Below are 144,179 nucleotides of genomic sequence, written 5' to 3'. Positions count from 1 at the left end.
TAACCTAGCCCTAGATGCCAAAGATATAATTGGTTCATTTCTGAAGATTGCTTTCTCTTAAAGTTAGAAGATGTGTTACTAATTTCCATTTGTTGCATCGTGGGAGTTATTGGATTTATAAATTGTCAACCAACGTACCAGAACAGATAACTTCCCTCTTTTTCTTAATAACAACTTTGTTATTAAAAGAGGCAGAATATCAAGTTCTTTGAATAGTTTAGAAACTGAAAACTAGTTCTTTCTAAACTTGGTACGTAAAGACAATTACTTAAAATCCATATTTTATCAAAGGATAAACATCTCCCACTACAACAACTGCCAGTTTTATAGCAGTGCCCATGTGGACGGTGTTTTTATTTTCATTTAGTTGTCAGGTTTCCTGGAACCCTGCAATGAATTGCGGACATGATTAATGACATCTGTATCTACACTCCAGGTTCTGGTAGATAGCACCACTAAACATGTTTCAACTAATGAATTAAATACACCTATATTGTTCTTTAGTTCTAAAAAGACAGACTACCTTAATGTCCAAGTCCTACTTCCAATCATTACAATCAGGACTACTAAGTCTTTTCTATAGTATAACAACTAGGGAATTGACAAACATTTTAAATCCTAAGAATCACAAAAATATTTGGTCAAGATCAATTCCTTAAAATCCCCATGAATTTTGTATGCCACGATAGTGTGGACGTATACAAAATCAAAGAAGAGATTTTATCCATTAATTTTATTATCTCGTCAACTTTACTTTATGACGAATAAAATTAATAGTTGATCTTTCTTTGATCAAATATTTGGTCAAAATTTTTGAATTTAAAATAACATTGATTCGTCAAACAATATTATTTAAATTCACCAACACCTCAAACACTGTGAAGTTTGCATGCCACGATAGTGTGGACGTATACAAAATTAAACATTTGTAAGAGGAGGGGTTTACCCATTAATTATCTTGTCAATAAATCTTTATGACAAATAAAATTACCTCAAACACCGTGAATTTTGTATACCATGATAGTGTGGACGTATACAAAATCAAACATTTGTAAGAGGGGTTTTTAATTTTATTATCTTGTCAACTTATTTATTTGACAAATTAATAGTTGGTTTTCTTCAGTCGCACAAATAATAGCAGTGACTCCGATGGGGAGGATACTATTAGACGTGCTTAAGTGTATATCATTACTTGACACTAAGTTCATTAATAAGATTGTGCCCCTTCCGATGGGGAAGATCACACGCTCTTAATTAACTTCCTATAGTCATCCAAAATGGAAGTTTAATCTAGTGATCCGCAAACAAGCTCATCCGATATGGAGGAATGCACTCAGAGCCAATGCGCAAGCTTGTTGCATCACTTATAAACCAGTAATGGAGACCGTGGAATTTATTTAAAAATAAATCCCTCTCCCACTTAGTTATTTAAAATGAGGAATTTTGACTATGCTAGCCTACTTAACATGCATACTAACAAGCACACACAGCACAACATAAAAAGCAATAAATAGAAAAACTAATTTTCAACTATTATGACTTTTATCTATTGTTGTCCTCCGTGTGTCGCCAACCCTAGCTGCTGCCATCTTTGGCCACCCCACCGGGTCTAGTTGTCGCATCCATCTTGCTCCTTGTTCCGCTGCGCCTCTGATCCTCAAAAGGTTCCACGCCTTGCAAGATTCGATCCGTGACATAAATAGAATTTTACATTTTTCGATCCTATATTCCTCGAAGGAATATACATGTATCTAGATCAAAAAATAAAATCCTAATAAAACTAAATACAGCTCCTGCTGTATTTTATAATACAATCATGCACACACAATAAAATGCCCTTGACATGACCAAGGGTCCAATCACACACACAATATCTATAAGCCATAATAGTTGGATCCTGCATCCACAAAGTTAGCACATCCTACTATTATCCTGCCTAAATTATGTATGACATGTGCATAATTAAACTAATACCAAATACACAGAGGCAAAACCCTTACTCTGATACCAATTGTTGGTTGCTACTCGGAAAGCCTAATGGTTCCACTGTACAAAAATTTTATACAAATGTCTGAACCTTTTCCTAGCTACCATGTGTTCTTTTAAATTAAACTTGGATCGCCTGCGGAACTTAACATGTTTGATCCAAAGTTTAATTGATTTGTTCTTTTAGGTTTAGACTTGGATCTCCTGCGGAACTTAACACTTTCGATCTAAATCACCTAAGTTATTAATTTCATTAAATATTAATTTCCAAAATTGGCTTCTAGGACTGCATGGCGAGGCACATGGCCTTCTTGGATATGGGAACAACCACCACCGCCTAGACAAAGCCTTTTAAGGAAAGCTAATATTTAATTTCCTTAAATAACTTTAGGTCAACCGAAAAGAACAATCAAATCACAAGGAAAAGAAAAAACAAAAGAACACAACATCGAAAACAAATTCGAAATACTAGAATCGCTTGCCTCTTGTATTTGGTATTTTTACAAAGAAATAAAACTAGTATGATGCGGAAATTAAATACTAGTATACCTTTTCTTTTGCAAACAAAAACCTCTAGGTCTTCTACCGTATTCCTCTTCTAACCTCGGACGTTGTGTGGGCAACGACCTTCTGAGATGAGAACCACCAAGCACCTTCTTCTTCCTTGCAAGTTTCGGCCATCAAAACTTCTCCTAGGATGAAGAGGTTCGGCCACCACCACCATGCTCCAAGGGATGCTAGAAACAAAGCTTTCTTTCTCTCCTTCTTCTTCTTCTTCTCTAAACTTGATCCGGCCACCATATGAATCTCCACAAGAAGGATGAGGTTCGGCCATCAAAGAGAAGAGAGGAGGAGAGGATGGCCGGCCACACCAAGGAAGAAAAAGAGGGAGAAAAATAGAATAGAGTTCTTGTCATGAAGGCACTTCTACCTCCTCTTTTATAATCCTTGGTCTTGGCAAATAAGGAAATTTTAATAAAAACTTCCTTAATTCCTTTGCCATGAAAAATAAATGTAATTGATATAAAATCAATTTCTCTTTTATTAATCAACATGGCCGACCACAATAATCTAAGCAAAGGAAATTTAATTCAATCAAGAATTAAAACCTTCCTAATTTGTTTCTGGAAATTTTAAAATAAAATTTCTCTAATAATTTTTATCCCTTCATGATTGGTTTATAAAAAGGAAATTTAATAAATTAAAATCTTTCTTTTAAACATGTGGATAAAAATAAAGTTATCTCTAAAAATTAAAATCTCTTTTAATCTACAAATAAGGAAAGATATCAAATCTTTTCTTAATCTTTTGTAGAAACTTATAAAAGAGAATATTTAATTTTTAAACTCTCTTTTAAATCATGAACATGGTTAAAAAGGAAAGTTTTCTTAAAATTTAAAATCCACCTTTTAATCAACAAATAAGGAAAGATTTCAAATTTTAAACTCTCTTTTAAACATATAGATGATTTACAAATAAGGAAAGTTTTTACAAAAATTAAAACCATCCTTTTAATCTACAAATAAGGAAAGAGATTAATCTCTTCTCTTAATCTTTTGTAGAAAGCAATAAAAGGAAATTTTTAATTTTTAAACTCTCTTTTAAAAACCTTGATATCCACATAAGAAATAATTTTAATAAAAATCCTTTTAATATTCTAGCGGCCGGCCACCTAAGCTTGGGACCCAAGCTTTGGCAGGCCACCAACTTGGCTCATCCACTTGGTCTTGGCCGGCCCTAGCTTGGGTTCCAAGCTAGCTTGGCTGGCCCCATTGGATGGGTAAGAAGGTGGGTATGGGGTGGGTATAAATCTCTATATACAAGAGGCTACGATAGGGACCGAGAGGAGGAATTGGTTTTGGTCTTCCGATGAAATTAAGCATCCCGTGTTCGCCCCGAACACATAACTTAATTTCATCAATAATAATTCATTCCACTAAAGAACTAGTATTGAACTACCGCACCAAACCCAAATTACATTTTGAGCTCCTTCTTATTATGAGTGTGTTAGTCTCCCTGTGTTTAAGATAACAAATGTCCACTAATTAAGTAAGTTACTGACAACTCACTTAATTAATATCTAGCTCCAAGAGTAGTACCACTCAACTTCATCGTCATGTCGGACTAAGTCCACCAGCAGGGTTTAACATGACAATCCTTATGAGCTCCTCTTGGGGGCATTCTCAACCTAGATTACTAGGACACAGTTTCCTTCTATAATCAACAACACACACTATAAGTGATATCATTTCCCAACTTATCGGGCTTATTGATTTATCGAACTAAATCTCACCCATTGATAAATTAAAGAAATAAATATCAAATATGTATGCTTGTTATTATATTATGATTAAGAGCACACACTTCCATAATAACTGAGGTCATTGTTCCTTTATAAAGTCAGTATAAAAAGAAACGACCTCTAATGGTCCTACTCAATACACTCTAAGTGTACTAGTGTAATTATATAGTTAAGATAAACTAATACCTAATTACACTACGACCTTCCAATGGTTTGTTCCTTTCCATCTTGGTCGTGAGCTACTATTTATAATTTATAAGGTACTGATAACATGATCCTCTGTGTGTGACACCACACACCATGTTATCTACAATATAAATTAATTGAACAACTACATTTATCATAAATGTAGACATTTGACCAATGTGATTCTTATTTCTAGATAAATATTTATACCAAAAGCTAGACTTTTAGTATACATCCTAACAAGATTCTTATATCAGTGCATTAATACAAGTCTGGGCGTTAAAAACCAAACTAACAGTAATTAGGTTAAATTTTTCAACTTAGTCAAACACTAACTGGACAAATTAACTTAACCTGACTAACCTTATCTTCTGATAGTTAGTAAGTAACAAATGGTCAGACAATTAAGGACATTTTTTAGTTGTTTATTTTGAATTAATGGTAGGTTCAGGGGGAGGATTAATAACATTAAATATTTAAAATATTTTTGAAAACTGCTTCATTTTTTATTAGCATTTTCAAAGTTGTAAACTTTTAACCTTACAAACTTCAAAAGTGTTTTAAAAGATAACTTTTAAAGAATCAGTTTGACAACTATTTTAAGCTTTAAAATATTGCTTTAAAAGATATTTTTTTTAAACAACTTGACAATTGTCCAAGTTTTGAATTAAAAAATATTTTTTAAAACAACTTAGCCCAGTTTTCAAAGAGTTTCACAATCTTACCTCAGTTTTACCATTTTATTTATCTCTTATATCTTCTTCAAAATTCCATCTCTTGAGAAAGTTTTCAAAAGTTATCTTAAAAACCTAGCTATTTTCAAAACAATTTTTCTTGAAAATTAATTTTGAATTTTCTAACCTTAAAGTTCTTTTTGCAAAAACTTTTCTTTTGCAACCCTTATGAAAAATCAGTATCTTTTGAAAATAATTTCAAATATTTTAAGTTACTTTTGCAAAAACTTAGACTTATCAAATTCTTGTATCTTTTGAAAATCTTATATTTTGAAAACTAAGTAGATTTTGAAAATAATTTCAAAATCACATTATTGGAAATCTTGACATAAAGTTTTTTGCTCTTGAAAATCATGTTATAGGATGTCTTTAAATATTTTCTTAAAGTTAATTGACTTATTTCTAAGTTAAACTCCCCAAGTAATCCTGAAAATTTTTCTATTGTCAACATTTGTTTCCTTCCTTTACTTAGCAAATTTTTCATGACTTGTCTATTTCTAATTTTTTTATGAATGCTAAAGGGAGAGGGTTAGGTGGTTTAAGTTAGTAAAATACCAATGATATAACATTAAAACAAGACTAACTTAAAAATCATATCATTTTTTCATATTATTTTTTCTCTAACTTAACTCAGGTTATCATTGCATCAAAAATGGAGAGATTATTGGTGCAGGTTGCACTAACGGTCGAACTAAGATTTTGATGAATGACAAAGTAACTTAAGTTAGGTTTGTTATGATCTAACGGTGTAACTAAGTGTGCTGGAGAAGTCCAGATAGGTCAATGGGCTGACCGGATATCTGGCAAGAAATTCAACTAGGTCAACGGGCTGACCAGATAGCTGGTACGAAGTCCAGATAGATTTACGGGCTGATCGGATATCTGGTACTGTAACACCCCACCCTCCTCACTACTGGACTGCGAGGGCGGAGCGCTACTGGACTACTAACTTTACTTAACTATCCTTGTTCACATGTTGATAGTAAGTCCTAAAACTCTCGAAGAACTCAAAACTTACAATTAACTAGCAGCGGAAGACTAAATGACTCATCTAATACATTCTACTAAACTCTTTGTTAATAAATTCTTATGCTAAATCCCAAGGCTTCTAAAGTCCAGGCATCACACATCCATCCGCACCTCCTTGTCGCCTTCCTTTGCTATAACTTTTCCTTTCCTTTATCTGCAGTAAGAGAAAATGCAACTATAAGCAAAATTTGCTTAGTAAGCGCTATCTAACTCACAAAATCATGAATGTGCATGTATACGAAAAGAACTAGAAACCATATGCTCTAAAAAGAAATAAAGCATAAACATACCTGCTCATGTCAAACTAATAGCAAAGAAAAGCTAAGGAATCTACTCATGTAATTCTAATAGCTAATCATGCTACTCATCTAATAGGTAAACATGAAAACTACTCATCCACTAGATAAACATGGTAGAATAAAGAACTAAACTTACTGATTTTCAGAACTATATGAAACTTATTTCATTTGTTCTAACTTAATCTTTAATACTTTATGTTTATGTAAAACTCGTTTTACTCGTTCAAAAACTTATACTTATAATACTTCAAAATAATAATCAACTTCTCTTGGGCCCGGCCTATGCGTGCGCCCCTAACTAGACCCGAGATAGCTGGTCCCGAATCTAGTAGGGTTTACTAGGTTATCTAAACCTAGGGACCGACTATGGGAGCCCAGCCCAAGGACTACTGAGAGTCCTGCATACTAGGTTATCTAAACCTAGGGACCGACTATGGGAGCCCAGCCCAAGGACTACTGAGAGTCTAGCACAGTGTCACTGATAAAAGTAAAATACTTGTTACCTTTTAATACTTCTAATATATAATGCCTCGGCACTTTCTTTAGCACCTTGTGTGCTAAAATCCCTAAAGTCTTGACTTCGGGATCTACGTAAAGCCTTGGCCTTTTCTTTCTTTTCTTTATCTTTCTTATACTTTTCTTTATCTTTCTTATACTTTTCTTAAACCCAAAATATTGTTAGGGTATCTTTCGTATGCATCTATGAATGAAACTAACTATGTAACACATAATCATGCATAGAATACAAAAGAAATCTGCACATACAATAGTTATCAAAAATCTGCACTAATACTTAACAGAAATCTGCATACTAGCTCAATAAAAATCTGCATAATAGCTTAACAGATATCTGCATACTAGCTTAACAAAATCTGCACTTGCTTAACAGAAATCTGCATACTAGCTTAATAAAAATCTGCATACTAACTTAACAGAAGTCTTCATACTAGCTTAATAAAAATCTGCACTTGCTTAACAGAAATCTGCATACTAGCTTAATAAAAAATCTGCATACTAACTTAACAGAAGTCTGCATACTAGCTTAATAAAAATCTGTACTTGCTTAACAGAAATCTGCATCCATGCTAATCCTAACTATTCTTAAACTAACTGATCATGTCAAATGCATAGCACAAACAAAAACTAAAATCTGCTGAAACTTAAAACCTATGAAAAACTTAATCTTACTTTACTTGCAATTACCCATAAGCCTCTAAAAGAAACTAATAGGGCACCAAACTACTTAAATAATATCACTTTCCTAGTTAAGATAACTATCCAGGAAAGAGGATATATTTCTTTTTTTCCATTATAGTTCTTCTGAATAAGTACATAAATTCCTGGCCGAAATCTTTGTTTTGATCTACACCTGGTATTTCAGACTACTAGTAACCTACTTATGTATCTTCTATATCTGTACTAAAAGGAATCAAGGTCCACATATTCCAGGTCATGAATAGTTTAGCACAATTAGCATCCCTAAAATTCACCTCATATCTTCTATTCTTCATGTTCAATGTCATGGTAAGGAAAACAAAATATAACTATTCTTCCTTTGAAAACTCACGGCAACAGACAAATCCCTAACATGCTTCATAGCAAAACTCGAACAAATAAGGGAACACCAAAACGAATCGAAATTCGGAACTATCCTACTGCAGGTGAGTAGCGACTTACCTTGATTCTTAGACTCACAACCGAACAAAAAGGGCTTCTAGGACCTTGGCCGGCCGCCGGAGATGATGCCCTAACTCCCTTTCATTTTCTGCCCGAGCTCCGCCATCGTACGCAGAAGAGAAGGAGAGAATGGTTTAAGTCACGGGAAAACAGAGCATCAACTTATCCTTTTTTATAACTTAATATTTCTGTTAACTCCTTAAATAAATTCGCTATCTTTTCTAAACAGACAAATCCAACATCAACTTATCCCTTTTATAATCCAATATTCTGCTAATTATCTTAAATAAATTCGCTACCTTTTCTAAACAGACAAATCCAACATCAACTTATCCCTTTTATAATATTCTGTTAACTATCTTAAATAAATTCGCTACCTTTTCTAAACAGACAAATCCAAGATCAACTTATCTCTTTTATAATCCAATATTCTGTTAACTATCTTAAATAAATTCGCTACCTTTTCTAAACAGAAAAATCCATTTGCCCACCTGGCCAGTTGGGTTTTGACCGAGTCAAAGGTCGTGGGTTCAATTCTCGGCTTAGACATTTTTTTGTCGAAACTTCCTTCGTTTAGTAAAAATACCAAATGACCTCTAAAAATTTCTAAAAATCTGTAGAATATTTTAAAAGCATTTCCAAATATTTTTAAGGATATTTAGAACTCGAAATAGGGAAATTTGGGTTGTTACAGGTACAAAGTCCATCTAAGTCGACAGGCTAATCGAATAGCTGGCATGAAGTCCAGCTAGGTCAACGGGTTGATCGGATAACTGGCACGAAGCCCAAATAGGTCAACAAGCTAACCGGATGTTTGAAAAAATGGTAAGTTAAGGTAAATCACTGGAGGGAAGTGACTTTGTGAGGATACGTTCCCCGTTTAAGGGAATAGAAAGCGTCGATCTAACTTAGATCCATTCCGAAAATCTAAGTTGAGATCTTGACTAGATTCTGGTCACGAGGAGATAGAATCTAATTACTACTCTATTTTTATAAATTGTGCTAACTTTTATTTTGTAGGGTAGTATAATGTTTATTACCTTGGACTAATCTTTTTCTTGTAGGAAAAAGATTTGTTGGAAAAGGCGTCCGAGCGCCCAGAGCTGGTCCGAGCGCTCGGAATGCAAAACTCTATCTCGTCGTAAACGTGGAGTGCGCTGATTGGCTGGGCCGACGTCACAGTCCAGGAACCTAGAAGGGAACCGGATGCCCGAAACTGCTTATATAAGCAGTTTTCCACCAAGAACCAAACACAACTTCTTCTATGATTGCTCTCTTGCGCGCTGCTCGAAAGACGCTCCTGCGACGCTGTGAAGCTCCTCTGACAACCTGTGACTCAGTTTCATTTTCCTTGTTGTCGGTATTCTTTATAATTCTTGTACTAAAATTGTGTAATACTTTTATGAATTATTAGTGATTTCCAAATGAAAGCACTCTCACGTGCGGGCCTTGGAATAGGAGTTGACGAAGGCTCCGAACTAAGAAAAATTAGTTTGTTAGAGTTGCTTCAATTTTTCTGTTTCCGCTACTTACTTGATTAAGTTTCAATGATCACTATTCACCCCCCCCCTCTAGGAAACTTTACGATTCAACAAGTTTGAGCCACTTGACTAACCAAGTTCAAGTCAAAACTTCAACTCAAGTTGTAAAACTTGAGAAAGAAAATTTTAACTTGAAAGGTCATGTGAAGCGACTCAAGAAAACATTGGAAAAGTTTGAATTGGGATCCAAGTGTCTAAATATGATACTTCGATCACAACAAGCCATGTACAACAAATCCGGACTTGGCTATAACCCAAACAAAACCAACAAACCATATCTATCATTAATTAGTCAGAATGTTAGAAATCAAGTCCAAGCATGGGTTCCTAAATCATGCTTAACTAAAGCAATTAAACAAAACCAATATTTGATCCCTAAAAGTCAAATTAATTTCTTAGATACACCATATCTAAGTCATGACTCAGGGGGAGCAAATAGAAAGATTATTCAACCTACTTGATTGACTAAATATGCATGCTTAGGTTTAGGTTTACTTTTTTACTTGGTTTAGAACGGTTAGTTAAAAAGGTTTACCAAATCCTAATAACATAGCATCAGAATGAATTGGGATGATAATACGCCAATGAAAGTTTGTCGATGACATGTCTAGGTTGAATCATGTGTATTCTACTTGGTGCACTAGACCTAATGGATCTGGCCAAAGCTACCCCAATCAAACATGAGCTAGTTAGACCAAAACCTAGTATTAAGTTCTTTGGGCAAGACTATTTTACAAAGTATTCAAAAAGTGATCCACTATTGATACACAAGAAGGTTATATGCCTCGCCACTGACTGAAAACTTATCCTTAAGGGTGTGTTTGGTTCAAGTTATCATGTATAACTTTGGTTATGTGATTATCAAGTAATCACATAACCAAGATTATGGGGAATAAAACATAACCAAATGTTGTTTGGTTCAACCTAGGTAATGCAACAAAAACTTATTTGTTTGAAGGTTTTAATGAATAACCTAATTTAATATTTTACTATATTACCCTTAGTTACAAAATCAACCATATGTATCTTTTAAACTCTACGTTGTTTTTATTTTTTATTTTTCATGTGTTTTCTTTATTTTTATGTGTTTTTTTATTTTTATATTTCTTTTCATTTTTTAATTTTTTAAAGATTTTTTTCCCATTTTTTTATATTTTTATTTTTTAAAAAAAATTAAAGTTTTTTTAAATTTTTTACATTTTCTTTTATTTTTTTATGTTTTTTATTTTTTCTATTTTTATGTTTTTTATTTTTTTCCCCATTTTTATTATTTTTTATCTTTTTACGTTTTTTAAATTTTTTAATGTTTTTTCACATTTTTTTATCATTTTAAAGTTTTTTATATTTTTTATTTTTTTCTTTACATTTTTCTTTTTATCATATTTTTTTCTTATTCGAGGGTACTTTGGGTAAAAAAATTTTGTTAACCTCGGAATCTAGAAAAACCCTAGTTTTTCAATTTCGAGTTGCATGCCCCTTTTGCTGACGTGTCGGGCATGGAATATTATTCAGTAATCATCAATTACCTAAACCAAATAGGATTTTCGTTGATAACCTTGGATGGATAACCAAGCTTATCAAGAATAATCCCCAACCAAACACACCCTAAGAAGCTTGCTTGATTAACCCAAAGATAAGTTTGAATCTAACATGGGTTGAACAACCTTTTTCAAAATTCTTAATAATTTAAACTAAATTCAAAATAATTCAAAATTAATTAAAAACTTAATTCAAAATTAATTAAAAACTAATTCAAAATTTTATTTAAAATTAATTAAGACTTAAATTAAAATTAAAAATCAAAAGTTATACTTAATTAAAATCAATTAAAAACTTAAAACTTAAAACTTAATTTAATACTTAATCTTAACTTAAACTGAAGTAAAATTTTAGACTAAAACTAAAAAAATATATAATAATAGTAATAATAAATCAAATAAATAAGTTAACTAAATTAACTTAACTCAATTTTTTATTTAACTAATCTTTGATCAATTATTTACTTAATTGAAAGATCAACCTAACATAACCATAAAAAAAAATCAGTGCAGTCAATCGAATACTCGGTTCGATTGACCAAACCTGCGTAAACATTCAAAATATTAAGCTTATCATCAATATTTCGATTGACCGAAAACATAAATTGTTCCATACCGAACTAACCTATCATCAAGTATTCGGTTGACCGAACACCTGATTTAGTTGACCGATAACTTAAATTCAGCCTCTACGATTATGTAAAAATAGACCCATCATCAAGTTATCAATCGACCGATCCACTTTTTCAGTTGATCGAAAATCAACCATATTCTTTTGATTGGTTGATAATTTGGCATTTTTAAGGGATTAGTCGATTGATCCCGTTATCGGTCGACCTATCGAGCTCTATATAACCGATACACAGGCAGAATACTTGTCTCATCCAATCCTTTCTTCACCTTCATCTCTCTCGTCTCTTATAGCCTTCCTCGGATTTGGATCATGTCTCGGTATGATTTAAAAGTCTCTATTTTCTTTTACGCTTAGTTTATTTATACTTTTTATTTTTTATTGTAGCAAAAATCTTCTTAAAATTACACAAAAAGAGGCTAGCTCTAATCCCAGCCAGGATCCCTAGGTTTTCTACAAAGGACCTACATCAATCTTTTAGCAATAAAACTTTTTTAGTTGTAGGAATTAGGTGCCTTGATCTTCCCTTCTATCAAACCTACTGTCCTGATATAATAGATATCATACAACATTATTCCTTAGATAGCCTAGTTCTATGTAAATATACATATAATCTCACACTTTATACTGAATTCTATCATAATTTGTGTGAGATTGATGCCCATCATTTTAAAACTAGAGTTGCATTGAGGGATATGTTGTTTGACCTTAACATATTTTCTCATTTCTTACGCATGCGCCCGCCACCTAATCGAATTTTTCTATATCCCTCTTACCCATATTCTTTACCTACTCTATTTTCTCATTTAACTCTTGATATCATTTATGCCGACTTCTTCCAAGGTGTCATCAGTTTCACTTAGTCCAAACGACAACACACTCTACAAAATGGTTGTTTCATGCATTCATCCTTTTTCATCCAGAGATCAAGCAATCCTATGTCCAGTCCATCTTTTTCTGATGTATGCACTTAAGCATAAACTAGATTTGCATTTTGGCGATTGGGTCTTTAAGTCCATCATCTACTACTCTGGATATAGTACTTCGTTTAAGGTACATATGGTTCATTGTCACATCCTCCATCTTTAGTCATTTCGACAAGACTATGTTTCAGGGGCAGCTAGCTGAGTTTCGTTAGGATATAACTAAACGAGTAGATACATTACATCAGACTAAGATGTTTCATTATTTTCACGCTGCACACGATCCTCCACCTCCTCCATCTGATGCTTGACCTTCTATATTAACTATTGGACTAGTTAGACATTATGACTTGTTTTCTACACGTGTTTTATAGAATATATTTTACAATTCCTTTCAAAATTTATTATTATGTTTTCCAAAATTTAGTCTTCAAAATTCCTCTTTCAAAAGTTATTTTCAAAATTACTTTCAAAATATTTTATCTTTATGGAGTAGGTTACGACGTATTGTAGAATTACATACTCTTATAGTTTTAGCATTCAACATCTCACAAGCACAGTAGGATGTCTTGCTTGTGTATTATAAAGCATACAAATATGTGAAATGCTTAGGACTTAGCATATGATTTAAGATGCTTATGTCAGTGCATCGCTATATATCTAGACTTTAAACAAAATACATTGATCAATTTGAGTAGTTTGACTAGTAACGAACTAGTTGGAATCAAAAATCTCAAATTGACCAAATTAAGTTAGTGGCTACTATCTTGTGATAGTCAGTTAAGTATAAAGGTTAAACATTTCAAAATAAGGATATTTTTTAAATTTTTAAATCATGCTTGAACTTTTAGGAAAATATCAACTTAAGGGGAGCATTTCATCAAAGACTTTAAATTTATTCTTTAAAAATACTTGAAAATTTTCAAAACATTTCTTTGAAAAAATTATTTAACATGCAAATTTTCAAAACTTTATAACTTATAAATTTATCAACTTGTTTTCCAAATTTTTCTATTTTGCCTTTACAATTTTTTAAGACTTTGAAATGTTTAATACTTAGATTTTTTTATATAAATTTCAAAAATTTTTTACTAATTTTTTTTCACTATATAGCTAAACTTTATTTTAAATACTTTAGAAACTTTCAAACTTATATTCTTACTTCTAATATTTCTCTTAGAAAATTTTCCAAAATATTTTTTTCTTAAAATTTTTCAAACACTTTTTGTCTTTCAAATTTATTTTTACTTTACCTTAAATTTTTTAATTAAATCTTTTAGAATAATTTTTTATTTTAAGTAGTTTAAAAATTCTTTTAAAACTTATTATTTCCAAAACTTATTCATTAGATTTTTTTTTTGGAAAATTTTTCAAACTAAATCTTTTGGCATAATTTTCTTTGAAATTTTCAAATCTTATGCTTAGAAATCTTTGGTTTCAAAATTAAACTTATGTCTTGGATTGCTTCAGACTTATTATTTGTATTTCCCCTAATTTTTTATGTGTCTCAACGAGGGAGAAATAGTGAATTCAAGGGGAGTTAATAAACTCAGGAGGAGAGTTAAGTTAAAATACTTGTTTACTTATCTTTGTATATGATATAAATTTAACTGTGAACCTTGGTTGTCAAACATCAAAAAGGAGGAGATTGTTGGTGCAGGGTGCACCAGAATCAAACCTGAGTTTTGATGTTGTTAAAGGTTCAAGTTAAGTCTTGTTGTTATCTAATAAGTTAACTAAGTGTGCAGGATGTTTACTCAAGCAGAAAAAATTTAGCAGACTATGGAAGCTAAGCAGGAAGTCTAAGTGGGTCGAGAGGACCCGCCACTTGGCAGGGAAGCTCGATAGGTCAGGAGGACCTGGTATCGAGAGGAAGCCCTGGTGCGTCAATCTAATGCTAAGTGGTAAAGTCCAAATAGGTTTGGAAGACCAATGTTTGGCAAGTAAGATGAGATAAGCAACTGGAGTGGAGCGACGATGAGGTCATGTTCAGGAAAGGAACAACCTTATGTCGCTGATCAAACTGAAGAAACTAAGAAGGTTTTCAAGTTATAATCAAGATAGTTTTACTATTAATTACAACTCATGCATATTACTACTTATACATAATATATTATCACTGTGCTAATTTTATTTTGTAGGAGTATTTGTTTTAACTTTATTTTGTAGGAATCGAAGTTATCGGTCGGTCGAACCAGGTTGTACAGACCAGAGATCAGTTCGAAGCAAAGTCTGGTAAAGTGACTGGTCTATCGACCGAACTAGTAGATCGATGGACTGAACAAAGTGACATGACAGAGATCAGATCGAGCTGAAATAAACATGGAAACCAAGCCAATCGGTCAACCGAATAATTAATGCATCAATGGAGATGACCAATCTCGGCAAATAGGGAAACTACTCTGTTCAGTCAACCGAACAAGGTGATCGGTCTACAGATCAATAAATGCTCATAAATGTGCGAAGATCAAATCTCATCAAAGAAGGAAAGCAAGGGATTTATTCGATCGATAGGAGGATCGATCGACTGAAAGGATTAGTCAACCGAATGAATTTTCGATCGATCGACCGAACAAGCCTTATATAAGGGGAGCTTGAGGTTCGAGGCAAGGCAATCAATTTTCAATTCATCTCAGTGCAAAGCAGTTGTTCGTGCCTTACTCTATGCTTCATCTTCACAAGCAAGCTGCTCCATCAAGAAGTGCTGACAGAGCTTCATCTTCTACCTATTGTTGGTATAATTTTAGTTAAGCTTGCATTATTTTATTTTCTAAAAGATGTTAGTATGTTACTATCTTTTCATTTGTATGAATTGCTTCTTTCTAAAGATTTCAGAAAGAAGAGTAATAGTGGATTATCCATCGGTGCGATCAAGGATCGTGGGTCTTGGAGTAGGAGTTGACATAGTCTCCGAACCAAGTAACTGAACGAGTTTTATTAATCCATTGCACCCTTATTGATTTTATAATATAAAAGGAAAAGTTTTAACGAGCAATGTTCACCCCCTCTATCGCTTCTTTTCTATCCATTGAGCTCAAGCTTGAGTCTTGATACATGAGTTTTGATGTTTGACAATATATGGAGATTGCTGGTGCAATTGCCCATCTGGGAGATTGATGGTCAATGGTTGACCAAAAGTTATGTAGGTGAAGGTTGACCGGATACTTGACTGGAAAAGTTCTAACTGGAGGTTAAGCAAGGGCAAGACCAATGGGATGGTTGGCAGAAGAAGAAAAATCAAGTGGGTCATAGAGGATCGGACACTTGGTATGGAAAGTCCTGATGAGTGAAGTCAGACAGTTAGAAAGTCTTGGGAAGTGAAGTCAAATAGATGGAAAGTCCTGGTGAATGAAGCCAAACAGTTGGAAAGTCCTGGTAAGTAAAGCTAGGTAATTAGAAAGTCCTAGTGAGTGAAGTCAGGCAGTTGGAAAGTCTTGGTGAGTGAAGCCAGACAGTTAGAAAGTCCTGGTGAGTGAAGTTGGGCGGTAAGTAAGTCCTGGTAAGTGAAGCTAGGTAGTGGAAAATCCAGGTGGGTCAAAGGTTTGACCGAACATCCGGTGAGTGGAAGTCCAAGTGGGTCATGGAGGACCAGACACTTGTCACGAGATGGTAAGTCCAAGTGACTCAAGATTGATCGAACACTTGGCATGAGGAAAAAAGTCCAAGTGGGTCAAAAGATTGATCAGACACTTGGTGGAAAAATCATAGCAGGTCACAGTTAACCAGATGCTAGGCAATGAGGAGTCTCAATAGGTTACGGTTGAGTTATAGTGGATTACCCATCGGTGCGATCAAGGATCCTGGGTCTTAAAGTAGGAGTCGATATAGGATCTGAACTAAGTAATTGAACGATTGTTACTATTCCGCTGCACTCTTATTGATTTTACGATACAAAAAAAAAGTTTTAATGAGTGATAGTCACCCTCCTCTATTGCTTCTCTTCAATCCATCAGGCCCAAGCTTGAGTTTTGATGTTTGGTAATATATGGAGATTGTTGCTGCAATTGTCCATATGGGAGATTGACAATTAAAGGTTGACCAAAAGTCAAGTAGATCAAGGTTGATTGGATACTTGACTGGAAAAGTCCTAACTAGAGGTTAGGCAAGGGCAAGACCAATGGGATGGTTGGCAAAAGAAGAAAAATCAAGTGAGTCATGGAGGACCAAACGCTTGGTGTGGAAAGTCCTGATGAGTGAAGTCAGACAATTAGAAAGTCTCGATGAGTGAAGTCAGACCTGAGTAAATCCTAGTGAGTGAAGTCAGGTAGTGAAAAATCCAGATGGGTCAAAGGTTTGACTGGACATTTGGTGAGTGGAAGTCCAAGTGGGTCATGGAGGACTGGACACTTGACACAAGACGGTAAGTCCAAGTGACTCAAGGTTGATCGGACACTTGGCATAAGGAGAAAAGTCCAAGTGGGTCAAAAGATTGACGGGACACTTGGTGGATAAGCCCTAGCATGTCACTGTTAACCAGATGCTAGGCAATGAGGAGTCCTAATAGGTTATAGTTGACCTAATGTTGGGCAAGGAACCATAGGACTCGAGTTAAGTGTAAGTACCCCGTGGTAGTTTTGATATGGTCAACTAAGTTAAGTTGGGTCCTGTGTATTTGATTCTTGTGTTTAAGTGTGCAGGAGCTTAGGAACACAAGAAGTCAAGTAGAAGACGCAACTAGCGAGAAGGATAGCACGAGAAAGGAGTTGATGGGCTCGGTGCATCAGAGGGACTAGATGTTGTAGAAGAGTACACCGGTGGACGAGAATTGTAACGACCACCCTTCTTACTACTACTACACTCTAAGGATGATCATTACTTAACTACTAACTCTACTTAACCGGTATGATTAAAGATCACATGGAAACCCTACCGAAAAATTTTGACAAAGTCTCCCCTGTGCCGGTGACCATATTCAACAATACATGCAATATATACTCAGCCACAAGCGGCTGGAACACATATCAATCAACCACACAGTTAAATAAGTATCAAACACACAAATATCTACTTACTAAACTGAACTCGTCCTACATGCAATCTAAACAGAATAATCTCAAATGACATGAACTTAAAATACAACTCAAATGTTTACCATAACTAAAATGCGGAAACTAAAATTAAAACTTCTTTCCTAGTCCCAAGGCTTCCATAGTCCTGGAATCACACATCCTTCGAACACCTCCTTGTCGCCTTCCTTTCTATATCTTTTCCTTTCCTGTATCTGCAGTAAGAGGAAGTGCAATCTATAAGCAAAATTTGATTAATAAGCGCTATCTAACTCACAAAATCACGAATGTGCATGTATACAAAAAGAACTAAAAACTATATACTCTAAAAAGAAATAAAGCATAAACATAACTGCTCATGTCAAACTAATAGCAAAGAAAAGCTAAGGAATCTACTCATGTAATTCTAATAGCTAATCATGCTACTCATCTAATAGGTAAACATGAAAACTACTCATCCACTAGATAAACATGGTAGAATAAAGAACTAAACTTACTGATTTTCAGAACTATATGAAACTTATTTCATTTGTTCTAAACTTAATTTTTTAATACTTTATGTTTATGTAAAACTCGTTTTACTTGTTCAAAAACTTATATTTATAATACTTCAAAATAATAATCAACTTCTCTTGGGCCCGGCAACTGTGCTTTTACTTTTGTAACGACCCGACCCATTTGGCGGCCCATTTGGCGACCCTCGGGTCGTCGACCGTCGACCGTCGACCGTGCCGTTACTACTAGGTTATTTAAACCTAAGGACGACTATGGGAGCCCAACCCAAGGACAACTGAGAGTCCAGCACAGTGCCACTGATAAAAGTAAAATATTTGTTATCTTTTAATATTTTTATATAATGCCTCGGCATTTTCTTTAAGCACCTTGTGTGCCAAAATCCCTAAAGTCTTGACTTTGGGATCTACTTAAGGTCTTGGCCTTTTTCTTTCCTTTCTTTATCTTTCTTATACTTTTCTTTATCTTTCTTATACTTTTCTTAAACCCAAAATACTGTTAGGGTATCTTTCGTATGCATCTATGAATGAAACTAACTATGTAACACATAATCATGCATAGAATACAAAAGAAATCTGCACATACAATACTTATCAAAAATCTGCACTAATGCTTAACAGAAATCTGCATACTAGCTTGATAAAAATCTGCATAATAGCTTAACAGAAATCTGCATACTAGCTTAACAAAATCAGCACTTGCTTAATAGAAATTCTGCAAAGAAACTTAACAAAAGAAACATATTCTGGCTAGTACAGATTTTCATCGTCTCTCAAACTTCCTTTCCATAATATGACTAATACACAGCTTATCTGGAATTCACTCAATAAAGATATTATAACTCGTAATCCATTTAAAATTCCAGAATCAGCCAAGCACAGATGTTATCCATATACTTGAATGGAAGTAGCATAACTAAACCTCAAGCTCAGATTCAACATAAGCAATTTATCTAAACCTCATGCTCAGATTTAATGTAAGCAAATTATCTAAACCTCATGCTCAGATTTAACATAAGCAAATTATCTAAACTTCATGTTCAAATTAAAGAACCTCAAATCTGTATACTCGAATGAAAGTAGCATATCTAAATTACTCACATACTTCTCACCTGTTAAATTCATTACATCAATTCAAATCATCTTTAGTCTTAACAGATGATACTCACCAAATCTATACTTGAATCTGTAGGTTTTGCTACCACATCCATGATCAACTCAAGAGAATCCAAACATCAACAATTAGCTTCACGGAACTTAAACTAGCTTCAAAGGAACTAACAAATAAAAATCTAACTCGTGCATAGGGAAGTAAAAGATGGATCATATACATTGGAGAAATACTCTTTTCAGTTAGTAACAGTACATCAATTCAGATTATGGTAGCAGTGGATAACCTAAACCACAGCAACCACTAACTTTTCATATCCAAACTTCCTTTACGCTGAAGTACGGCAGGTTGAGGAGAATATAAATGAACAATTAAAACCCACACCTACTCTAAAATTTTCTAGAATTTCCAGAAGTCATAGGATCCATAAAAGTTCCAAATGCAGTTCCTCCTAATCAGTCCATCATCCCAAATCTTCAAAGCATTAGGAAGGAAATAAATTCTTAACTAGGCGACTTCGTCTTACTAACTCTACTTCATCACCAAATGGAGATCACTACTCATTCCAACCAGGAAAAAGAATTAAAACTGAAATGCTACACAATGAAACGAAATCCCTAGCAGATATGAATTCGGCACAACACAATCCAAAACAAAAGAAGGAAACTAAAACTCGGAACTACTCTTACCACAGGTGAGTAGCAACTTACCTATCCTTGGACTCAAAACCGGGAAGAGGAGCTGCTAGGGTTCAGAGAAAACTCAAGTTCTCCGGCTCTTCTTCGTGCTCACGGGTCCTCATCGATGAAGAATCACGACGGTGAAGGAACCTTCGGAGAACGCCTTCGCCGGCCGCCGGAAACGAAGGATTCGCCGCCGCGCCGTCGCAGAAGGGAAGAGGAGAAAAGGAGAGAAAGGTTCGGGGAAAAAGAAAAGTTAAGTTCTCTCTTCTTATAACTAGGGTTTCAATCATAACATATATATATATCTCGCACCCTACCTTTTCACGAAATACTCGCGGAAGAGTTGGTTGGCTGCAGTTTTGACCAAGTCAAGTCAAGGGTCGTGGTTTTGAATCCTCAACCGAACGTTTTATTCCCCTTTTATTTAAAATGCTCCTAGCTACTACTTATATATAATTCGCTCCATATTTGATTAAAAAAACACTCGCAGACCAGTTGGTTGGTTGAGTTTGGTTAAGATCTAGTTCGGTCCGAGGTCTTGGGTTCAAAACCCGGCTTCAACACTTTTTTTTTTAAAACTTCTTCCTCTTGGTAAAAATACCAAACGAACTCCAAAAATTGTATAAAAATACTCTAAAAATTTCTAAAAATCTCTAGAATATTTCTAAAATATTTCTAAATATTTTTAAGAACTTTTAGAACTTTTAGAACTCCTAATGAGGAAAATTGGGGTGTTACAAGAATGACGTGCACGGTGTTCGAGGGATGAGAAGTTGGGAAGGAAGCCTGCTCGAGGAGAAGGTTGGAGTTAGGTTTGGGTGAGCTCAACTCCGGTTAACCGGAGAATCACCTACGTGAAGAACTATGTGAAGAGATCATCTTTGAACTCAGTTGCCCTATGGAAGGCGCCTTCGATGAATAGTACGAAGGTGCCTTCCATCCTTTGAAGGCGCCTTCTGATAGTTGCTAGCCGCGGATAGAATTTTTTCCTCAAGGGATAAAACTTATCCGATGGAAGGCACCTTGGACCATCTTGGAGATGCCTTCAAGCTACGGATAGAGTTTTCCAGGGCCTATAAAAAGACCCCTGGACCTAGGAAATAGATATCAACTCTTGTATTCATTTCCTAGCAAATTTCTAAGCATTCAACGAGTGTAAGACGTTTCTCCACCTTCAAAGAAGGAGATTTCTAGTACTTTCTTTTGCCTTGCATTAACAACCACCTAGGTTGTAACTAAGTAATTTATTTGACTCTTCTTTTAGTTGTTGATTTAATTTAGTATAATTGTGCTACTAATTAGAGTTGAAAGATCGAGAAAGGTCAATTTTATTTTACAGGCAACTCACCCCCTCTTGCCGGCCCCACTGCACCAACAAGTGGTATCAGAGCCAGGACGCCTCACAAGGACTAAATGTCGACTGAAGCACTAAGACAATGGCCAAACTGAGCATCTACCCACCAAAATTCGAGAGAGAATTCACAGGATGGAAGAAACGTATAGAGGTATTCTTTAAAACAGATTTTGAATTGCTTTTAATTATTAAATATGATTTTGTAGCTCCCAAAGACCCACAAGGAAATGAAAAAGAAGAATACCAATGGACTAAGAAGGAGCAAGTAGACTTCGTAGCAAATGGACGAGCCGAGTTCCACATGTTGAGCGTACTTCCACCCCAGGAAGTCAATCGGATTGAAGATTATGAATCAGCAAAGAAACTTTGGGAGAAGTTCTTGGACATACACGAAGGAACCTCTAAAGCAAAGCTCACGAGGCGGGACCTGCTCTGGAACCAGCTAACGAACCTCTGGATGGAAGAAGGTGAAACAGTCGCACATCTACACTCAAGGATCAAAGAACTAATCACCGGACTCACGAATCTCAGAAAAAGGTAACGAACCGAGATTCATTGAGATATGCTTTAAATGTATTTCCTAGGATACCCAAGTGGACATCTATAGTCGACTCATTTTATATATCTAAAGACCTCGAAGTTAATTCATTAGAAAATCTATTTTTCACTTTTTAACTTCACGAACCAAGATGTGTAGGCTTAGGAAATAAAGATGAAAAGACATCCCATAACATAGCTCTAAAGGCCAACCAGAAAGGCAAATTAGATCTAGACTTTGAAGAATCAATCAATGAAGATGAAGCAACATTATTGGTAAGAAAATTTAATAGGTTTATTAAATCTAATAAATTTAATAAGTCGTAGGTGAAAAAGTACTTTTGGATCAAAAGAAAGGTGTGATGCTACAATTGCCAAGGAGAAGGGCACATCAAGGATGACTACCCCAAACTGAAGAAGAAGGAGAAGGACAAGGGGAAAAGACCAACAAGATCAAAGCACAAGATTCTGAAGGCCATATGGGATGAATCGTCGTCTTCCAAATATGAGATCCAAGCTTACGCCGGACTAGCCCTAATGTTAGGCCACCAGAGGGACACTGAAAGTTCCTCAAAGATGAGCATTGACGAAGGGGGAGGATCTTCAGAAGAAAGCTGCGATGAAGGGGGAGCATCAGAATACAAGGTAAGTAAGGTACGTGTGCTATCTCCCAAGCAATCTTTTGAATTTATCAAAAATTTTTCTAAAAATATGTACAAATTAGAAAAAAAATATTGATTTGAAAAAAACAATTAGCTAATGCATGTCCACTAGAATTGTTTGATAATTTAAAATTAGAAAATGAAAAATTGAAGACACAAATAGAAAAATCAAAAGATAACCATGCATGTTCTAACTACTTTCAAAAATCAAAGTTTAGAAAGTATGGTAGAATAAATTGGTACATTAGAAATCACTATGGACAAATTAGGAAAATTTCTAAAAATTATGTAGCTCTTAAATTTTTAGTAAATCCAGTCGACAGGAACCTATATTGGGTTTCAAAATCCTTTTTAGATTAAAATCTATTTTTTTTAAATTATTCTCAATTAGAAAAATATTTTTTTAATTTTTTTCTATTCGTATTTCGAATTGAAAATTTTTTTATGCTATCTGATGATTTAATCTATAAACAAATTTTTTTCCAAATTATGTTTTCTATTGAGTTATTTTTTATAAAATTATTTCTAAAAATATTAACTTACTGGTAATCGTTGTTATGTACCCCTAGAAAAGTTTTTAAAATTTTTCCAACAATTTACTTTATTTTTCCTATTTTTTTAACTATTAGTGTATTTTTCCCAAATTGTTTTTGTTATGATCAAAGGGGGAGAAATAGATAAAAGTTACGTGGGATTAAGGGGGAGTTAGGATAATTTTTAATTATCCTTGTACTTATTTATCATGTTTAACTTCTACTTTCTGTTTAAACCTAACTTTAACTTGGGTTGATGCACATCAAAAAAAGAGAGATTGTAAATACCCCGTGGTAGTTTTGATATGGTCAACCAAGTTAAGTTAGGTCATGTGTATTTGATCCTTGTGACTAAGTGTGCAGGAGCTTAGAAAAACAAGAAGTTGAGTGGAAGACGCAGCTAGTGAGAAGGATAGCACGGGAAAGGAGCCGATGGGCTCGGTGCATCCGAGGGACAAGATGTTGCGGAAGAGTACACCAATGGACGAGAAGGATGTGCACGGCATTCGAGGGATGAGAAGCTAGGAAGGAAGCCTACTAGGCTCGAGGAGAAGGTGGGAGTTGGGTTTAGGTGAACTCAACTCCAGTTAACTGAAGAATCACCTACACGAAGAACTACGTGAAGAGATCAGCTTTGAGCTGAGTTGTCCTGTGGAAGGTGTAACGCCCCGCCTTCTACTGGCTAAGCTGTAAGGCCGGGGTTACATTATGCTGTGCTAAGCTATATCCATAACCATCACTAAGCCTAGGTGCGGAAAGTTGTACCAATTAAAATCTTTGCTAACTGCTACTAAATTCGGACTTTAGTTATCAGACATATGCTAAGGGGTGTAATCTGAGATATACATGTCATCTATTACATCCCCTATGGTCAAGGAATCTAAATAGGGGTTTGCAGCCGATATCAAGCCTCCCAATCAATCAGTTGATCGATTGGAATGGCCGGATCGATCCACTGATCGATTCAGATGGTTACTGTATACGAAAACTTTGTTTGGATCGATCAGTTGATCGATCCAGGCTTATTGATCAATCCAGTGATCGATTCAGCACGCTACTGTGCATGAAGGAATTTCTGGATCGATCGGCTGATCGATCCAGACTTACCAATCGATCGGAGGATCGATTCGGCAAGGTTCTGTTCATTGGAATCAGGCCCAGTCGATCGGCTGATCGATTGAACTGAATTAATCGATCGGCTAGTCGATCCTGAGACCTTCTGTTTACGAATAACAGCTACCCAATCGATCAACCGATCGATTGGGAAGCCTCCAATCGATCGGCTGATCGATTGGGAAGCCTCCAATCGATCGACTGATCGATTGGGGGTTTCTGATTTCGTAGCTGAGCTCTGATTTCAGCACTGATTCGTGCCTAAATCACATACATCAACTCTATAAGCATGAGATAAAACTACTAGGCATGACATTACTCATGGAGTGCTATCTAATATCAAACTGAATGCATACTACACAATTCATACTACTCAAACAATCTAAAAGGTAGAGAAGTAACTAAAATTAGAAATGCTAAGTTTCAAGTTCACTAGTTTCCAAGCATCTTTATTCCAAGTTCCTTATTCCACACACATCTTCATTGCATTGCCCTCCAGCCTCCGCTAGTCCATCTTTCCTTTACCCTTATCTGCAGTACAAGGAAAAGAAGTATCTGTAAGCTTTCGCTTAGTAAGAAACCATCTACCTCACAAAACATGCATACGATGGAATCATGCTTTTAAAACATGCTATTTAAAATACATGCTGACATGTTGAAATATAAATACTGAAGTTATTAACATGTACACAAAAACATGGTATCCAAACTAGTCATGGAATATCAAGAGCCAAGCATGAAACTATCACATGTATCAATGGAAAGAAACTAAACTGATATAACACTGAGCTGAACTGAACTAAGCTAATACTGAATTTAAATCATGTTCACATAACTGATTGTGAGATTTTGAAAAACTATTTATAATAATAGATCAAAATACTAATCATGCTGCTGATGGGCCCGACAACCGTACTTGCTATGTGCGCATCCCTAACTAAACCCGGGGTTGCAAATTCTGAATCTAGTAGGGTTTACTAGGTTATCTAAACCTAGGGACAACTATGGGAGCCCAATCCAATGGACATCTAGTCCAGTACAGTGCCACTGCTGAAAATAAAATACTGGTTATAGCTGAATTTTTCTTATCTTGCTATTTCTAGGTTATCTGAACCTAGAGCTAGGTTGTCTGAACCTAGAGGCGACTGTGGGAGCCCACCCATTGGACCGTAGCCCCATATAAGCTGTAATAAAACTGAACATGCTGTAAAAATGCTTCTATTGCATTTACTGAGCTATTATAATGCCTATGGTGGCATTTAACTGAGCTATACATTTTTTCAAACATATGGTGTGCACTAGTTCACACCCTACATGCTAACATTTTGCATACAACTAAACTAATGCGTAAAACTTCGAAAAGAGCTACTTATACTGCAGGAGAGGGGTTTCTTACCTCCTGCTCGAAGTTTCTTACAAATCTAAACGCTAGGTTTCCGATGGAGAAGACCCCTTCGGCAATCTCCTTGCGTCTACGTGTTCCTCTCGCGGAGAGAAGCGTCCTCGTGCCGAAGTCATCGTTGGAAAGAGCCCTTATGACCCTAGGGATGGAACCCTAGGCTTGCTTGTGGTTGGCGCCGAGAGATGAGGGAGAAGAGAGGGGCGGTGTGTCTAGGGTGAGGGTGAAGAAAAGTCACGACCAAAATAACTCTTCGCTAAATTATTTTCCCTATTTATATTAAGTGGTTAATTCGCCCAACTTAAGTATAAATATAATTGATTCCCTCTTCTTTCAGCACGGCCCTGCTGGGTTCACTTGGTTACTAGAGTCCTCTATAAGGCATAGGGCTCATAGGTCTCGGGTTCAATTCCCGCCTAGACCATTTTATGTTTCTATTTGTTTTTGCTACTTCCGCTACTCTAAAAATTCCATAAAAAAATCCTAAAATTCCAGAAAAATCATAGAATATTTCTAAAATTAATTTGAGAATTTTCGAGCGTTACAACCACCCATACCTTATAAAATGTTCATCCTCGAACTTAGAATAACTCTGGGTACTTCTGTCTCATACTGACTTCTGTCTCCCAAGTTGCCTCTTCTGCTGTGCGACTTTGCCAAATAACTTTTACTAAGGGTACTTCCTTGTTCCGCAACTTCTTAACTTCTCGGTCTATTATCTGAATAGGCCGACTGTCATAGCTGAGGTCCTCGTGGACTTGTACCGACTGGGGCTCAATCACCTGGGTGGCATCTGGGATATGCTTCTTCAGCATAGAGACATGAAATACATTGTGGATAGTTGACATCTCCTGAGGTAGCTCTAGCTCATATGCTACCTTGCCAACTCTTCTAGTGATAAGGTACGGTCCCACATATCTGGGACTTAACTTGCCCCTTTTCCCAAAATGCATTACTCCCTTCATGGGAGCTACTCTGAGGAACACTGTATCCCCAACTAAAAACTCTAGGGGTCTGCGCCGTGTATCAGCATAGCTTTTCTGGCAGCTCTGAGCTGTCTCTATCCTCTGGCGGATCTGCTGTATAGCTGTTGTGGTATCTGCTACTAGATCTGTCTGAAGTTCTAGTTCTTTCTGTTCACCACTCTCATACCAGCAAATTAGAGATCTACACCTCCGCCCGTAGAGAGTCTCATAAGGTGTCATACCCATAGTGGCCTGATAGCTGTTGTTATATGCAAATTCTTCTAAACTCAGATATTTGCGCCAACTTCCCTTGAAGTCTAGGGCACATGCTCGAAGCATATCTTTGAGTACCTGATTTACTCACTCCGTCTGACCATCTGTCTGAGGATGGAAAGCTATGCTAAATTTTAACTTAGTGCCCAATGTTGACTGTACACACTCCCAAAAATGTGATGTGAATCTACTGTCTCTGTCTGAAATAATGGTTCGTGGGACTCCATGTAGTCTAACGATCTCCTTGAGATACAACTGAGCTAGTTGTTCCATGGAGTAGGATATCCTGATAGCTAAGAAGTGGGCTGATTTAGTCAATCTGTCGACTATTACCCAGATGGCATCGAAACCATTCGTGGTTCTGTGTAAGCCCACTATGAAATCCATAGAGATGTCTTCCCACTTCCATTCTGGAATCTGAATAGGCTGCAGAACTCCTCCTGGTCTTTGGTGTTCTGCCTTGACTCTCTGGCAAGTCAGACAGGTACTAACATATCTAGCGATGTCTCTTTTCATCCCAGGCCACCAAAAATGTTTCTTTAGGTCCTGGCACATCTTGGTGGAACCCGGATGCATCACATAAGGAGTCCTGTGAGCCTCGTCTAAGATCTTCCTCCGTAATTCCTCCTGATCTGGAACACAGAGTCTATCACCAAAATACAACACCCCGCTAGCGGACACTCTAAACTCTCCACTTTCTGATTCTGCTAGTCCTTGCTTGATTTTCTGAATTTAAGGATCCTGTCCCTGAGCTGTCTGAATGTCACCAAGCAAGGTGGATTATAATGTCATAGTAGAGAGTCGTCCTACTATAAGTTCGAGGCTGAAATCTGTGATCTCCTTCTGTAGGGGTGGTGACATGGCTGCTAGTGATAGTAAGGTGGCGTTGGACTTCCTGCTAAGTGCGTCTGCCACCTTATTGGCTTTTCCTGGATGATAGAGGATGTCTACATCATAATCTTTGACCAATTCGAGCCATCTACGCTGTCGCATATTCAGATCCTTCTGAGTAAAGAAGTACTTCAGACTTTGGTGATCTATATACACTCTACACTGAGCTCCATACAGGTAATGTCTCCAAATTTTAAGGACGAACACGACTATTGCAAGCTCGAGGTCATGAGTAGGGTAGTTCCTCTCATAATCCTTGAGTTGTCTGGAGGCATAGGTGATCACCTTACCTTCTTGCATCAGTACTGCTCCTAGTCCCAATTTAGAGGCATCACTATAAATGTCAAAATTTCCTGTATTTTCTGGTAGAGTCAGAATAGGTGCACTGATCAATCTCCTTTTTAATTCACTGAAGCTGTTATCACAGTACTCTGTCCACTGAAATTTTCTGTTCTTTCTGGTAAGAGCTGTCAGTGGGGAGGCTATTCTGGAGAAATCCTCTACGAACTTTCTGTAATAACCTGCTAGTCCCAAAAAGCTTCTGATTTCACTGGCATTCTTAGGTCTTTTCCAGTTGCTCACAGCTTCTATCTTACTGGGGTCTACCATAATACCATCCTTCGAGATGATGTGACCCAGGAAGGACACCTGATCTAACCAAAATTCATATTTCGTGAACTTGGCGTACAGCTGGTTCAGCTGAAGGGTCTGCAATACTATTTTTAGGTGCTCTGCATGTTCCTCCTGAGTTCTTGAGTAGATAAGGATGTCATCGATGAAGACAATAACAAACTTATCTAGGTATTGTCTGAATACTCTAATCATGAGGTCCATGAAAGTAGTTGGAGCATTTGTCACGCCGAAGGGCATGACTACGAACTCATATTGTCCGTATCTGGTCCTGAAGGTTGTCTTAGGTATATCACCTTCTTTAACTCTAACCTGGTGATATCCTGATCTGAGATCTATTTTAGAGAACACTGCCGCTCCCTTTAGCTGATCGAACAGGTCATCTATTCTGGGAAGAGGATACCTGTTCTTGATCGTGACTTGGTTTAGTGCCCTGTAATCTATACACAGGCGCATGCTCCCGTCCTTCTTCTTCACAAACAATACAGGCGCTCCCCATGGTGAATGACTAGGACGTATGAAGCCCTTGTCAAGCAGCTCCTGTAGTTGCTCCTGAAGTTCCTTCAGTTCTGCTGGAGACATGCGGTAGGGTGCTTTGGAGATGGGATTTGTACCGGGAATCAGTTCTATTTCAAACTCAATCTCCCTGTCTGGTGCTAGGCCTGGTAACTCTTCAGGGAAGACTGCTGGGTAGTCACATACAACTCGGGCCTCTTCTAGCTTTTGGTCCTTGTCCTGACTGGTATTGACTACATGCGCTAAAAATCCCGTACATCCTGAATCTAGTAGTTTCTGTGCCTTCAGAGTTGAGAGAAACTTCTTGGTCTTTCTCTTTGGTTCTCCGATGAACCCAAACTGCACTCCTGCTTCGGGTTGGAATACAATTCTCTATTTACGGCACTCTATAGAGGCGCCGTACTTCATCAGGAAGTCCATTCCAAAAATGACATCGTAATAAGTCATATCTAGCACTATCAGATCACAAAAGAGTTCTCTGTCTGCTATCATGACTGGCACTGCTCTGAGTCAGTGCTTGGATGCCATAATTTCTCCCGAAGGTAGTGTCGTCAGAAACTGACCACTGAATACCTCTGGGGGTACTGCTAACTTTTCGACGAATGCCCTAGATATATAAGAATGGGTTGCCCCAGTATCAAATAAGACAGTTGCACTTTGCTGTAAAATACTAATCTGACCTGTAACAACTGTCGAGACATTCGCTACATCCTCTCTGGTGAGTGAATAGATCCTTGCGTTCGTCGTGGCTGAGAGGGCTTCTAGTCTGCCCTGGCTGATGGATGGACCGTCTAAAGCAGCCTGCATCTGGTGTAACTGGGCTGGCTGACCTCCATGCTGAATCGGCTGTGGTTGAGGAAAACCGGTCTTGTTCGGGCACTGCTTAGCCATATGCCCCTCTTGTCCACATTCGAAGCATCCCCGTGTGCCCTTGCGACAAACTCCTGGGTGGAATCTCCCACAAGTAGAACACTTGGGATAGCTGGGTTGTTTACTAGCTGGTCCTCCTTTTGGGTAACTCCCTGGTTTGCGTTTGTTGCTGGAGTTCCCTTTCTAATTTGAGCCGTGGGAGCTGTGGCCCTAGTGTTTCTGAGTACCCGAGCCTCCCTGACCTTTGGACTCTGAGAGGACTTGCTTCTGCTGTCTGATATTGTTCTGGTAGTGCTCGGTGATCAAAGCACTTCTTACTAGTTCTTCAGTGGTTTGCGGCCTATGGACGCCGCTGGTCACGTTCATTGCTATTTCCGGCCTTCGAGTCCGATTGATGCTGACTAATTCAGGACATAGACGAGCCAATCTGTTGAATTTCCTCACGGCTTCCTCCACTGAAAGGTTGCCCTGGCGAAATTCAGTGAACTCGTCATAGTGGCGGTTTGTGACCCGCATGTGAAAGAACTCCTCGAAGAATTCCTTCTCGAAGTCAGCCCATGTCATCTGGTTCACTAGGCGCTTCGCTTTAATTCTCTCCCACCACATACGTGCATCCCCTGTCAAGCAGAAGGAGGCACACTTCACCTTCTCATGTTCTGGCCAGTCCAGAAGCTCCATCGTACTCTCCAGTGTTTTGAACTAGGCCTGAGCATCCCATGGTTCACTGGTGCCTGAGAAGTTCTCTGGCTTAACTCTCTGCCACTGGATCAGATAGGCTTCTCCCCTTGCCCCTACTGCTGGGGCTACTAGTGCTGTAGGTTGGACTGGTGGAACCTCTATCACCACTGGGGTTGCTAAATTGGGTTCTGGGGTGACAGTGGGAGTGTTCTGCTGATTAGCCCTAAGGGTGGCTATCTCCTGTTGTTGTTCAGCTAGTTGCTTCTGTAACTGAGTCACTACTGCTGTAAGGTCTGGAGGAGACACTGAACTGCCTGCCTCATGCTGGGGCTCAGTAGCTGGTGCCCTTCTAGCTGGCCGTCCTCGTGCCATTTTCTAAAGAATAGAGGACATACATAACTAACAGAATCATATTGCATAACTATTGTCATCATGTTTAATTAGCTACCATAATCACACTAGAGGCTATCCACTCTGTAACGCCCCAACAGAAGTACCCAGAATTATTCTAAGTTTGAGGACGAACTTTTTATAAGGTATGGGGGATTGTAACGCCCGAAAATTCTCAAAATTATTTTATAAATATTCTATGAATTTCTTGGAATTTTAGAATATTTTTATGAAATTATATGAGTAGCGGAAGTAGCAAAAATAAATAGAAATGTAAAATAGCTTAAGCGGGAATTGAACCCGAGACCTATTGGGACCTACGACTTAAGGTGAACTCTAGTAACCAGGAGAACCCAGCAAGGCCATGCTGAAAAGAAAGGGAATCAGTTATATTTATATTTGAGTTGGGCCAAATTACCCACTTAATATAAATAGAGATTTTAAGTGAGAAGTTATTTTTCATCGGGAACTTTCTCTCCTCAAACCCTTACACGCCGCCCCTTCTCCTTTCTCTTCTTCTTCACGGCGCACCAAGTCCCAAAGGCTAGGGTTCCGTCCCAAAGGCTCTAAGAACACCTTCCGGCGATAATTCCGGCACGAGGGCGTTCCTCTCCATGAGAAGAGCACGTAGACGCAAGAGGATCGTCGAGGGAATCGTCTCCACCGGAAAACTAGTGACTAGAATCGTAAGAAATCTAGCGCAGGAGGTAAGAAACCCCTCACCTGCAGTATAAGTAGTTCTCGTGTGATTGCATGCTTTAGTTTAGTAGTATATAGATTTTTGGCACATAGGGTGTGCAACCGCGCACGCCTAGTGCTCGATAGTATGTTCAGCACAATTAAAATACGACTTAGGCATTTTAATAGTTTAACTAAATGCAATAGAAGCATTTATCTAGTATATGCAGTTTTACTACAGCTCTTAGGGGACTACGGTCCAATGGGTGGGCTCCCACAGTCACCTCTAGGTTCAGATAACCTAGAAATAGCAAGATAAGAAAATTTAGCTATAACCAGTATTTTATTTTAGCAGTGGCACTGTACTCGACTAGATGTCCATTGGGTTGGGCTCTCATAGTCGTCCCTAGGTTTAGATAACCTAGTAAACCCTACTACATTCGGAATTTGTAACCCCGGGTTTAGTTAGGGATGCGCGCATAGCAAGTACGGTTGCCGGGTCCATCAGCAGCATGATTAGTATTTTGATCTATTATTATAAATAGTTTTTCAAAATCTCACAATCAGTTATGTGAACATGATTTAAATTCAGTATTAGCTTAGTTCAGTTCAGCTCAGTGTTATATCAGTTTAGTTTCTTTCCATTGATACATGTGATAGTTTCATGCTTGGCTCTTGATATTCCATGACTAGTTTGGATACCATGTTTTTGTGTACATGATTAATAACTTCAGTATTTATATTTCAGCATGTCAGCATGTATTTCAAATAGCATGTTTTAAAAGTATGATTCCATCGTATGCATGTTTTGTGAGGTAGATGGTTTCTTACTAAGCGAAAGCTTACAGATACTTCTTTTCCTTGTACTGCAGATAAAGGTAAAGGAAAGATGGATTAGCGGAGGCTGGAGGTTAATGTGATGAAGATGTGTGTGGAAGGAACCTGGAACGAATATCTTGGAGAAATTAGCAAACTAAGACTTTAGTCTTTATATAGTGTTATTTTCCGCATTTCTAGTTATTTTAATGCCTTGAATCGTGAAAGACTTGCTTAGATTGTTAGTACTTATGCTCAGAATCCTAGTTATGTGTTATTAGTATGTTTCCAGCTATTATAGAACTCTTGTAGGTGAGTTTGGCACGAAACAGTGCTAAAATCAGAGCTTTGCTGCGAAATCAGAAACCCCAATCGATCAGCGGATTGATTGGGGGCCCTCAATCGATCAGCGGATCGATTGGGGAGCCTGGTTCCGTGAACAGTAAGCTTCTGGATCGATCTGCCGATCGATCCAGTCGCATTCTGTCGTGAACAGAGAGTTCAGGGATCGATCGTTCGATCGATCGGGAAATCGCTTCCGCGATCAGAAAGCTCTGGAATCGATCACTGGATCGATTGGCCAGTCTGGATCGATCAGCCGATCGATCCAGAATATTACCCCGAGCACAGTAGCGATCTGAATCCATCCATGGATCGATCCAACAGCTTGCAATCGACCGAGTTCAATCTGGATCGATTGGGAAGTTGGGTTTCGACCAAGAGACCTTGTAGCTCAGCTCTCTGCTTATAGGGGATGTAGGATATGCAATGTATTCCTTAGATTGCATTCCCTAGCCCACGTAGAACCAAGAATTTATATTAGTTAACAAAGTTTTAAATTAGTTCAGCTTTTCCGCACCTTAAAAATAGTTAGCACAGCATAATGTGACGGTCCGGCCTTACAGCCTAGCCAGTAGAAGGCGGGTCGTCACGGAGTGGTATCACTCTGTAACCACTCTGTAACGCCCCACCTTCTACTGGCTAAGCTGTAAGGCCGAGGTTACATTATGTTGTGCTAAGCTATATCCATGACCATCACTAAGCCTAGGTGCGGAAAGCTGTACCAATTAAAATCTTTGCTAACTGCTACTAAATTCGGACTTTAGTTATCAGACATATGCTAAGGGGTGTAATCTGAGATATACATGTCATCTATTACATCCCCTATGGTCAAGGAATCTAAATAGGGGTTTGCGGCTGATATCGGGCCTCCCAATCGATCAGTTGATCGATTGGAATGGTCGGATCGATCCACTGATCGATTCAGATGGTTACTGTATATGAAAACTTTGTTTGGATCGATCAGTTGATCGATCCAAACTTATTGATCAATCCAGTGATAGATTCAGCACGCTACTGTGCACGAAGGAATTTCTGGATCGATCGGCTGATCGATCCAGACTTACCAATCGATCGGAGGATCGATTCGGCAAGGTTCTATTCACTGAAATCAGGCCCAGTCGATCGGCTGATCGATTGAACTGAATCAATCGATTGGCTAATCGATCCTGAGACCTTCTGTTTGCGAATAACAGCTACCCAATCGATCAACCAATCGATTGGGAAGCCTCCAATCGATCGGCTGATCGATTGGGGGTTTCTGATTTCGCAGCTGAGCTCTGATTTCAGCACTGATTCGTGCCTAAATCACATACATCAACTCTATAAGCATGAGATAAAACTACTAGGCATGACATTACTCATGGAGTGCTATCTAATATCAAACTGAATGCATACTACACAATTCATACTACTCAAACAGTCTAAAAGGTAGAGAAGTAACTAAAATTAGAAATGCTAAGTTTCAAGTTCGCTAGTTTCCAAGCATCTTTATTCCAAGTTCCTTATTCCACACACATCTTCATTGCATTACCCTCCAGCCTCCGCTAGTCCATCTTTCCTTTACCCTTATCTGCAGTACAAGGAAAAGAAGTATCTGTAAGCTTTCGCTTAGTAAGAAACCATCTACCTCACAAAACATGCATACGATGGAATCATGCTTTTAAAACATGCTATTTGAAATACATGCTGACATGCTGAAATATAAATACTGAAGTTATTAATCATGTACACAAAAACATGGTATCCAAACTAGTCATGGAATATCAAGAGCCAAGCATGAAACTATCACATGTATCAATGGAAAGAAACTAAACTGATATAACACTGAGCTGAACTGAACTAAGCTAATACTAAATTTAAATCATGTTCACATAACTGATTGTGAGATTTTGAAAAACTATTTATAATAATAGATCAAAATACTAATCATGCTTCTGATGGGCCCGGCAACCGTACTTGCTATGCGCGCATCCCTAACTAAACCCGGGGTTGCAAATTCTGAATCTAGTAGGGTTTACTAGGTTATCTAAACCTAGGGACGACTATGGGAGCCCAACCCAATGGACATCTAGTCCAGTACAGTGCCACTGATGAAAATAAAATACTGGTTATAGCTGAATTTTTCTTATCTTGCTATTTCTAGGTTATCTGAACCTAGAGCTAGGTTGTCTGAACCTAGAGGTGACTGTGGGAGCCCACCCATTGGACCGTAGTCCCATATAAGCTGTAATAAAACTGAACATGCTGTAAAAATGCTTCTATTGCATTTACTGAGCTATTATAATGCCTATGGTGGCATTTAACTGAGTTATACATTTTTTCAAACATATGGTGTGCACTAGTTCACACCATACATGCTAACATTCTGTATACAACTAAACTAATGCGTAAAACTTCGAAAAGAGCTACTTATACTGCAAGTGAGGGGTTTCTTACCTCCTGCTCGAAGTTTCTTACAAATCTAAACGCTAGATTTCCGATGGAGAAGACCCCTTCGGCAATCTCCTTGCGTCTACGTGTTCCTCTCGCGGAGAGAAGCGTCCTCATGCCGGAGTCATCGTCGGAAAGAGCCCTTATGACCCTAGGGATGGAACCCTAGGCTTGCTTGTGGTTGGCGCCGTGACTAGGGTGAGGGTGAAGAAAAGTCACGACCAAAATAACTCTTCGCTAAATTATTTTCCCTATTTATATTAAGTGGTTAATTCGCCCAACTTAAGTATAAATATAATTGATTCCCTCTTCTTTCAGCACGGCCTTGCTGGGTTCACTTGGTTACTAGAGTCCTCTATAAGGCATAGGGCCTATAGGTCTCGGGTTCAATTCCCGCCTAGACCATTTTACGTTTCTATTTGTTTTTGCTACTTCCGCTACTCTAAAAATTCCATAAAAAAATCCTAAAATTCCAGAAAAATCATAGAATATTTCTAAAATTAATTTGAGAATTTTCGGGCATTACAGAAGGTGCCTTCCATGGCTGGAAGGCGCCTTTGGTAAATAGTACAAAGGCGCCTTCCAGCCTTTGAAGGTGCCTTCCGATAGCCATTAGCAATGGTAGAGTTTTATCCTCAGTGGATAAAACGTATCTGATGGAAGGAACCTTGGACCATCTTGGAGGCAGCTTCAAGTTGCAGATAGAGTTTTCCAGGGGCTATAAAAAAACCCCGGACATAGGAAATAGATATCAACTCTTGTATCATTTCCTAGCAACTTTCTGAGCATTCAACGAGTGTAAGAGGCTTCTCCGCTTTCAAAGAAGGAGATTTTTAGTGCTTTCTTTTGCCTTGGATTAACAACCACCTAGGTTGTAACCAAGTAACTTTTTTGCCTCTTCTTTTTAGTTGTTGATTTAATTTAGTAAATTGTGCTACTAATTAGAGTTGAAAATTGAGAAAGGTCAATTTTATTTTACAAGAAATTCACCCTCCTCTTTTCGGCCCCGCTGCACCAACATTAAGGAGCTAGGGTTGACAAATTGATTAGGACAATCAATTTAACAGAGCTTAAGAGTTCAGGGTGATTGCTTGAGAACCTTTTTGTGAGGAAATAGAAAGCTTGATAAGCGATTAAGCAAGGTTGCTTAATCGCTTATGGGCCTTTAGCGGTCGAACATAGAGGACCGTAATTGATTAGGGCAATTGATTACGGAATGCCTAAGCGATTAAGGTAATCGCTTAAGCTCAGTAAGTGATTAGGTTGATCACTTAATAGCTATTCTTCGCAAAGCACAGTGAGTTGCTAAATCGATCTAGCTAATCGATTTAGCATGACTTAAGTGATTTGGATAATCGCTTAAGGTTTAAAATCTAGTCGTTTCTACAGGTTGCTGACGTGATAATCGCTTAAGCATCTCTTTAAGCAATTAACACACCCGAAGAAGCCCTTGGAAAGGGTTTGTCATGACCATTACGCGCAAAACTCTCATGCACATCTTCTCCGCCATTGATGCCAGTTCTTGAAGCTTCTTGGAGACAAGTGTTGCTTCACTTTAAAAGTTTAAGAGGTGTTTTACCAACTACAAGAGATCAAGCAAGAAGAGGCTTTTAATTTATATTCTTGTATTTACTTCTTATTTGTATTGTATTCTTGTTGAGAGCTTGTATGAGGTTTCTCCACATTCAGAGTGTTTCCGAGAAGGAGTTATTTCATAGTGGATGTGTGAGAGAGGATTGGATCCTTGAATTAGTCACCTCATTAAGGTGGATACCAAGTAAATCAAGGCGTTAGCATTTGCTTTGAGTTTTTCGCTGCAAATCATCATTGATGAAACGAACAGAGCTAATTGTTGGTGCAGGGAGCACCACATGATCGAACCTATATTTTGATAATAGAAAAGGGGTTCAAAGTTAAACTGTCTTGTGATCTAAAAAGTGTGACTAAGTATGAAGAAAAGTCCTAAGTAATCTTAGGCAAAGGAAAGTCCTAGCTGTGGTTGGGCAGGTAAAAAGTCCTAGCTGCGGTTAGGCAATGAAATCCTGGTCCGAGGGATTGGGAAAAGTCTTGGTGAGTCAAGGACTTTGGGTGAAATCCTAGAGTCGAGAACTCTAGGTAAAAATCCTGGGGGTCGTGGACACAAAGTGGAAGACTGGGCAGGTCATGGATCGAACGTTCAACATGAAGTTTTGAAGTCTCAGACGTGGAGAAAAAATTCAAATGGTCTGGAGGACCTGTCTAACAAAAAGGTAATTTCTCCTGAGAGGAGTAAGTGAGGATGCGTTCCCAAAAGAGGGAACAGTAGGCATCGGTCCGACCTTGAGTTTCCGAAGGCTATCAAATCTTATCATTCTTTACATGTTATTTGCCTGGACTAACCCGATTTTGTTGGAAAATAAAATCGTGAAAATGGTGGTCCGGGACCCGGACTCCAAGCGCCCATACTGGCTTCGCCCGGAGTAGGGTGCCTGGCCAAATGATCAAAAATCAATCTTCACAACGAGTTGGAGCAAGATGATTAGTGGACCTATGTTACAGTCAGCGTGCCCGGGGGCGGTCTGGGCGCCTGTAGATGGATAATTTTTGTAGATCGAGTTTCGATGAGAGCACACCACGATAGCCCTATAGGGGTGCTCGGGGGAGGGTCCAAGCGTCCGGAATGGGCTATAAAAGGAGGATTTGGCCAGAACCTCAAGAACAACATTCCGAACAACTTCTGCTTCTACGTGCTACTCAGAAAACACCTCCTCAATGCCCGAAAGCTACTCCGATGACAACTGCGCTCAAGATTTGATTCTCCAAGTCATTGGTATTGTTGTTATTCAAATTACTTGTACTAAAGTTGTAATTATTCTTGTAATCATCGAATTGATTAGTATTTGCCCATCGAAAGCACTCTCATGTGCGAGCCTTGGAGTAGGAGTCGCCACAGGCTTTGAACCAAGTAACTCTTAGTGTGTTAGCATTGTCTCTTTCTTTCTTTTTGTCTTATTTCGTTGTCATTTTACTCGATCGATTTTAAACGAACGTGAAGAAGACATGAGCGCTATTCACCCCCCCTCTCCTAGCGCATCTTGATCTTACAATTGGTATCAGAGCAAGGCCACTCTAAATTGGTGAAACCACCAATCGAGCAGGGGGTTCCCTTTTGAAAAATTCATCATAATATTCATTTTTTCCCTCCAAATTTTTTCATTGAAAAATTCTCATTTTTTCTATTTTTATTTTTTCACCATTAGTCAGAATTGGTGAAATATCTCATTTGACAAAATTTATCATAATATATTTTTTATATTTTATTATTATTTTCTCAAAATTCATGCAATACTACTCGAGTAATTTCTTTATCTGTCGCACTACTTACCCCAAGACATAGTCTTGGAACAAGTTACTTTCTTGTATTTTTGTGTGATACTTCACATAGCCCACCAAGAAGGCTACAGTACCGCTCGCCCACCTCTTTTCTCCTACAAGGACTTCGGATACTGGAAAAGTCAGATGGAGTACCATCTTAAGACTCAAGTAGAAATATGGATCATAATCTAAACCAGATTCACATTTCCCATTGAAGATGGAGTACTCATCCCCTATGACAAGTGGGATACACAAATAAAGAGGAAGATCAAGGTGGATGCAAAAGAATCATGTACCCTCCAATGCGGCCTAACAAAAGAAGAGTTGAATTGGGTTGGCCCCTTCAACAGGGCCAAGGAGTTATGAGAGAAATTGATCGTATTACACGAGGGCACCTCTGATTCAAAAGTAAGTAAATGTGACTTAATATTAAATAAGTTATATAACATTAAATTACAGGAAGGTGAGTAGGTGAGCCAGTTACACACTCGCATCCAAGATCTTCTGAACAACCTCCATACGATCGGACAAAAGTGGAAAATCACGACGTTATCAGGTACCCGCTAAATAGAGCTGTCAGATGGGTCAACCCATGGCGGGGTGGCTCGGCCCGTGGCGGGCCAACCATTTGGCGGGGCGGGGCGGGGCAGGGCGGGCCGTCAACTTTGCGGGTTGGGAAATTTCTAACTCAACCCAATCCAAGGCGGGTCGTGGGTTTGGCGGGCCAACCCACGGGCCTATCAAATTTTTTAAAAAAATTTAAAAAAAATAGTTCATATCTTTAATGTTATACTTTGAAATATTTTATCAATCAAATGTATTCATAAACAAGTATTTTAAATATAAATGGGCATAAACAAGTACTTATGTTGGGTCAAAAGTACTATTTTTATTTTAAAATTATAACAAAGAAAGATAATAAACTGGCATAAGATTGTGCAACGAAGGGGAATAGTAATTAGGATTCCTGGCTGTGCGTCGAGCAGTTTAGATCAGTGGTACCTTGGCTGTGCGTGCGTAAACGAATCAAATAAGAAGGTCATCTACTTTTAAGAAGGTCATCTAGTTTGGGTACACACACCAAGCTCTTCATTGTGCATAATGTATGTTTTAGATTTATCCCATAAACGAATCAAATAAGGTCATCTACTTTTAAGATTAATCGACTTTGTGTGCGTATATATTTCTTTAACTTTTGTCTATCACACTCAATTTCACAAGTATGAGCTTTTCCTAATTAGTATTCCTCTCAACGAAGAAGATAAAGAAATGCTACAATTTAACCCTTGGTACTCTCGCAGTTGCAGCATTGACTACTGATATAAACTACTTACATATGTTTCTCAACCCGCGGGCCAACCCAAGCCCATTGCGGGCCGACCCGCGCGGGTCGCGGGCCTTGGCGGGTCAGCCCGCGGTGGACTTGGGTTGATAAAATTCCAACCCAACCTACTTAAATTGTTTAGCGGGGCGGGCCAACCCGACGGGCCTAATCCAAATTGACGGCTCTACCGCTAAATGCTATTCTGAGGAATACCTTGTGGACATCAATGGTAGATGCTTACAAAGTATCCAAGGACCTTTCTTTAATTAGACTAGACAAGCTATTTTTATAATTTAAATTGCATGAACAGACTAATGCACTACCAACTGAAAAAGGTATTGCATTGGTTGCAGGTACAAGTGATAACCATGATTTTACTGTATTATTTTGATTCATTTATGCATGGTTTTGATGTTGGTTTCATAGTTTAAATCATGGTTACATTACATTTTTGTGCATTGCATAGATTTTGGATTTAATTGCAAATCATATTATTTTTGGTGTTATTTGATGCTAATCTTTAACTCTTATTTTGTAGGCATCAAAGGATCTTGGATTTGGATCTAGTTGGACTGAAATTGGGCTCGGATCAGAATTTAAACGAGAAGATCAAGCTTTGGGTTGATTTGGGCCGTTCATCAAGAATAGGAGAGATCTGGACCATCCGTTGAAGATATGGCCGATCCAACTTAATGGGGAGCAGATCTGAGCCATTTATGAAGATCCAGAAGTTTTGATCCAGATCTGAGTTCATCTAGCCATTGATCCAGCTTAATTAATTTGGGCCGTTCATTGAAGACTGTGTAGATCTGGGTCATCCAGTCATGATCTGATCGATCCGACCTACGGGAGGGTAGATCCAGACCCTAGATCAACATCAGTACCTTCGGATCAGATTTTGGATGACATTTCACCGTTGATTTAGCCCGGAATCAATCTCAACCGTCCGATCAGATCCAGATCTGATTTAAATGAGAAGCTACAGTTACTTTCTTCGTCGTCGACTCCTCCGCGCACAGCGCCGCGTCCCACGAGTTTTCCAGTGGATTCCGACCACCATCCTCTTCCAGATCCACTTCTCAGTGAGTCTTGTTTGCGTTGGAGCTTCCATCCGTTGGCTTCCAAGTCTTAATCAACTGCACGCACCGGCGAACATCTCTCCGGAGCTCAGACCTGTCCGTGAGTTTCCTCTGCTTCAGCCATCATCGGGGAAATTCTTCGGTGACAGTGGCTCGCCCTCCATCAGAGAGCATCGATTCAGAGGCTGCATACTTCAGATCTGCAGAATTTCGAGCTTGGCAGATTCATTCTTCACCAGCTTTTCCGAGAAGATTTTCTTCGGTGCTGGGGAATTCTGAACTGAGTTAAGTGTTTGAGAGCTTCTTCATTCATGTTCCTTGTGTGACGGCAAGGAAAGACTCATTAGAAGAGTAGATTTGAGTAGAGATGGTTTAGATTTAAATTCTGCAATTTATTGTTTCTGCATTTTGTTTCTTTCATGTTCTAATTTTGTTGATTTACTATTTAGCAAACCCCAGTTCTATTCTAACTTGTTTAACATTCCTATCGTGATTTCTAATTTGATTTGAATTTTACTTGGAATTCTTTGTTAGGTTTCAATAAGTTAGAGGTAGTTTCAATTAATGAATTTCGGAAACTCTTATTTGATTCATTGGATTTTGTTGTGGTTGTTAACATGTTGAAATTGTGGATACTTAACTTGAGATGTTGATTATGCTTCTCTGTTCAAGGTAATGCAAGAAAGCATTTGAATTAAATGGTTGTATCTAGTGAGAATGAGGTTTGGATGATACTTTGGCTTTACAAGGCTGTTTGAAATCAAGAAGGTAACTCATTGAACACGAAGGTAACTCAATCGAAGGTTTGGATGATACTTTGGATGATACTTTGGCTGTTTGATTCATTGAATTCTTTGAGATCAAGAAGGTAACTCAATCGAACACGAAGGCTAAGTCCAAAGTTACCTACTATGGCTACAACAAGAAGAGAAACTACAAGCCTGAATGTCCAAACCAGAAGTAAGGAAGAAGGAAGGCGTTGAAGGCAACATGGTCCGAGTCATTGAAAGAGTCGGATGAAGAAGAACAAACTCAAGCAAGCTTCCTTGCTCTACCCGTACAGGCCCATGTTGCCGAGATTGAATTCGAGTCTGAGACAGAATCAGAAGTTGAGTTCCAGTGAAGCCACAGATCGGTATTTGGTTCAGAAGGTTCTAAATTCATTATAAGTAATTCTTTAATTAGATCTTATAATTTAATTTCTTACTTATCAAGAAAATTAGGCAAGTCCAATATCTAGGTCAAGACACTCCTAAAAGAGATTGAATCTCTTAAGGGGGAGACTAACCCAAGTCCTTTGACTGAGCCAGTTCAAAGTGGAAATTCAACCCAAGTCCAACAACTTGAGGAAGAAAAATCGAATCAGAAAACTCAAGTCAAAGGACTTAAGGACAAGTTGGAATGGTTCACCTTGAGTTCCTAGAACCTTGATCTGATTCTTGGAAAACAAAGGGTTGTATACAACCGAACCAGACTTGGGTACAAGGCTAGACATTGATTCAAACCTTACTTGTCTTTAGTGAATCGATCATCTAAGAACCTAGTCTAAGCATGGGTCCCCAAGTCTAACTTGACTAATAAAGTTGGACTTGATCAATATTGGATCCCCAAGGATCAAATCCACTATCTTGATAGAATTTATCGAGACTATGATCCAGGGGGAGCCAATAGAAAGATCATCTTTATTATTAGATAAACTTGATTGATGCTTGATTTATTGCCTTTTTCTTATACATGCTTAAATTAGGATAGATAAGGTCTTAGGCTTGATCGACACTCGTTTAGTTAGACCTAGGATTTCAAAAATAAAATTAAATATTTTTTTTTAAATGGCTTTGTCTAAAGTGGTTGTTATTTCAATATCCAAGAAGGTCTAATGCATCGCCATAACCTAGAAGTCAATTATTGAAATGAATGTTTAATTGACTAACTATTAAACCTTAGTCTAACTCATGTGTAAATCAATCTATAGATTTGAATCTAAATTGAAGATAAAATTAATCATCTCATAAAATAGATAAGGTTCCCTGATTGACAATCTAGAAAAAGGGTGAGATGAATTTAAGTTTAAAATTAGTTAATTAAAGCTTAAATGAAACATCTCAATTTTTTTTTACAGTCGTCCCGAATCATAAATCCACTTACAACCATAACATACTCTCGATTTTGTTAGGGTTGATTTGTAGCTAGAGGGGGGGTTGAATAGCTCATCACGCTTTGTTGTCTTGCTTTGATGATGATGATGATGATGATATGCAGTGGAAATACACACAAAGCACACTCACAACGCTAACGCTAGGATTTACTTAGTATTCACCTCAAGAAGAGGTGACTAATCCAAGGATCCGGCCCTCACTCACTCATCCACTAATAAAACACTTCTTCTCGATAACTACCAAAGGTGGAGAAGCCTTGTACAAACTCTCAATACAAGAAGAAAGAAAAGGGAAGCAAATACAAATAAAATCTTACAAGATTTACAACATAAAACCCAAACCCTAGCTTCTTCTTCTTTTGTGGAACACCTTTTGATCTTGGAAGTGTAGCAACACTTTGCTCCAAGAAAGCTTCAAGAATTGGCATGAACAGCTGAGAGTGATCGTAAGAAGTGGAGAGGAAGATTTACAGAGGAAGACGCTGGCCAAAGCTTTATCCTGCGCAACGGTCGTCTCCCAATCGATCGGTTGATCGATTCAACCCTCTTCTGTTGTCTCTGGAAAGTGCCTAAATCGATCGACCGATCGATTCAGGCTTTCTCGTGATCGCGCGAGAAAACCAGCCTCCAATCAATTGACCAATCGATTGGGGAGCTCAATCGATCGGTTGATCAATTGGGGAAGCTTCTGTGACCGTGACAATTGCTTCCAATCGATCGGTTGATCGATTGGGCTTCCATTTGTCATAGCACTGCACCCAATTGAACAGCTGATCGATTGGGCTCAGTCCAATTTGATCACTTGATCAAATTGACCAACCCTAGCTTGCCTGAGTCAAATCTAACGTGCCCCAAGCCCAACATCCGGTCAACCGTGACCTGTTGAGACTCCTCGTGCCTAGCATCCAATCAACCTTGACCTACTGGGACTTCTTCACTAAGTGTCCAATCAACCATGATCCACTTGGACTTACCATCTCGTGCCAAGTGTCTGGTCCTCCATGACCCACTTGGACTTCCACCAGATGTCTGGTCACCCTTAATCCATTTGGATTTCCTTGTGCCAAGTATCCGGTCAATCCTTTGACCTACTTGGGCTTCCCAACAGCAGGTGTCCGGTCAACCTTAACTCACCTGGATCTCTACATGCCTGGCTTCACTCACCAGGTCTTTCCATCTGCCTAGCTTCACTCACTAGGACTTTCCATCTGCTTGCTAGGGCTGTAAATGAGTCGAGTCAAGCCGAGCTTTAGGGTGTTCAAGCTTGTTTGATATGGTAACCAAGCCGAGCCGAGTCGAGGTTAAAATGAATCAAGCTTTTAAAATGAGTGTTCAAGCTTGTCTTGATTTATTTTTTATGAGCTTGAGCTTGTTTGAAGCTTGGCTTAAGCTTGGTTTATTTAGATATTATCAAGCTCTCAATTCAAGCTTAGCTTGAGCTTGGTTAGAGCTTAGCTTGAGCTTGGTTAGAGCTTAGCTCGTTTAGATGTTATCAAGCTCTCAATTCAAGCTTGTTTTATTATTTGAAACTTTTAGTGTTTGATTGGTTATTGAGCTTGATAATTTAAATTTATTTATTTATTTATTTTATTGTATTATTTATTTAGCATATTGAAAAGAGTTTTATTAATAAATATAGTTCGTGAACATTGTTCATGAACGTTGTTCATGAACATTGTTCACGAACGTTGATCACGAACGTTAACGAGCTGAACACATATGTGTTCAATCTTGTTTATTTAGCTTAACGAGATGTTCAAGCTTGTTTGTTTAATTAATCTTATGTATATTAAACAAATATAAACAAGCTCTTACCAAGTCGAACACCAAGCTTGTTCACGAACGCTTGGTTCATTTACAGCCCTATGCCTGGCTTCACTCACCAGGACTTTCTATCTATCTGGCTTCACTCACCAGGGGTTTCACCTGGCTTCACTCACCAGGATTTTTCCACTACCCGACTTCACTCACCGGGACTTTCACATGCCTAGCTTCACTCACTAAGTCTTTCACCTGGCTTCACTCACCAAGATTTTCCAACTGCCTAGCTTCACTCACTGGGTCTTTCACCTAACTTCACTCACTAGGATTTTCCCTTGCCTAACATCCAGTTAGGACTTTCCCAATCAAGTATCCGGTCAACCTTAACCTACTCGCTCTTCTTCACATCAAATTGGTTTGTCCTTAACCAAAGGAGAATTGTATCAACAATCTCCCCAATCGGATGATTGCATCTGCAATCTCCATGTATTGTCAAACATCAAGACTCAAGCTTGAGCCAACTTAAGCTTAGTCAAACCAGGTCAACCTTGACGTAGGGATATTGCACCAACAATCTCCTCCTTTTGAATGTTTGATAATACCTTTAAGTTATGTTAATCTCATAGCCTCAACTTCTTCTTCATACCAATGCATGAATGAGGGTTGCCTTCAATCTCCCCCAAACTTTCCTAGAGGAGCAATGAATGCCTAACTTAAACCCTACATTATTTCCCTATTGGTACACATCAAAAACTCTCCCCCTCAAGAGTTACTCAACGTTGTTCACAACCTTACATGTTGTTCACAACACCACAATGAAGGTCTCATACACTTCATTGTGTCCAATGCTCACCCTTGAGCATTTACCACTTCACACTCATAATGAAGGTCTCATACCCTTCATTATATTCAATGCTCATCCTTGAGCATACTCCTTTTCAACAATGAAGACTTCCAATCTTCCATTGTTCCCTAATGCTCAACCTTGAGCATTTTTCTAAATGAAGGATTTACCACCTTCAATTGGTTTCAGAAAAATATTTCCATATTTTTAAAGAGTAGCTCCCCCTAAAAACATGCTTCAAACTTTTGTCATTGCACCAACAATGACTTGGAATCCCTAAACCTTCAGGAAACCCAAAATTAGAAATTTTGAGGTTCAAAGATCTAATATTGAAAATAAACCTCAACCTAAACTTCAACTTAGTCTTCCTTAACCAATCCATCCTTGTTTTCATCATGAAAACTTCCCCTAAATGTATACAAATATATTTCAAGGGGTTAGGAATTGTTACCTAGACTGAAAATGATTTAAAGTGTTGAAATCAGACATTTATAGTCGAAAACAGCCTTCTCAATCGATTGAAGTTGGGTCTTAATCGATTGAAACCATTTCAATCGATCCACTGATCGATTCCACAAGCTTCTACTCGTAGAAAATCTACGTGAATCGATCCACTGATCGATCCAGGCTTGGGTCAATCGATCGGTTGATCGATTCCATGACACTCTATTCATGGAAAATTCCTTCTCAATCGATCGGCTGATCGATTGAGGCTTCCCAATCGATCGGTTGATCGATTGGGTTTCTAAAATTCAATTTCAGCTGAATTTCAGAAATACCCCTAAAAATTCTACAAAATTCTAAAAATCATGAAAATTGTTATAGACATTATATTGGGTTTATACTATCATAGAAAAATAGTTTTCTAAGAAAATACACCTTATTTTCAAATATTGACATAAAATTGGAAACTTGTAAAAACTTCAATGTTTCTTCCAAGTTTGTGTCTAACTTTTCAATGATGAATGATATCAAAAGATAGTCTTCACCAAAGTTTTCCAAAGTATATTTAAAATTATTTTCAAAACTAATTTCCAACCATTTTCTTTGGGCTCAATGCACAGGACTTGTATATTAGCTTTCCCAATGATTGGAGTACACATAACTATGTATTTTGATGAATTCAAAACTCAACTAGATGCACTAAATCAACATCTTCAGTCTTGTTCATCATCCTAGCATCTCACTTGTATATAATGTGTACTAAAATACATACAAGTCACCTTATAGTCTTTGTGAGATGTAGATTTTGATTTTGCCCTAAACTAGGGGTCATGCATATCTATCTAGGCATTTTGAATTATAAACATCCACCTAGGATGTCACTTGTTAGTAAATGTCATTATCCTTAATTGCAAGGAATTAAAAAGTAATGCATGATGATTTATGGCATACATCAACATAGAAATAATTTTCAAAAGAAAATATATTATAGCTACATGATGTATGTATGACATGCCATGATTTTTTTTTTTTGTGTTTTTCATAATGAAAATGAATGCACACATGATGTCATGACATATGATGGGCAAACAAAGCATGAAAATTTAGCTTAAGTAAAATACCTAGATTATCTATCTAAGTATCTTTAAACCTTAGCTAACTTAAAATTAAATCCTAGATTGCTCACTTTTTCCCAAAAAAATATCGAACTCCCAATTTAACATTTCTTTTGCTTTTCTTAATTTGTGTCAATTTAAATTAAGCATAATTCCTCAAGGTTTCACATACTTTACATTTTCAAAGATTAATCATTTTAAATTAAGGCCTAAATTGGTGCCAATTTAAATACCAAAATCTCAACTTGGCATTTCTTATCCTTTTTTAATTTGTGCCAATTTAAATTAAGTATAATTCCTCAAATTTTGGCACATTCTACTCTTCCAAAGAGTAAACATTTAATCCATTTCATTTTCAAAGGTCAGCAAAAATCTTGAAAATGCCTCCAAGTATTTGTTGGGAGATCGGTGGCCGGCTTGAAGGGGGGTTGGATAGACGGCACCCCCAAATCTCGCTTCCTACGTATTCGTTAGTGCGCAAGCGGAAATACAAATACTAATAACGAATACATAAGCTAATGACAAAGAAAAGAACAAGCAAACCAATGCACGTCGATGTAACGTGGTTCGGAGATAACTTGCTCCTACTCCACGGCTGTCCGTAAGGTGGACGATCCCGATCCTTCGGTGGATTAGCCCCCGGAAACTCCGGCTATCTCAAGTCGCTCCTTGTGGGTGGAGAAACCTCACCACAACACACCAAGACCTCTTGGATTCCACAAACACTTGAGAACTCTTGTGACTACTAATTAGGCTTTAACCAAGTCTAATTTCGTCAGGTTGACCGGCCATCCCAAGCTCCTTCTTATAGAGCTTGGGGAAATCAGCCTTGCTGATTTGCCTCTCAACGGCTATCTATCGGTCGACTGGTCCCAGCCGTTTTAGGCACAGAGAGCTTCTGTGCTCACCACCAGTCGACTGGTTCCAGTACCAGTCGACTGGTACAACCCTAAACTTAGGGTTTCCCATCCCGAGTACATTTCACTCGCACTCGGACCCTCACGACTCACTTGACTCTTCTTTGCAGCCTTGACCTCTTGCCTTCAAGCCTACTTCCTTTGGCTCTCGTCCCTCGGATGCATCCAAGCCCGCGGCTCGTCCCAATGTCATCCTTCGCGTATGCCTTGAAGTCGCTTCCCTCGGCCCTTATCCTTGCTGCCTTGTCTACGGTCCCTCGGATGCTCCATCCTTCACCGGACCCGAAGCCATCAACCTGAGTCACATGTGTCACCTGCAGTCCTGCACAACTCAAGTACACATATCAAATAACAAGGGTAAACCTAACTTAAACCCTTTGCCCAAACACCAAAACACATGGTCCCACGAACCATTGGAATTGCTCCAACAATCTCCCCCTTTTTGGTGTTTGGTAATACGTTTAAGTTAGGGAAAACAAATAGCAAATAAACATGCTAATACAATGGACTTACGATGCCAAGGCTACACACTTGGACTTACTCCGCCGAATGGACTTACATTGCCAAGGCTACACACTTGGCAACCGCCAAATAGACTTACGTTGCCAAGGCTACACACTTGGCAACCGCCGAAAAAACATGCATTGGAACCTATCACAAGGCTCCCCCTACACCTAAGCTCCCATTGAGCTAGGATTTTCCACATAAGGCTTTTTAAGGACCTATCCCAAGGCTCCCCCTACACAAAGGCACTAAAGGTTTTCCCAACTAAACCTTAATTCTCCCCCTTTGCCTAACATCCAAAAAGTTCTCCAACAATATCTCAATTGTTGAAAACTTATCATCTAAACTGACCCTAAACTCATGTATTAATCCTCCTTGGATCCCATACATCTAAGTGAATTGACATGGTCAAGAACAGCGTTGAAAAACACTTTCAGGCTGGTATCAGTCGACTGCCCCAAGTGCCAGTCGACTGCCCTCATCAAAATGAGCTTACAGAACCATTCTATGCTCAAAAACATTATTACCAGTCGACTGGTATCTGCACCAGTCGACTGGTACCCTATTTCTGAAAAAATCAGCCTTTTCAGGCCAACTTCAGAAATACACCAATAATTCCCTAGACCTCCAAAAATTCCCAAATTTTGTGGAGAGGTCTATTGTACCCTTGTCTACTTGGGAAAAATACATTACAAAATGTATCTATCACCAATCCCAAGATTGACACAAAATCCAAAACTAGCTAAATGGTTCAATTGAACCTTGACCTAAAGTCCTAGTTTTGGCTTCCTTTTGATGTATTTGCCCATACCAACCCACAATGCATCCCTAACATTGGTTTATATGGCATCTATACATCCAAAACCAATTATCATGCAATATGACCCCAATTGTCATATTTCTTGCATGAAACACAAACCATGTGTGCCAATTCCCTAGGTTTGAGACTCAAGTCCGTCTCTAAATCACTTGGCACACTCCATGGCTCCTCTAGACCCCCAAGTAGAACCCACCTGAGATCCATTGGCCATGGGTCCCAATTTGACTCTTTGAACTCCCCCTAGAGCTCTTAACCTTAGCCACCTCCCTAGGTGACTCATCTATTGTGGCTATACCACAATGATGTCCCTTAGAAGATCTCCTTATCTTCTTGACCTTGGATACATCATCCTTGCCATAATCATATGCAACCCTAGCATATTTCTTTTTATTGGCCTTGGATGACTCTCCCTTGCCCTTATCATGTGCCACCCTAGCACATGGTCTCCTTTTGACCTTGGAGGGACTAGATTGGTATCCCAAGCCCGATCTATCATTGTTGGGTTTTTGGCTACCCAACACCATACTTAATCCCTTAGATCCAACATTGAATCTCTTAAGAAATTGTTCTAACTTATCAAGCTTTCCCCTTAAAGCTTGATTCTCCTTCTCTAGGTTCCTAACCCTAGAGTTAATTTGTCCACCTTGGACATTCCTAGACCTACCTTTCATAGGCATATGTCTCCCCTTCTTGGGATTAATGCCTTGGTTCTCCTTAGGTCTACCATTCCTAGGTTTTTCATGAATTGGCCTCCTAGGGTTTTGATCTACATTAACCCTATTCCTATCATGATACTTAAATCCAAAATTTTGCATTGCTACATAATGATAATCATTACTTTTCCTAGCATGCATGGGAACATAAGAATTTACATTGCATTTCAAATTAGGGTATACCTCCCTTACCCTTGAAGCTCCCCCTTGACTTGAGCTCCTCTTCTTCTTCTCCCACTTCTTTAGATGCTCCAACTTCTTGAACTCTCCCTTCCTTGAGCATCTTGTGTGGTAGTGACCCATTTCACCACAAGTGAAGCATCTAATGTGCTTCTTCTCCTTCTTCTTCTTGGCACCATCATTTCTACAACCCACATTAGTATTCAAATCAACTTGAATGGGTTTAGAATTTACCTCTTTCTTACCCATAGGACATCTACTCTTGTAGTGTCCTTTCTCATTGCACCTGAAGCAAATGATGTGTTCCTTTGACTTTGCTTCGGTGGAGGTGCTTGCTAGATTGACCACTTTCAAGACCTCTTCTTCTTCTTCACTTGCCTTGGAGTTTTCTTCAATTCTTGAGGATGTAGATGATGCCTCATCTTCCTTCTCCAACTCGGATGTTGAGCATGGCTCAACTTCCGTTTGCTCCTCCTCAACTTGAGCAATTAAACTCATATCCTTGGGTTCTTCTTCTTCTTGTGTAAGTTTAGGTTCTTCCCGTAGAACCATCTTCACCTTGCTCCACAAATCGTGGGCGTTCTTATATTCGCCTACACAACTCATCACATTAGAAGGCAACATATCTATTAACATTGATATTACCTTATCATTTGCCTTCGATCGTGTGGTTTGCTCTTCCGTCCAATGTCGTGGTCGGAGTTTCTTCCCTTTCTTATCCTTCGGGACTTCAAATGGTTCTTCGACGACCATCATTGTGTCCCAATCCGTGTCGAGGAAGTTCTTCATCTTCACCATCCAAAAGGTGATGTCCCATAAGCTTCCTCCTTCGAACTTTGGCGGTTCTATCAAGCCGGTCATCTTGTGCTTCTTTGGCGGTTAGTCCAACGGAGAGCGCCCTCGCTCTGATACCACTTGTTGGGAGATCGGTGGCCGTCTTGAAGGGGGGTTGGATAGACGGCACCCCCAAATCTCGCTTCCTACGTATTCGTTAGTGCGCAAGCGGAAATACAAATACTAATAACGAATACATAAGCTAATGACAAAGAAAAGAACAAGCAAACCAATGCACGTCGATGTAACGTGGTTCGGAGATAACTTGCTCCTACTCCACGGCTGTCCGTAAGGTGGACGATCCCGATCCTTCGGTGGATTAGCCCCCGGAAACTCCGGCTATCTCAAGTCGCTCCTTGTGGGTGGAGAAACCTCACCACAACACACCAAGACCTCTTGGATTCCACAAACACTTGAGAACTCTTGTGACTACTAATTAGGCTTTAACCAAGTCTAATTTCGTCAGGTTGACCGGCCATCCCAAGCTCCTTCTTATAGAGCTTGGGGAAATCAGCCTTGCTGATTTGCCCGTTACCAGTCGACTGGTCCTTGCACCAGTCGACTGGTGCCAACCCAACGTCTCTCTCAACGGCTATCTATCAGTCGACTGGTCCCTGGACCAGTCGACTGGTCCCAGCCGTTTTAGGCACAGAGAGCTTCTGTGCTCACCACCAGTCGACTGGTACAACCCTAAACTTAGGGTTTCCCATCCCGAGTACATTTCACTCGCACTCGGACCCTCACGACTCACTTGACTCTTCTTTGCAGCCTTGACCTCTTGCCTTCAAGCCTACTTCCTTTGGCTCTCGTCCCTCGGATGCATCCAAGCCCGCGGCTCGTCCCAATGCCATCCTTCGCGTATGCCTTGAAGTCGCTTCCCTCGGCCCTTATCCTTGCTGCCTTGTCCACGGTTCCTTGGATGCTCCATCCTTCACCGGACCCGAAGCCATCAACCTGAGTCACATGTGTCACCTGCAGTCCTGCACAACTCAAGTACACATATCAAATAACAAGGGTAAACCTAACTTAAACCCTTTGCCCAAACACCAAAACACATGGTCCCACGAACCATTGGAATTGCTCCAACAATATTAACTTCATCAAGGTTGGGTTAACTACCCTTTCAATTAGAGTTGATACTCTCTAACCCATCTAGGGAGTAGAGAATATACTCCTAGGAACCCAAAATCTATTGGTGCTTCTTGAGTGTTCTAGGTATTCACTAGGGATAACTTCCCTAGATACCTTCCTAATGACCTTTCTAGGCTTTTTAGAAGCCTTGGTCACTTTTTCTAGGTCAACTCTAGGGATAGCTTCCCTTGTAACCTTTGTGACTTTATTAGACTTCTTAGAAGTCTTAATCACATTTGTCATTGTAAAAATACTCCTAGGGATAACTTTCCTTGTATCTTTGACTTGACTCCTAGATCTAGGTTTGGTTCCATAGCTATATGGAACCCTATGCAATGAAGGAACATCCTTCTTAGCCTTAGATTTGTATCCTAAACCTTTATGGCCATTGGATAACTTTTGGTTTCCTATGCCTAGGTTTTTGTTCTTGGACCCTTGTTCTTCAATCATTATTTTTCTAAAGGTCCTCTCTATTTTATCAAGTCTTGACCTTAAGACTTGATTTTCTTTCCATAATTCCTCAACCTTAAATTTTTCGCTAAATCCTTGATTTTTTTCCTTTTCTTAGGCACATATCTAAAATCTTTAGAGTTATTGCCTAATTTGTTATCTATCTTTCTAGCCTTAGGTTGAGTGGTTTTGGCATGAAGAGCTACATGTTTTTCCTTAATGATATCATGCTTCCTATTTTTATGGTAAATAACATTAAAATGATATAGGCTAGAATTAGCATGCTCTTTACCATTTCTAATAGGAATTGCATCAATAAATATTACCTTGGGTTTGCTCTTAAGAGCTCCCCCTTGACTTGTGTTTTTCTATTTTGGGCTTGACCGACTTCTTTCCCTTTGGACATTGGCTGGATAATGCTCATTTTGATTGCATAAGAAACACACAATGTGTTCCTTGCTCTTCTTTGTTGTGGGGGTAGTCTCCTTGGACTTCTCCTTTTCCTTTAGTGTCGGTTGACTCTTTTTCTTGATCAACTTTGAGCATTTACTCTTATAATGCCCTTTTTCCCTACACTCAAAACATATAATATGATTTTTATTTTTAATTGAACTTATTATACCTTCACGTGTAGGGATGGCACTTAATCCTCCATTTGATTTTTCTTGATTTGTGGAGGTGGCACCATCTTCTTCTTCTTCACTTGACCTGGAAGTAGAAGTCTCTCCTTCTTCTTGGTCCGGTGTCAATGAATGTCACTCCCCCTCAATCCTAGAGATGGAGGCTTCTTCATCTTCATCCTCTTGCCCATTAAACAAAGAGTATGCTCCCTCTTTGCCTTTTTGTTGTACTCCATTGAGGATAAAGCTTCTTGGACTTCTTCTTCCAATGTTGAGCATCTCTCAACCTCGGAGTCCTCCTTCTCTTGGTCTTGCTCCAATGAGTTGCCCCTTTGGATTTCTCTTGAGTTGGTACAGTAGAGGGTTCTTCATGAAGCTTGGCCAATTTGCTCCAAAGTTCATTTGCATCCTTATATTCTCCAATTTTGCAAATGATTGTGCTTGGTAATAAACTAACCAATAGCATGGTCACTTTATTGTTGGCCACACATCTTTAGATTTGCTCTTGGCTCCACTTGCTCTTCTTGAGAATTTTTCCTTTTGAATTTGTTGGCTTCAAAGCCTTCCATTAGAGCAAATTATTGCTCTATGTCCATCATAAGAAAATTTTTGATCCTTGATTTCCAAGAATCGAAGCTCATCATCGTGAATGGTGGAGGCACCCTTGTGTCAAATCCAAGTCCATCTTGGAATTCCATTTGAAGTTGAGCCTTTGATGAAGTCTTCGATTTGTTGAAATTTGCTTCAACTTCTTCTCCCTCTAGCTCGTTGCCCCTTCCGGCGATGATTCCGGTGAAGAGCGACCTCACTCTGATACCACTTGTTAGGGTTGATTTGTAGCTAGAGGGGGGCTGAATAGCTCGTTGCGCTTTGTTGTCTTACTTTGATGATGATGATATGCAGCGGAAATACACACAAAGCACACTCACAATGTTAACGCTAGGATTTACCTGGTATCCACCTCAAGAAGAGGTGACTAATCCAAGGATTCGGCCCTCACTCACTCATCCACTAATAAACACTCATTCTCGGTAACTACCGAAGGCGAATAAGCCTTGTACAAACTCTCAATATAAGAAGAAAGAAAAGGGAAGCAAATACAAATAAAATCTTACAAGATTTACAACATGAAACCCAAACCCTAGCATCTTCTTCTTGTGTGGAATGCCTCTTGATCTTAGAAGTGCAACAACACTTTGCTCCAAGAAAGCTTCAACAACTGGTGTGAATAGTTGAGAGTGATCGTAAGTGAAGAGGAAGATCTACGAAGGAAAACGCTCACCAAAGCTTTATCCTACGCAACGGTCGTCTCTCAATCGATCGGTTGATCGATTGGGGAGGCTAAATCGATCGGTTGATCGATTCAGCCCTCTTCTGTTATCTCTAGAAAATACCTGAATTGATTGACCAATCGATTCAGGCTTTCTCGCAATCACACGAGAAAACCAGCCCCCAATCGATTGACCAATCGATTGGGGAAGCTTCTGTGCTTGTGACAATTGCGATCGGCTGATCGATTGAGCTGCCATTTGTCGTAGTACTGTGCCCAATCGATCAACTGATCGATTGGGCTCGATCCAATTTGATCACTTGATCAAATTGACCAACTCTAGCTTGCCCGAGTCAAGACTAAGGTGCCCCAAGCCCAACATTCGGTCAACCATGACCTGTTGGGACTCCTCGTGCCTAGCATCTGGTCAACCTTAACCTGCTGGGATTTCTTCACCAAGTGTCCAATCAATCCTTTGACCCACTTGGACTTTTCCCTTCGTGCCAAGTGTCCGATCAACCTTGACCCACTTGGACTTACCGTCTCGTGCCAAGTGTCCGGTCCTCCATAACCCACTTGGACTTCCACCAGATGTCAGGTCACCCTTGACCCATCTAGATTTCCTTGTGCTAAGTATCCGGTCAATCATTTGACCTACTTGGGCTTACCAACACCAGGTATCCGGTCAACCTTGACCCACCTGGATCTCCACGTGCCTAGCTTCACTCACCAGGTCTTTCCATCTGCCTAGCTCACTCACTAGGATTTTCCATCTACCTAACTTCACTCACCAGGACTTTCCATTTACCTGGCTTCACTCACCAGGGTTTTCACCTGGCTTCACTCACCAGGATTTTTCCATTGCCCGGCTTCACTCACCGAGACTTTCACCCACCTAGCTTCACTCACTAGGTCTTTCACCTGGCTTCACTCACCAGAATTTTTCAACTGCCTAGCTTCACTCACTAGGTCTTTCACCTGGCTTCACTCACCAGGCTTTTCCCTTGCCTAACATCCAGTTAGGACTTTCCTAGTCAAGTATCCTATCAACCTTAACCTACTCGACTCTTCTTCACATCAAACTGGTCAGTCCTTGACTAAACGGGAATTGTATCAACAATCTCCCCAATCGGACGATGACATCTACAATCTCTATATATTATTAAATATCGAAACCCAAACATCAAGACTCAAGTTTGAGCCAACTCAAGCTTAGTTAAACCAGGTCAACCTTGACCTAGGGATATTGCACCAACAAATTTAACTGAGATACTTGGATAGTCCTTAAAATATTTAACTACTAGCCACACTAGGCACCAGTCATATAGTTACAGGATGTATTCTACAAAAGGAAACATCCAACTGATGCAAAAATTAAACTGGAAGGTTTTCGGGTTGTACTGTCGTTGTCTCGAGTTGGCCCACTTGTCAACGCCTCCTACCTCATTCGTTTTATTACCTGAAATAGTTAAAATATGTGAGTCAAGAGACTCAGCATATTCAAACCATATTATGCATTAATTAGTTCTTATATTCATGCGTCTTATCGAGGAACCTCTACTAACTAATTTATCCTCTAGCTAATTATTTTGCATAAACATAAGGAGAGCATAATCGTGAACATACTCTTGCCAAACATATATGTTATCATACTTTTCACCCCACATAAATCATTGCATAGATAAAGCATAACATGAGCATAGCAAAATATAATCTAAGCATTACTAATGGAAAGATCTAAAACCTAACAAGAGCATAACATAAGAAAGAACAAAATTAGGAAGCATGGAGTATAAACTTACTTTACAGAATGGAAAACATATGCATAACTTAATAAGGGACGAACATAATATAGGTGTGGTAATCATCATTAGAGCATGTTCATTTGGTCCATGATCATGTAATTAGTTACGCAACAAGCATATGCCTTATGGTACAACTCACACTAGTCGAAACCAATGCATTGCACCATCATTCATTTTTTTGGAAAGGCGCTCCCCGGAGCTCATCCTGAGGCACCAATCCTGTATTGTCACCACACATGCACGTCTACTTATCCATATAACTCTTTCATATCATACATCACAAGTATACATGCATGGTTCTTAAACTGTCTTCATAAAGAGTACTACTTATAACTTCACATGGTATCAGTTACACATTGGAACCACATTACACATGCATATTATCATCAATTTCATAACATACGTGCCCCTAAAATAGCAAACTAATCTAACATACTAAGTTATCAAAACATAATTGAGTGCATATATTAAACTCCAAAAGTCCGAAACACATAGAATTAACATATGACTCATTAAGTTAACATGATGAAGGGAAAGAAGAAACATGGGCATAACTAGATCCAACATCCTAATTCCCTAATATTAACATGTGACTCGTTAGTTAGCATGATAAGAAGCAAAAATAAATAAAGGTATAATAAAACCCAATTCCAAAAATTTACATATATCTTAAGCACCAGATGGTTAGTTTCATGACAACTTAACCCCTAAGATCCAAACCTACACATGACACAAAGTAATCATCAACTTGGGTTCAACTTTATGGTATCAAAATTTCTAGGAGCTAGCATGGTATCAACTTCTAAGTAATAAAAGAGCATGAAGTCTTATACAATCCAACCCCTATAAATCTATAAAAGCTAACATGGTATCATCTCCTTAACACATATATACAACCAAAACTAACATGGTATCATCTCCTTAACACATATATACAACCAAAACTGAATCTTATATAGGGTACCTAAACATACATGAACTTGAAGAACTAAAATAAAACAAGATGTGGGAAAACATGGAATAATGGTAGTGCAACATCATGATGAATAAGACCCCCTAAACATAATTTAGAACTACTCCCATAAATCTGAAATTTACAAGTTTAATACTTAGAATTAAGCATGGATCTTCTAAGGGAAGACAACTAGAAGCATGGCCAAATTATAATGCAACATTCATATTCATAACTCTTAAAACAAAATTTAAAACTCACCACAACAGAACCAGAAGTAGCAAGGTCACAACATAATTCAAGATTATTCAGTCAGTGGTATAAAAAACATATGAAATTCATCTTTGATCCGAAAAAGGTTCTGTAAATTGGTAATGAAAGCTAACTAAATTTCTTACATTTCAACAGAAGACACTGAAATGAAATTCATTCACCCATTGAGGCTAATTTACACCACAACATAACCAAAAGTAGCAGGGTCATGACATAATTCTAGATTCGGCAGTCAGTGGTATAAAAATCATATGAAATTTATCTTTGATCCGAAAAGAGTTTCGTAAATTGGTAATGAAAGCTAACTAAATTTCTACATTTCAACAGAAGACACTAAAGTGAAATTCGTTCACCTATTAAGGCTAATTTACACCACAACAGAACCAAAAACAACAGGGTCACGACATAATTCCATATTCATCAGTCAGTGGTATAAAAATCATATGAAATTCATCTTTGATCTTATAAGGGTTCTGTAAATTGGTAATGAAAGCTAACTAAATTTCCTACATTTCAACAGAAGACACCGAAATAAAATTCATTCACCCATTGAGGCTAATTACACCACAACAGAACCAAACCTAACAAACTATAAAATCCGAAACTTCACAAGACATAGAAGATAAATAAAATAATAACATGGTTGAGAACATGCCTTTAAATCTTAGCTACCAACCCCTCCTTTAGTTGTCTTCTCTTGGAGCTCTAGAACCGGTGGAGTTGGGTGAGGTGAGGGTTTAGGGCTGGTGGAAACAAGAAGACAAGGTGGAGTTCTAGGTGAGGGTTTAGGGTCTCAATTTCTAATTCCTACTAATTTTATAAATGTTAAGTGCTATATATTATTTTTATACAACTTAATACTAAGTCTAAATAGAAACTTATATTCATGGTTATATAATTCCATATATATTTTACTTAGTTATATAAATTTTATTCATGATATATATAATTTATAATACTATAGTTTCTTAATTAATTTATATGCACTATATATTTTTACACGTTCTATATCTTATATCTTCCTTATTTAATTTTATTTATGCTTTATAACATATATTATACATTTTATATTATATAATATATTATTTTATTTTATTTCTATATTAATTAGATGAATAATCTATAAAAATTTATATCTTACGTTATATAAATTTGTATATACATACAAAGTTTTATCCCTTTATAAATGTTAAGTCCTATAATTCCTACATACTAAGTTTTATCCATTTATAATTCACAAATTATAGTTTCTTAATTATTATATATATGTTACATTAAACTTATAGTCTATAATTTGTGTTATATATATAATATATATAATAGATATATTATTTATATTTCATTTCCAAATTGATTAGATTTATAATTTATATACATAAATTATATAAATACTAAGTCTTTATATATTTGTATTTTTCTATTTTCTTAATATAATTAACTAATCCAAATTTTCTAATTATATACTAACTTAATTAATTAAATCTATTTATGTAAATAAATTCTTAATTAAATCAAGTGAACAATTATAATTACCCCAATAAATATCCTTAATTAAATAAATTCAAAATCTAATTAAATTATAATTAATCTAATAAATCCCCTTAATTAAATAAATTCATACTCTAATTAAATTGTAATTTAATCTAATAAATCTCCTCAAAATTAAATAAGTGGTTTCGAACATTACATTAAACCTAACTTAATCAACAAAAATATAATTCAAATTAATCAAACTTAATCTAAACATAATCAAACTTAAACCAAATCATAAATAATTTTAAAATTTTAATTTTTTAATTTAAATTATTTTTAAATGTTAAATAATTTTTAAATCATAATTAATTTTCAAATTTCAAACTTAAAATCTTAATCATTTTCAAATGTTAATTAATTTCAAACTTTTAATTATTTTCAAATATTAATTAATTTTCAAATTTAAACTTAAATATTCAATCTTAAATATTTTTTTAAAATTTAAATATAAATATTTAATCTTAAATTTTAAATTTAAATATTTTTCAAAGTCGGAAATAATATTCTCAAACTTAAAATCAACTTAAAAATTAACTTAACTCTATCTCACACAAACTCATAAGTTGAATATGTTTAATAATATAGAATGGATAAGATGGAAAATCAGGAAAATAGATAATTACTTCTATGCTTTTATACTTAAGTTTTTCATGCTTGAACTCTAAGGTCATAGTCATTAATCAAGGTATTAATTGAATTATTTAAGGTCACTATCTCCTACAAATTACTTAAACTTTTTAAGAGAGGGAGATATAGGGAGTTAATTTTTTTTTAAGTTTTCTTTTTGAGCAATATTTTAAAAGATTTATAAGTTAAAATTTTTCAAATTCAATTATTCTTCAAAATTTTAAGAGAAATTATTTTTTAAAGCTATGTTTTTAACTAAGTTTTTTTTACAAGAAAATTATTTTCAAAGCTAAGTATTTAGCTAAGTATTTTTCAAAGAAATCATTTTCAAAATCTAAGTATTTAGCTAATTTTTTTTAAAAAAAATCTTTTCAAAGCTAATTATTTAGCTAAGTATTTTTCAAAAAAATTATTTTCAAAACTAAATATTTAGCTGAGTTTTTTAAGAATTTTTTTTAAGATAAGTATTTAGCTAAGATTTTTTCTAAGCTAAACATATTTTTTTTAAAAAAAAAAGGAAAGTGTTTACTTTCAGGAGAGCTTAAAAGAAAACGATTAAAAAGTTAACTTTTCAAAATTAAAATTTTTTTACAATTTTTTCTCTACTTAATAATTTTTTATATATGTCAAAGGGGGAGAAAGATATTAAAAGTAAAGTCAAAAAGTTTTATTCTGAGAAAGAGTAATACTTAAGGGGGAGTGAGTAATATTTTTACCATATTTTTGCCTTGTTTACTTGAAAATGTACTTGTTCCTAATGTTTTACTATTTTGTATGTTTTTACTCAACTTTTGAACTAGGTTTTGATAATGGGGAGATTGTTGGTGCCGGGAGCATCAGACAATCGAATTAGTGTTTTGATAATGGCAAATGGGTTTAAAGTTAAGCTATTTTGTGATCTAACAAGTGTGACTAAGTGTGCAAGAAAATCGTAAGTGATCTTAGGCAAAGGAAAGTCCTAGCAGCGGTTAGGCAGGTGGAAAGTCTTAGCTGTGGTTAGGCAACAAAGTCCTGATCCGGGGGACTGGGCAAAGTCTTAGCGAGTCGAGGATTTTGGGCGATATCCTAGAGTCGAGGACTCTAGGTGAAAATCCTGTGGGTCACAGACACCAGGTGGAAGACTGTACAGGTAGTGGATCAGACGTTCAGCATGTAGTCCTGAAGTCTCAGACGCGGAGCAAAAGTCTAGACGGTCTGGAAGACCGATATAGTAAAAGGTAATTTCTCTTAAGAAGAGTAGGTGAGGATGCGTTCCTCGAAGAGAGAATAGTAGGCGTCGCTCCAATCTAGAGTTTTAGCGAAACTTAAAGTCAGGATCGAGCAGTCCAAAAGTTGTCAAATCTTATCATTCTTTACATGTTATTTGCTCAGACTAATCTGATTTTACAGGAAAACAAAATCGTGAAAATGATGGTCCGGGCACTCGGAGCTGCTCTGGGCCCCCAAACTAGCTTCGAATGAAGCAGGGTGCCTGGCCAAGCGCCCTCGCAGTTTGGGCACCCAAAGTTGCTCCATGCACCCAGAGTTGCTCCAGGCGTCCTAACGACCAAAAATCAATCGTCACAACGAGCTAGAGAAAGATGATTGGCAGACCTAAGTCACGGTCCAAGCGCCCTGGGGTGGTCCGAGCGCCTAGAGATGAATAATTTTTGCAGATCGAGTTTTAACTAGAGCACGTCATGTCAGCCCTGTGGGGGTACCCGAGGGAGGAGGGTCCAAACACCCGGAATGGACTATAAAAGGAGGATTCGGCCAGCACCTCAAGAATAACATTTCAAACAACTTCCGCTTCTACATGTTGCTTAGAAAACACCTCCTCGCGCAAAAGCTGCTCTGACGACAACTGCGCTCAAGATTTGATTCTCCACATCGTTGGTATTGTTGTTATTCAAATTACTTGTACTAAAGTTATAATTATTCTTATAATCATTGAATTGATTAATATTTGTCTATCGAAAGCACTCTCACATGCGGACCTTAAAGTAAAAGTCACCACAAGCTCCGAACTAAATAACTCTTGATATATTAACGTTGTCTCTTTTTTTCTTTTTGTCTTTATTCCGTTGTCATTTTACTCGATCAATTTTAAACGAACGTTAAAAAACTACGAGAGCTATTTACCCCCTTCTAACGTGTCACAATCCTATACTAATCACCCCCTAGCTTCATTCTCAACTTACGTTCCTCCCGTGGAATGATAAATACTTTTGGATTTATCTTAACCGGCGAAAAATTTTCATGAGCCAAAGATCTAAATACCTCGTGCTAGCTAAAACAAATTAAGGACTAAATAACAAACATTTTTCATTCTCCTAAAGTCTACCTCCTTTAAAAAATACTTTAGAGCATATAACCCTAAACAACTTTTAAATTATTATCATTTCACCCCCTAACATATAATATTATAACATGGTAAATATGTCACATAATGCCACTGTTAATGAGTAGGGATAAATGTTTAATATTATAAGGGTGCAAACTTACAAAAGAAATGAAAATTTCCCATGTTCAAAATTAAATGAACACACTGACTACAAGCGTGAAATAAACATTTATATCATAAGAAACATTTTATTAAAACATACGCTCCAATGGAAATAAATGCCTATACAACATTAATTTACAGAATAAATAAATTACATGGTAAGACACCCTATAATTATAAGGGGTTTCAGGACAAGGAATATGTACGATGCATCTGTTTTTGTACACTATATGAACACAAACGTATATTATACAAAAAGAAAAAAAATGATGTTATTTGCAAAAAAACAGAATCTAAAAACCATGATTGAATATTTTTGGTTTGACTTTGGCTTTGTCAGTTAGATGGATTTGAAATCTAAGAGCTTATTCAAAAATATTACTTCTGCTAGGGTCAGCTTGATCTAATTGTGGCGTTGCAGAAGCAAGTGGGTTGAAAGCCTTGATCAAAATACCCAGTGCAAAAGAGCATGCTGCTCGGACAACTGCATCCCTCGACTTACTCATCTTGTTCACTAATGCCGGAAAGACCTGGTAGAAAAGGATGTCATTCAGTATCTTTAACACAATCAACTAAGATGACATAGATGGAATCCCTTCAATAAACCTGTGAACAGTATGGAGCCAATAAACGCTGATCTTCGGCAAGCGACAGCAAGCAACTGGAGAAGTACACTGCATTTGCTTGTATCACTGGCCAAGGCGAATCAAATGCCTGCACACCGAAATTATACAATCAGGAATGTTCAATTGAAGCAAATGCGCAAAGGTTTTCTCACACTAATACCTGGATCAATGATGTCAAATAACTAGCAACTCTTGGAGACAGGAACTGATACGCATGCCTCGACAAATCTCTTATGAAATCCTCATAATCACTTCTGTGGCATGAAAGGAATAGGCTTGTGTATTATTGCAACCTTTCACTCGAAAATCAGAAACAATATATTACCTCCTATCAGAACTGAAAACTTGTTTGTGGAAAAGGTTAGAGAAGCCATCAACTTCGATCAATGGTGCAAGTTGTCGAAGGGTAATCTAGGCAGGTTAAGAAAAAGGATACAGTCAACTGATTCCTAAATAAAAAAATAATCATGAAATAGAAAACGTTGTACAATTCATACTCTGCATGATTGACGAACATTGAGATCATCATCATGAAGATGGAGAATGAGGCGAGGGATGGTGGCATGAACCTGAACAAGAACAAAACAATGAGACAATTGAACTGCAACAGCTCGCAAAAGAATACCAAAGAGCAGATCTCCTGATTAAAGTGCTCAAGTAACATTTGGTAGTAATTGAATGTACGAAACTGAAGTTGGAAAGCATTTCCAAACAAAACAAGAAGCAGTAGAACATATGTAGTATAAAAAATTAGGAAAATACAAAAAAAATTCCTAGTGGAAAACCTAAAATTATCGCAAATGAATCTGGAAACAACTCCAAACAGACCTCTTAACTAATTTAATTAAACATGGGAAAGTTTGCTACTCAGTATGTGATTTTATTTCCTTAATTCTTCAAATTACTGAGCCAGATTACTGATCAAATTTAAAAGTCATGGTATTTGTGACAACAACAGTTGAAAACAGTCCTCTAACCAGCACATGCTTCGCTAGAAGAAATTGTTTGTTGGTAGGTTTATGATAGATAAAACAAACTTTTCTGCATTAATTTATATCTAATGAGCATAAAGAAACACACAAACTGCATCCAATTTGCAGAATATAGGCCTTCTCTGATATTTAGGAATGCAGACAGATACCAAATTAAAACTTTTTTGTTTTATTACAAAATGCATAATACATGAATCAAACTATAAATAAAACTCTTTTTTCAATAATATCATATTCAAGAATTTTTTCAACGAGTTATCTTTTGAAGAATCTCACTAGCATTAATGATATAACTTGCAAGGAACCAAGTCACTGCCTCTATTTGATTACCAATAATCCCATACATAAACATTTATCTGCAAATACTTCCATCCTTGTCATCAATAAAAGAGAATATTTGCAACTTATCCACTGCCGTGATATTTTTTAACTGTAAATGTAAGGGTGAAAAGAGATTACATAAAAAAGACAAGTACTTTATTTCACGTTTGTCAATTTGATCTGTTTAGGAACTGTAAAATTTATTATTGAGATTCCTATATTGGAACAGATAATAGTCAAATCAAAAGAAAATTGACATAACATATACCCAACAAGGATGTGAACTGTGGTGATTATTTCAAAAGTTGCAGTGTTGCTAAAAATCATATTGGAAGATATCAAATAATGTTTACAATTGATGATAGCATATAGTACCTGCTCAAGAAAAGCCTGGTGCTGAGACCCCTTTGCATACTTGCTCAATGCTCCATAAGCAGCAAAAGCCTTCGAACGCATTTTTTCATTCATGCAGATCTAATCAGGAAAAGCAAATACTGTGAGGACAAGCTTTATCAGTGGTGCCAGAAACAAAGTTTCTGCCCGTTTATATACATATGATAATGATTATTGGCACGCCATTGTGCTTTCTAGCAGTAGAATAGTGTAGCAGTTGGATAGGGTCAATATGACCAACTACCCAACTAGGCAGAAATAGTTATGTACATACCAAGGTAAATTGTTTAAAGACACTGTATAATTTGAAGATAGAAAATACTATATTGCATTCATGAGAACCATTACAAGGCTTATATAGAACTAGACACAAGTTTAAACCAAAAAATCAATGTGGGACTAGACCCACTACACCAATAACCTCATTAATACTAATATTCTTAAAATGCCCCTCAAGCTGAAGCAGAAATACTATGTCCAACTCCTTCATCTCCTTCATCTAGTGGCACACTGGCAAGAGCAGGCGCGGCTCACTCTGTGTGATGTGCAGCGCATAGACTAAGATGCAGAAAACAAGAAGCCCGAGTACCAAGAGAATATGAAGGAGGCCAGTAGGGGACCTGGAGCATGCAGTGCAACCGGTAGGAGATGAGAGATGGCTTGGATGAGGGGAGGCCATTGGTGGCAGTAGCCCTAACCTCCCTTAAGGGGATACCCTCTTGAGAAAACTTTAACCTAAGGGGTTATCTGATACAATGTAGAATTTGTGGATAGAATATTATATATTGCATTCAAATGAGACAATCATTGCAAAAGTATATATAGGATTAAGGACACAACTATAAACCTAAAAAAAACAAAGTAGGACTAAACCCGCTACACAAACAATCCTATTAATAATGATAATCTCAACAATTATGTCTAAGACAAAAAGATCTAAAAAGATTAGTATTTGTTAGTGCCACTGATAAAATAATCTTTGTTCACTGTACCACGACAATCCAATGATGGAAGGATAAATCCTTTACATAAATTTGGTTGCTCATACTTACAACTAATTTGGTGCATCTGAAAATTAAAAACTAATCAAGGAGGCACCTGTAGATTGCGCAGTTGCACAGACAGATTTAGTAAAATAGGATCTACAGCATCTTCAGGCGCTGTGCTGAGAACCTACAGTCCAAGTTTATTGATGTAAATGAAAACAAAAAGACTTCAAAAATGATTGAAAAGTTAAATTCCCTAAATATGTAGTATCCTACACTAAGCAAGCATTGCACTGCAGTTAATTGAACTGATTCATCAGGGTCTTCAAGTAAAGCTACAATAACTCCAAGAACTTGAGCAATATAGTTAAGCACGTGATTCGCTGGTATCTGCAACAAGGAAAAGCAATGCAAATCAGGTGGTAATTACCAGCCCTAGTTGTTTAAAATAAAATTAAGAATTTTCAATAGAAAATAGGTGTATGATACAATCACATGCAAAAATTATTTATTTCAAGAATACATGCAATAAAAGTCATATCACAACAACAATAACACGCCAATGACCAATAAAAATGCCTTTCACTAAGTTATAGAAAATAGGTATATCAAAAACTATCCTCTTAGAATTAGTATAGTGGCAAAAGGAGAATCAACAAACTCAAATCAAAATGGCAACATAAAAATGTAACAACATAAGAAATCATCCAAAAAGTTGAAGCACTAAGAAAATCTATGTTCTTATCCATCCTTCACCATCGAAGCCAAACTATGTTTGAACCGTGAACAAAACTGAATGAAAGTGAAAGTCATAAACCTGAGCTTTATATGAATATATTGAAAGTGTGTGACTATCATGGATAATTGACAGAAGAAAAACAGAGAGGATGAGCCATGATAGAAACTCATGATCATCTTCACTCCTTTATGAAGTTCAAATGAAGTTCAAGATGGACCAACCACTTAATTAGTTTTTGAGCAAAAGTTTTCCTATTACAGGCGATGTATTCGGCACATTTAGATGGTATGCATGATATCCATGAAAACCATCAAATTGTCTCCCGTATATTGGGCAAATTGCATGGTATTATAAAACTTATTAATTCATGATTGAATTAGTCAATTTAGACACTTGATCATGGTGAAGAGAGAATATGTTTATGGGAAAGTGAATACAAAAATCTTGAAAAGTGTGCCAAGTGAAGAGATAGCCAATAGTTAATTTGACCAAGCCAAATTCAGAGAGAGCTTGCTTTGTTTGCTTTCCTTGCTACTTATTATCTTGGCTACTACTTCTAGCAGGGCTCCTGCTCTAAGTGGGAGTATGGTTTGCCCTCCACCACTAATAACGGTAACTATGTAAGAAGGCAAGGTGATGTTTCATGGACTATTTATCTAGTATTCAAGCTATTATTTTTGCATCCTCACTGCAGATCATATAGGCGGATCCATGCTAGGTGCTCATTAACTAGATTTTCGAAGTCTTGTTCTATTGTTAAGCAAGCTTATATCAATTTATGCATGAATCAAGATGATCCAATTGATGGAGATATAGCCTATGATCCAATTGTAGTAGAAAAGATACTCCAATAGAATTTAGGGAAAAAAAGGATAGGGGAAGTAATATATAGAATCTAATGTCTAGAAGCCATTCCTCTATATTTCTAGGAATAATTCTAAACCAAAATCAATTTTAAAAAGGGGGGAAAATCAAAATACCTTAAAAAAATTCAGCCTTCTCACCCCCATACACAAAAAGCATGAATAAAAAATTAAAAAAAATCTCATACTTCTAAAAGCTTTGTCAAATTGCTTCCCATTACATTAACAAACAGAGGGGGTAACTTGCATAGGCATATGGATTTCCACCATGACAACATCGTGACACCATCTCGGCCATTCTCTCACACTTTTCACATGAAAGCCACTCTCAATGGAGCACTTGCTGTATACTGCAGATGAAAAGGCTTTTTCTCCAATTTTTGCCAACTTTGTACACCATTTTTTACAACCCTTTTCTTCAACAAAAACAGCATCATATTCTCCATTTCTGATTGTCATTCTACTATGTCCAACCCTCAATGAAAGAAAGCAGGTAGCGAGAAGAAAGCCTATATTGTTAGAGCTCGCTATCAACCTTGGCGTGCATCTGAAATTGTGATCTTTGTCAGCAGAGCTGGCAGAGTTGCAATAGTATGAATGACGAAAGAAGATAATGGTAGAAGCCAGTCACAGAGCAATGAGATAGGTATTCTACCACTTTTGAAAGTCTGGGTGGATTGGAAAAGAATCAAAAGTCTGGGAGGTATTTTGATATTTTCCATAGAAAATTTTGGATGGCTTAAATTGTAGAAGAAAAGAATCCAATTCTCAGTTTTAAGGGGTCTGAAGAACTCATAGAAGGTTTGCTCAGTAGGTCTGGTTGGGTGGGAATTGGAGTGAAAGTGCAGAAAAAAGGATATCAAGAGTCACTTAGTTGTGGCTGGATCCACCTTCTGCAAATGCTCCCTGAAATCTGATACTTTTCCATGCACTTGTTCTGAATACCCCTAGGAAACTTCTGCTCAAATTGCTTGCCCATGCTACAAAAGGGTTGTGCACCCTCCATTTGCTAGTTGCCAAAGATGAAAGTCATGCCAACCTTGCTTCTCACAGCAAATGGCTCCTTGTAGAGTCCTATTGTCATGTGCTTGTGCATGGTATTAACTACAGCATAGCCTGTCCTCGTGGCAAGTTTGAGTTATGCTCTCAAACGATCCACAAGTGAAAGACCAATCTTTTAACGCTAGTATACTTACAAAATTGGTACTTGGTGGCTCTTGAGCAGCATATACTAAGGTTTACCAGCAGTAGGTAGAGAACTGATATAGTAGGATAGTTATCCAACAAAAGACTAATATCAACTTTTGGAAGATATCTTAAACCATCAGAATAAGTTATAATAAGGAAAACAATGGGATCACACAAGAACTATACATAATTGGGTAAAAAAATTAAATCTGAAATAACCTGAACAAGTCCACACAAACAAAGGCTTCTCACAGTCGGTGATTCATCGGAAACATGCAAGCACATTGCCTCTACAATATGTTCCAACAAAGAAGACAGTCCCTCACTGCATGAACAATTTTTAATTGTTAACCAAATTGCAGCATAGCTAGACACTAATGACTTTGCTCAAAAGGACAAATGTATGAAACAACAAAGTATTAGTGTGAAATAAGATGTGAATTATTTGAAAATAAAATTCTTAGTACTGATGTATGTATTCAAATCTTCAAGTAAAACACAATTATATGACCTAAATGGAGTAAGATACTTGGTATAATTATTGCATTTATGATATGTAAGTTGAATTGCTATTAACGTCAATACTATATCTCGTCTAGTTTATACCTATGCTCATATTATAGTTGTATTCCTATTTAGCATAAATGTTGTACTCCATATTTTATGCTGAGTTAGGTGCAAATTTTCACGGATTTTCTAGATACCTAGTAGAAAATATAGTTATAGTTGTCTCCAAGGGTTAAAAGCTTGTATCATGCTGGAGTTTCAATCTCCAATCATAATGGTATGATTTTGGCGTTGCGTTGAAATTTTGCATGTTTATGTTTGTATCGATAAATTCAAATTAGTTATAAAAGAGAAGGTAATCAACAAATACCTATGACGGATAAATTCTGATAAAGCAGAAGCAGCAGCTTCCCTTTGAAATGTTTGATGTCTATTTAATGCTTTGCTCAAGTTCATGCTTATTGGTGAAACCTGACAAACACAATTATTGAAGAAATCATAAAAATGATGTAAATGATTTGAAAATGTAGATTACATGAAATGTATTAACTAATCTTTGCACAGCTGAGAAGAAAAGAACAGGTAAAGGATGCTCATGTATTTGTGCAAGGTAGCATGCAAACATCACAAATAAAATACACAGGTTCACACCCTAACAAAACTTTATAGGTCTACTTTGTCAAAAGAGTACGACTATAGACAAGAATAAGTTAGTAGGCAGATAATAGTTAAGAAAAGAACAACTCAAAAAAGTTGAGGCTGTGTCATGAGGACATTCTATAAACAATCTTAGATAATGTCTTCAATTTTAGCTGAGTTATGTGGGCTGTAAGGATATTCTATAAGAGATAAACATGACATTATAATGTCATCAAGCTACTGCTGATGGTCGTTACCATGTTGAAGTTGGTCTGGTACCACTATTACAACTTGGTGAGTGCATGGGTAACACCCATATGTCCACCCCATACTCTCGACTGAGGTCTGGCAGTTTAGTAGTTATATGCTAGAAAGGATGCATCACAACATGCACGGAAATGATTGTAAGATTTATAACTCAATAACCCTGCATGTGGCAGTTTGATCAATTTATTTTACCACTCTCTTGATGTTCATAATGAGTCTACTCAAGTGGATTGCAAGTAAATTGATGGCGTGATCATTTCCTAGATGTTTTTTGGCCTATTGGGTGTCCAAATGATTGTGATGTGACTTAATAGGCATTTGTTGGCCTATTGGATGCCCAAGAGATTATCGTGCAGCTGTCCTAAGTATTTGTTGGCCTATTGAGTATCCAAGAAACTATTGTGCAACTAACCTAGGTATTTGTTGGCCTATTGGGTGTCTTAGAGATTGTCATGTTACTGTTGTGTAGACCACTTCTAGCCAGTGGACATGAAGACCCACTTGAGGCATGACATCATGAAGTTGCCAAAGATATAAATTATTGTAAATCACTCGAACAAAACTTTTTAAGGGAACCTTGAAGCAATAGTAAAGTTGTTGTCATGTGATCTTGAAGTCATTCGAGTCGCTGAAAGAGCCTCTTGCAAAATGCAAGATAAGGTTATGTACAATAGACCTCATGTGGTTTGACCCTTTCGCGGGACTCCGCACTGGTGGGAGCTTCATGCACCGGGCCGCCCCTTTTTTACTCGCACCAAACTTTTTATAATAGAGTACATAAATTATATCCAATATGGTGGCAATGCGTGCTTTGTTCTTTCTCATTAGTTATCCTACATGGCTCATCCATGCATAATGTACTGGACAACATGAGATCAAAAACAGTTGTGGGTGTTATATTAAATCTTAGAAAGTATTTAGCAGTCAATTCTTTTGTTCAACCAGATTTTTGTACAATAAATATGTTGGATGAATATAATATTACATGAGAAAACAAACACATGTCCATAAGTGTTTCAGAGACATAGTTCTACTCTTACTAGAACGTAATGATGTTTGAGAACAAATACATGAAAAAAGTTCAAATATTTATAACAGACTACCTCTTTAGGCCTTTTCATAGAGGTACAGGAAGCAACCTCCTGAATCAAATCAATCAACTTCTCTTTGTCTCTGTGTTCACCATCTCTAGTCAATATCTACAGATGAAAATCAAAATATATTTTTCCTTAAATTCTTCACAATGATTGGAGTTATAGATGGCATATAATAGGAATTCTACCTTGCCCATCTCAATGTCTCCAACACATTCACAGAATGACTGAAATGCTAATAACAACAATCTCCAAAATCATATAAAGAATACCAAGGGTCAGTGCCTTGATCAATTAAACATATATTAAGTAAAATGAGCTTGTAGAAAAAAAAAATTTACTGCAAGGGTTCAAGTTGGCCAAGACCAGCAAGCCCATGGCAACTTCCAAGTTGCAGCGTAAGCACAGAGAAGACAGTAGAATAACTTTGTTCAACAGCCTTTTTTCCAATTTTACCACCTCCTCTGCCATACATTTTCAAATACCAAAATATATTTGGAAGTAAAAGAAATGGTATTGCAGGAATAGAGGTATGCAAAAAAAAAAAAATACATTATAAACAACACACCTGAAAAATGCAGTGATAGCAAGGATAGCTGCTTGCTGAAACTGGTTATCATTTTGAGCTTCAATAGAGGGATTAGAATTCTCTCCTTTATCCATATCAGTCTTAGGAAGAGGTGTATCAAGAACAGAAACAACATACTCCAGAAATGAAAATGAAAGAACTGGATGCTGGGAGAATGCCTATCAAGAGAAAGATAACATAGAAACCCAAAATAAGTGAAAAAGAGAAAAAAAAAAAAAAAAAAAATTGTAGATAAGGTTCAATCAGAAAACTAAAGTTCTCTTGGAGGCTCAAATTTTAGCTACAAACAACTCCAGTAAGAACTAAGGTGCAGAATCGCAACTGAAATTAAATTGAAATTTGTTTTGAGCTAGAATGTTTACCAAATTAGATCCAATATTTTAGTCATCCATCATGTTTATTAATTCTAATTTATTTTTTTCCTACAAGGGCTGATTTAACATTTTATCTAATCTTATTATAACTATAGAATCTCCTCTCAGTTTGGTATCTCGAGTCTCAAACATAGTAAAGGTAGGCATATGCCTTGAACTAATTCTTCTATTAATCATATAGATGGAAATATTTTGAGATAAAAAATAATTAAAATAATCTTCTCCAAATAAATGCAATTATGTATCTCCAAAACATTTAGCAGGCGTGCGCAAGAGAGAGAGAGAGAGAGAAGTGTTTGAAGTGAGTAATATGGGTCTGAATCCACTCATCATATGCATTCCGAAGTAAACACTACTCGCATGTCAAGATACTCACAACAAATGCATCCTGCATCGGCCATCCCCCACGAATCCTGGATACATCCTTAGTAGCTATATCCCTTCCAGCAGCAACCAAGATTTCATTGAAGACAGTGATTGTGTTAGTACTCTCCGCCAAGCATGATATCTTGTGGAGTCATGAAAAAGGAATGCCTGATAAATACAGAAAGAGCATCTTCTAGCTTAGTAAATGTACATATCTAATAAGGATACAGCATTCAGCACTTCCTGACGAGTATGTTTATCACTAATGGTGACAGTTGCTGAAAGCAAAGATTGGGTTGTCCTAAAATGATAAGCACAATTAGATTAGGATGTGTAGTACAACATTTGAGATGCAAACTGATAGATAAGACAAACACAAACCTTGAAATATCCAGTTCATGTAATTCATTGCCTCGCTTATTGATGAACTCAGTGACAGCCTGAATAGCACCATCTGCTGCTTGCTTGATCTTGTCACATATAGCCGAGGTGCATGTATGCAATGAGATAACTAGCTGTTCAAAGTATCAGTGCAAAATCAAATAGAGGAATAAGAGACTAGAATGGCTGATCAACAAAAAAAAGTCAATGAGGTAACCTCATCTCTCATTAGCAGAGCACAAACAGATGAAATAACCCTATTAAAAGTTTCAGACTGATCTATAGATGCATCCTGAAAAGGCAAATGAGAACATGATTGCCAGTTGATATTACCTGAACAAACTAATATATTAAACAGAATAAGATTCCTACCCTTCTTAAAATGGAAATAACATCTTCAAGAGAGGACATGGCACTGTATGAAACTTCAATATCAGTATAATTAACAGATGTCGCCAGTTTCGGAAGTGATAATGCAATGCTGAAGAATAGACCAAGAATCTATAAAAGTAACAAAATTGACTTAGTGGTCCAAAGCAAGAATAGAATTTTTATAATCCAAATGTGTGTTCGTACTTGAGCTGCTAATTTACGAACTTCAGAGCTTGTATCTGCACACCGTGGAAGATACGTTATTACTCTTTCGCCCAGGCTCAGATAGTCCCGACTTGGCAATACAAATGCAGCTGAAAGCATAGAAGAGATTGAATAAAAGAAAGACATACAAAATCTATGAAGTCAATCATTATTACATGGTAAATTAGAAAATTTTCTCTGTGCCAGTTTGTCTATCTGTTTACTGTGAGTACAACTTGAATGGCAGCCTAGACCACAAACTCCTCCGGAAAACATGTTTCGGAATTTTAGAAGTAGCTCATACACAGCAGCACAACCTCTTCTTCTTTGGTGCTCCACAGAAGATGAAACAAATGAATCTACCTGTCTAAGAATATGCAGCAATTGATCCGCTCGACTCCGTCCATCTTCACCACTGGTCAAGCATGAATTTTATGATATCTCAAACAGCGATAAATCGACAAGTCTCAATTCATAAGAAGAATCTAGGAAGTTATATATACGTTTAAGAAAATCCCATAATACATTGCTTGGCAAGAAGTTCAAAAAAACAATATTGAACAATAAATATGCCTTTAACTAGATTACACCTAATATTTTTTACTCTAATACTCTGAAGCAGGAACTTATAGATAAACAAAGATATAACAAAAACAACACAATAATAACACAACAGCATGAAGACTTGAGGCTTTATATTGGTCTTTAAGAGTCAAAACAGGAGCCATTATATTTGTCTTTTAAGAGTATTTGATTAAACTACAATTTTTAAATGAGGTATTCAAAAGGTAAGAGGTGACATAGAAAACAGAAGACAGGTACATATTTTGCAAAAGGTTGCCAAATGAAATAAATAAATTAGAATTCCGAAAGCAACTTTTTGAAGCAAAGAGAGACAAGGATATTACTCTAAGAGAGACCGAGTTAAGGTTGATACTACTCTAAGAGACAAGGATATTAGTTTTGCATGAATAAGTAAAATTAAGGTTCCAATCACATATTTATGAGACAGGAGAAATTTTGGTAGGAGACTTAATTGTGAATCATTTACACCAAAAGAGAGTAAATGTTGGAAACTCTAATCTGCACTAATCCGTGTTAAATCATTAACACAAATTAGATGAGAAAGAAACTATCTCTTCCTCAGAATTGTTAAAAATAAATGCTTTAGATCTGTCATAATTTTTGTTTGAATGCTTCCCTCTATTGCATCATCATGGCCATCTAGAAAAAAAAAACACTTTTCCCAAAATCATCCCTCTCTCTTCTTTTTTTGAATCAATTTCATCGCTCTAATTTTAAAAAAAATATGTTGCCCCTGTTTTATCAAAAATAAATAAATAGCAAGTTGAACACTATCTATGTTCCATATATTGACATGATAAAAGATTCAATTAGAAACAAAAACTTCAATTCAATTGCAATCACAACCCTTTCTATACTAAGAGGAACCAAAAAAATTGACACATTAAAGTCAGTTGTAATAACAAACCGTTCATTAAAACATCAAACTGCATTGCAACTTCACATGTAAACACCAAACAAGAAAAATTCAGACCTATCATCTAGCATCCAACCAGAACAAGTCATTCAGCTAAAATCTGGGGAAACCTTGAGGAAATTCGAACAAAATAGACCTGCGTTGATACCATTAAAGTATCCTACCTAAGTGGGTTTCCATGGTTATAGGCAACGTGACACCCATGTGGACCACATGACAATTTTTTCGATGCCTATTAAGCCAAAATCGATTATGCCAAATCTAGCAGTAAATTTAGGTTTTTTCTTGGAACCTTGCTGGGATAATATCATCCAAACATATATCGTTTTTTTTTTCTTGTAAATTGTAATAGCAAGATAAAAATAGTTTTGTTTGTGTAAGCGTGGTTGGATTTTGTACTTCTTTGTTCACTGATGAATGAATTCACCAAGTACAAATACAAATCCATGATTTTGTATTGCTTCTTTGTTCTCCACAAGAAACTCAAATCTCTGTCCAAGGCTGGCACGAGATTAGTTGAAAGTAAACTAGTAGCACATAACCTATTTGTATCAAGTAGAAAAATATGGTCGCTTACAGTATTCCAAAGTAACAAATCTACTGAGAGTCAAGGCTAGACTTTGGACTGCCTGCTCTTCATGTGGGAAAATGTGCAAGCATTAGAGGATATAGAAAAAAAACAACCACCAAAAGTGGAATAGTAAACATTTATCAATTGCATGAAGAAGATAGCAGCACATTCAAGTGATAAGGTTGTCACCTGGTTGAAAGAATAGCACATAATAAAGAAATTAAATTGTCTACGAGCGGACCAATAATATCCGAAGGATCACTTGGTAAAGCAAAGAAACCTAAAGTCGCCTGTAATAAATAACAACAATAAGGACAAGGCCAAAGGACTGATGAAAATATAAAACCTTCTTAAGCAAGCTTACCTTCAGAACGCGGTTTCTAGCTTCAACAGGTAATCTTGGTTCCACTAAAACCAAAGTTTTACATGCACTCAAAGCAAGAGTCTGCAAAATATTGACACATAAATCTCCACATGAACAAGAGCAAAGATATCTTTATCATCTCCAATAATGGGAACTCCAGTCTGATGAGGAAAAAACATAAATCACCTGAGTATGCAGATGCTCAGTGCTTGAATCAACCAACTCCTCATTCTCATCTCTTCCCATCAATGTCAGGACATAATCAAGCATTTGATCTCTTCGTTTTAAAGGGAATGAGATGCCCAGTTCAGCAGCGTTGATGACAGCATGACCTTCACAGGAAGTGATAAAGTTATACAACATTTTACAATGCACAAATAAGTTTATCTGTTAACAGGAAGATAAAACTTGAACATGTCCAAAATGAGCATATGAACCTCTCCTCCAAAGAGAAAGCAAAAAAATAAAATCGCAAAAGAAAAGAAGAAATATTTGGCAGCAGTCTTTCAGCAGAAGAGAAAAAAATTAGAAAATGTTCACACAAATTAATGTACGACAAATCCAGATAAATTTTTATAGTTCCTGACCTAAGAATTAAGTGAAGCATGTATTGGAAATGTTTTCAACTGGCAAACTGATTATTGGTATGTGTATTAGTTAGACTTAGCATATAAATAAGAAGGCAAAATTACCAAATTTTTTAGCTGGCTAATTAGTCAAACTGGAGGGGCATAACCCAACCCAAACAAATCAAGAATACATTTTAGTAAAATTCGCTCTAGTGTCGACAAATCCTTGTTTTCAGAAGACTACATAAGAACATGAAATACAAGGCTCTCTTAGCTCACTGTTATTATATATAACTATTCTTCATTCAAATGAGCCTAATGGTTGCTTTTCAATGCAACCTTCCTATAAGTGCTAGAGATAGAAAATCAAAAAGAGAACATTCAAGATCTCACACCCCTAAATTCTAGCATTTACATCAATAGAATCCATTTTCACTAGATAAAGACTAAAGAATTTCATTAGACTCATCTTTCTCTTATGCTTAGATATTTGACCAGTTCAAGAGTGTCAAGAACTAAAGATCCCTATTAAGACATAGCAAGCCTAACTGCTTAATATGATTTTCCAGCTATAGCAAAGGAAACTACAAATTTAGGCCTTGGAATGAATGAGAATGATTAAACAAACAATTGACTGAGAATTCCAAACTTGAGGTTTAAAACTGAGCAGAAGTTCCAATTAGTATATTTGAAAGAATCAAACCATTGTTTTGTTTTTTCCCTCTGGCCGTACTTATTATCCAAAATCTTGTGAGTAAAGGAGATTCTTGCTATTTCTTAGCAATAGAAGTCTCTGATTTATTTAAATACACTGTGCAATGGAAATTAATAGCAATTTAGATGTGTTCTCCATTATTTAAGTTAGACTATCATTGCAAACAAAAAATATGAATGTCCCCATCACTTGTTTCTTTGTTCAGAAGGCAAATATGGATCATATGTAGTGCAAATCGATGAGACCGGAAAGCTAAGGGGGTTGAATAGCACTTTAACCTACAAATAATTTTTGCCTTCTCTTGCATTTATACAACAACAACAACAATAACCAAGACTTTTCCCACTAGGTGGGTCGGCTGTATGAATCCTTTTACGCCATTGAGCTCTATCTCCTACTATATCATCATCTATATTTAAATAAATTTTATCTTATTTTATTATTGCTAACCAAGTCTTTTTTGGTCTTCCTCTTCCTCGTTTGATATGCATGTTTATCATAGTTTCACATCGCCTAACTGAGGCATTTATTGGTCATCTAAGTACATATCCGTACCATCTTCTCTTGCATTTATACAAGACCAAAAAAACTCATTAGCAATTTGCATGGTGCTTGTGTGTTTGTCCGTATTAAAGTAAGCACGGCGAAATAATAATAATCATAGAAGGAAAAAATGCAATGCTAACAAGAGACCTTTCGATATCATTAAGTTGCAATTATCTCAACCATACAAAGTTAGAAATCAAATATGATTTTCCATGCATTGTTCTAAGAAGAAACACGCTCATTGTTTATATAAAGATGCCCCTACAGTTAGCCAACATTACTTTTTGAACTTGTCTAGACGATTGAAATCTTCTTCATTGACTGAAATTCAAATAAAAGGCATGTTGTAACGCTCCAAAATTTAAAAATCCCCGTAAACCACATGCATACAAATATTAAATATGCTAAATTGATTCAGTTAAATGATTTTAATAAATGATGATATTTGAAAATGAATAAATGATTAATTGTGTAACTTTGCATGATTTCAAAGTTAAGGATTTTCAGGCGAATATTCGATGATGTGCCGAGGAAAGAAGATCAGGGACGATTGAGATAAAAATATATATTTTTAAAATATTTATTTTTTTAGGCTCGAAAATATGTTTAATTAAGGTTGAAACTTTCTAAAATTTATAGATTTTATATATATTTGCAAACCAAGAGTTTTTGAGTTCAAGAAGCCAAATTTTGATAAAATCGAGGACTTTAACTTTTTAATTACCCATAATTTCGAAATTTATATATATTAAACATAATATCAGATTAAAAATGGGCCTAATTAACTTAAGTTTACATGGGTTAGTGGGCCTAGACTTGCATTAAACATAAAAGACTTAAACCCTAGCCTAGATGACGATATTTTTGGGAAAAAAAATAGAAAAGAGAATATAGGGTTCTTGGAGGGAGGCAACAGTCGTGATCCTTGCTGCAGATTTTAGAGGGAAAAATCATGTGTTTTGAGAGGAGAAAGCTAAGCCAAGTCGATCCTCGTTCGTCCTCTTCGTCTCCTTGCGTCAATTTTCGAATTTCGAGCGTTTTAAACGCAAAGGCACGTTCTAAACCCTTCTTTTTGCACCATTCAAATTATAGTATGTATGGTTATTGTGTTTATGCATGAAAATATGTGGAATCACGTTTTTGTTGAATAACGATTATGTTTCTTGAAGTTCTTGAGTTTTCTTGAAAGATTCTTGAGTATTCTTGATTGTTATGGGATGTTGCTGCCATTAGAGGGGTTCAGGACTGAGAGGAGTCGTGGACACTAGGGCTCGGCCAAGGGTTGTTTCGATCCAGGTGGGTTGCAGCAACTTGGGACTAGATTCCTAGAGTCTGAATCATGTCTTAAGATGTTAATATAGGTCTAGTTGTGTCTCGGTTCGAGTCAGGGAAAAAGTTATTAAAGTTTAAGTCGGTAAGAGTCTAAAATGAGTAAGTTGAGATGTGACTAAGTAAAGTTATGTCTCGAGGAAAGGTTAGAAGTCATCGCAATGTCCTGAGTAATCATAATAAATGCTTGAAAGGTTATATGAAAAGTTTTAAAAGTTTTGAAGCTATGTGTTGATGGTATGAAATGTACGGATGCATGCTTATTTTATGAAAATGATGAAAAGGGTAATTTCTTTTTGAAAAGGAAAGGAAAAATGTTTTTGAAGAATGTGATTGACTGCGACAAAGGGGATGTGTGAGGAATCTGTCGAAAACGCAGGCGGTGAACTTAAAAAAAAGGTTAATGGGAATACCGCGAGAAAAAGAGGGAGCCCGGTTACGGGAAAAGGCCCCAGAGGGAACCCAATATCTGATTCTCATATATAGCCAAAGGGATGCAATGAAGAAGTGGTCTCTAAACTCTAGTAAACTAACAAAATGATTAATGGGAATACCGCAAGAGAAAAGGCCCCAGAGGGAGCCTAGTTATGGGAAAAGGCCCCGGAGGGAGGCCAGTATCGGATTCATATATAGAACTCCATGGCTTGGAATGATGGTTTATAGATCGATCAACCGAATAGATGATAAAGGAGTCACTTTCAATGATCAAACCTCACCTAAAATGTCTAGGATTAATAATGAGGAAAAAGTATATGATGCTTAAAGTATTTTAAATATTTATGTGAATGCAAATGCAAATAATTTAAAAGTTAAATGTATTTTTATTAAAAATATTTTTAAATGCATGTGATTGTATATTTATGTATTTCCTATTAGGATTTGAATGTGCCGAGTCATTAGACTCACTAGGGTTGAATGGCACACTAGGGTTGAATGGTTATAGGTGATGAAAATATGGAGGCAGGAGGCTCTGACTCCTAATTGGACCGGGCATGGCAGTACACTCATGAGGACCTTGCATTTTCGCAAAACTATGTTAAATGAATTGTTATGAGAGGATTTTTAAATTGAGAGAGTTGAATATTCTTGAAAGTTAAAATGTTGAATTTTTATTTGAAGATTACGTTTTGAATGGTTTTTAGATAGTTTGTTTACACTTATGTTTGTGTGACTGATAAATTTGGGTTTTAAAACAGTTGAGATTTTATTTCAAAAATGTTAATAAAATAGTTTTTAAATATTGATTTTATAAGTATAGGTTTCGCCCATATATATTATAAAAAAATTCTAGTATAATTTAAGCAAAGTGAGAGTTAGGATCGTTTTAGTTGGTATCAGAGCAAGGATTTTGTAAGGATTGTGTCGACTATCGGTTCCGAGAAGCTCAAGAAGTCAAGCCTCAAGTCTGTGAGTTTTATTGCTTTAAATTTAAATGCTTAAAGTCAAATGCTTTTATGATTATGAAAACTAGAGGATTAGTTGTTATTGATTTAAATGCATGTTGGTTATGTGTTGGGTTAAATTTAAAAAATTTAGTTTAGAAAAAAAAATAGTTGTCCTTAGAGTCTAGTAACAAACATGATATTTAAAAGTAAGTATATATGGCATACTCATAAAATTTTGGTGTTATACTTTATAAGAAATAAAGACACTCGAGGAATTTTTGAAAGTTATTAAGAAAATTTGGGAGTTTAGAATTCATGTTGATTTATATGATATAGAAACATTATCATGATACTTCTTTGTATTTTGGGATTAAGTGGATATATGTGTTTGAATTATATTCTCTAAGACTATTTGGGTTGTGTAACTTTGAATCACAAAGTTATGAGATAAGTGTTTATATAAAAATTTTGGTGAACTAAAAACTAAAAGGTATTAGTTGTGTTATGACTTTGCATGTGTTCAACATAAGTTACCAATGACCAAGGTATCAAGTTTTTATCAAGTGATCTAAAATCTTGATATGTGGATTCTAGAATTCTATGGACTATAAATGAAGTCAAATTATTAGAGTTAGTCTAATATTGATACGGAATAACTTAATAAGTTTTATATGCTAGTGTTATTTAAAAATTAAGGATATGTTAGAATGCGGCAATCGTTCCAATGAGGAAAGTCTAAATGTCTTAGGCCTCAACTAAATTGTAATTGGAAAGAAAATAGTTTAAGCATGTTATTGATGCTAGAAGGATTTTATTGTATATGTGGAGATTGATATTATATATTTTTGGGTTTTATGGATTAACATTATTCGAAATTCAAGACTTGCAATAATTCTATAAGGCTACGATTGGTTAGGAGTAATGTAATCAAGTAATAAACTTTATAATGTAATGTCAATGTAATCTTGATTACATTACTACGTTTGGTAATGTAATGTATGTAATCTTTGATTACAAGAGTGATTACATTCTTTTGTTTGGTGTCCGACAGCGGTCGACGGCGACGATCGGCGGCGGAGCTCGGAGGCGGCGATCGACGGCGGAGCTCGGAGGCTGCGACCAACGGCATAGCTCGGAGACGACGACCGACGGCGGAGCTCGGAGGCGGCCGGCGGGGCAGCACTTGGAGGCGGCCGGCAGGGCGGCACTTGGAGGCGACGACCGGCGACGGCAGAAGCGACGTAGGTGACCGATTGATGCCGAAAATGGACTAGGGGTATATTTGACATTTAAATTTTAGTTAAACGGTGACCTTGTAATGTAATCGGATTACATGATGTTGGCCTTATAATCCATATTACAAGGGGGAAGAATTGTAAGTACTTTATGTCGAAAATTTAAGTAAATTTGGTGACTCATTTAAAGGGGGAAGAATTGTAACGCCCCAAAATTTAAAAGTCCCCGTAAACCACATACATAAAAATATTAAATACGCTAAATTGATTTAGTTAAATGATTTTAATAAATGATGATATTTGAAAATGATTATATGATTAATTGTGTAACTCTGCATGTTGAGGATTTTCAGGCGAATGTTTGATGCTTGGCCGAGGAAAGAAGATTAGGGACGATTGAGATAAAAGTATTTATTTTTTTAGGCTCAAAAATATGTTTAATCAAGGTTGAAACTTTCTAAAATTTATGGATTTTATATATATTTGCAAACCAAGAGGTTTTGAGTTCGAGAAGTCAAATTTTGATAAAAGAGAGGACTTTAATTTTTTAATTACTCATAATTTCGAAATTTATATATATTAAACATAATATCAAATTAAAAATGGGCCTAATTAACTTAAGTTTACATTTGTTAGTTGGCCTAGACTTGCATTAAATATAAAAGACTTAAATCCTAGCCTAGATGACGATATTTTTGGAAAAAATAGAAAAGAGAATCTAGGGGTCTTGGAGGGAGGCAGTAGCTGTGACCACCCTTGCTGCAGATTTCAGAGGGAAAAATGGTTAATGAAAATACCACGAGGGAAAAAGGCCCCAAGGGAGCTCGATTATGGGAAAAGGCCCAAGAGGGAGCCTAATATCGGATTCTTATATATAGCCCAAAGGAATACGACGAAGAAGTGGTCACTGAACTCCAGTGAACTTACAAAATGATTAATGGGAATACCGTGAGGGAAAAGACCCCAGAGGTAGCTTGGTTATAGGAAAAGACCTGAGAGGGATTCCAGTATCAAATTCTCATATATAGGCCAAAGGGATGAGATGAAGGAGGGGTCGCTGAACTCCGCCGCTTGGTACCATGGTTTATAGATTGATCAATCAAATAAAGGATAGAGGAGCCACTTTCAATGATCAAACCTCACCTAAAATGTCTAGGATTAATGATGAGGAAAAAGTATATGATGCTTAAACTATTTTAAATATCTATGTGAATACAAATGCAAATGATTTAAAAGTTAAATGCATTTTTATTAAAAGTCTTTTTAAATGCATATGACTGTATATTTATGTATTTGCTATTAGGGTTTGAATGTGCTGAGTCATTAGACTCACTAGGGTTGAATGGTTGCAGGTGATGAAAATATGGAGGCAGGAGAGGAGGCTCTGACTCTTGATTGGACCGGGCATGGCAGTACACTTCCGAGGACCTTGCATTTCCGCAAAACTATGTTAAATGAATTGTTATGAGAGGATTTTAAAATTGAGAGAGTTGAATATTCTTAAAAGTTAAAATATTGAATTTTTATTTAAAGATTGGGTTTTGAATGGTTTTTAAATAGTTTTTTTAGACTTATGTTTGTGTGACTAACAAATTTGGATTTTAATGCAGTTGAGATTTTATTTCAAAAATGTTAGTAAAATAGTTTTTAAATATTGATTTTATAAGTATAGGATTCAACCATATACTTAGAAAATGAGGAAGAAATAATTTCTTATTCAAAAGAATAGGTACACGACTCTCTTATTTATAGAGAGAATTTACAAAAGAAAGGAAACTAATAAAAAGGAAATTAAATAATAAGGAAACTAATTAAAGTTAATAATTGACAAATGATCCTTTCCTATTTTTCCTGATTTGTATATCTTTGATTTTAATGATGACAGGATTTCCAACACTCCCCCTCAAGTTGGTTTGTAGATATCTTCCATAGCCAGCTTGCTAGTCAGCTTATCGAATTGTTTCTTGTGTAGTCCCTTCGTTAATACATCAGCTAATTGTTCATTTGTTGAAAGATATGTCATGCATATTACTCCAGTGTTGATTTTCTCCTTGATGAAATGTTTATCCACCTCTAAATGCTTTGTGCGATCATGAAGAACGGGATTATGAGCTATGGTAATAGCAGCTTTGTTGTCACAATAAACCTTTATAGGAGTTGAAAAAGAAAGCTTCAATTCCTCAAGAATTCTTTTGATCCACATTACCTCACAGATTCCATGGACAACAGCTCTGAATTCTACTTCAGCACTACTTCTGGCTACCACATTTTGTTTTTTACTTCGCCACGTAACTAGGTTCCCACCAACAAAGGAACAGTAGCCTAATGTTGATCTCCTATCCATAACACTCTCTGCCCAGTCTGCATCTGTGTAGACTTCGACTTGAAGATGTCAATGTTTCTTGAATAATAAACCTCTTCATGGAGTTCCTTTCAAATATCTCAATATCCTATAGACAGCCTCGAAATGTTCTGCTCCTGGTGAATATACAGAACAAACCAGCTTATAGTGCAGCCAAAAGGAAGCTAAAGACTTCAACTGACAAATTAGGCAACTTAGCAAGGGATATGTTAAAGAAAGTCTAAGTCCTTGTTCGGTTCCGACTATACTCGTGCCAAAGAAAGATGGTTCGTGGCGGATGTGCGTGGACAGCCGTGCTATTAATAAAATTACGGTGACATATCGTTTTTCGATTCTTCGTCTTGATGATATGCTTGATGAACTATACGGAGCTAAAGTATTTTCCAAGGTTGATCTTCGCAACGGTTATCACCAAATACGCATGAAAGAAGGGGACGAGTGGAAGACCGCTTTTAAAACTAGAGGTGGGTTGTATGAGTGGCTTGTTATGCCCTTCGGGTTGACTAATGCCCCAAGCACCTTATGTGTCTTATGAATCAGATTTTGAGGCCTTTTCTCGGCAAATTTATCGTCGTATACTTCGATGATATTCTTATTTACAGCAAGAATGAAGGAGAGCATATTCAACACCTTCGAGAATTATTTACAACATTACGGCAAGAGAAACTTTTCGGAAACTTGAAGAAGTGCAGATTTTTATCACCACAGGTTGTCTTCCTTGGCTATGTTGTTTCTGCCGACGGTATCCGTGTTGATGAGAGTAAGGTCGCGGCAATTCGATCATGGTCTTCTCCTTGTTCAACCCATGACGTACGGAGTTTCCATGGTCTTGCGTTGTTCTATCGGCGATTTATTCGTAATTTTAGTTCTCTGGCAACCCCTCTGACAGAAACCTTGAAGGGAGATCAATTCATTTGGACAAACGCCGCACAACGTAGTTTTGAGACCCTCAAAGAAAGGCTCGGTGAAGCTCCCATATTAGCACTTCCCTATTTTGAGAAAGTCTTTGAAGTGGAATGCGATGCTTCCGGGACAGGGATTAGCGGAGTCTTGCAACAAGAAGGTTGCCCCATTGCGTTTTTTAGTGAGAAACTACATAATTCAAGCGCGAAATATTCTACGTATGATAAGGAGTTTTATGCGGTCATCCGAGTACTGGAGCATTGGAGTCATTATCTCCTTCCGAAAGAATTTATCCTTCATACTGATCATGAGTCACTTAAATTCATTAATAGACAGCATAACGTGAGTCGCCGACACGCCAAATGGGTAGAATTCCTTCAATCATATTCCTTTGTTCTCATGCACAAGTCAGGAAAAGCGAACATTGTCGCGGACGCGCTTTCTAGAAGACGTGTTATTATCTACGCTCGATGTTAAAATTATGGGATTCGAGTTTCTTAAAGAACTCTACTCTAGTGACAATGAATTTTCTGTAGCATATGGAGAATGCTCTCGAGGCGCTTTTGGTAAATATTTAATCCATGATGATTTTCTATTTAAAAATAATAAGCTTTGCATTCCTAGATGTTCTCTTCGAGAGCTTTTAATTCGGGAAGTACACGGAGGAGGTGTGGCTGGACATTTTGGCATAGAGAAGACTTCTTCCATGCTCCAAGAACATTTTTATTGGCCAAACATGATCAAGGATGTCCAAGTTATTGTCAGTCGCTGTATTACTTGTCATCAAGCCAAGAGTCGATCGCAACCTCAAGGACCATATATGCCTTTGCCCGTGGCCGAGCGTCCTTGGGAGTTTGTGAGCATGGATTTCGTTCTTGGTCTTCCGAGAACTCAACCCTGTCGAGATGCAATTATGGTGGTCGTTGATCGATTCTCAAAGATGGCACATTTCATTCCATGTCAAAAGATAAACGATGCCTCTTCAGTCGCAGATCTTTATTTCCGAGAGATTGTGCGACTACATGGTGTGCCACGAACCATCGTATCCAATCGAGACTCTAAATTTCTGAGTTATTTTTGGAAGACGCTATGGAATAAATTGGGTACTAAACTACTATTTAGTACAACATGTCATCCACAAACCAATGGTCAAACCGAGGTGGTGAATCGAACGATGACTACTATCCTAAGAACTCTGGTATCAAAGAATCTTCGCGATTGGGATTTGAAGCTCGTGCATGCTGAGTTCGCTTATAATTGTGCTCCCAGCACTACTACGAAGAAGTCTCCATTCGAAGTAGTCTATGGAGTAAATCCATTAACACCTGTTGATTTAACTCCATTTCCGACAAAAGAAGTCATTGATGCAGCTGCGGAAGAACGTGCCAGATTGATAAAAAGCCTCATGAGAAGATCAAAGTGTAAATTGAACGTCAAAATGGGCGATATCAGGCACGTGCCAATCAACGAAGAAAGCTTATCATATTTAAACCCGGAGATTTGGTTTGGATACATTTACGAAAGGAGCGTTTCCCAGCTAAATGGAAATCAAAGTTAATGTCGCGAGCTGAAGGGCCTTTCAAAATCCTAAAAAAAATCAACGATAATGCTTATTGTGTGGAGCTTCATGAAGACTATAATGTTTCAGCTACATTCAATGTTCAGGACTTATCTCCGTACGAGGATGACATTGGACTCGAAGATTTAAGGGCAAATCCTTCTCAACAAAGGGAGGATGATATGAGTTGCGCAAGACAAGATCCTATGGAAGATATTTCATTGATTGAAAGCCAACAATTCGTAACACTACTTAACTAGAAGGAAGACCAAGAGTCTTGCAATGAATTCAAGACCAAGAAAGGAGAATGACTCTTTGCCACTCCTAGTCAAAATAAAATGCAACCTTTTATTCATTCCCTAGTTGCATGTATTTGTTTAATGGCACTTAAATGCATACTTGTTTAATTGAACTTTGCTATTAGCAAAGTTTATGTATTTAAGGAGATGTAATGAGTGAAGAGAGGTATTCGAAGAATAAGTTCTATTTTCTCTTCCTAAAGTCTAAGAGATCTTTTGTTGAAGAAATTCTAGAGTTCGGTGGTGCTTGTGTTGTATCTGATCATTAGTTTTTTCGCCATCAATCGAGAATCGGTGGTGTCGTTGTATCCGATTCGGGGTTGGTGCTCGCGGTTTGGCATAAGGTTGTTTCACATGCATCTCTTATTGACAATTTAATCAACTAACTAAAGTTTCAATTGACTCATATTCTCTTTAGTCAATTGGACTCCTTATTCAATCAACTCAAGTACAATAGACAAGCAAATAGTTTGTAGTCGACTCAGCAGTTGACTCAACACTAGTGGACTCAATCTGCTTTGGGATCAAGCTTGGACACTACAACAAGAAACTCATGTCCCTAGGTAGAAGGCTCTCTACAAGTCAAATATTATACTCACATCATTCTTGAATAATGTTGCCCAAATCACATGAAGCCCAATAGTAGAATTTAACATAATTCTAAGATAATTGCCTTAAGGACTTTGCTAGATTCCATATCTTCCACATGTCTAAAGGCTACAACCCTTCCTATGCTTGGCCAAATGCCTCACCACTACTTTCATTCCATTGTATGCAACCCTAACTTAAACCCTATGTGATACATCTCCATTGACGTTGACCACTTGAGGCACAATTGCACCAACATCATGTTCTGAGAAAATAATATGAATAGAGCACTCACTTTCTAGACATATAGGGTATGACATATAAATACATAGTTTATAATTTCCTTATATAGTACCTTTTTTCAATGTCTCCTATGTTCCTTGTTGGCAAATACTCTTCCCCCACTACAAGCCATTTCTTTCATAGGATTTTTGTTGCCCAATTATGCTATCAACCACCCTTATGCCAAGCCCATATGTGTTCTTACTGTGGCCAAGGTCTTTCCTTCCCTCACGAAACCATCTTCTCCAATAACTGGTACCTGTCCCTTCACAGCTCTATGTCAAAAAAAAAGTGCCAAGGAGACATAAGTTTTTACCTCTGCCTACTACCCCAAGAAATAGGAGAGGATCCCTTGGCCTCTTTTCTTGGAGAATTGAATAATTTGTAAGAGAATGCAACAAAATAGATACTCGTTGCAATATAATAAGGAATAGCTAGAAAGATGATTAGCAGAACAATAATTATATGGTACTTGGTATTTTGAATTCATGTAGGTAACCAAACATAGGAGTACTTATTCCACAAAAAATCATAGGGAATAAAATAGTAATTACCACATAACTATTTTAAAAATCATGTAGCATTATAGTATTTAAATACAAAAACAATAAAAAAAAAAAAAGGTATGCAACCTCCCAATATAAGATTCAGAAGAAAAAAAACACTTAAAAAGAAACAAGATAATTTAGGGTCATAGTTGAGCTCATATCTCAAGAAAAATAGCAAACTTTCAGTAAGTGATGAAAATACGCTGTATTCAAGCAAATTGGAGAACAAATAAAAAATCTATGTCAAATCGAAGATCACTAATAGGACAATTGCAATTACACTCTTGCTTTGCAGTAGGATGCTGAACATGAAGAAGGATATTGGTTTAAAAAGTACACTAGTGTATTTCAGACATAAAATATGGACAAGTGGAAATTCTATGTCAAATCCAAGATCACCTAATAGATCAATTGCAGTTATAACAGCCTGCTTTGCAGTAGGATGTTGGACATGAAGAAGACGTGAAAGCATATTGGTTCCCTGTAACAAAAAAAAACAAAAAATAGTTATATATTAGTCAAACTAATCAAAGAAGTGACTTATCAGATAACTGATAAAGCCACTTCATCAATGACTTGTAAGGACCACCAACAACTCATTTCATATTAGAAGTGAACTAAAACAAGATACAAAATTAAGCTTGGAAATGTTTTAGTATTATGCTCAATGCAGGAAAAAAAAATGGATGACCTAGCAAACAGCCAATTGAAAATCACATTCTGGGAATAACTATTCAATATAATGCAGCAGGATCTTACATGATGTATATCAGCTGAGAAAATATTAAACCTCCATAATCAAGGTGTTGAATGATTGTAGTTTTCCAACTTCCACCTAGTTAAAAGGCGCATGTTAAAGCACCTTGAGAAGGAAACAACCCTAGGGACAGAGTTCTCTAACCACCCTTTCTCTTCAATTCCATAGCATTTTAACCCAAGGAAACGAAGGGAAGGAAATGGCTAGGAACACTTTCTCCTATTTTGACTGAAATGACTTCTTCCAAAATTAGGCAAAATTAATTGACTGAGTGCAAAACAAGGTTGATCCATCCTTTTAGACCATCATACAGCTTACAGTTACTAGTTATTATATCCATGATAATTTTCTCTTAGCTGTACAAAATTAATTGAATAAAGGTTCTAGAAGATCTTGATAACAAATCAATAGTGATATTTAAGCAAATTACTGTTTGTGATCATGCATAATTTTTAGAGTGTATGTTGAATGAATTTATTGAAGTCCTAGTCATTAGTTAGTAGTTGAATTACATTGACAGGACAAAAAAGTTCTGGAAGTAATAATAGTCAATGGCTCAAACTTATTATAGTTAAGCCTTCAGCACAAAAGACATCCATGTTTCAATCAGGTGAGAGGCCACATTCCCAATTATACTTTTTATCAAAACATTGAGATGAGTTTTTTTTAAAAAAAAAGTAATAAGGAATCGGATCAGGGATCATACCACTAGTGCATTTATTCTAGCTTCAATGACTGTTGAAGGAGCATATCTAGCAGCATATCCATACATTAGTGCTAAAGCTGCATATGTATCATCTGCATTCTCCAAAACTCTACCAGAAAAGTAGGACAAAAACCTAGAAGAAATTTTATAGAAATGAGATGATTGCTAGGATTGCCACAGAATAATTATTAGAAAACTTAACGAATTAAATAAATAATACAATGTGAACCTCAAAACCAGTTGAGGTTAACGGTGTCGCATTGATGTTGATGTTAAACACAAAAGGGGAAATAAATATTTAAGAGTTCAATAAAACAATACTTTTTAGAATCATGATTTTCACTATTTTAGACACCAACACCAGTTGGATAGGGACCAAGACAGTATGCGGGGTCCCAAGGAAAGGGACGGACCACATTAGGTATATTGTACGCATCCTTACCTTGCATTCTAAGAGGTTATTTTCACGACTCGAACTGTGATCATAAGGTCACATGACAACAACTTTGAACCCAACAATATCAATATAGCAGGTATTTTGTACTAGTCCTTAGTGAAATCATATCTATCAGGCAGTACTTGATTAGATTAAAAAATTTACTCCAAAAACATACTAATATGCCAAAATATCGAGGCAAGAACACTATGCATAGATTGAGTGTTTCTATCAAGTATTCTTAAAAAACAACCTAGAAGAATAACCCTTGTTTAAAATGTCAGTGTTGTCTCACACTTATCAAGTGAGACATCCAATTCTTCTCCAACACAAGGCACAACATGGCAATAAAACACGGCATAGTGAAGGAACAGGAAAATATTGTAATGCATTATTTTTTAGAAGTACAATTACATACATTCACATACTCAAAATGAAAAACTTAAGACATAACTTATTCTATCTCAACCATTGTCATAAATCTAGTGATGCGTTAATAAGCTAGATCGAAGATACGATCTATGTCTAACTTATTGAGCAAATTAGAGAAACTCTCATAAACAAAAACACAAATTAGACACGAAGATGCCGAAAAGAAAACATCACACCAATGAAAAAATAATTATATAGTTGATGGACACATAGCAAATAGTGTTTCCAAACTCCTATCAGCAAAGTTTTAGAAATTAGCTAATGATGTACATAGACAATCCCTTTGCTCAGTCTAATAAATATATAACTATTTCTTCAATATCAAATCAACACATTGATAAAGAGAGGATTAAAGAAAGGATTAAAGGAGATCTAAAGGAACTAATATCTTAGGTGAGTTTCTCCTGAAGTGGCAATCACATTAGCACCAAATAATAAAGAGAAAAAGAAAGCGTTCAGGGTCCCTGACAAAAAGATAGATAGAAATTATAGCTCAACCTTAAGTAGACCTTAGCCCGATGAGAAGATGTCTTCTTGGATTAAGTCTCTGGCTTCAAGTAGACAACGGGACATACTCTCTGTTAAGTTTTTCACTAGTTGCACACATACCACATGCAAATAGCATAGAATAGGATAAACACCTAGGTGATAAATGCCTCGATGATATAGATTTAGAAAGTGATTTAGTTTTTGAAGAATTTGATAGTGAAATTTTAAGGATAATAATCACAACAATTGCAGAGAAAATAAGAGTTTGGGACGATGAGATTAATAATATTGATATCAAGTGGAGATTGATGGCAAATAAAATCATGAATATAGCAAGCTCAAGTCATTGAGTCTAAAGGTACATGTATAATATATAAAGATTTAATGGTAGTATTGAGTCCTTTCAAAATGCTCATTATGGTAAAAGATGGCTTTTATAGATTAGAATGTTGGCCAGTTAGGAAATAAGTAATAAATGCAAAGAAAAGAAAAATATTATAATGGATATGTGAAGTTACAAGAAAAGATAAAATAAAAAAAACACTATCCAAGAGAAATTAGATATAGCTTCAATAGATTATAAAATGAGAGAAAATGGATTAAAGTGTGGAGTTGTTGAAAGATGAGAACCATGACTATACAAATTGAATCATTTTAGTTAGAGGCAAAGGTGTAAAGGATACAGGATGACAAAGAAATTTTAGTTAACTTGATTAAAGTAATTTAAAAGATTTAGGTACCACTAGAGATATAGTCTTAAGTCTTTCATAGAGTGCAATAGAGGGGGATGACCTATGTAGTTGGCACCATACTATTAGGACTAAAACAATTGGATGATGATGTTTGTTGAAATTAAGTATATATGATATAATAACAATTTTAAATTAAATGAAATCAAAAAAATCTTTACAGTTGTTTGGTCACTGGTGATGTGAACCCGAATTCTCTAAATTATGAATCACATGATTAGTATGCTCAGTTTCAAATTATTCTCTAAATAGGTAACATATTTTCATATCTTAAGATAGAAAAATATTTCAAACTAGAATTTTTAACACACAAATAATTACAGAAACAATTGATAATATGTGCCTTGACTTGATAAACTTGGTTTGAATAACATCACAGGCAGATAGATTAAATTATTTATGTGTGACCATCAAAAGCACCATGCATGTACCTTTGAAATGTGCTACATCCAACATTGTCTAAAATGTGCTTTAACTTTTCCAAAACAGTATCAAGATGGGAAGCAGCAATCTGCATGAGGCAAAATTTTGTGACAAATAATTCACATCAATATAATAGCACAATTTTTCTTAATCAACATACCAGCCCCATCCCTTTAGCAAGTCCAAGTCTATTTACAGGGATAGAGATGTTTGCATGATCATACATCCACTCTATCTTTCCACAAACATAAATCCTATCATCAACTTTTTGAAGAAGCATTCCAAGACATCTGTCAAACAGGGAATAACTAAAGTAATGAGTATCAGACAAACTTTTATTAGATAAGATCTAAAAAGAGTAGAAGTCCCATGTGTACTCATGAACATCCTCAACTTTGAACATCCATCCCATCAATGTTCACATCCATACAGTCCTACCAAATTATAGTAAATAAAACTGAACTGTAGAATGATAGTTTGTACCTATGCAGGAGAGACAAATGCTCATCATCGTCATCATAAAGAGCATACTGTCTTGCAAAAGCATTGCCTAAAGAAATGATCCATTCATTGTCTTGGACAACATCCAAAGATACAGCTAAAAACTGCAAGAACAAAAGAAATTCTCAGCCAAAGTTGAAGAATTAATATGGAATTCTACAGACAATCACTTAAATCTAATGCCATTTGTATAAGGTACTTGCTTATAAAAAGAAATACGTTGATACAAAAAACCAAGCCCATAAACAAAGAAAAGGTAGAAAATATAATATATCACCAAACTGAAGAGTGAAGATATAATTATGTTTCAGTAATGATCTATAAGCAGAAAAGCTATCAAATCAACACTTACATTGACTATCATGTCATCCCAAGTCTCTTGATAAGATAAATCCTGCCTCAGATCATCAAGATCACTTATATATGCCTTCATTTTTGGAACCTAGTACTTGCCAAAAAAAGACTTCATGAGATGCTTCCAAGCACCAATCTTGAATAAGCTGATGAGAAGAACACTTTGAGAAGTTTGTAAGGAAAATTTTCCCAATTTTCTTCTAAAAAAAGTGGAAATGTGTGGTAAGGGAAGAAAAGCATGTCACTCAAAATCTTCAACATGAAAGAATATTTTTTTCTCATTTCTACATAATGATTGTTTGCGCTCATGTAAAAAGTACATTTCATTTTTTTAGAAATGATAATAGAACTTGCTCCTTTAACTCATCTTTTAATTTCCACATTCTATTTTTTCCATGGAAAAGAAAGTCTGAAAAGGAAAAAAGAAAAAGAAACTTAAAGGTGATAAAAGTATAATCACTTGGCATCCACAAGAAAACTTAAGCTTTTGCAAAGCCCATAGGAAATATGATTGTACATAGTGTTCTTGAAATTCGTATCAATATCTGATTTGGCTAATTAAAATATCAAAGTATTGATGGTAGCAAATTGTTGGAATCAGTGAAATTGAACTCGATAGGGAAAACTCTAAAAATAGAAAAATGACAAAATTATTATACATGACATTATAAAAGATGTTTCAATATGCTAATTTCATGTAATAATAACATATATCAATGATATCAGTTTTTTGTTGCTACTAAAAATTTCAAATTATTTATGATAGAAAAATATAATAACTTTATAGTTATATCTAGTAGCTCATTAAATAACAAATTGTAGTTATTAATATATATATTCAATAAAATTGAATTTAGGGCACTATTAATCCTTTTCTCTCTCTATGGTCATTGAGAAAGTGAGAGATGCTAAGCCGCCATGTGTAGCTAGGGGTGGCAAAGTTGAATGAGTGGTCCTCGAGTTTAAGGTAAATCTTGAATGGTATGGCTAATAGATTTAATGTGGGATTTAAGTAAGTGATGAAGACTCCCCTTCTTATTTAAGTTGGAAAAGGTGGAAAGTAAGTCAAAGTGAATAAATTTTCAATTCTTAGTCTGATTCAACCAAATTTTAACTAATATCATTCATTTATGCTCTTCATTTAAAAAAATAAAAATCATATCCCATCCATTTTCTAGTGAAATGTAACTCGTTTCTATCTAATTTCTTCAAATCTCTAATGCAACTTGGGTAATCAATAATGATAGCAGTCAATTTTGACAATTATATTTTGATTATTTTCACAATGTTTGAATGGTCAAAGTTAATCAAATTAGTGCACCAGAAAATTTTTTTGGTGAAGTTGAGATTTTAACAAGAAACAACATACAAAGAATCTCACACCCTATCCCTGTTTGGCTTAAAAGGCACCCCTAAATTATTCAGAATCATTAATTAGGAGTACAAGAATAGGTCAGGCAGGGTTGAAATCCAAAAGTTTTCTAACACAATTTCCAAATCATGTCAGAGGACAGGTTTTTTTTAATCCAAGTAATGCAGTTCGTTTGACCTGTTTCAAGTTCAAGTAGCAGTAAGGGGTACATAACTCGGAATGTGTAAGAAGGGTTAAGTTTGCCTTCCCTGACTTGCTAGCCCATCAATATGCATATCATGAATAGAGCCCCTCTATATATGTAGATTGTGAGAACCTAGAATTACACTAAACAAAAGTTAGATTACGATATTATTTTCATGATCACATTAAAACAGTTGACAAAATGCCACCAATAGAGCCCCTTCTTCTTCTTCTTCTTCTTCTTCTTCTTCTTCTTCTTCTTACACATGGTTTGTTGGTCAGCACCAAACTTCATGGTTCTAGCAAGCCACCAATATAGGCACCTGTACTTAAATTTTGTTTAGATATTCCACATGTTTCTGCTAGCTAGCAGTGTATCTCTTTCGTTTCTATAGTATCTCATCTTTAAGTATAAGATGCTTGCTCTTTACTTTTCATGTATACTGCTTTTTCCAAAAAAATTATTTTCTCCTCTTTATTCTTTCTTTTGTTCAATCTCCACAATCAAACATAAAATCCTCTACAAAATAATAGATCAAGATTGCATAAACGGGCATGAAGAACATTTCCACCAATTACAGGTAGACTCTATCTTCGCAAATTCTGCACTAAGAGGAAGCACTTAACATAGACATGGCATTGCCAACAAAAGTAGGTGTTACCTTTATAAGACAACTTCCAACAATGAAACCTCAAGAAAGGTTCGCTGATGCTGTTTGTAAATCTATTGGGTCAAAATCACACTAAACAAATCTTCACATAACCAAACTTACTCCGACTTCCCATATATTATTTTTGTAAGATCATTTCTATAACATCTTTAAGTAATTACAGTGATAACTCATATATACATCCATCACACAAAATGTTAAATATAGAATTTGCAAAAAATGTTATTTTCTCGAATGTTCATATTTCATTATCTAAGAAATTAATCTTCTTGCCAAAATATTTATAGGCTAATTTAAGAACGGTCGACTCCACAGATAACCATGACAGAGAGCAAACCATTACAGAAACTAGAAGAAATGACAATCAAAAAATATTGATGACTATAAAGCCCATTTAAAGAGTACCTTACAAGTGCTATACCTCATCGTGCCAAAGAAAACTGAGGTTTTTTGGGAACAAAGATCCTAAATAACACAAGACCTGCAAATAATAGCAAGTGTAAATAAGTTTAATGGCCATGATATAGAAACAGCATAGCTGCTACATAGGCATCACATTTGTGATGATACACAATCAAACAACCTCATGACCCATAAATCTGTTAATAAAAATCTTACTCAGAAGAATTATTAGGCAATATGTTGGCAATCAACTTTAATACTACACATGAAATAAACATGCTATGAAGACTACCTCTTTTATTTTAAAAGAAAAAATTGATACATAGGCCTTGTAAGTTTTTCTTATGTGTGCAACCATGATCAACTAAGGACAAAGAGGTGAAAATAATATTAAAAAAATCAATGGTTTTTTCATACTTATAATTTGAAAATATGGTGAAATTTACTTTAAAATCTTCATCAACTTTATATACATCTTGGAACCCCTGCTCCAGTCACAACCTATTGAGCTTCAAAACCCAGCTAGCATAACTACTACTATCTTACCAGGCTCATACAAACATAATGGCTTCACTCTGGTCCAATATTTCCTGAAACTAGGCTTTTGTCTCTTCTATGCCAAACCTTACCTCTGCAGCCAGCACCATCAACCAGCATAAAGAAAGTGAACAGGTTGATTCCGAATTAACTAATGTCTTTGTGAACAGCTTGAAGATACATGTGTTAGGTTGCAACTGTTAAAAAAGGTAATTGTACAATACCAAGAAATAGAAGTGCCAAGTGTGCAGGAAAAAATTAGAAACAAAATAAGATGTGAAATTTACAAACAGAATGGATACATGATAAACATAAAAGAACCATCACTCTTAAGCAATCACTTATGCACTGTATTCAACTTAGATTGCAGTTGCACTTGCATTATGCATGCATAAATGCTGAATAGCAGCTACTTTGTAACAGGGAGACTGTTCAACTTTTTGTTATATCTTATAAGTAAAACAACTACTAAGATGCACAAAGTAGTTGTAGTAAAAGAAGAAATAGACCGTCAGAATTTGAGTTGCCAGTTCCTCCCTTGCAAAAGGATCATGCATAAGCACAATTAAACGAGCAAAAAGGTCCTGCACAAAACAATAAGGCAACAACTAACAAGGATTACAAGTTAAGTAGCACATATTTAGCAACTAGCTTTACCTCAGAGCTAGGAATATCATTTGAAATGTTAAATTCACAAGACAATGGACTTGTCTGGAATGATCTGTGCCTACCCAACTCAGTTACACACTTGCAAACCTGCAAGGTCATCAATGCAAGATAATGGATAGCATGGTACTACCAAATCTGTGATTAACTAGTGTGTGTGTGTGTGTGTGTGTGTGTGTGTGTGTGAGAGAGAGAGAGAGAGAGGAATGCTGAAACATAAAAAATTGTTCACGCAAGAAATTTATCTTACTGTTGCAACTGCACGTGTATACTTTTTAGGCAAAAGCATCCTCAAGATGAAAGGCCAGAGTACATGCTGAAGAAATTGTAGACAAAACCATGACAAACAAATGGAATAGATTAAGAGAAAATGGTAAACATACAATTGAAAGAGAGGTCAAATAATGCTAGTCATGTTATACCTCCATCTCAGGAATGGTGATAGCTAGTAAAAGGAGGCTTTTTTCACAAATCACCCTTAATTCGGATGGACTAACAGGACCGATCATTGCCTGAAAATTTGGAGGATGCTAAAATACCAGTAAACAATTTAAAAAAGAAGCAACTAGAAATAAAATACAATATAAGTTTACGTTAAACTAAACCTTTAGGTTCTTATTCTGGAATGTCTGGAATGGGATGATTTTAAAAGAGGCTTTCTTGGAAGTCTTGTGCATTTGTATGTCATGATCTGATATAGCACAATGACGTACAAGGTACTCCACAAAAAGTTCAGCAGGAGGTCCACTCAAGTAACAGTGTGAAGCCATGACAACAATTAACTGACAGAACAATAATTTTCATAATGATTATACAACTGAGCAAAACCAAAAAACAAAAAAAGTAAAGAATTGATTTAAATTTAAAGGGGATACCTCTGAAAGTGCTTTTCTAACACCTAAACTTTGCTCATCGATCAACAATTTGACGGCTTCAACAAGTGATGCCCTTTTGTTATGCCAAGCTTCCAACAATCTAGATTGTTTAATATGGTGGAAAAAGATGTGTTATTGGGTTCCAATCTTGAAACCAAAAGGATAATTCTTTCCAATCTAATGTATTTGCAACAAAATAGTTCAAATGTCCATTAACTGTAACTAAGATCCTGGTCTTGGTTTCCCATAAGGGAACCAATCATAAAACTTCAGAGAACTTGGGTAACAAATGCAACTTTCACAGAGAAATAGTTTGGAATGATGAATTGCAAAGAATACCATTGCATAAAAAATTAACTATAAGAGAGATCAAACTAGGTGACAAGACCTGGGTAATAGATGTTTTATTGCACAGAGTGCTCCAATCGTTGGCAGTTCATCTTTGGATTGACATTTCTGAAATATTAGGAAAGGGAAAGTTGATTAGAGACTAAGAAATTGATTTTCTTCCAGTGGATGAGGATAATGATAAGGGGTTTTGCATGATATGCTTTCTAATACTATATAGTTATTTTATCATGGTTGGTATTAAAGATAAGATAAGCTAGGCAATTAACAAAAAAGAGAATTTACTACATTACTGTTAAAGGCTTCAAGAAAGGTTCAGCTTGGATTTGAGTATGCTGAAGTTGATTATCTACCTATTTCTCCCAAAAGTTCAAGGGGTTAGGAAAGAGATCAATGCATAGATCTATATTCCTAAATCCACCCCTTTCATGTATGAGTGACTATCTTTGATTAAGCTAAATCCATCACATGAATAGATCAGATAATATTTTTGACACAGGGAGATTTGAATCTTACACCTCTTGCTCTGACACCATGTTCAAGTTAATTTGCTAGCCACTTATAAAGGATTGTTAGGAAAAGAACTAATCTAAATGTTTTAAATCCTTTAGAGTATAACATACCCTTAGTGTCTGAAAGTTGTTCTTTATGACCTAGGTCAAATATGTTTTTGGGTAGAAGAATAATCAGCTGCTGCACCCTTAAGATGAATCATTTCCAAGTTGGGCTATTTTAGTAATTATGCTTTCCTATCAACAACTACATCAGGTGCATTTCAGAAATCTAAGTAATTCAGGAGTTCTATTTTGACAAAATTTCAATGCTTAATTTATTTTACACTATAAAAAGGGTTCAAATTTAAAAGCCAAGTATCAAATAGTTCAAGAATTATTATTAGTGAATCATGAGAATAATTGTTTTTAATGCCTGCTAAGTTTATTATCTCATGACTTTTGTTTTAATAATAACTTCACAAAATACATTTTGTAATTGGCTAGAGTTGGTTCCTTTATGCAATACTATACATGTCACCACTTGAGGAGAACAACTCAGAAACCAAAATCTTTCTGTTGTTGTTTCCGGATTCACATTGAAACAAAAATGAGCACTATTGTACTGAAAGAAGGCATGATGAGTTGATGACTACAATTTTTGCTCAATACTAATTGAAGCCCTAGTACTAATATTCCACTTTAACAGTTTCTTTCAGTTCTATCACATTGACATAAAATAAGTGTTCTGATTTAGATCATGTTACACGTTAGACAATTCCATAATGTCCTTCCTTCAAATTTAATGAGATTGAATATTGTATGAGATCAAAGCTTACAAGCTTCACAGCATGAACCAGTCTCATTGATGAGGTAAGATAGAGGAGGTCATTTTGTTATATCAAACCAATTATCCAAGTCAAAGGTGCAGTTATTTAGATCTAAAAATTGATAAAGGAAATATCTTTAGAAGTAACCAATAGTAAAAGAATGCTCTAATTTAAAATTAAACTCACATTTAGAAGGAAGGCACACAGATCATCAGGGTATACTGAGCCGATCACAAGAAAACAATGTTGAATTTCATTATAAGTCTGAAATTAGAAAATATACTGATTTAATTTCCAGAGTTCAAATACAAAAGGTTCCATATTAAATAAAAAAAAAGGCAGTCCGATGCACGAAGCTCCCGTCATGCGGGTCCCGGGGAAGGATCTATTGTACACAGTCTTACCCTGTTTTTTACAAGAGGTTGTTTCTAGGATTTGAACCCGTAACCTTTTGGTCACAAAGCAACAACTTTACCGTTGCACCAAGGCTCCCCTTCAAGGGTCCATATTAAATAAATGAAACAAAAAAAAAAAGAAATTGAATAAGAAAAGCTGTATTCCTTATGAGAAAGTAACAAATTTATTAGCAACCATGAGACAGCATTCTTATAGAATTTCTGAATGTTGAATCATGAAGGCATGTGATTTATCAAGAAGTGTCGTGTAACAGAAATTCCAAACAAGAATTAAGCTCTTTTTCAGCAGCATGATACTACTACTGATTAATCTAATAGTTGGCTTATATCCTTGCATTAATTTTGACAAATTCAAAAGCTTCAAATCAAGCAATCTACAACCATTCATTTGTTAACTCCTTTTATGTTAAACTACTGACATTGGCCAAAAATTGGAAGTAAAGTTGATTCTCACTATAGTAGTTGTAATTGTATATCAAAATATACAATATTTACAGAAAAATACACATTTGTATATTTATAAAAATGTCCTCCACTCAAGCTGGTTTAAATCCCCAAAAGGCAATTCAAAAATCAAAATAAAGCACCAACTTGTTAAAAATATATTGAATTATAGGACCTCCATTACTAGTGATATTGTCTAGCATTTAGCTCATTGGAAGGATAAGCATGTAACCGATCCAAAATATTTAGGACAAACTCAGGTCCATGATGATGATAGAGCCTCTAAAAGACTCGCCTAGTAAATACATCAACTGGTCACTAGAAGTAACAAAAGTTGTAATAATTTTCTTAGAATGAATTTTCTCCTGTCCATAAATGAAAGACCAGATTATATAGCTTAATTGACTGCATAATCAATACCTAAATGAGCAATCAGATATTTGAGCTAAATAAACTTACATATTGAACATCTTTACATTCTACATTTTCACTTGATTGGGGCACTACATTCTGTTTTTTTATTTTTTCAATATGTTAGAATCATTCCCAAAACACAATACTTAATGGTGATCATCTATATCTATGGAAATTTGAAAATGATATCAGTATAGGATATCATTTAGAGATGGTTTTCATAAAAAGTAGATGAAATCCTTGCCTGCATAAGTCATGATCACAGAATCCTTATAGCTAGCTCCTAATGACCTGGCATATAAAAGAGTTTGCCTAACCACATTGATAAAGTTGATATCAGGTCTAGTAATTGCAAGATTGTTCAATTTCCCAAGCAAAATACCAAATTACCCTGGTTCAGATAATCACTTTCCTATCTAGATATTAGTCAAATATTTAGAATCATAGGAGTATTAACAATTCTAGAATCTAAATATCATCAATTTCTTCAAGCATATCAAGCTCGTTTTTTTTTTTTGGTTAGGTATAGTAACTAACCAATGTTCATTGTCATCATCCAGATGTGTATATCCCAACTATTTGGGATCAACTACATGAATCTTATCCCTCAATTGAGCTCTATCCAATACAATGTCAGTAGTAACTTTCAAACTAACTAAATCATCTTTTTTACATCAACAGATTTTTTTTTTTTTTTTTGCTCTCCCTCTACATGATAAGACATTTCACTTTAATAAATTCAATTCTTAAAATTATAGAATCTATTAGTATCTTTGGACATGTTCATACTATCTCAATTTATTTTCTTTAATTTTATCATTTGTTAGAGCTACACCAATTACACTCGAAAAATAATTGTTTTTTATCCTTCCTCACAACTCCAAGCATCAATATTAGCATTCTCATATCTACCATATTAACTTCATACATGTCACCTAGACACCCAACATCTCCAATCTGTAAAATATGATGGATCCTACAAGTCTTAAAAAAATTCCTTTCGGCTGAAAGGAGGCACAATGACAACAAGAACCACCAAAACCTCCACTCATTTTGATGGTCCATTCTATTAATTGTATCTTAATTAATGTTCACTTCTTATCAAATGATAGGTTGTTACTGTGATTTTATTGTTGGTGCAATTAGCTCCTCATCGAGGTTAATGATGGTATGGATTGCATTTTGATATTTAAGCAATGTGTTTGTTGTTAAGAGATGTTTGGGAAATTATTGGAAAGATTGTTGGTACAATCGGCCCTTATTCAAAATTGACAATTATATGTATACTTTTGTTAGTTGAGTCGAGTAGGTCAATTAAGACTATATACTTGGCAGTGGAAATCCAAGTAAGTCAATGAGACTAGATACTTAGCACTAGAAGTTCAGGTAGATTAGTGAGAACCGAATACTTAGTATTGGAAGTCCTAGCAAGTCAATAGTGACTGTATGTTAAGCAATGAAAGTCCCGAAAGCATAAAAGCTTCTTGGCAATGGTGAAGTCCTAGAGATGAGGAGTCTCTTGGCAACCATGTTAGGTAATATGATAATTGGAAAAGTGTCAAAGACAACCATGAGGACTTCTACAACCACACTACACTGAAAGGTTCTTAAAGTTGAACAAGATAGAACACGTTATTTTCTTAATGAAATTTATATCATACCAGAAAAATAGAGCAAACTAGTTTGCTAAGAATCCATCCCACAACAAAAAATTGATGCTACATAGCAAGTTCATATTCCCACATTCCAAGGAAAAAAAACAAAGACAATTCGAACATTAACTTCAAGAATATCAAATAACACAATATTAAGATTAGAAATTTTGCTCCCAAGCATGATTATGCATTACTAATTAGACATCAAATGACACACCTTTAGGCTGATTGAAAATTTTGAACTATGAGTTTGGTAATTGATGCAAGAAATTGGAAGAAGACTGCATAAGATCACTATGAGTTCCTGCAGGAAAAGCCAAAAGAAACCAAACTCATATTTTATCATGAAAAATAGGAAAAGGAAATTAGAAACAGAATTTATTATTGCAATAAACCCAAATATGCATATCATGGCATATCCTACTCTATAACAGAAACAACAAGAAACAATTGTGAAATCTCAACTATCTGAAGTGCTCTTAAATCACTGCTAACAATATTGAGTAGAAGGTGGGGAGAAAGAGAGTGAGAGAAAAGGGAGAAGGCAGCTTTTAGGAGTGAGGTGGAGGACAAGATAGTTGGTGGGAGGAAGGGGAAGTGGGAAGAAATAGAGAAGTGGGAGGGTTCATCTGAGTATGAGGAGATGGTGAATGGTGGGAAAGAGAGGAAGTGGCAGTGAAGAATGAAGAGGGATGAGAACAATATACACAGTTGGGTCACATGCAAATTAGGAGGAGGTTGCCATAATATATGTGCACATCATGGATCACCATACTCATTTATGTGGGACTATGGGCATGGAGCATTTTAATTTTGCCTCAGATTCTCTGTTAGAAGGGGCTATTTTTCTGATCATTGTAAGATTATTTAAAACAGGATGTCTAACACAAAGGATAAATCTAAATAAAAAAATCAAGCGAAGTTTTACTTCATAGACTATCAGTACAAGGTCTTGCAAAATCATTATGAATCCTTATGTAAGGCGTGCCTCAAAATCAAGTAGAGGAGGGCCACTCTCAGACAGGAGGCAAGCAGTGAGAAGATTGTGCAGACTCTGTGTAGCAAGAAAAGCAATCTCTTGATCTTTTCTGTACCTGTATAAAACAAACATATAGTAATCATATCTCATGCTGTGGCATAATTCTGCAAAACACCAAAAAGAGAACTATCGTATAAATACAAATTACACACAAGTCCAAGATTGTAGGAATAAGCCTAGGCAACCCTGCCTTCAACTGTGAACGAGTAATAAGACCAACCATCTGCCCTAAAGCATCTACTGCACAAAGTCGTACCTGTGCCAAGAGATTCAAAGGTTAAAAACCGAATAGAAAGACTGTTTTGCCCTATTAAATTGTTGAGTCATAGAGTATTGTTATAAAATTACAAACTCTCAAGAACTAAAGAATACACTATATCCACTGAACTTCTGGTGTTTGTTTGAAGTGTGAACTTTATGAATATCTATATACAAATGAATACTTAGAATTAAGATATTATATTCAACAGTTACCTTTAGATCTCGTGAACTAGCCCAAACTCTCAACAGTAGTTCAAAAACAGAGTTCATAAAAGACCTGAAGTACATTAAAATGTCAGGCTGAAAACTGCATCTAATGACTAACAAAATGGTAGGGAAATGAGAAGTGTACATGACATCAGTATCAAGAAGTGGGTCAGAAGGAAAATCCCTAATATATTGCCAAGCTGCCTGACACCAACATTTGAATGCTAGAACCAAAAAAGAAAGAACAACCATAAAGTAATCGAGATTGATCAGTTACGACAAGAAACTCATTTTAGTATGCATGGTATCGAAAATAACTTAAGGATTACATACCATTTGCGAAAACTGGTCGTTGGGCATCCCGCACACTTCCAAGAATAGGTAATATACGTAGAAAAACGTCTTTCAAATGTGGAGAGAATTTCAGAGCTTCCCATGTGAAAAAAATACAGAAATAAAATTTTTTGAAAATATATAGACACTAAAAATACATGTAGGGGGAAAGGAAAAAGTTAAAGCACAAAGAAGACGCTGTACACCTTCAACAGTAGCAAAGTCTGCAAGTATCTGAACCATGGACTGCAAAGCTACATTGGATCCAGATAAATGAAGAAAAACTTCCTCCATCATCTACAATAAAATATCAACAAATAAAAAGAAGTAAACACTACCCTTTAAACTATAAAATCGTATAAAATTCAAACTATTAAGCTTGAAGAATAATCATATCAGTCTTATTCTATGAGCACAGAAGTCCAGAACTAATAATCAGTCAACTAACCTTAGTTCAATCTAATTAAGGTTAACAATTCAAATCCACATGTATACCTATAAGGCAATAACTATGTATTCAAACACTGGTGAGATCAAGGTTTAAAATCTCGATCTATGCCGAAATTTTAGTCCCGGATCGGAACGATACGGTTTCGGTATCGTATCATGTCATGCCGATAAAGTTTCAGTATTTTTTAAATATAAATGTATATTAATACTGATTGTTAAATATGTTTTATATTTTAAGATGTTGAATTTATATTTTCATATTTTCTCATAAGATAATGTCTATTAAATTTTTATAAAAAATATTTTAAAAAATAAATAATTCTTAAAATTTTAAACTAAATTTAAAATTATAAAAATAATTACAAAATTATTTGAAAATTTTAAATTATTTATTTATGTATTTGTAAATTTTTAATTTTAAATAAATTATTTGAAATGTTTAAGAATTATATTTTTTTTAATTATTTTATATTTATGTTTAATTTTAAAATTATTTTAAAATTTTAAAATTATTTTATAAAATATTTATTAAAATTTAAAATTCTTTTAAAAATTGAAATAATTTTTAATATTTTCTAATTATTATTAATAATAGTTTATTTATAAAAATATATATTTTAAAAATAAAAAATTAAATAAATAAAAAAATTACGGTTGCAATGTCCCACGGAGACTATCACTACATCGCGATCCCTGCGGAGGGTTTTAAGAATATATAATATTTATTATAATTTTTTTGAATTTTAAATTAATTTTTATATATTTTAATGGGATAATTTAATTAGGATTTAAATTATTTATTTAAATTAGAGATAATCATTAAAAAATAAAAACATAAATAAATAAATAAAAATTTTATTATATATTTTAAAAATTAAAATAAATAAAATATTTAATTAATTATATAATTTTATTAGGATTTAAATAAGCCTCTTTAAATTATCCCCCAAGAATTGTTTTAATTAAAAAACCTACACGTCATGGTAGTCGCGACCCCAAACTGCGATGTCGCGTGGCCTCTCCGGCGCGGCACCTCCTACGCGGCCGCGGGCGTCATGCCGCCCCTGCGCGGCCACAAGCATCACGCCGCTCTTGAACGGGCATCGTGTCGCATCGCCCCATGCACGACTGCGGGTGTCGTGGCCCCCCCCTCCCGCACAGCCACGGGAGTTGTGACGCCCCTCCGGAGCAGTCGTGGGCATTGCGGCTACCACTGGGACTGGTGTCGGGTTCGTGCCGGCGTCAGTCGATGGGCAAAACGAGATGTTTCGTCGATTTCGACACGAAATCTCAATCCCTGGGTGAGATTGTCTAGTATCAACTTGGCATGACCCAAACACTCAGGCCAAAAAGTTTAGCTGCCTAGTTGAAGTTTTCTCTATGCCAATTACCCCACGATGATCCCCTCATAACATTATTGGGTTAAGATAATGGTATTTTAGAAGAAGCTCAAAGACATTGGATATCATTCTCTATTTTACCCCCACAGCCTTTCCCCTAAATTCCCATCTATAAATAATCAATATCTCCTTGGTATAGAATAATAGATAGATCCAAGAATCTCCTGCCCATCCTATTCAAGCAAGCAAAGTTTGAAGTATGCAATGCAGTCAACCGACTGCAAAGTGATATTATGTGGTAAACAGTGGAATCACTGGGGTGAAGAGAAGAGCTCCAATTTTGAGGAGGTAATTTCTCTCCAAATCTCATCCACATTAAGCACAGGTGATTGCCTATTGTAATGAGATTGGGAGTTTTTTCATGATCTACAAAAATGACTTTAGGCATTTTGACAATGGTTGTGAGCACTCTAAAGCGATTTGCAAGTTTTGGAACATTCAGCAAGGCTGCAAGCAATGAATGCTAGTGGATTTCGGCAAGTCACCCACATGCAGTAGGGTCATGATGTCGAGGAAAGGCTCAACAAGCATGTCATAGCATTCGATAAGGTTTAGTTGCCAACATCAAGGCATAGACAAGCAAAGTTTCGATTAGGCTAGGCAAGTAGCATTGCAATGGGTCTCAAAGGGCAAATCATGGCATTTGACAAGGCTCAGCGGGTGGCATCAAGGCAGGTCTCAGCAAGCAATGTCCCGATATGGCTTGATAAACGATGCAGTGGCGAGGCTTGATGGGAAACATCGTGATGGGACTTAGTGGATGGCATCACAACTAGTGGAGTCAACCTCAAAGGAGACAAGGATACCCACATCTCTTTACGCGTCCCGTCCCGTTAACAAAGACCATGAATCACTCCACCTCACCACACCCTTTCCTCTCCATCGCAACCTTAAACAATATTTATATTAGTACAAATGCTCAATATACATAATGAACTGCATAACTAATGTAGAAGAGTGTGTGTTTGGGGTGGAGGGTGGGAGTATGTGTGTACATATGTATATATACACGCACTTTAATAATGTTGTAATAATCTACACTTAACAAATGTGTTTTAATTAACAATTAAAAGTTAATCACACTAAAAACATGGTTGACATAAGTGTTTTGCAATCGCATGAACTAATCCTCAATATAAGCAGAAAAATCATCATTTTTTTTAGGATAAAGCAACTAATATTCATATTGTTAATTTGGTAAGCTTCAACCAAATTATTTGAATGTTCTAGTATATGGGTCTTTGCATATGCAATTGACTTTGGTGCATATGGGAGTCGACCATTTAGTCCTCCAAATAAAGCCAACTGCATATCAGGGACAAAATATTTATATGCAATATATTCCCCTTACCCTTGTGCAATCCTTTGGAACAATCCTAATAGTTAAGAATAAACTGTTAATAGATGTACAATTCAAGATAGACTTAAATAACCAAAGTTGGCTAATCTGAATCATTACAAAAAGCTTGACATACAACAATTAACTTGTTTAGCTCAACCACTTGCCCAAAATGTGGTTCAAATTAATTTAGTTGATGATAGTTCTGATGTGGAACTCCACCCGTAACGAACCAGTCATAGACGGTCCCAAGCCCGGATAAAAGAGGAGGGTTGCGTTATGTTGCCGGCCAGCATTAAAACTATGACAAATATTCGATGAATAGATCCATTAGACTATTGTGCTAATGCTAGGTTGTTCCTCAGAAGGAACGTGTTGCAGGGTCCGACTATAATTCTCGACAAGGACCGCTACATCTCTAGAACTCGGATGTAGTGTTAAATATGTAAGAGTTCGCATTACAGGGTACGACTGTAACGTATCAACAAGGACTACTACATCTCCATGAGAACTTGAGTGTAGAACAAATATGATAGAAAAACTAATAATCATAGATTTAAAACATGGAACATAGGAACTCTATAAATCAATGGAGGTAGTAGATACGATGATTAGACGAAGAATTAGTATTTTTTATGTATAAGAGACAAAATAAGTAGGCAAGAAAGCAAAACTAATAAAGAACTCGAGTTTTAAGTTATGGCACACAAGAAAGAGTAAAGCAAGAAATGGAATGGGTATTGTTGTAGATAGTTCGTTAAAGGATAAAGTTGTAGGAGTATTGTTGTAGATAGTTCGTTAAAGGATAAAGTTGTAGGAGTATTGTTGTAGATAGTTCGTTAAAGGATGAAGTTGTAGGAGTAGTTAGAAAAGGGAATAGAATTATAGCCCTTAAGATAAGAGTGACGAAAGAAACTATAAACATAATTAACGTATATACACCGCAAGTAGGATTAGATGAAGCTACCAAATTAAGCTTTGGGATGATTTAAATGAAATATTACAAAATATTCCGCCAAATGAAATGATTTTTAATATGAGGTGATCTAAATGGGCATGTAGAAGTGTAGAAGTGAAGAATGAGGAATATGAGAGAGTACATGGGGCTATGGATTTGGAACGAGAAATGAGGAAAGGAAAACTATATTAGATTTTGTGATAGCATATGACCTTATATTAGCTAATATGTTTTTTAAAAAAAGAGAAGAGCATTTAGTCACATTCAAAAGTGGGAATAATAAATCGCAAATTGACTTTCTTATGGTTAGGAAAAAAGATAGAGAGATTTGTAAAGATTGCAAGGTCATCTCTGGATAAAGCTTAACTACCCAACATAGGTTAGTAATGTTGAATATACGTCTCAAACATAGTATCAATAGAAAGAAAATATATACGACTTCTAAAATTAAGTGGTGGAAGTTAAAGGATGAGAAGCAAAATATAATTAAGGAGAAGCTAGGAGTACAAGCATTAGGTGAAATATACGGTGATTCTAATATGACATGGGATAAGATGGTATCAAAGTTGAAAATAGTAGCTAAAAGTGTACTCGGTGAGTCAAAGAAACGTGGTGATTCTAATATGACATGAGATAAGATGGTATTAAAGTTGAAAATAGTAGCTAAGAGTGTCCTCGGTGAGTCAAAGAAACATGCACCAGTAAGGAATCTTGGTGGTAGAATGAGAAAATACAAGAGAAAGTGAAGGAAAAACGAATAGCTTATAAGAAATTATACATTTGTAAGAACAAGGAAAACTTAAAAAAAAAATATAATAGCCAAGAAAGAAGCTACGAGAGTAGTGAATGAAGCAAAGAATGGAACTTTTGAACGATTATATCAAAAATTGGATACAAAAGAAGGGGAAAGAGACATTTATAGAATAGCTAAAGTGAAAGAAAGGAAGACAAGAGATCTTATGCAAATGAAATGTATTAAAGATTAATTTAATAAGGTACTAATAAACAATGGAGAAATAAAAGAACAGTGGAAGAGGTATTTTCATCAACTTTTTAATGAAGGTTTAGGTGACCAACTTAACTTAAGTAATTTAAATAGGTAAAATGAGCATATAAATTTAAATTTGTATTGTAAAATTCAAACTTCAGAACAAGCTTTAAATGGGATGCACAATAGAAAAGTCATTGGACCATATAATATTCCGATAGAGGTATGGAAATGCCTACGGAACAAGATATTAAATGGTTTACAAAATTATTTAAAATGATATTAAAAACGAAAAAAATGTCTAATCAATGGAGTATAAGTACTCTAGTTTCCTTTATAAGAACAAGGGAGATGTCCAAAATTATACAAACTATAGAGGTATTAAACTAATGAGTCATACCATGAAACTTTGGAAAAAGTAATAGAAAAAAGATTATATATCTTCTTAGACAATTAATTGAAAAATATCGGGAGCACAAACAAGATCTACACATGGTATTCATTGACTTAGAAAAAACTTATGATAGAGTCCCAGAGAAATTATATGGAGAATTCTAGAAAAGAAAGATGTTAGCGTAACATATATTGAACTAATTAAGAATATGTACGAGGATATAATGACTAGAGTAAAGACTTCAAACAAAGTAACTGAAGCATTTTCAATAAAGATAAGATTACATCAAGGATCAACTCTAAGTCCCTATCTTTTTACACTAATTATGGGCAAACTCACTACATACATTCAAGACACAATACCGTAGTGCATGTTGTTTGCAGATAATATTGTTTTGATAGATGAAACATGTGAGGGAGTAAATGCTAAACTAGAATCTTAGCGGGAAACACTAGAAGGGAAAGGTTTTAGACTTACTAGAATAAAGACAGAATATATGGAATTTAAGTTTAGCAATATTAGACATAATGAGACAATTGTTAAGATAGGAGATAACGAGTTGTCCAGAACCGAGAGCTTTAGTTATTTAGGATCATTTTTGCAAAATGATGGAGGGATTGAGAGAGATGTCTTACATAGAATATAAGCAGGATGATTGAAATAGAGGAGAGAGTCGGATATTTTATATGACCGTAAAGTATCTCTAAAACTTAAAGGAAAATTCTACAAAACTGCAGTTAGACCTACTATTTTATATGGAGCTGAATGTTAGGCTATGAATTGAGCACATGAGCAAAAGATGAGAGTTACAAAGATGAGGATGTTAAGGTGGATGTGTGGACATACAAGAATGGACAGAATAAGACATGAGAGCATTTAGAGAAAGTCGAAGTTGTATCTATTGAGGGAAAACTCTGAGAGACACGTTTAAGATGGTACGGGCATGTACTTAGATGACCAATAAATGCTCCAGCTAGGCGATGCAAACGAGGAAGAGAGACCAAAATAGACTTGGTTAACAATAAAAAAAATAAGATAAAATTTATTTTAGATAATGACATAGTAGGAGATAGAGCTCAATGACGTAAAAGAATCTATATAGCCGACCCCATCTAGTGGGATAAAACTTGATTGTTGTTGTATAATTCTAATGTGGACGCCTTTGTTGGGCACCACTATAGTCGGAAGCAAATTGCATGATTTGCCACTACCTAATTTAGCTATTGTTATAGTGGAAATAAATAATAGCCTAATTAGCAATTGCTATAGTGGAAACAAATAATGACCTAATTAGCTTTCTATTTTTAATTCCTTGTTTCTGTTTGATTTCTTGTTCCCTTTGTAGGTTGGTCTTTCCTATTTCTGAGTCGTTTCATGTTTGACTTCCTATAGAATGAGTATTATTATTAATAAAGAGGGGAAGAGAAAAATTGAGTAGTGGGCTCTATCAAGGACGAGTCTCTTTTCCCCCTTGTGTGTGTTTCTATGACCAAGTCCAAAACCGGATCTCAACCAGTGACTCGATCCTACACGAGGGACCATAACAACTTGGTATCAGAGCCGATCATGGGTGGCACGAATCCTATTACATCCAAACTTGATGGCTTCACGGAGAGATTGACCTCGTACCAGCAAGTTTTCATGGAGTGGATCACCTCCCGCTAGTGAGGACTAGAGGAGCAGATGGTCGAGTTGTCCGGTATGATTCAAGAGGCAAGACGATGGTCGATGCTTGCCACAAACAGCCTACCAGCGTAGAGTGTGGCCCTTCCAAAGCTTCAGAGGCCAGACCTAAACCACCAATCAGCAGCACTATGGCCCGGCGGTACTTGAAGATGGAGTTCCCTACCTATTCTAGACAGTGTTGAGAAAACCGGGACCGGACCGGCCATAGTTGTCAATAGCCCCAATAGCCCTCGCTATAGCGAATAGCGAGGCGAGGCGACGGCTTGGGGCGATAAGGGGCTACGCGCAACGATCTTGACGATAGCGATCGCTATTAGCGCTATCCTCGCTATAGCGAGGATGGCAATAGCGCCCGTAGCAGGGCTATTGCAAAATGTAGCACAGATTTAATTTTTTAACCCATTTGCCTAATTTTTTAGGCTTATTTTTTAAAGGCCCATTACATAATTTTTTTAGGCCCATTTTTTAAAAAACCTAGATCTGCTCTCAAACCTCTTAAGAAACCCTACCGATTTTTTTTTTAAAACTGGATCGCTGAATCTGCGCAAGGGCCGAACGGCTGCTTCTCCTGATCTCGCTGCTCTCCCGCGCTTCTCCTCTGGTCTGCGCAAGGGACGGTTGCTTCTCCTGATCTCGCTGCTCTCCCGCGCTTCTCCTCTGGTCTGCGCAAGGGACGGCTACTTCTCCTGATCTCGCTGCTCTCCCGCGCTTCTCCTCTGGTCTGCGCAAGGGACGGCTACTTCTCCTGATCTCGCTGCTCTCCTGTGCTTCTTCTCTGGTCTGCGCAAGGGACAGCTGCTTCTCCTGATCTCGCTGCTCTCCTAAGAAACCTGCGCTTCTCCTCTGGTCTGCGCAAGGGACGGCTGCTTCTCTTGATCTCGCTGCTCTCCTAAGAAACCTGCGCTTCTCCTCTGGTCTGCGCAAGGGACGGCTACTTCTCCCAAGCTCGCTGCTCTCCTAAGAAACCTGCGCAAGGGACGACTGCTTCTCCTCTAGTCTCGGCCTCGCCTCACCTTGCTCTCCTGCTTCTTCCAGTCTACGCAACCTTCTCCTCCTACTGGTTGTGTGCTTCATTTCTGAATATTACAAGGTAATAAACACATCCAATTCCTCTCTATCTACACCTGTTTGATGAATGAGTGTGCACATCTTGAAATAAATGTTTCTGGATTCTAGAAACATTGATTAAAGTTTTGTTTTTTCTTTATTTTTTAGAGTTTAAAAGATGGAAAACTTACAAGAAGATATAAAAAAAAAAGATATTGGATGGAATTATGGGAGGATGGTCAACCCAGACAAGATTGTTGATGGAATAATATGCAACTTTTACCAAAAAGTTACAAAGGGTGGGATAACAAGGCTCAAACAACATCTCGTTGGAGGATTTAAAAATACAAAACTTTGTCCAAAAGTCCCAGCAATAGTTAAGCAAGAAATGAAAGATCACTTTGAAGAAAAGTTAGCCCAAAAAACTGTCATGGATTCCATACCTCACTTTGATGATGTTTTTGACATAACAGAAGAGCAAGGAGATGATATTGACTCACACAGGGATCCCTCTAGTATAAAGAGGTCGACATCTATTTCTTCCTCGGCCAACTCGTCAATATTACAGCCCAAAAAACCTCGGCAATTGGGACCTATAAATGCTTTCTTTAAGCTGGAAGCCAAGAATGAAGGTGGCAAAGGACCCCAATTTAATGAAGTTCAAAAAAAACTCAGGTCTGATGCAGCTCAAAAATTTGCAAGGTGGATGTATGATGCTGGAATCGCATTCAATGCGGTCAAATATGATAGTTTCAAGCCAATGATTGAAGCAATTGGACAATATGGTCCTGGGATGAAACCACCTAGTTATCATGAGGTGAGAGAACCTCTTTTGAAAGAAGAGATCAACCATACAATGCTGATTTTGAAACAGAATAAAGAAGAGATGGCGAAGAATGGTTGTACTTTAATGGCTGATGGGTGGAGAGATAGAAAGGGGAGATCACTTATCAATTTCTTAGTGAATACCCCAAAAGGCAGCATGTTTATTGAATCAGTTGATGTATCTAGCTACTCTCATACTGGTGAGAAGATGTTTGAGTTGCTTGACAAGTTTGTGCAAAAAGTTGGGGTGCATAATATTGTTCAAGTGGTCACCGATAGTGCATCGAATAATGTTTTTGCTGGTGAGAAAATCTAATATACTAACTTATATCATCTTTTCAATTTCATAAATTAGTTTGATTAACTAATTTATTATGCTCTTGTTCTTTACAGGAAAGAAGTTGATGGATAAATATCCAAACTTGTATTGGACCCCGTGTGCGGCACATTGTTTGGATTTGATGTTTGAGGACATATTCAAAATGCCGGATTTGAAGAGGGCGCTTGAGCGGGCAATCATTGTTAACGGATATATTTACAACCGAACTATGTTGTTGAACATGATGAGAGAGTTCACCGGCCAAAGAGACCTTATAAGGCCAGCTAAAACTCATTTTGCCACTGCTTTCTTGACTATGAGAAGCTTTCAGCAGCATAAGCAAAATTTGAGAAAGATGTTTACTTCAGAAAATTGGAGTAAAAGCAAATTCGCGAAGGAACAGACCGGTAAGCAAGCGCAGAAAATTATATTGATGCCTTCATTTTGGAATTCCATCATTTATGCTATGAAAGTTGGTGGCCCATTATTGGAGGTACTTCGGTTGGTGGATGGGGAGAAGAAGCCTGCCATGGGTTATATATATGAGGCAATGGATAGGGCTAAGGAGAAAATAGCAAAAGCCTTTGGTAATAATGAGGATAGGTACAAAGATGTTTTTGAGATAATTGACCATAGGTGGCAGTTGCAGCTCCATCAAGATTTGCATGCAGCGGGTTATTTCTTGAACCCCGAGTTCTTTTACTCAAATTCTGAGATAGAACAAGATGAAGAAGTAGTTATGGGGTTGTACAATTCAATCAGTAGGTTGACTGATGATCCCGAGTCAGAGGGAACAATACATACAGAGTTGTTAAAATACAAACAAGCCGAAGGTCTTTTTGGAAAGCAAATTGCAATCCAAATGAGAAAGGTTGTATCACCAGGTATGAAAATATATTTACTCCTTTTTTTTGAAATAAATTCAATGAGAAATACTAATATAAGTATATAACTATTGTTATTAACTAGCTGCATGGTGGAACTCGTATGGAGCTTCGACACCAAAGTTGCAAAGACTTGCCCAGAAGATACTCAGTCTCACTTGTAGCTCTTCTGGTTGTGAGCGCAATTGGAGTGTGTTTGAACATGTAAGCCTTTATAATATTACACTTTTTATTTTTTATTACTGTGAAATTTTAAGAATTCGTTCTCATGTCTCGTGCGCAGCTTCATTCCAAGAAAAGGAATAGATTGGAGCAAAAACGCCTGAATGATTTGGTGTTCATTAAGTACAACAGAGCTCTGAGGCGTAGATACGATAGTCGTGATACCATTGATCCTATCATATTGAGTGAAGTAGATGATGGAAATGAATGGTTGGTAGGGAGACTGGAGGATGAAGAGCTTGACTTTGTTCATGATGGTGATGATTTGACTTGGCTAGATGTTGCAGATGCTGTTGGAGTAAATGAAGCTCCTTATACATTGAGAAAATCCAAAGGGGCCTCGAAAGCGACCCCTACATCTACGCAAGTCGCAAAGATGACCACATCTACACCTACAGGAAGTTTGAAGGCGTCCACATCTAAGTCTAGAGGGAAAAGGCCGATAGGAACATCTACTACACTTGATCTTGTAGATGAAGAGGATGAATTCGATTTTGATGAAGAAAGTGAAGAGGAGAATGATGCCGAGCGTTATGCAATTCCAAATGAAGAAGATGGTCTCGATCTTGATGAAGAAGTTGAAGATGAAGATGAATTTTAGATTATGTTTTTTTTTATTTTTAGAATTGAGGTTTTATATGCCTTGAACAGTTGAACCTATATATTTGTTATTTAAGTATGAACTATTGAATTGATGTTACTATATACTATATATTATATATTTATATACTTGTGGCGCTATACTTTCAAATAACCCTCGCTGCGCTATTCGCTATGCGCTATAGCCACGTGCGCCCTTTGCGCTACAAGGCGCTACGCGCGATTGACAACTATGGGACCGGCTGGTCCGACCGGTCGGAACCGCGAACTGGTCCTTGATCCGGTCCGATCAACCATCAAAGCCGAAAAAATAAAAAAACCGGCCAAAACCTCTCAAATCCGGTCAAAACCGCCGGTTCAACCAGGATAGCATGATTTTTAATTATTGAAGCATGATATATATATATATATATATATATATATATATAAAACGGTTGAACCACCGGTTCAACCGGTCGAACCTCAAAAACCTCAACCCGATCACCTCACCGGTTCAGTGATCGGTCCGGTTTTCAAAACATTGATTCTAGAGAAGGGGATCCACTGGGTTGGGTTAATAAGTGTAAAAAAATTTTTGCCAACCAAAAGACCACAGAAGCCGACAAGGTTAGCTGGGCTACCTTCCACTTGATAAGGAAAGCCCAACTTTAGTTTGATCTGATGAAACATGAAAAGCCAGATATGACTCAGGAGCAATTCAAAGACCATTGCTATATTCGCTTTGGCTGCCTATGAGCAACAACCCCCTGGGGAGCTAGCAAATCTAAAGCAGACAGGCTCTATAGAAGACTACCAATGGCAGTTCCAGTCCCTCCTTACCCGGACCTCTGACCTCCAACCCCGATAGCAGGTTGACTTGTTCATTGCGAGGCTAGTTGAAGATATCCGAATCAACATCGAACTATAGAAGCCTGAAACCTGGGCATTGCAATGAATATAGTCAGGGCATTAGAATGGAAGCAATGCTTCCATCGAGGTGGGCACCCACTGCACACGAATTGGGGCGAAACCACAGCCAAGCTCATCACCAACCATGGAGGCCCTCCTTTGGCAAAGACCATGTCAACACAGAACAACACCAAGAGAACTCCGCCTGCTTCATTCTTCAAGTGTCTAACCTGTGCCGAGATGGTTGAACGTAGAGCCAAGGGTCTCTATTTTAGTTGTGATGAGTCCTACTCCACGAGTCACAAGTGCAAGCGTCCTGGATTGAAGTACCTTATGATGACAGTGACATGAGGAAGAGGGGGAAGCAGCCCCCGAGAATTTCCCTACATACTATCAGCGGCGTTAGAAACTCACAAATAATGCAGCTGCTGGCCACATCCCGAGGAATACCTGTCTTAGCCCTGGTGGACTCAAGAAGCACACACAATTTCGTGTGTGAAGGGCTAGTGTCAGACATAAACGTGGAGATTCGGAAGCAACCTAGCTTGAATGTATGTGTGGCCAATGGGGAGCGCATGTCGAGTTTACGCCTCTGCAAGTCTTTACCCTTATAGGTAGGCGAAGATACTTTCTCTGTTGATCTCTACATGCTTTCATTGGAAGGGTTTGAGATGGTTTTGGGAGTTAAATGACTATGCACCTGGCCCTATTATATGGGACTTCCATATCCTTACGATGAAGTTTACCCTGGCGAGCAAGGAGGTCCTTTGGCATAGTCACCCTCTGGAATCGAAATCATGCACGGCCATGATACGAAGCGAGGAATCCATGGGGGACAAACTGGAGTCATTGCTTGTGGATTACAATGACTTATTTCAGGAACTTGCGAGCCTCCCCCAACCCCGAAGTTGTGATCACCTCATCACACTCTTGCAGAGGTCCTCCCCTAGTGGTGGTGCGCCCTTACCGTTACCCACAGCTTGAAAAGGATGAGATCGAACGACAATGTGCCTAGATGCTCACGCAAAGATATCATCCGCCCTAGTAGGTCCCCTTTTACTTCGCCAATCCTCCCGGTGAAAAAACATGACGACTCATGGCATTTCTGTATCGACTATCGCAAGCTCAACAACCGAGAAGTTAAAGACAAGTCTCTCATTCCAGTAGTGGAGTTACTTGATGAGCTCCATGGGGCGGATGGACCTAGTGGCATCGAGAAGACAGCTTTCCATACCCACCATGGTCATTTTGAGTTCTTGGTCATGTCATTCGGCCTCACCAACACCCTGTCAACCTTTCAAGGGCTGATAAATGAAGTCTTCCAGCCCTACCTCTGTAAGTTCGTTCTAGTTTTCTTTGGTAACATTCTAATTTACAGCCCTACGGGGGAATACACTTGGAGCATTGCCGGTTTGTCTTTGATTAGTTAAGGGCTAACCTATTATTTTTGAAGAAGTCCAAGTGTTCCTTTGGTCAGTCTCAGGTGGCCTACTTCGGTCATGTTATCCATTCCAAAGGGGTAGAGGTGGATCGCAGCAAAATCTAGGCAATTGAGGAGTGGCCCAGACCCTAAACTTGCAAGGCTCTTTGAGGATTTCTCGGACTAACAGGTTACTACCGCAAATTCATCCAGGAGTACGGGCAGATCACAACCCCTCTCACTAGTCTTCTCAAGAAGAATGCCTTCTAATGGCCCAAAGAGGTTAAAGGGGAGTTTGGGCAATTGAAGAAGTCAACATCAGTGCTGAGTTTGCATAATTTTGTTGAAGAGTTTGTAGTGGAGTGTGACGCTTCAAGGAGTGGAATTGGAGCAGTTCTCTAACAGCTAAAGCACCCCATCCCTTTCTTCAGCCGTAAAATAACAGACCATCATCTCAAGTTAGTTGTGTATGAACGAGAACTCATTGGTATGTCCAAAGTCGTTATTCACGGAAGGTCATACTTGTGAGATCGCCACTTTCTGATACGAATAGACCATTGCAGTTTGAAGTATTTGCTGGAGAAGCGCATCACATCACCCAACAACATTGGATTAGAAAGATGATGGGCTTCGACTTCCGGATGGAATTTAAGCCAGGCCGCTTGAACTGTGTGAGGAACCTATTATCATGGCTCTCTCTATTCCCTGTGCAGAGATGTTTGAGATGATATGAAGCAAGGTGAACTCTAATCCGGAGTTGTCCAGGTTACTAGGTAGAGTTCAACGTGGAGAGGAGGGGCCCGAATGGGAAGCTCGGGACGGCTTGATCTTCTACAAGGGTTGGGTGTTCCTTCCTGGCAAGTTGTCGCTGCTCCCTACCGTGCTCAAGGTTTTTAATGAGGTAGGGCATGAGGGGACACAGAAGACATTACACCGCCTTCGTGTTGATTTCTATTGGCTAGGTATGGAGCATGATATTTGACTTTTGTGCGGCAATGTGTTACCTGCCAGTGCAACAAATGGCAGAACTTGCGACCGACAGGTCTGCTTCAACCTCTCTCCATTCCCGAACAAGTATGGGCAAACATCTCCATAGACTTCATCAAGGGTCTTCCGAAGGTGAAGGGTAAATCAGTCTTATTCGTAGTAGTGGACCGTTTATCCAAGTATGCTCACTTCGTTCCCCTAGCCCATCCATATACGGCCATCTCAGTTGCCGCGTTCTTCTTTACTAAGGTCTTCCGCCTCCACGAAATGCCTGAGTCCATTGTCTCTGATCGCGACAAGATTTTTCTTAGCTCTTTTTGGCGGAAGTTGTTCCGACTTTGTGGAACAAAGCTAGCCTTCTTTTCATCCTATCACCCACAGTTTTATGGACAAATGGAGGTGGTTAACCACACCATTGAAACATATCTGCGCTGCCTTGGTAGGGACCAACCACGAAAATGGCTTGAGTGACTTCCATAGGCTGAGTATTGCTACAACACGTCCTTCCATACCACTTTGAGCGTCACACCATTTCAGCTAGTGTATGGTTGTGAGCCCCCTCACCTTCTATCCTATTCTGGGGGCTCTACTTGTGTTGCTGCAGTGGATCGCGCCTTGATGGAAAGAGATGAGATGCTTCAGGTGGCACAAACGCACTTACAGCAATCCCAGCAGCTGGCCAAATTGGTTTTTGACTCCTCTCACCGTGATTTGAGCTTTGCATCTGCCTACGCTACAGCCGTATCACCAACTCTCGGTGGCTCGCCAGCATCACCACAAGTTGCTTCCCAAGTACTTCGGTTCATTCCAAGTAGTGGCACGCATCATATCTCCTGTTTACAAACTCGACTTACCGCAGGCAGCCGCATCCATGATGTTTTTCACGTTTCTTCGCTGAAGCCATGTAAGGGCTCCCCACCGCATAGTGCGAGAACCTTACTTGGTATGTTATGGCCAGGCTTTACCTGTTCCCTAGGACATTCTGCGCAGCCATCTCAACAGAGGTACACGGGAGTTCTTAGTGCATTGGGTGGATTCCTCCATTGAAGATGCTACTTGGGAATCAACTGGGCAATAACTCTCCGCGTACCCTGCTTTCGAACTTGAGGACAAGCTCATAGGAGGACTGCTTAATTTAGCTATTGCTATAGTGGAAATAAATAATGGCCTAATTAGCTATTGCTATAGTAAAAACAAATAATGGCCTAATTAGCTTTCTATTTTTATTGCTTGTTCCCTTTGTGGGTTGGTCTTTCCTATTTTTTCCTATTTATGAGTCATTTCATGTTTGGCTCCCTATATAAGGAGTATTATTATTAATAATAATAAAGAGGGGAAGAGAAAAATTGAGTAGTGGGCTCTGTCAAGGACGAGTCTCTTTTTCCCCTTGTGTGGGTTTGTATAACCAAGTCTAATACTGGATCTCGACCTACTCGATCCTACACTAGGGACCGTAACAAGTTCATCTAAACTGGTAAAAACCTTTATTAGTCACAACCCTCCATGAAAGACTAAACTAGGATGACATAAAATAGAACTATCGTAATCTTCCATGGATGCCATGCATACAAACAAAAAAAGATTAAACTAATTTATTAATACTCAATCTTACAAAAAAAAATACCAATTTAGGCACATGTGATCCAATTGAAACAAGTAGAGTAGCTGCCGCCTTTTGCCAATCAGCATTGAAATCCTGTCATTAAGTATGGCAAAAAAAAAGAGATAAAATAACCAAAAGTAGAAAAAAAAAAAAAAAAAACATGCTGCAATTTTAACTTGCTAGTTTAGTTATCATCTTTATCTTTGCACTCAAAAAAGGTCTTCCACACTCCTATAGTCATGCATAGAAAGGAAAATACTGCTGTGACTGTGATTCACTGAGAAATGATTACAGAATCCATAATCGTATCCTTGTCCAAGATAATCTATTGTTATTAATCATCAAAATTTTAAACTCACATACCTTGAGTATCTAACAAGCATTAAGCTCCATCTGGGAATGAAATCTTCCCAGATGAAACAAGATGCCATTGCAAATGCAAAATGTTATCATCGGCTATTCGATATAAGCAACAACAACCTATCCCAAGCCTCATCATGTTTCTTATCCTTCATCTTCTTTAAGCTCTTCTAATCTTTTTACATCATCACAATATCAAATAAATCATTATCCAAACAAATTGCACTGTTTGTTTTCTGAAAAAAAAAAGTTGATATCTAGTGATTTCTCTACAAACAATCATTCACCAGGACAGGCTCAGAGTTCTTTTAAAACATGTTAAAATCAAGAGCTGCCTTCAGTATACTGTACATGATTTTTTAGGATGCTAACATTAAAAATCTGTGTGCCTCCTTTTATTCATAGAACTTACAGAATGTGTCATGCCAGATCTAACAAATAAGGAGCCATAAGAACTAAAGATATGCAATTTTCAGATGGAGGATCTTGAAGCAAGAGCTCGAAGATAGAACAGGAGAGACCCTAGCCTCAAAGAGAAGGAAACCAATAAAAAATGACCAATTTTAGCCTCAATATTTTAATTGTTAGACTGCAATTTGCCAACACTAATGAACTACCTATTGCTTATGTCAACTTTTGATGTTTGAGTTCCTTTCACAAAACTACCACAATACAAACAACTAAAAAACTAGAATGCAACCTACAAAAATAGCATACTCGTCAACCATCCTTCATACGGTTTCAGTGTGCAAGAATACAATAAAATCTAAACAGATCTCCTTAACCACAAGAGACTTTGCATTGCCTAATTTATCAGAATAATCAAAATAAAGCAAATATTCATTATGGTTAAAATTGACTTGGATTGAGCTGAACTTAGATTATAATTTGACTAGACTTGTTAGGCACATGCTAACAAGGAGGAGAGTAGGCAAAACATTGAATTGAGCAGTCAAAAGGGGTTGATTTCAATGGTTCAAATTGAATTAATTGAGTTAAAATCCGAATCAATGGAAATTTTGTGGTTGAAGATAGGATCTAAGGTTTCTTTTCCTGAGCTAGAATCGTGTTATTGATTTGGTTTGAATTGATTGACTCTCAAGTGTTGTGAAAATTTCCAATTTGTCATATTGAGTCATAATGTGTGTTTATTATACTTTTATGTGTATAATATAGTATTTTAATGGAGAAGATTCAACATTGCATTATATGAGTTAGAATTGTGTCAGATAGAAAAATCATGTGAGGAATAATGACACCATGTTTTGAGGAAGGATGAGAAGCAAATGAGATTTTAACTTAAGGAAAGTATATCAGGCTCAGCATGGATTGAATAAATTTTCAGGGTATGGCAAGTAGTGTTTGATTTATGGTAGGGATAAAAATTTTCATTGTTCAGACATCAGTTATGTTGAAATTATTTTTTCCCAAGTTTATAGGCTCTAGTTGCTCTCTTCTACTTAGTGGTTCATTGTGATCTTTGGTATTCTTCGTTCATTTTTCTTTTATATTAGATTTATAAGTGGAAAATGCACAAAGATTTAATGTTGAGTGTAAATGGATGTTGATTTGTATGTTCTTTATATCTATTGACTTAGAATTGGGATTTACCGCTTGTTTTTTGGTCAAACTGTACCAACCTTTTCACATTTAATCGTGATTAATGTTGCCACAGAACTTGTTATTAGTTGAGGTTACCTTAGTAGTTCTGTGTCAGTACACCTGTTGTAGTTTGGTGTCATATCCGTGTTGATATTCTTGTTAATGCACTTTTACTTATAGACATGATTGAACTAATGAACACACCTTTACACTTTCCTCCTTAAGATTTTTGTGCTAATTTGTAAGGTTACCAATTACCTCCAATTTCAATACTGTATGTAACGCTGGTTGCACTAAATTTTGAGGATTATTGTGATTGCACAGGCAAAAATACTCACTTCATCAGATTACATGTTTATATGATATATGTATGGTTGATGAACTCCAGACGGAGGCTTACGACACTCAAGACTGCTGTGTTAGAAGAACAATTAAACAAAAAGCACCTATTAGCGCTTATGGATATCCGTACCTTAGAGGTGATGATCTCTGAGGTAGCTATCTTTGCAAGTTTAAGCATATAAGTGGAATCAACATCCTTCGGATCCATTGCCCGAACAGCACACGCCATTACGAGAAATACTCCCGCCATATTACCAAAACGCTACCCATCAAACAAAATTCTAACCAATTCAACGCACGTGACAAAAAAATATATAAAAGCGAGAGTCACTTACCCGGCGCCCTCCTTTTGAGATTGAGACACAGCAATCGATCACTAAAATAGAATTCCTGGACAGCAAAGCCTATCAGATTCGAAAAACAGACCACGGAAAAGGGATCTAGCAGTAAAACAAACGAGGAAGGTCGAATCATTACAAAGGGGCGATCTCTTTGAGAGAGGCTAGAGATGATTCTCTCACGACCGGCGATTCGTCGGCCAATGACGAAACCAGCACCTGCACGGCCTCTGTCAGAAGACGTTGAAAAGGGTTCAGAGATCAATCGACGGTAAGGGAGAAAAAAAACTAGTGAAATTGAGGACGAGAATTATCTTACCAAGCGCAGGTAGAGAGGCGGAGGAGGACGCCATGTACCGTGGCGGAGGAATTGGCGAAGCAACCGAAATCGGAGAAGAACTACGAGTGCAGGAAAGGAAATAATAACTAGAAGCCAATAAATACAAGCGGTGAGTGGTGCCACCACAGCGCATTCGATAAGCAATTTTAAAAGATAAATAATCCAGTCCTTAATCATAACTTAAATTTTACACACCATCTCTATTTCTAAAAAAAAATTATTTTCACTCTCTAATTAAAATACTAATTTATCTAATATTACTCATAATACTAATTTATCTAATATTACTCATATTTATTTAGATAAAAAAATCTAAAAAAAATATATATTTTTTAAAATTCAACACATTAAATTAGAATCTAACATATTTTCTATCAAATTGAATATAACTTTTTTTCAACTTCAATTGGATAAAAAATATACTAAATTATCTTTAAATAGTACTTAATTGAATGAAAATATATTGTATTTTCTTTAAATGATATTGAATTCAAGAGGAATTATATTAAGTGGAAAAAAGTCATGCTCAATTTGATAAAAAAAATATATTCAACTCTAGCTTAAAGTGTTGAATTTAACAAGATTAATACTTATTTTTAGATTTTTTGTATATAAAAAATATGAGAGATAATTTTGATAGAAAATATACTCGATTCTAGTTCAAAGTGCTGAATTTAAGAGAAATTATATTCATTTTTAGATTTTTTTTTTTTGTACCTAAAAAATATGAGGGGCAATTAGGTAACAATATTTGCATGAGAAAGTTAAAATAAAAGTGGAAATATATTTTTTTTAGATATGGGGACTACATGTAAAATTGAAGTTATCATTGGAGATTTTTCTCTAATTAACCGAAATAAATATTAGAAAATAAAAAAAAAATCTCGAAGAGTCATCTTCAATTCTTCGATGAAACCAGTTCGTTTTCATTAACATGTTGATAGTAGTGGGCAAATGATTAGATATATAGTTAATCTGCTGTGGACTATGATTCAAGCATCTGGATTCAATTTTTTTGAAAAAAAAAATTAACATTTTTTCAAAGAGGAACACTATATCTTATGAGTATCTAAAATTTTTAATCTTAAACATTATAACTCAAGAGAAAAGTCTGAATCAAATATATATATATATATATATATATATAATATTCGTATATGAAATTATTGAATTTAGTCAAACTTAAACCTATTCTATAAATTTTTGAACCGAATTCGAATCCATAGTATTTTATTTGATTGTTCATGAGTAACACATAGCTAAACTCGAATCTAACTTTGATTATTTTTAAATTTAAATATGTTCAAACTAAAATATGAATAATTACTCAAATTTTATTTCAAACTAGGTTCGAGCTAAAATTATTTGTATTTTTAAGTTTCGAATAGAATTCGAATATTGTATATATTTTTCAAACTCAAACTCAAATATTAATGATCTTGTCCATGAATGTCGACGAGTGAATCACCGACGCAGTTACTTTGACACTCAAGCTAGATGAAGAAGATAAATATTAGGGTTTTGATATATATAGGTGTGTGTGTATATACATAGATACCAAAAAGGATTATTTAATTCCTTAAATAATTAAAGACCTGTTCGAGCCATTACTTTTTCCCAAAATAATATGAGATTTGCGTGATAATTATCCTTTTCCTGAAATAAGTCGAGATTCACTCAATGTTTATTCTTTTCTTGAAATAGTCCTGTGTCCTATGCCACCAAGAAGCCGAGAAGCCAAAGGATCTATGATCTAAGAGTCGAGAGTCAAGGGGCTAAGGAGCTAAGAGATCTAAGAATCGAGAGGCTAAGGAGCCGAGAGATCCGAGAGTCAGGACGCTAAGGAGTCGGGAGCCCCGAGAGGCTGGGAGGCCCGAGAGTCGGGGGCCATGAGGCTAAGAAGCAGGGAGGCCTAAGAGGTTGGGAGGCCCGAGAGTCGAGGGGTAGGAGGCTAAGGAGCCGAGAGACCCAAGAGTCGAGGGTCAGAAGGCAAAGGAGCTGGGAGGCTCTCAACTTTCCTCTGTTGGAACTACCTCAACAATCTTCACTTATCTTCTCTTATCCATGTGGCGCCTACTAATCATTCCCCGGATCATAAGTCTTCCCTTCAAGCCCAGTCGAAAGAGGCAAGAGTCCGATTGATAATCGGAATGATCTCATCTGTCTCGACTATTTAAGTCATGTGGCAAACCCATTGCATATTTATGAAGAGTTTATGCATTAAATCCTAGCATACCTCGATCATCATGTCCTTAAATGCAATCACTCCTTTTAAGCACATCATCTGCATCATCCACCTCGATTCCTAAGCCCATAATGCACCAGTGAGCCTTCAAGGTTGTATCATATTAATGTTATAGGACTCATAGTAGGGAAGACTGTACGTCTTTTTAACATGTAATGATAGGGAAGGTTGTGCGTCTTTTTAACATGTAATGATTACTCTTGAATTTTTACTTGTCTCGTGTGCTTGATCCTATGTGGAAGATCTGTTCCGCCCTTGCGACCACAAGGATCCAACGATCCCTATTGAATGAGCCAGGCTATATTAGGCCAGATAAGAGCATTTCTACATGCACTTGCTAATTCTTCGCTCACTGTTTCTTCATCTTCTTTGTTTCCTTAGTCTTTGAGTTTTCTTCTCTTCCTAGTAAGTTGCTTCCATCCATCTTTACAAATCTTTCTTTCATCAGTTCCTTGGTAGCACATTTCATGGTCAGAAAATCTTCTTCCGCTCTTTGGTATAGATCTACCTCTTCCAGTGTTACTGATGCATCCCTAGATCAATTAAGAATGATTTATGTGTTGGAGTGTATACTAAAAGCCTAGCTTTTGTATAAACATTTATAAGAATCACATTGGTCAAGTGTCTACATTTATATATACCAAATGTAGATGTTCAATTAATTTATATTGTAGATAACATAGTGTGCAGTGTCACACACAGAAGATCGTGTTATCAGTTCTTTATAAATTAAAAATAGTATCTCACGACCAAGATTGTAACGACCCGCCTCCTACTAACTAGGCTGTGAGGCTGATCGTCACATTATGCTGTGCTAATGCTATTCCATGACCATTATTAAATCTAGATGCGGAAGCTGTACTAATTAAAATTTTGCTAAACTATTGCTCTTCTTGATTCTATGCATACTAAGGGATGTAAACTAACTATTCATAACATGTCTTACTTCCCCCATGGCCAAGGAACTGAACTAAGACATTTTCCCGCTGATATTAGACCTCCCAATCGATCCATTGATCGATTGGAACGTCGGATCGTTCCAGGGATCGATTCAGCCGGCTATTGTATGCGGGACATAGGTTGGATCGATCCAGTGATCGATCCAGCACGCTACTGTGCTCGGGACGATATTCTTGATCGATCGGCTGATCGATCCAGACTGACCAATCGATTCTGTTCGCGACAAAAATTGCTGGATCGATCGGCTGATCGATCCAGAAACCTACTGTTCGCGGAGCAATTTGCCCGATCGATCAGCTGATCGATTGGGACCCCCCAATCGATCCACCGATCGACTGGGGTTTTTGATTTTGCAGTTAAGCTCTGATTTCGGCATTGTTTCGTGCCTCAATCCTATTACAAGTTCTAAAATGACTAGAAACCACTCTACCACTAACAAATAACATTCTAACATCATAAAAGAAGTGTTCTAAGCATGATCAGGTACATGGTTAACTAATTCATGGCAATTAACATACTGAAGTGCAAAATACTAAAACAATGAAAAGTTCTAATGTTTAAACAACTTGCTAGAGTTTCCTAAGATCTTCTTTCCAAGTTCCTGCCCACACACATCTTCGTAGCATTGCCCTCCAGCCTCCGCTAGTCCATCTTTCCTTTACCTTTATTTGCAGTATAAGGAAAAAGTATATGTAAGCTTTCGCTTAGTAAGAAACCATCTACCTCACAAAACATGCAATCGATGCAAATCATGCTTTGAAAACATTGTATTTAAAACATGTACTGATTAGGCTGAAACATGGTATGCTATCATACATAGAAATCAAAGCTAGTCATGGCATACTATCATCTAACCTGTGTAACAAAACTGAACATGAACACCAAAGCATGGCATACAAAGCTAACCATAAACTAGCATAGGTATCAATAATAAAAAAAACTGAACTGAACATAAACTGAGCTAGACTGGAGCTGAATTCAAACTCAACTAACATAACTAATCTTTGTGAGTTTTGAAAAACTAATAATGTAATAGATTAAAGTACATAATCATACTGCTAACGGGCCCGGCAACTGTACATGCTATGCGCGCCTCCTTAACTAGACCCGGGGTTGCAAATCCCGAATTTAGTAAGGTTTACTAGGTTATCTAAACCTAGAGACCGACTATGGGAGCCCAACCCAATGGATATCTAATCCTGTACAGTGCCCCTACTGGAAGTAAAATACTGGATCATAGCTAATTAATTTACCTTGCTTTTACTAGGTTATCTGAACCTAGAGGCGACTGTGGGTGCCCACCCATTGGACCGTAGTCCCATATATGCTGTGGCAAGGCTAACTAAACTATTTAAATGATTCTATTGCATTTACTGAGCTATTAAAATGCCTAAGTTACATTTTTCTGTGCTAAATAATTTAATCGAACACTTAGTATGCGCTAATTCGCATCCTTTGTGTCGATAGTCTACATATTACTAAACTAAGACATGGAATTCACACGAAAGCTACTTATACTGCAGGTGAGGGGTTTCTTACCTCCTGTTCGGATTTCCTTACGATTCTAATCGCTAGATTTTCGAAGGAGACGATCCTTTCGACGATCTTCTCGCGTCTATAAGTTCTTCTCGCGGAGAGGAACGTCCTCGTGTCGGAGATGTCGCCGGAAGGTGTCCTTGAAGCCCTAGGAAAGGAACCCTAGGCTCCTTCTTGTGGTTGGCGCCGAGAGCAGGAGAAGAGAAGGGGAGTCGGCGGTGAGGGTTTGAGGAGAGAAAAGCACGATCTCCAAAATAACTCTTCACTTAATTCCTCCCTATTTATATTAAAGGATTAATTCGCCCAACTCTAATATAAATTTAATTGCCTCCCTTTCCTTTCAGCACAGCCCTGCTGGGTTCAACTGGTTACTAAAATTATCTGTAAACCATAGGTCTCGGGTTCAATTCCCGCTTAGGCCGTTTTAGTTTTCTATTTGTTTTTGCTACTTTCGCTACTCTAAAAATTCTGTAAAAATATCCTAAAATTCCAGAAAAATCATAGAATATTTCTAGAATAGTTTTGAGAATTTTCGGGCGTTACAATCCCCCATACCTTATAAAAAGTTCGTCCTCGAACTTAGAATAATTCTGGGTACTTCTGTCTCATGCTGGCTTCTGTCTCCCAAGTTGCCTCTTCTGCTGTGTGATTTCGCCAAATAACTTTGACTAATGGTACTTCCTTGTTCCGTAATTTCTTAACTGCTCGGTCTATTATCTGAATAGGCCGACTATCATAGCTGAGGTCTTCGCGGACTGGTACCGACTGGGGCTCAATCACCTGGGTGGAATCTGGGATATGTTTTTTCAGCATAGAGACATGAAATACATTATGGATGGCTGACATATCCTGTGGTAGCTCTAGCTCATATGCTACCTTGCTAACTCTTCTAGCGATAGGGTATGGTCCCACATATCTGGGACTTAGTTTGCCCTTCTTCCCAAAACGCATTACTCCCTTCATGGGAGCTACTCTGAGGAACACTGAATCCCCAACGGAAAACTCTAAAGGTTTGCGCCGTGTATCAGCATATCTTTTCTGGCGGCTCTGAGCTGTCTCTATCCTCTGGCGGATCTGCTGTATAGCTGCTGTGGTATCTGCCACTAGATCTGTCTGAAGCTCTAGTTCTTTCTGCTCACCACTCTCATACCAACAGACTGGATATCTACACCTCCGCCCGTAGAGAGCCTCGTAAGGTGCCATGCCGATATTGGCCTGATAGCTGTTGTTGTATGCAAATTCTGCTAGGCTCAGATATTTACACTAACTTCCCTTGAAATCTAGGGCACATGCTCGGAGCATATCTTCGAGTACCTGATTTACTCGCTCCGTTTGACCATCTGTCTGAGGATGGAAAACTGTGCTGAACTTTAACTTCGTGCCCAAAGCTAACTGTACACACTCCCAGAAGTGTGATGTGAATCTACTATCTCTGTCTGAAATAATGGTTCGTGGGACTCCATGTAGTCTAACGATCTCCTTGAGATACAACTGAGCTAGCTGTTCCATGGAGTAGGATATCCTGATAGCTAAGAAGTGGGCTGATTTAGTCAACCTGTCGACTATTATCCAGATGGTATCAAAACCATTCGTGGTTCTGGGTAGTCCCACTATGAAATCCATAGAAATATCTTCCCACTTCCATTCTGGAATCTGAATAGGCTGCAAAACTCCTCCTGGTCTCTGATGTTCTGCCTTGACCCTCTGACAGGTGAGGCAGGTGCTGACATACCGAGCGACGTCTCTCTTCATTCCGGGCCACCAAAAACGCTTCTTCAAGTCCTGGTACATTTTGGTGGAGCCTGGATGCATCGCATAGAGAGTCTTGTGAGCCTCATCTAGAATCTTCCTTCTGAGTTCCTCCTGATCTGGAACACATAATCTGTCGCCAAAATACAGCACCCCGCTAGCTGACACTCTGAACTCTCCGCTTTCTGTTCCTGCTAATCCTTGCTTGATTTTCTGAATTTCAGAATCCTGTTCCTGAGCTATCTGGATGTCACCAAGCAAGGTCGACTCTAAGGTCATAGTAGAGAGCTGTCCGACTATGAGTTCGAGACCGAAATCTGTGATCTCTTTCTGTAGGGGTGGCGACATGGCTGCTAGAGATAATAGGGCAGCACTGGACTTTCTGCTAAGGGCGTCTGCTACCCTATTCGCTTTTCCTGGGTGGTAGAGGATGTCTATATCGTAGTCCTTGACCAGCTCTAGCCATCTGCGCTGTCGCATATTCAGATCCTTCTGAGTGAAGAAGTACTTCAGACTCTGATGATCTGTATACACTCTGCACTGAGCTCCATACAAGTAATGTCTCCAAATTTTGAGAGCGAACACCACCGCTGCAAGCTCAAGGTCATGAGTAGGGTAATTCTTCTCATATTCCTTGAGTTGTCTGGAGGCATAGGCAATCACCTTACCTTCTTGCATCAGTACTGCTCCTAGTCCCAATTTAGAGGCATCACTATATATATCAAAGCTGTCTGTATTTTCTGGTAGAGTCAGAATAGGTGCATTGGTCAATCTCCTCTTCAGCTCGCTGAAACTGTTCTCACAGTCCTCTGTCCACTGAAATTTTCTGTTCTTTCTGGTAAGAGCTGTCAGTGGGGAGGCTATCCTGGAGAAATCCTCTACGAATTTTCTGTAATAACCTGCTAATCCCAGAAAGCTTCTGATCTCACTGGCGTTCTTGGGTCTTTTCCAGTTACTCACAGCTTCTATCTTACTGGAGTCTACCATGATACCATCCTTTGAGATGATATGACCCAGGAAGGACACCTGATCTAACCAAAATTCACATTTTGTGAACTTGGCATATAACTGGTTCTGCTGAAGGGTCTGCAATACTATTCTCAGGTGCTCTGCGTGTTCTTCCTGAGTTCCTGAATAGATAAGAATGTCATCGATGAATACGATAACAAACTTATCTAAGTATTCTCTGAATACCCTGTTCATGAGGTCCATGAAAGTAGCTGGAGCATTTGTCACGCCAAAGGGCATGACTACGAACTCGTAGTGTCCGTATCTAGTCCTGAATGCTGTCTTGGGTATATCCCCTTCTTTGACCTTCACCTGATGATAACCCGATCTGAGGTCTATCTTAGAGAACACTGTTTCTCCCTTTAGCTGATCAAACAGGTCATCAATTCTGGGAAGAGGATACCTGTTCTTGATGGTGACTTGGTTCAGCGCTCGGTAGTCTATACACAGGCGCATGCTCCCATCCTTCTTCTTCACGAATAATACAGGCGCTCCCCATGGTGAGTGACTAGGGCGTATGAAGCCTTTGTCAAGCAGCTCTTGTAGTTGCGCATGAAGTTCCTTCAGTTCTACTGGGGCCATGCGGTACGGTGCTTTGGAAATAGGGTTGGTACCGGGAATGAGCTCTATCTCAGATTCAATCTCCCTGTCTGGTGCTAATCCTGGTAACTCTTCAGGGAAGACTGCTGGGTAGTCACATACGACTCGGACCTCTGCTAGCTGTTGGTCCTTGTCCTGACTAGTATTGACTACATGTGCTAAAAATCCAGTACATCCTGAATCCATTAACCTCTGTTCCTTCATAGTTGAGAGAAACTTCTTGGCCTTTCTCTTGGGTTCTCCGATGAACTCGAACTGTGCTTCTGCTTCGGGTTGGAATGTGACTTTCTGCTTACGGCACTCGATGGAGGCACCGTATTTGATCAAGAAATCCATCCCGAAGATGACATCGTAGTCAGTCATATTTAGCACTATCAGATCACAAAAGAGTTCTTTGTCTGCTATAATGACTGACACTGCTCTGAGCCAGTGCGTGGATGCCATAATTTCTCCTGAAGGCGGCGTCGTCAGAAACTGACTACTGAGTACCTCTGGAGGTACTGCTAACTTCTCAGTTAACGCCCTGGATATGTATGAATGGGTTGCCCCAGTATCGAATAAGACAGTTGTACTTTGCTGTAGAATACTAATCTGACCTGTAACAACTGTCGAGGCATTTGCTACGTCATCTCTGGTCAGTGAGTAGATCCTCGCATTAGTCGTAGCTGGAGGGGCTTCTAATCTGCCCTGGCTGATGTGGGGACCATCTAAAGCGGCCTGCATCTGATGCAACTGTGCTGGCTTGGCTTCATACTGGATCGACTGTGGTGGAGGAAAGCTGGTCTTGTTCGGACACTGCTTGGCCATGTGCCCTTCTTGTCCGCACTCAAAGCATCCTCGTGTGCCCTTACGACAAACTCCAGGATGGAATTTTCCACAAGTAGCACACTTTAGATAACTGGGCTGCTTGCTGGCTGGTCCTCCTTTTGGATAACTCCCTGGTTTGCGCTTGTTGCTGGAGTTCCCTTTCCAGTTAGAGTCGTGGGAGCTGTGGATCTGCTGTTTCTGAGTACCTGAGCCTCCTTGACCTTTCGACTCTGAGAGAACTTGCTTCTGCTGCTTGATACTGTTTTGGTAGTGCTCAGTGGTCAGAGCACTGTTGACTAGTTCTTCAGTGGTTTGCGGCCTATGGACGCCGCCAGCCACGTTCATTGCTATTTCCGGCCTCAGCATCTTGAGCATCAACCGAACTCTTTCTTTTTCTATGTTGACTAGTTCAGGGCATAGGCGAGCCAACCTGTTGAATTTCTTCACGGCTTCCTCAACTGATAGGTTGCCCTGACGAAACTCAGTGAACTCGTCGTAGTGGCGGTTCGTGACCCGCATGTGAAAGAACTCCTCAAAGAATTCTTTCTCGAAGTCAGCCCATGTCATCTGGTTCACTGGGCGCTTCGCTCTGATTCTCTCCCACCACATGCGTGCATCTCCTGTCAGACAGAAGGAGGCGCACTTCACCTTCTCATGTTCTGGCCAGTCCAGAAGCTCCATCGTACTCTCCAGTGTTTTGAACCAGGCCTGAGCATCCCATGGTTCACTGGTGCCTGAGAAACTCTCTGGCTTGACTCTTTGCCACTGGATCAGATAGGCTTCTCTTTTTGCCTCTGCTGCTGGGGCTACTGGTGCTGTAGGCTGGACTGGTGGAACCTCTAAGACTACTGGTGTTGCTAAGTTTGGTTCTGGAGTGACTGTGGGGGTATTCTGCTGACTAGCCTTTAGGGTGGCTATCTCCTGTTGCTGTTCAGCTAGCTGCTGCTGTAACTGAGCCACCAATGCCATGCTGGGGCTCAGTGGCTGGTGTCCTTCTAGCTGGGCGTCCTCGTGCCATTCTAGAGACATAGAGGACATACATAACTAATACAATCATAAGGGAGTAACTATTGTTATCATGCCAACTACTATCATGAACAAGCATGCTTTAGTTATATCTAAACATGAAACAAGAAACATAAAGAGAGTGAGACATGTTCTTACTTGGAAGCTGTAGGTTCAATGCTGATGTGTGTGTAGGAAGTATGGAAACTGCTCTGATACCACTCTGTAACGACCCGCCTCCTACTAACTAGGCTGTGAGGCTGATCGTCACATTATGCTGTGCTAATGCTATTCCATGACCATTATTAAATCTAGATGCGGAAGCTGTACTAATTAAAATTTTGCTAAACTATTGCTCTTCTTGATTCTATGCATACTAAGGGATGTAAACTAACTATTCATAACATGTCTTACTTCCCCCATGGCCAAGGAACTGAACTTAGACATTTTCCCGTTGATATTAGACCTCCCAATCGATCCATTGATCGATTGGAACGTCGGATCATTCCAGGGATCGATTCAGCCGGCTACTGTATGCGGGACATAGGTTGGATCGATCCAGTGATCGATCCAGCACGCTACTGTGCTCGGGACGATATTCTTGATCGATCGGCTGATCGATCCAGACTGACCAATCGATTTAGTGATCGATCCCAGAACCTTCTGTTCGCGACAGAAATTGCTGGATCGATCGGCTGATCGATCCAGAAACCTACTGTTCGCGAAGCAATTTGCCCGATCGATCAGCTAATCGATTGGGACCCCCCAATCGATCCACCGATCGATTGGGGTTTTTGATTTTGCAGTTAAGCTCTGATTTCAGCACTGTTTCGTACCTCAATCCTATTACAAGTTCTAAAATGACTAGAAACCACTCTACCACTAACAAATAACATTCTAACATCATAAAAGAAGTGTTCTAAGCATGATCAGGTGCATGGTTAACTAATTCATGGTAATTAACATACTGAAGTGCAAAATACTAAAACACTGAAAAGTTCTAATGTTTAAACAACTTGCTAGAGTTTCCTAAGATCTTCTTTCCAAGTTCCTGCCCACACACATCTTCGTAGCATTGCCCTCCAGCCTCCGCTAGTCCATCTTTCCTTTACCTTTATCTGCAGTATAAGGAAAAAGTATCTGTAAGCTTTCGCTTAGTAAGAAACCATCTACCTCACAAAACATGCAATCGATGCAAATCATGCTTTGAAAACATGCTATTTAAAATATGTACTGATTAGGCTGAAACATGGCATGCTATCATACATAGAAATCAAATCTAGTCATGGCATACTATCATCTAACCTGTGTAACAAAACTGAACATGAACACTAAAGCATGGTATACAAAGCTAACCATAAACTAGCATAGGTATCAATAATAAAAAAAACTGAACTGAACATAAACTGAGCTAGACTGGAGCTGAATTCAAACTCAACTAACATAACTAATCTTTGTGAGTTTTGAAAAACTAATAATGTAATAGATTAAAGTACACAATCATACTACTAACGCCCCCGGCAACTGTACATGCTATGTGCACCTCCTTAACTAGACCCGGGGTTGCAAATCCTGAATTTAGTAAGGTTTACTAGGTTATCTAAACCTAGGGACCGACTATGGGAGCCCAGCCCAATGGATATCTAATCCTGTACAGTGCCCCTACTGGAAGTAAAATACTGGATCATAGCTAATTAATTTACCTTGCTTTTACTAGGTTATCTGAACCTAGAGGCGACTGTGGGTGCCCACCCATTGGACCGTAGTCCCATATATGCTGTGGCAAGGCTAACTAAACTATTTAAATGCTTCTATTGCATTTATTGAGCTATTAAAATGTCTAAGTTGCATTTTTCTGTGCTAAATAATTTAATCGAACACTTAGTATGCGCTAATTCGCATCCTTTGTGTCGATAGTCTACATATTACTAAACTAAGACATGGAATTCACACGAAAGCTACTTATACTGCAGGTGAGGGGTTTCTTACCTCCTGTTCGGATTTCCTTACGATTCTAATCGCTAGATTTCCGAAGGAGACTATCCTTTCGACGATCTTCTCGCGTCTATGCGTTCTTCTCGCGGAGAGGAACGTCTTCGTGTCGGAGATGTCGCCGGAAGGTGTCCTTGAAGCCCTAGGAAAGGAACCCTAGGCTCCTTCTTGTGGTTGGCGCCGAGAGCAGGAGAAGAGAAGGGGAGTCGGCGGTGAGGGTTTGAGGAGAGAAAAGCACGATCCCCAAAATAACTCTTCACTTAATTCCTTCTTATTTATATTAAAGGATTAATTCGCCCAACTCTAATATAAATTTAATTGCCTCCCTTTCCTTTCAGCACGGCCCTGCTGGGTTCAACTGGTTACTAAAATTATCCGTAAACCATAGGTCTCGGGTTCAATTCCCGCTTAGGCCGTTTTCGTTTTCTATTTATTTTTGCTACTTCCGCTACTCTAAAAATTCTGTAAAAATATCCTAAAATTCCAGAAAAATCATAGAATATTTCTAGAATAGTTTTGAGAATTTTCGGGTGTTACAAAGATGGAAAGGAACAAACCATTGGAAGGTCATAGTGTAATTAGGTATTAGTTTATCTTAACTATATAATTACACTAGTATACTTAGAGTGTATTGAGTAGGACCATTAGAGGTCGTTTTTTTTATACTGACTTTATAAAGGAACAAAGACCTCAGTTATTATGGAAGTGTGTGCTCTTAATCCTAATATAATAACAAGCACATATATTTGATATTTATTTCTTTAATTTATCAATGGGTGAGATTTAGTTCGATAAATCAATAAGCCCGATAAGTTGGGAAATGATATCACTTATAATGTGTGTTGTTGATTATAGAAGGAAACTGTGTCCTAGTGATCTAGGTTGATAATGTCCCCAAGAGGAGCTCATAAGGATTGTCATGTTAAACCCTACAGGTGGACTTAGTCCGACATGACGATAAGGTTGAGTGGTACTACTCTTGGAACTAAGATATTAATTAAGTGAGTTGTCAGTAACTCATTTAATTAGTGGGCATTCGACATCTTAAACACAGGGAGATTAACATACTCATAATAAGAAGGAGCCCAAAATGTAATTTGGAATTGGTGCGGTAGTTCAATAATAAATCTTTAGTGGTATGAATTATTATTGATGAAGTTAAGTTGTATGTTCGGGGCGAACACGGGAAGCTTAATTTCATCGGGAGACCAAAACCAATTCCTCCTCTCGGTCCCTATCGTAGCCTCTTGTATATAGAGATTTATACCCACCACATACTTGTTGGGGTTGCAAGGTTGCAAACATAGTCCCATATTGGAAACACATGGGAAAGATCATGGGTTTATAAGAGAAAAGATATCTCCATTGGAATGAGGCCTTTTGGGTAGAGCCCAAGAGCAAAACCATGAGAGCTTAGGCCCAAAGTGGACAATATCATACCATTGTGGAGATATCTAAATTCTTTTCGATCCTATAATTGGTATCAGAGCCCGGACTGCCAGAAGGTTTAACCGCCGACTGTGCACAAGAGCTATGGTCTGATTGAACCATGTGGGTACAATATTGACCTCGAACAAAGAAAGTGGGAGCTCCTATGTTCGGATCAAGAGGACCAGACACCAGGCAGGAAGTCCTAGTTGCGACTAGGCAAGGAAGTCCTAGTAGGTCGGGTGGACCGAGGGGCAGGAAGACCTGGTGGGTCGAGGATCGGAAGTGGGAAGCCTATGGTCCTTTGTTTGAGGGGGGGATTGTTGGGGTTGCAAGGTTGCAAACATAGTCCCATATTGGAAACACATGGGAAAGATCATGGGTTTATAAGAGAAAAAATATCTCCATTGGAATGAGGCCTTTTGGGTAGAGCCCAAGAGCAAAACCATGAGGGCTTAGGCCCAAAGTGGACAATATCATACCATTGTGGAGATATCTAAATTCTTTTCGATCCTACAATACTCACCTTCTTACCCATCCTAATGGGGTCGGCCAAGCTAGCTTGGAACCCAAGCTAGGGCCAGCCAAGACCAAGTGGATGAGCCAAGTTGGTGGCCAGCCAAAGCTTGGGTCCCAAGTTTAGGTGGCCGACCGCTAGAAAATTAAAAGGAATTTTTATTAAAATTATTTCTTATGTGGATATCATGGTTTTAAAAGAGAGTTTAAAATTTAAATATTTCCTTTTATAGATTTCTACAAAAGATTAAGAAAAGATTTGAAATCTTTCCTTATTTGTAGATTGAAAGGAGTTTTTAATTTTGAGAAAACTTTCCTTTTTAACCATGTTCATGATTTAAAAGAAAGTTTAAAAATTAAAATATTCTCTTTTATTAGTTTCTACAAAAGATTAAGAAAAGATTTGATATATTTCCTTATTTGTAGATTGAAAAGAGATTTTAATTTTTAGAGATAACTTTCCTTTTTGAAAATTATCCACATGTTTAAAAGAAAGATTTTTTTTTTATAAAATTTTCCTTTTACTAACCAATCATGAAGGGATTAAAATTATTAGAGAAATTTTTTATAAATTTCTAGAAATAAATTAGGAAGTTTTAATTCTTGTGTGAATTAAACTCTCCTTGTTTTGTGGAAAAAAAAGTGGCCGTCCATTGAAATTGAGAAAAGAAATTTGATTTTAATTAATTAAAATTTTTCTTTTCATGGCAAAAGAAATAAGGAAGTTTTTATTTAAATTTTCTTATTTGCCAAGATCAAGGATTATAAAAGAGGGGGTAGAGGTGCCTTCATCGCTAACGACTCTATTATTTTTCTTCCTCTCTTTTCTTCCTTGTTGGTGGCCGACCCTATTATTTTTCCTTCTTCCTTTTTCTTTCTTCTTCATTGGCCGGACCTTGTAATCTCATGGAGCTTGAAGATGGCCGGATTTTAGCATGGAGAAGAAGGAGAGAAAGGAAGTATCCTTTGGAGCTTGGTGGTGGTGGCCGAACCACATCTATTCATGGAATATTTGTGGTGGCCGAATCATGCTTGGAGAAGAAGGTGGCTTAGGTGGATTCTCATCTCGGTAGATCGTTGCTCACACAACGTCCGGGATAAGAAGAGGAATACGGTAGAAGATCAAGAGGTCGTTGCATACAAAAGAAAGTATAATTAGTAATTAATTTCTGCTTCATACTAGTTGTATTTCTTTTGTATGAATTCCGGAGGCATTAGATTCTAGATTTTTGGATTTGTATCGAAGATGTGTTTATTTTTGTTTTGTTTTTTGAATTTGTGATTCGATTGTTCTTTTTGGTTAACCTAGAGTTATTTAAGGAAATTAAATATTAACTTTCCTTAAAAGGCTTTGTCTAGGCGGTGGTGGTTGCTCCCATATCCAAGAAGGTCATGTGCCTCGCCATGCAGTCCTGGAAGCCAATTTTGGAAATTAATATTTAATGAAATTAATAACATAGGTGGATTTGAATCAATAGTGTTAAGTTCCGCTTGCGATTCAAATCTAAACCATTAAGAACCGATAAGTTAAATTTGGAATCAATGATGTTAAGTTCCGTCTGTGATTCCTAATTTAACTTCTAAAGAGCACAATAGGTTATTTAAGGAAAGGTTCGACACTTGTACAAAAATTTTTGTACAGTGGAACCGGTACATTTTCTTAGGACTAACCAACATTATGGAGTTCCAACCGATCATTTATTGAGGCTTCCGAATGGCAACGATCAACCAGACCGTCCTCCTCTAGGCTTTGTAACCTTCTTTCGAAGCCATATATTGAGCGGACTACGCTTTCCTATCCCTATGTTCTTTATAGAAGTGTCATGATATTTTCACATTCTTCTATCACAGCTTGGCTCTAATTTTTTCAATATTTTGACTAGGGTAGTGATTCTTTTTTACTTGTATCGCATTCCACTCTCTCTTCGCTTCTTTCATTTTTTTCTTTTACCGAAAGAATAGAGGATAGGGTCTTCTTCTTTTCCAGTCACTACAATAAATCTGCACAAAGACAACACCATAAAGACAACGATTTTAGGAAAAACTGTTGTAAATTTAGCAAAAGACAATGGTTTTTGATAAAATTGTTGTCTTTGAAGTAACAATTATCTCAAAAGAATGTTGTAACAACAGTTGGGATAACGGTTAAATAAACCGTTGTAAAAGATAATATTTTTACAACACTTGTAACAGTGGTGCATAAATCGTTGCATTGTGATAATAAGACAACAATTATAACCCGTTGTCAACGAATTTATTACCATTGTGTTTTTTCTTGCCTTAAAACTCATGACAAAAATTGTGACTTGTGCGAAAAAAATTAAGTAATCACAAACAAAAAATAAAATATATGAAGGTTGCCGCCTCTTAATCCGACGATGAAACCCTACCATCTCTTCACCCAACGCTGAACTATTCCTTCCCTGTCGTCTCTTCTCTTCTTCGAAGCAAATCTAGGGTTTGGAGTAGGGGAACCTATTGCGCTGAGTTATTGAAGCGATAAACACTAAGAAGGTTGGGAGGAGTTGACCTCAAGAAGCATACACCCGACGCCAAAACCACAACCCTTCCTCCCTTTCTGATTTGGAGTAATACACAGCTATGGTCACCTCTCACAAACAAAAAATAAAATATATGAAGGTTGTCGCCTCTTAATCCGACGCTGAAACCCTACCATCTCTGCACCCAACGCTGAAACCATTCCTTCCCTGTCGTCTCTTCGCTTCTTCGAAGCAAATCTAAGGTTTGGAGTAGGGGAACCTATTGCGCTGAGTTATTGAAGCGATAAACACTAAGAAGGTTGGGACATACACCCGACGCCAAAACCACAACCTTTCCTCCCTTTCTGATTTGGACTAATACACAGTTATGGTCACCTCTCACGAGTACTTTCCTCTTCTTCTTTCCCTGTCGTCTCTCCATCAAAGCAAACATAAGGTTTAGAGCAAGGGAACTTGTTGCCCCGAATTATTAAAGTGACGGTAAACACCTTGTTTCTAACTCTCCTTCCTTTTGTATTACTTCAAATTATTTGGATTTCTCATTCTCCTCACCGTTTCAATTTTGTGTATTTGAGGTTGGTTATGTGATGAAGGAGATGTTTATCTGGGATAATATCTGATCTGATCTCATTATACTTTCTTTTTATTACAGCAGAGAGACTATTGTATTGTCTGATCTTGACCTGTTAAGTTATAGAGGGTACTGGACTTGAGTTCTTCTGGATTTATTGAAAAAACACAAGGGTGATATCTCCATCAAGGTAATAATTGTTGCATGACTTTTTTTCCTCTTGTAATGTTATTCTCTAATTTAATACAAAGTTTTTGTCTCATTTTTCCATTGTTCGATTGTATCACAAATGAATCAGTTTGCTCAAAATCTATGTAGTTGGTGTTTTCACATGCCACAATATAGTAATGAACTAAATTGATGAGTGGACCAACTTTTTAATGAAATTGAGAAAATTATATAGAAGGAGACTTATAAATTAGTTCATTTGTTATACTACAGTCAAAAATAAATATAAGATTTATCATTTTCCATGTAAATATATGTTAAGATGTTACTAAATATTAAAATAGTTTATGAAGTAGTTATATCTCCTGTATTTTTTTTTTAAGTTTTGATGTTGGTGATTAATATAATCTATTGGTGTTAGCTACAATGGATAATATTATCTATTATATTACTGCTAGTATTATAAAGGTTTATTTTGTTGTTAATTAATTTTTTTATCTACTAGAATGGATAAAGAATGGATATGTAAGGATAGATTATCACGTAAATATGCTCTTGGAGTAGAGTCCTTCTTGCAATTTTCAATGCAAAATTCTGGTGATTTTAATGTAATATCTTGTCTGTGTGCCAAGTGTGGTAATCTAAGAAGGAACAATATTGATGTCATAAGGGCTCATTTAAGAAGTAATGGTATGGATTTAACATACATAGTGTAGATATGACATGGAGAAAAACCATCATTTGCCAACTCAATGAATGATAGTGAACATGACCAACAAGGCGAACATAATTTCTTTGATGAGAAGCTGGTAGATATGGTAAATATGACATATGAATATAATGAGAATCCAACTACATTCAATAACTTACTTCACGATGTTGAGAAACCTTTATATCCAAGATGTACAAAATTTACAAAGCTATCGGCCATTGTTAAATTATACAACTTGAAAGTTAAATATAGTTGGAGCGATAAAGGATTCACATATATTCTTTCTTTGTTTAAAGAAATGCTTCTAGATGGTAATGAATTTCCTCTATCAGTGTATGCTATAAAGAAATCCTTGGTTGCATTAGGTATGGACTATGAAAAAATTCATGCATGTCTCAATGATTGTTTCTTATATCGAAAGGAATATGTGGATTATATCAATTGCCCTACTTGTGGGATTTCAAGATGGAAGATATGCATGAATTCCAAAGTAAATGAAGGAGTCCCTACAAAGGTCCTATGGTACTTTCCACTGATTCTAAGACTTCAAAAAATATTTTGAAACCAAGAAACCTCTAAGGTGTTAACCTGCTATGCTGATAGTAGAGTGTGTGATGGTTATTTGCATCATCCAGTAGATTCACCCTCTTGGAAGGTAGTTGACCATAAGTGGCAAGATTTTACTTTTGAGCCAAGAAATTTGAGATTAGCCATATCTGCAGATGGAATCAATCCTCATAAATTGATTAGTTCTACGTATAGTTGTTGGCCAGTTCTACTGATCACTTACAATCTTCCTCCATTTTTGTATATGAAGAGAAAATTTATGATGCTTACTTTATTGATTTCGAGTCCTAAACAACCCGGGAATGTATTGATGTTTTACTTAGAACCTTTGATTGATGACTTAAAGCACTTATGGGAAGAAGGTGTTGAATTATATGATGCATATCAACAAGAAAGATTCACCCTTAAGGCAGTCCTACTATGGACAATTAATGACTTTCCAACATATGGAAACCTTTCAGGACGTTGTGTGAAAGAATATAAGGCATGCCCTATCTGTGATGAAAACACATGTGTGAGGAGGTTGAAACATAGTAGAAAAATGTCATTCATAGGTCATAGAAGGTTTCTTCCTAAGAATCATCCTTATTGAAGGCAAAAGAAAGCATTTGATGGGAGGAAAGACTTTAACATTGCACTGAAACCATTGAGTGGTCATGATTTTTCCAGAATAGTTGATAAAATTAATTGTCGTTGGGGAAAAATGAGTGAAAAGCTTCAAGCAGTAAAGTTGCGTATTGGAAGAAGAAATTAATATTTTTCAAACTTGTGTATTAGGAGCATCTACATGTCCGACATGTTCATGATGTGATGCACATACAGAAAAATGTATGTGAAAGTCTGGTTGGTACATTACTTGGCATTCTAGGGAAAACAAAAGATGAATCAGCAACATGATTGGACCTTGTGGATATGAATGTCAGGTTGGAGTTGGCACTAAAGGAGGGGAAAAATATTTGCCAGTGACATATTATACATTAAGCAAAGATGAGAAAAGGAAATTTTGCAGCTCCTTGTTGGGAATGAAGGTTCCGACAGGTTATTCATTCAATATTAAGAAGCCTTGTATCGATGAAAGAGTTGAAACTTATTGGTATAAAATCACATGATTGTCACACTTTGATACAACAATTACTTTCAATTGTCATTCGCGGTGTCTTACCCAATCATGTTAGATATAGTATCACTCGATTGTGCTTCTTCTTCAATATGTCGTGTAGCAAAGTGATATATGTCTCGAAGTTAGATGATATGCAAAGAGATATTATGCAACATTGTGCTTGCTTGAAAAATATTTTCCTCCATTTTTTTGATGTCATGGTCCATTTGACTATTCACATTATACGTGAGGTTAAATTGTGTGGACCAGTTTGGTATAGATGGATGTATCTATTTGAAAGATTCATGAAAACATTGAAAGGTTATGTGTGAAACCACAATCGACCAGAAGGTTGTATAGTTGAATGTTATATTGCTGAGCAGGCTATATAATTCTGCTCAAACTACCTGTCTAATGTGTTCACTGTTGGCATCCCAACAAGGAATCGTCAATTGGAGCTTACCAGACCTTTATCATGAGATCAAGTGCACTCTACCAATCATGAGGAGTGGGAGCAAGCACATCGTCACATATTGGCAAATAATAATGAGATATAGTCTTATATCGAGTAATTTCTCCAACTGATTTGTACTTTCAAGTTCGGCATTAGATTCTAATAGTTAATCATTTCATTATCATATTTTCAATAGAAAACACATGGCTTATTTGAAGGCAACATTTCATCAGAAAGGCAAGTTGAAAAGTGGTTACAAAATGAGCACAATCAAACTTTTATTCCGTGGTTGCATGATACTGTAAGTTACATGCAAGCTACACACTAATTTATAATTTATGAAGTTATGAACTTGATTAATATATATTTCAACTTTTGCATTTTGCAAATTATAGGTTGCAAATGAAATTAACCATTTCACACATCAAATCACCAAACAATTAAAGTCGATGGAGCATGGACCTAGTGAGTGAGTATTCAAGTATTCTGCATATTTAATTGATGGGGTTACATATCACACAATAGAGCATGATGACATGCGAGTAGTTCAAAATTCTAGAGTAAGCTTAGTTGTAAAGATTATGTAGGTTTCTAGCACAAAGGATAGGAATCCAATTATGTCAGATATGGTATTTTATGGAGTTATTGATGAAATATGGGAGCTTGATTACCATCTCTATCGAATTCCAATGTTTAAATGTAACTGGGTTGATAATAATGGAAGTATTAAAGTAGATGAACATGGTTACACATTAGTAAACCTGAGAATGATAGGATTCAAATCCGATTCATTCATCTTAGAGAGTCAAGTGAAACAAGTTTTTTAGCTTGAAGACCCTAAAAATCTCACATGGTCTATTGTACTTGCAACTGCTAGTAGAGATTACTTTGAAAATATAACTGGTGATAATTTGGAAGAAACTATAACCCACCATCAATATTTTTCTCAAGGGCTTCCAATAATAGATGTTGATGGAGTAGATGACAATGAACCATCATGCATTCGTGAAGATTATGATGAGACTTGGGTTGATGATGTTTTATCTTAGTGTGGTAATTATATTTAATTTTAAATCCTACATTATTTATTATGCAATAGTTCTATAATTATTATGGCATATGCTAGTTCTACTATGAATATAAATTTTATTGTGTTTCTATATATTATTTTGTGCTGCTACTGGAGTATTTATAGTT

General features: G+C 37.0%; 2 protein-coding genes across 2 annotated transcripts; one reads left to right on the top strand and one right to left on the bottom strand.

Moving 5' to 3' along the window:
- Nucleotides 1–62,534: 62,534 nt before the first annotated feature.
- Nucleotides 62,535–123,177, bottom strand: LOC122025175 (protein SHOOT GRAVITROPISM 6-like). The gene is made up of 51 exons (XM_042583948.1): nt 123,044–123,177; nt 122,864–122,954; nt 122,722–122,776; nt 122,517–122,648; nt 120,104–120,175; nt 104,279–104,369; nt 104,073–104,168; nt 103,885–103,963; nt 103,746–103,809; nt 103,424–103,527; nt 103,221–103,326; nt 102,450–102,536; nt 99,490–99,567; nt 98,023–98,090; nt 97,635–97,734; nt 97,365–97,541; nt 97,182–97,271; nt 97,010–97,075; nt 96,751–96,849; nt 96,603–96,677; nt 95,576–95,635; nt 92,927–93,016; nt 92,557–92,678; nt 92,234–92,363; nt 92,082–92,161; nt 89,545–89,677; nt 88,481–88,562; nt 75,949–76,094; nt 75,763–75,843; nt 75,588–75,688; nt 73,503–73,741; nt 73,327–73,436; nt 73,123–73,251; nt 72,968–73,042; nt 72,751–72,884; nt 72,598–72,670; nt 72,380–72,511; nt 71,609–71,787; nt 71,382–71,504; nt 71,229–71,289; nt 71,050–71,145; nt 69,411–69,511; nt 68,753–68,858; nt 66,020–66,133; nt 65,856–65,930; nt 64,740–64,838; nt 63,549–63,620; nt 63,377–63,462; nt 63,212–63,305; nt 63,032–63,139; nt 62,535–62,955 (listed from the first exon to the last, which is right to left on the bottom strand). Exons 1-51 carry the CDS (start codon nt 123,075–123,077, stop codon nt 62,791–62,793), a joined length of 5,160 nt encoding a protein of 1,719 aa, XP_042439882.1. The 5' UTR covers nt 123,078–123,177; the 3' UTR covers nt 62,535–62,790.
- On the top strand, nt 113,891–115,267 carry LOC122025176. The gene is made up of 3 exons (XM_042583949.1): nt 113,891–114,362; nt 114,448–114,566; nt 114,646–115,267. The coding sequence occupies exons 1-3, from the start codon at nt 113,912–113,914 to the stop codon at nt 115,183–115,185; spliced, it is 1,110 nt and encodes a 369-aa protein (XP_042439883.1). The 5' UTR covers nt 113,891–113,911; the 3' UTR covers nt 115,186–115,267.
- Nucleotides 123,178–144,179: the final 21,002 nt, after the last annotated feature.

Source organism: Zingiber officinale, chromosome 9B (assembly GCF_018446385.1).
Source record: "Zingiber officinale cultivar Zhangliang chromosome 9B, Zo_v1.1, whole genome shotgun sequence".
Taxonomy (NCBI): Eukaryota; Viridiplantae; Streptophyta; class Magnoliopsida; order Zingiberales; family Zingiberaceae; genus Zingiber; species Zingiber officinale.
This window is presented reverse-complemented; position numbering and strand designations above follow the sequence as displayed.

Coding starts and splice junctions, on each gene's coding strand:
- LOC122025176 (XM_042583949.1), top strand. CDS start 113,912: ATGCCTTCATTTTGGAATTCCATCATTTATGCTATGAAAGTTGGTGGC. Junction 114,363..114,447: donor GAGAAAGGTTGTATCACCAG/GTATGAAAATAT, acceptor GTTATTAACTAG/CTGCATGGTGGAACTCGTAT. Junction 114,567..114,645: donor ATTGGAGTGTGTTTGAACAT/GTAAGCCTTTAT, acceptor TCTCGTGCGCAG/CTTCATTCCAAGAAAAGGAA.
- LOC122025175 (XM_042583948.1), bottom strand. CDS start 123,077: ATGGCGTCCTCCTCCGCCTCTCTACCTGCGCTTG. Junction 120,176..122,516: donor CAGAGATCATCACCTCTAAG/GTACGGATATCC, acceptor ACTTAATGACAG/GATTTCAATGCTGATTGGCA. Junction 103,327..103,423: donor ATTCCTACAATCTTGGACTT/GTGTGTAATTTG, acceptor TGTTTTATACAG/GTACAGAAAAGATCAAGAGA.